The sequence below is a fragment of the Vanessa atalanta genome, chromosome W (genome assembly GCF_905147765.1).
Source record: "Vanessa atalanta chromosome W, ilVanAtal1.2, whole genome shotgun sequence".
NCBI lineage: Eukaryota > Metazoa > Arthropoda > Insecta > Lepidoptera > Nymphalidae > Vanessa > Vanessa atalanta.
Genome location: NC_061901.1, coordinates 2,929,652 through 3,073,830, shown reverse-complemented (window position 1 = coordinate 3,073,830; position 144,179 = coordinate 2,929,652). Strand labels below are relative to the sequence as shown.

The 144,179-nt window shown below is 40.7% G+C and overlaps 5 protein-coding genes and 1 long non-coding RNA gene across 6 annotated transcripts; 3 read left to right on the top strand and 3 right to left on the bottom strand.

Annotated features, from left to right (window-relative positions):
• Positions 1–64,193: 64,193 nt before the first annotated feature.
• On the top strand, positions 64,194–65,507 carry LOC125075519. The gene has a single exon (XM_047687234.1). The coding sequence runs from the start codon at positions 64,194–64,196 to the stop codon at positions 65,505–65,507; it is 1,314 nt and encodes a 437-aa protein (XP_047543190.1).
• Positions 65,508–66,049: 542 nt separating this feature from the next.
• Positions 66,050–68,278, top strand: LOC125075518. Its single transcript, XM_047687233.1, has 3 exons — positions 66,050–66,475; positions 66,564–66,617; positions 66,956–68,278. The coding sequence occupies exons 1-3, from the start codon at positions 66,050–66,052 to the stop codon at positions 68,276–68,278; spliced, it is 1,803 nt and encodes a 600-aa protein (XP_047543189.1).
• A 3,578-nt stretch (positions 68,279–71,856) lies between these two features.
• On the top strand, positions 71,857–87,999 carry LOC125075729. Its single transcript, XR_007120240.1, has 3 exons — positions 71,857–71,868; positions 83,440–83,450; positions 87,878–87,999. It is a non-coding gene; the product is annotated as an uncharacterized LOC125075729 (long non-coding RNA).
• A 787-nt stretch (positions 88,000–88,786) lies between these two features.
• On the bottom strand, positions 88,787–89,188 carry LOC125075517 (zinc finger protein GIS2-like). The gene has a single exon (XM_047687232.1). It carries the CDS (start codon positions 89,186–89,188, stop codon positions 88,787–88,789), a length of 402 nt encoding a protein of 133 aa, XP_047543188.1.
• A 12,352-nt stretch (positions 89,189–101,540) lies between these two features.
• On the bottom strand, positions 101,541–102,661 carry LOC125075528. The gene has a single exon (XM_047687242.1). The coding sequence runs from the start codon at positions 102,330–102,332 to the stop codon at positions 101,625–101,627; it is 708 nt and encodes a 235-aa protein (XP_047543198.1). The 5' UTR covers positions 102,333–102,661; the 3' UTR covers positions 101,541–101,624.
• Positions 102,662–112,058: 9,397 nt separating this feature from the next.
• LOC125075516 lies at positions 112,059–120,305 on the bottom strand. The gene is made up of 2 exons (XM_047687231.1): positions 118,821–120,305; positions 112,059–112,133 (listed from the first exon to the last, which is right to left on the bottom strand). Exons 1-2 carry the CDS (start codon positions 120,303–120,305, stop codon positions 112,059–112,061), a joined length of 1,560 nt encoding a protein of 519 aa, XP_047543187.1.
• Between the last annotated feature and the right edge of the window lie 23,874 nt (positions 120,306–144,179).

The window sequence follows — 144,179 nt, the reverse complement described above, 5'->3', positions numbered from 1 at the left end:
CCCCCGAGTCCGCCGCTGGAGGCTAGGCGGCAGCGGATGTAAAGTTCCGCCGCCGTCCACAATGTGTCAAGTCCGGTTAATGCATCCGGCCTAGATGGTTGCGGCGCCGCCGACCAGGTCTTCGTCGGCGCAGCGGAAGGGAGTTGGTGTCGTCCTCCCGCTGTCGCTCTGCCGCATCCTTTGCGGACATTACGGTTTCGCTGAAGACCCGTAATGCCGCCCACGCCTCTGCACTCGCGACCATCTTACGCACTAAGGCCGGAAGCGAGATGTCTTGTCCGATAGCCGTGAACAGGACAGCGCGTAGTTGTAGGCTCTCTGCCGGCCACGTCACACAGATATTTTGCAAAACATCCTCAACTTACATACCTCATCGTCGACTTTACAGCGATGGATACCCCTCCTACGATGATGCTGGAACCGGGAGGCGGTTTCGTCCTCGGCCCGTGAAAACACAGGGCCTCCGACTTGTGCAACGCCACCTCCAAGCCCAGCCGCCGGATCCTACCCACGACGTGCGCGACACCAGCAGTCGCGCGTATGGCCGCCTGCTGGTACGACTTCCCACGCGCTGTGACGAGCGTGTCATCGGCGTAACAAATGACGCCGACGCCGTGGAGAAACGCACCGCGCAGAGCCCAGTCGTACCCCACGTTCCACAGGAGTGGTCCCAGAACGGAACCCTGCGGAACGCCGCACGACGTCTCTCTCCGACCCCATCCTTCTCGACCCGGGTACACGACCGCTCGGTCCGACAGGTAAGCCGCGACCACGCGTCGGAGGTAGCGCGGCACTCCATGGTATCGGAGTGCCTCCCTGATGGTACTCCAAGGCAAGGTGTTGAAAGCGTTGGCGATATCTAGCGACACCGCCAAGACCACCTCACCCCGGGCGACTGCCTCCTCCGCGAGGGCCTTCACGCGCATGATCGCGTCCACCGTCGAGCGCCCCTGGCGGAAACCGAATTGGTTATTCGCCAAATCCGGCCCACCCTGGTCATGTGCTAAACGAGGCGACTGGCGATGATTCGCTCGAAGATCTTACACACCTCGTCCAGCAACACGATCGGTCTGTACGCAGACGGCGAGTCTTCGGGTCGCCCCTCCTTCCTGAGCAGGACCAGCTTTCCGGTCTTCCACCGGCTCGGAAACTGGCCTCGCTCCAGGCATGCACTCAAGAGCCCTGCCAGTCGCGGCCCTAAGTGCCTCATGGCGAGGACCCATGCGCGACCTGGAATGCCGTCGGGGCCTGGGGCGGTGTTCCTGATGCGAGCCGCCGTGACTCTCAGCTCCACCAGGGTCACCTCTGGCACTTCGTCGTCGTCTTCGTCGTCGTCGTCGTCGGGCATGTTGCGAGGCGGAACCATAGCCGGTGGTGTGTGCTCCGGTCTTGATGGAAACAATGCACTCACTACCTCCTCTAGCAGCTGTGGCTGAAGACTCCGGGACAATGGGGGGGCCCACTGGCGCAACTTGCCCCTCACCATCAGGTAGGGGCGTCCCCATGGATCTAGGTCCAGAGTCTCCAGCAGTTCTCCGTTGGCCTGAGCCTTGGCCCGGACGATGGCCAGCTGGAGTGCACTCTTCGCCTCACGGTAGCGAGCGTATAGTTCCGCCTCTTCACGATCTTCTTGATCGGCCGCCGCTGTAAAGGGGCGGCGGCGTCTTCTTCGTCGTCGGCACCTTGTGTACCAGCGTCGTACCCGAACGCAGACGATGCGCAACTGCGCAATCGACTGCGCCCACCAGTACACATGGCGCCTGGATGGTAGCGGCTGGACTCGGGGCATGCCAGCGTCGCAGATGTGTGACATGCTCTCCCAGAACCACTCCGCCTCCTCGTCGATGTTGGCAGGCCTGCCTGAAGAATCCAGCCAGGCCTTGACGATTGAGGCCTCCAGGAGAGCCTCCCTGTCCAGCCGTTTTATTGCCCAACGCGGACCGTCTCCGACACCTACCGAGGCCGGGGCTGGAACCGGCCGAATCGAGGTCTGGGCGGAGACGCTAAACCTGATGTATCGGTGGTCGGATAGCGTCTCGACGTTCTCCAGAACGTTCCAGTCGTGGACGGTGCGCGCGAGAGCGGGCCTAGCGAACGTGAGGTCCACTATTAACCCACCCCGCTGCCGCACGCACGTCTCCACCGAACCTCGATTCAGGAGGAGCAGGCCCTGCTCGACCGCCCACTCCTCCACTAACTCGCCCCGCGCGTCCGTAGACGGGGAACCCCAAGCCATAGACTTGGCGTTGAAGTCCCCCAGGACGAGCACGGGACGAGGGCGGCTACGACAGACGACCGTGCCCAACTCCAGGGTGATACTCTCAAGATCTGCGAGAGAAAGGCTGGGGGCGAAATATACCCCCACGACCACTATATCACCCCAGACTGCCGCGACATAGCCCCGCCCTCGGGTGATGGCCTCGAAGGGAAGGAGATCTTCGAATGAGCGCCACCGAGCGGTTATTGTCACACACACAGTGGGAAAGGAAACGCAGTCGGGACCGAAATACCCTTCGGCCATGCATCCCATCGCGCTGCGAGGCCACTTGGGATTGGGTGGTTTTTAATCTTAGAGGTGTCCTTCCTCTGGGGCCGGGCGGTTAAGCCAAACCCCCCGACGGCGGCATTGAATTATGCCTCCGTCCGCTGTTCGGCCAATCCGACTCAGCGGACCCGCCGATAAGGTTTGCTCCCCCGTAAATGAGGAGACAAACGAATAAATGAATCCCGCTTAGATGCGCCTGCAACCGCTTGGTTGCGTGGTCACGTCTCGACCCCTCTACAATAGTAGGAAAGAAATAAGTAAAAAAAAATATACAACACACAAAACTTGTACAAAGCCTGTCCAAAGGGTGACGTTAACAAAGCCACTTCATTACAAGGGCCGACCGGCTCGTGTAAGCCTGTAGACCATTCCTTCTCAGGGTTGAAAAACACCACAAACACCCAATAAATTACATAGTGAACGGCAAGTTATAATATCAATACATAATCGATCTTCGTTAGCTTGTCTTTATTCTTCTCACGGTCACTAAGAAGGCCTAACACGACGATGACGAAATAAATAGAGAATAATAGAGAGAAAGTAACTTCAGAGTGTATTTTGTACACGTCATGAAGTGAATGATAAATAGGAATAAACAATAGAACACCACCAGGCATGCCCAATAGTGTCGCTATCAACAAAGACTTCCATTCGACTCCTTTTGTAGCGGATGACCATTGCGCCACTCGAGGCGCCAGCCACCTTCTACTCGAGTCGAAGAAGAAGTAGAAACTAGATGCAAATGTGCAATGGAAATAATAGGAATTCCAAGGCACCCAATAGTGACGATCGAAGATATTCGGGTCCGTGTCGTGCCATGTCCAATGTACGAATTTATCAGCTACTATATCATATGGAATATCAATTAACACTGTTATCAAGCCCACGGCAAACGGTTGCGCATACCTTGGTAAGTACGGTCCCGAGCCAAAAATAAGGCCACCGCCCACCCTTGCTGAATGCGTGTATCAAAGTTATAACACCCGCAAGGGTGTAGACCGCCTGTGAGATCAAAAAAGTCGGTTGAGCTGCCCATAATTGTTTAACGTCGTTTGTAGTTACCAACCATTGCAGCAATGTAGGATCAGGACTGGCCGCCATTGTTACATGTATCGATATGGTTAGGTTAGGTTAGGTTAGGTTAGGTTAGGTTAGGTTAGGTTAGGTTGGGGTACATGTCAGTCACCTCCTCGTGGTGTACCCTGGGCAACGGGGCCGGCTTGAGCTTGATCGTCGGCCACGGCTAAGACTGGCGGGAGGGATGCCGCGGGGCTGCTCCTGGTACGTCCCTGATCGGCGTCAGGGCGGACCATGTGAGTGGCCTCGTTGGCTAGGAGGGAGTGGGAGGGCTCGCTACTCGAGTCTCCCAGGTGTTTTACACCGGCGGTTTGCGGCGGAGCCTACCATCTTATCCGCCGCAGGGCGTCAGCTTCGTTGACGCCTAGCCTCCAGTGGCGGACTCGGGGGAGTTCGCCACATTCCCGCGTGGAGGATGAGGAGGAAGGCGCGCACTAGGCGCGCTTTCCATGTATATTCAGCCGCCTTACGGCGGCTGCCGCTGGTGGGGTCGCGGTTGCATGCCCTTGGCGATCCCGTGGCCTCACCACTCGGCGGCATGGTGGAAACCCGAGGATGGTTTTAGTGGGTAGGACAGGGCATTAGCACTAGCGTGCCCTGGCACGGGGCATTAGTTCCCGGTTGAGTCCCACATACCCGTCCCGGTCCCCCGACCGGGCGGCATGCGTAAATGCATTTCCTCCTCGTTAAACAAAAAAAAAAAAAGGTTAGGTTAGGTTCTGGAGGCGTACCTCCAGGACAGGGAGGTCCTCTGGGCGGGGGTCGATGGGAGGCTGGTCCGGCGTCAGGTAGGCTGCGGCGTTCCACAGGGGTCGGTTCTCGGCCCAATTCTGTGGAACGTCGGTTTCGACTGGCTCCTGCGAGCTCCCGTCCTTCCCGGGATGGGGGTGTTGTGCTACGCTGATGACACCCTCGTCACGGCGACTGGGCGGGACTTTCGGGAGGCGGCACGCCTCGCCGAGGTTGGAACGGCTCTCACCGTGGACCGCATGGAAATGCTGGGCTTGAGGGTCTCCATATCCAAAACGGAGGCCCTCCTGTTCCACGGTCCACGGAAAGGACCCCCACGAGGGGCGAGTATTACCGTCCGGGGGACGGTGATCAAGGTGCAGGCCCAGATGAAGTATCTGGGCCTCATCCTGGACGGTCGATGGAGCTTCGGGCAGCATTTTGTCCATCTCGGCCCGAGGCTCATCAACGCCGCCGCCGCACTCGGCCGCCTCCTTCCGAATGTGGGGGGGCCGGGATCGCTATGCCGGCGAGGCGAGGAACCGCGGCGACCGTCCAGGGTCGGCGGAGGTCGGGCGGATCAGGGCTCTAGCCCAGCGAGCCCTGATCGCCCGATGGCAGGAGGATCTGGGGTCACCCACGGCGGGCCTGGCGACAGTGGAGGCGATCCGGCCCCACTTGAGTCGCTGGGTCGAGAGGAAGAAGGGCACACTTACCTTCAGGATGACGCAGGTACTTACCGGGCACGGATGCTTCGGTAAGTACCTGCACGGGATAGCGCGGCGGGAGGTGTCACCCTCCTGCCACGAGTGTGGTGCGCCAGTCGATACGGCGCACCACACCCTGAGTGAGTGTGCTGCGTGGGGGCCCCAGAGGCACACCCTTGCGGCGACTATGGGCGGAGACCTCTCGCTGCCGAGCATCGTCAACGAAATGCTCGGTAGCGAGACGTGTTGGTCGGAGATGCGCTCCTTCTGCGAAAACGTGATGTCGCAGAAGGAAGCCGCGGAGCGGGAGCGGGAAGAGGATGCCGCTGCAGACTCGCTCCGCCGAAGACGACCGGGGAGGAGGAAGAAGCGCTACGCGCACCTTCTCCCCCCGCCTCACTAGGCGTCGCAGGGACTAGGGGGGGTCTCAGTACCCCGAGAACCTCCTCTAGGTGTTGGAGGCCCGCATAGGCGGGCCGACCGTCAGGGCGTCACGGTAGCATGCGCAAGCGATCCCGGGGCGTCCGCCGAAAGACGGAGAGGGTACCGCTGGTTTTTTAGGGGGTAAACCCGGCGTACCTGGGCGCACTCGGCGTCCAGGGCTCAGGGGAGTCCCACACACCCCCCCACCTTCCATCACGTGGGGGAAGCGCGTAACGCGTTTTTCCAGCGAGAAAAAAAAAAAAAAAAAAACAAACAAAAAAGGTTGGGGTGGGGTACATGTCAGTCGCCTCCTCGTGGCGTACCCTGGGCAACGGGGCCGGCTCGAGTTTACTCGCCGGCCACGGCTAAGACTGACGCGGCGGTTAGGCCACGGGTCGCTCCCGGCCCTTCTCTGATCACCAGAGTGGACTGTGTGCGCGGCCTCGTAGCAAATGAGGGTGTGGTACATTTGTAAATATCTAGTCGTAGTTGTTATACATATTTCATGTTTATTTTGTTATTTGTTAATTAGGTGTATATAAATTTGTAAATTTCTTTTGTTGTTTTGAGGAAGAAAACCTCGATAAAAAATCACCCCGAATCCCAAGTGGCCTCGCAGCGCGATGGGATGCATGGCCGAAGGGTATTTCGGTCCCGACTGCGTTTCCTTTCCTACCCTTCCACATCCTTATTCCTTCCTCCACCTATCCTTCCTTCTTCCTGCCGGCAGCCCCGGCATATTTTTTTAAAATGAATGCAACTAAAGGTAAAACTACCCCAGGAGGGTGCCAATCCCTCTCCGATCCGCTTCACGGATCGGGCTGTCCCACTTCGAATTCTGGGGGGGACAAAGATGCATTTTCGATTTTTCACGACGACCATACCGCGAACATAACGGACACAGGCACGATGACAGGACAAGTTTGACATTTGGACGAAAGGCGGGCGCATTTATGTTAGACGTACCTTTGATGCCCCAGTGCACCGAGTACTAGGAGAGGGTGACATCAAAAAAATTTTTGGAGACAACTAAATTTGAATTTTAAGAGTTTCTTTATTCTAAGTTATTTTTATTATAGTTACTTTGTTGTTTACTTCATAACTCTGTATCGATACTCTAATGAAAAGTTTTTATTGCTATATTACTGTAAATTATTATATTTAATTATTTTTAAGTCTAGTAATGATATGATGAAATACATTTTACCTTTTGTAATTTTAAATATTTATAGCAATTTGCATTATTATATTTTTATTACAAAAAGTGGTGTGACATTCAAAAACTCCCATGTGATATACATTGAAATAAATTATTTTAACGTATCTTTAAAGCCATCCAATTACGTTCTTCTAATAATTTTAAAATCTTTAATATTAGGAACTTTATATGTAAGTATATGTGCATATACGAGAACAATCACGTATACATCATGCATATATGTGTGTAAGCGTAATTTTATAAGCATATATGTGTGTTTTCAATGGTACTTATCTTCCAATGCGTTTACTGTTATAGTACACTATAAATGGGATGCTTAAAAAATATTAAAATTGGATTTTTAAACCCTGGTTCACTTAGTACACACCACTGTTGCAAGTCACACGCAGGAACAGATATTTAATGAGTGGATCCGAACTTTCCAAATGAATTGTAAGAAAACACAATCAAATGTATTAAACAGTTTTTATTTTAAATGTCACAGACACAATTTACACGGGACACACTCTAATTCGCTGACGCCTCCGATCGAATGACGTTTTTATCCGTCAAAAAAAATCATTGACAGCTCGCCGCCGTTTATCGTTCAAATAACTAAACGCTAACAGACGGCCATTCTGCTATTGGAATGTCCCCATTCCCAAATAATGCTCGGCCATTCGAATTAGAGTATGACCACATACGACAAATTTTAGAGTACATGTATATATTATATAATAAGTTTTAAGATAAGGGATTTAATTAAATAAATTTATGTAGAAGTTCTATAGAATGAAAAGTAAAATAAAAATCAAAAGTAAATATTACAGTAAATACCTAGTACACCGCAGTTAAGTTTTTACACATTTATTTAAATGATAATCATAGAATATAGTTAATTTCTAAGTCTATCAAATGGTTACGCTTACACATTTATTCAAATAACAATCATAATAGGTGGGTTGATAATTTCAAGTTTTGATCAAACATTAAGAAACATTTAAGATGATACAATTACTTAATTAACCAATAGTTATTCCGTTACTGTCAGAAACACTAATAACACACTTCACTGGTTAATAACTACACTAGTAAATTAGCTATCACTTCATTCTTATTTGGACGTACATTGTATCAAGCTTATTGGACTTGAACTACCGTTTGCCGCCCTCGGGACACGGCCTGCTCATTAACAACACATAGTCGAAGTAAGCTACCGTTTGTCACCATCGGAACACGGCCTGCTCATACGTCACATAACGAAGCTACCGTTTGTCACCATCGGAACACGGCCTGCTCATACGTCACATAATGAAGCTACCGTTTGCCGCCATCGGGACACGGCCTGCTATTTGATTTTACTCGTCATTTCATAGGATTGTCTCTTTTTAGTCGCTTGCCCTGATCGATTCAGACATCAGACCTAAACTGTAAATGGTAAGGAAAGGATATTATGGGATAGGTTAATCTAATCACTGTTAGTCTCGCCACTACTGTCATTACTCCCGCTTATTGAAGGAGAAACTTGGAAAGTTACCCACGGCTTTAATTGATCAGCAGGATATATATTTTTGTACTTTTTGCCAGTATGACCTTCGATACTAAAAATTTCGTATCTATCATTATCTAAAACAGTTGTTACTCTAAAAGGGCCTTTAAACTTTAGTGCCAATTTCTTACTTTTACCCTTTTCCGGATTGTAGTTAGGGATCATAACTAAGTCACCACATTTAAAGAGTTTTGTAGGTGCCCTAGTTTTATCAAATGTCATTTTCATTTTCTTTTGATTTTCTATTATATTTTCCGCTACCTTTTCTCTGACTTTTTCCCTATTTTCTCCGGTTTCCAATTCATGTACATCCTCTAAAACCCCCTTTAAAATATTTTCAGCAGGATTATTTGTCCGTTTACCAAAAACTACTTCTGCTGGAGATTTCCCGATACCTTTATTTAAAGTATTATTAAAACTCCATTGTAATTTATGAATATTAATGTCCCAATCCCTTTCATGAAGTCCGTGGTTCATAGCGGCCAAGGAGTTTAGAATGGATCGATTATAGCGCTCAACTTGTCCGTTTGCCCGCGGAGTCGCTACAGCGTTAAGGACATGTTTTATACCCCTAGATGTTATAAAATCTTTAAATTCCCGTGAAGTAAAGCTTGTGCCTTGATCAGATATAAGTACATTCGGACAACCAAAATTAGCGAAGATTTCCTCAAGAATCTTTATTGATGTTTTAGATTTTGTGTTCCGGACAGCCCTAATAAATATATATTTGCTAAACCCGTCTACGGCAGCTAAAATGTATGTATTTCCGCGTTTACTTTTTATAAATGGGCCTAGATGGTCTATATGTATATTATGGAAGATACAAGGAGTCTTGGGTATTGGATTTAAGAACCCGGTCTTTTTACCTGTCACCTCTTTATTATAAGCGCAGCTAATACATGCCGACACATACTTTTTAATAAACCTTTTCATTTTGGGAAACCAATAGTCCGAGCCTATCTTCTCCAGAGTTTTATCGAAACCAAAATGCCCTGCCTCATCATGGTTTAACTGACAAATACGCCAACGAGCCCCATTTGGTACTACCCACTTTAAACCACGCCCGACTTTTCGATATATTCTACCGTTACGCAAAACATAATTGTTTCGGATATCTTTAAAATCACACTCTTTAGTGTCAAGAATATCCTTTATATGTTTCAAGTGGGGATCGGTCATTTGTACAGTGTGGATCTAATCCTCAGTGGATATTTGTGAAACCTCTAACTCTTCGGCATCATCTGCTGGGGTTACTGGATTCCGACTCAATGTGCTGCATGTTATGCCCGGGTTTGTATTCTATCACGAAATCATACTCTTGTAACATTAGCCACCATCTAGCAACTTTAGGCAACAAATCCCGTTTTGTAAGGGTAGTTCGTAGCGCATTGCAGTCAGTGACCACCTTAAACCGAATCCCTATTAAATATACCCGAAACTTCTTAAGTGACATTACAACCGCCATGGTCTCCAGTTCGTGAGAATGCCACATTGCCTCTTCTCGAGTCGTTTGCCGGCTAAAGTACGCTACAGGGCGCAAAGCAGAATTTTGATCCGACCGCTGTAATAGAACGCCGCCGACACCAACTTTACTTGCATCACAATGTACTTCCGTGTCATATTCCGGGTTATATAACGCGAGAACGGGTCTGGATGTCAATTTAGATTTGATTTCCATAAAAGCTGCTTCCTGCTCGGAGCCCCATTGCCATAGTGTATCAGCCTTTGTTAATTTCGTGAGTGGTCTTGCTAGGGTTGCAAAGTTATAAACAAATCGGCGAAAGAAACTGGCAAGGCCAACAAATTGTCGTATTTGATGCACACTTGTTGGGATCGGAAATTCTGCTACAGCTTCGACCTTTTTACCACCTGGTCTAAGACCTGATACAGAGATTTCGTAGCCTAGGTAATCTATTTCCGACTGGAAGAAGGAGCACTTTTTTAGATTCAATGTAAGATTAGCTTGCGATAATAATTTTAGAATTTCCTCTAATTTTCCAAAAGCTTCTGAAAAGGTGCTACCGGTAGTCAATAGATCATCTAAGTATGGAATAGCTAAGTCGAACCGCTTATTACCTAGGGCTTTATTAATCATGTTTTGGAATACAGCTGGGGCATTAACCAGACCAAAGGGCATTCTTGTGTACTCGTAATGCCCATCCGGAGTTACGAAAGCAGTGAGATGTCGTGATGATTCAGCAACAGGGATTTGGTAATAACCTGAAGCTAAATCTAAACTAGTAAACAGGGATTTGCCACTTAACCTATCGAGCTGATCATCGATGACTGGCATGGGATAACTGTCCTTGACGGTCTTTTTATTGAGAGCTCTGTAGTCAAGACACAGCCTATACTCGCCGTTTTTCTTACGAACCAATACAATTGGGCTTGCATAGGGTGAGTTGGATTCCCTTACAATCCCATTTGCCATTAAATCTCCAATCATTGATCTGACAACGGCTCTCTCACTGAAAGGAAGTCTATACGGCTTGTATGTTACCGGAACGTCGTCATTTAAGCGTATCGTCATGTCTGTGATATTAGTCAATCCGAGTTCTCTCATATTAAACGCAAAGCAATTCCTATACCTGTTCAAAAGCTCTACTAGTTTATCCCTCTGCGCTGCATCTACATTTGGTCCTATATTTATCATTTCTAGAGTAATAGGCGCCTTGCTCTCCATGGGCTCATTTTGTAAAGGAACATTTAGATCTTCATTTAAAATTCTATTTACCTCAGCTACTACTTTTGATTTAAAATCTTCATTATTTGGTAGTAAAATGGCTCGGGATAAGAGGTTACCGCCCTTTACTGTAATGGGCGTAGTCGAAAAATTTAGGGCGAATACGCTTCCTCTCCCTTCATGAAACTGATATATACCCTGAAGTAAGCAGTATTCTGCACCTGGTTTCATGCAAATATTCCCGGGAATGAAAAGGGGACCGATAAATTCCGAGTTGTCTATATACACCGAGATCGCTCTCAGACCATTAAACGTAACGTCTGTAGTTACTTTTACTCCTAATCTGCTTACATTTGTGTCGTCACAATACAGTGTCTTGCGTACTAGTCTTGTAGACGGTCACATATGGCAATTCGGTTAAGGATTGACCTATTAGAACATTTGTATTCATGAATTCATCGTCTATTACGTATGCCTTCACGTCAGCCTTCACAGCATCCACTTCTATTGTTACCGTGACCCCACCGGATGGTACTACGCTGCCTAAGCCGAAACCTTTTATAACCGGAAGCTGTATCATATCTAACTCTAAATTCAACTGTTTTGCTACTGTACGTTTTAAAAGTGTGCATTGGCTACCAAAGTCTATATATGCTGTATGTGTAACACCGTTTAATTTAATAGTTTTAAAATACTTGCCGTTCCCTTTCTCATCCTTAGTAATATTGAGTACATTTTTGGTGTCCGCGCTTTGTGACACATATGTAGTCGTCGGCATTTCTTGAGGACGAAGCCTTGGTTTTGTGCAATCGGAAGTATTATGTCCTAGGCGTGAGCACTTGTCACATTTCCTAATTGGTTTTGAACATGAATGTACAGTGTGATCAAACTCATTACAATTGTAACATCGTATACTTTTATATGTGTTGCGAGGTAAATCACCAGATGGCTTGGAGGCAGAAGTTGATCGTGCCCGCCCATCATCTTTAACATCTGTTCGTTGAAAGGCAGCTCGTTTAACGAGACTGGCGGTAATTTTCTTAGAAATTCGGCGTAAATAGATTAATAGTTGCGATGGCCTCTTGAAATTTGATCCCTGTGCATTCAACCTTATATTGTTGTCGAAGATCCCATTAACTATGCAATTAACTGCGTTTCTACCTCTGATACTACACATCTTTACTAATCGAGCTTTGTCGTGGAAGTATTCTTCAAGAGATTCGTCCCTTTTACTCTTTCGTTCTAACATCTCATAGAGTCTATCAGCATAGTTTCTGTCGTCTGGAAAAGTTCTTAATATCTTTCGCTGCCACTGTTTCCAACTCATATTGACAGTGGTCTGACCCTGATACCACTTCTTTGCATATCCAGCCAGTTTGGGTATTGCATGATAGATCTTCTGCTTGTCACTCCATCCGTAAATGATTGCGGTGTCATTAACCTTTTTAATCCAATCGGTAGCAGTTTGTGTATTGGCATCAGGATTAAATTCTGGTATTACATTTTGTGCCCCGTCAAAAGGAGTCGCTTTAGCTTTTCCATCAAGAAATTTTACGAATTTTTTGAAAAAACCATAACTGTGATTACTATCAATACTTTCAGATCTAGATCGATCTCGTTTTCTACCTAATTTAGTATTCGTTCTGCGACTCCTTTCATTACTTTTCGATTTACGCTTCTTGTCACGTGACTTTCTTGGATAATCTGTTTCACGATCATTGCGAGACGAGTCAGAAATAGATGAGTCATTGGAACTGCTACTCGAAGTCGAGCTACTTGATATTGTTGATGGTCTTTTATAACGGTGTATGCGTCGTGACATTATGCGGTGACCCTTTGAACAGCCACGCGCTTCACTTTCCGACGTATCCGATGTCTCGAGACTACTACAACCCTGGTAAGGGTATCGTAACTTGCGATACCACCTACGATAACTTGTAGTTGGTTGTGCTCTTACATTACTTCTGAAACGCCAGCTTGGTCTAGGAATTATATTTTCTTCAATGGGAGGGGTATGCGTTGACCTATCCGACATAATGTCCCTACGGGTACTTTCTTTTCAGGTCAGTGATTATTCAATGGAGGCTACAGTGATTATGATATAAAGTGCCAGTTGTGGTAAGTAAAATTAATAGGAAGAAATTGAAATTTATTATGTAAATAAGTTACCCAAATAAAGTAGACATAATTACTTAAATGAGACATAATCGTTCATTGCGATTGCATAGGTAATTCGTAAACGTATGTAGTAGTAAGCAACTTCGGTAAGACATGTACGAATTATTACGAACATGAGAATAAGCATTTATGTATGTAAATATTGATGTATATGTATAAAGTTACGTCGGTAAAAAGTATCGTAAGGAATTATTGTACCACGTAAAAACTTAAAATGTTCATATATATACACACACATACATACGCACACACACACATATATATATAATCGTAGTTATATATTGTCACAACTTTGGAGGGTAGATAATTAAAAAGAACGCGCGACTGAGTTGAAACTGTTACTTAAACACATTGTTTACATTACAATTACGACGATATATTTGTAACAGTTTGCATGCTTTCCATTATATCAAGATATGTATTTACAAACAAAAAGAATTTAAATATACATTAATCTATACTAGCTTTTTAATTAAATTCACATGGTCTTGACGTAAATCTAGAAAACTGTGTATGAACTTTACAGTAGTTTTATGGATAAGTTTATACTAACATTATAATTAATTTTAAATTGTAGTAGGCGTTTAATTATGACAACAATAGATATTTTGATGATGAAATATTCTCAGGTAGGGAACCACTTAATTATAGCCTCTTTATTTGTACCAGGCCAGAGAATGCATTGAAGGAGATATTACCTTTTAACCTACCCATCCCCACAACTTTGCTTTTATTTCCATTGATATATATTATTGGTCGAGGTGGATAGTTAGGTACATTATTACAACAAAGATCGCGGCCGCCACAGTGCTGACCGCTGAACATAAATATCTCCAGATAGATAAGTACATAAAATAAGAAAACATACCTTACCACTTCTGATGTTGCAAGTCACACGCAGGAACAGATATTTAATGAGTGGATCCGACCTTTCCAAATGAATTGTAAGAAAACACAATCAAATGTATTAAACAGTTTTTATTTTAAATGTCACAGACACAATTTACACGGGACACACTCTAATTCGCTGACGCCTCCGATCGAATGACGTTTTTATCCGTCAAAAAAAACCATTGACAGCTCGCCGCCGGTTATCGTTCAAATAACTAAACGCTAACACCACGAAGAATTTTTAGTTGCCTTAGAACGACACAACGCCGACATTTTGGCTCTTAACGAGACATGGCTTCGGGGTGGAGAGGAAGGGCGCGCACCGAAGGTCGCGGGTTACCGTCTGTGTCATACACCCGGACCGGAAACAATACATTCGCGTGGCGGCGGTGTAGGATTTTATATCAGACGAGGGCTGTCTACACAGATTCTCAAACATCCAATTGAATCTAGGGTTGAACAGATGTGGCTTAGGACTCGGCATAGTAATAAAACTATTATAATTGGTACAGCTTATAGACCACCATGGTTAAACGTGCAAGAATTCCTAGATGCTTTAATCGAATCGATTGCGTCTTTACCCCTTTATGATTATATTATTTTATTGGGTGATTTCAACATTAATCTCCTGAATAAACAAGACAATCACTCAATCCTTTTTAACATCTTCTTGGATTATTTTAGCTTAATACAACACATTTCCGAGCCGACACATTTTACTAGCCATAGCGAAACGTTGATTGACCTTGTCTGTTCAAATATAAACCATATTAAGGTTAATGTCGATTATGTAAATAGTCTGAGTAGTCATTCTTTCCTTTCATTTGAGCTTAATATTGTAAAAGAAAAAAATCGCCCAAGGAAAAAGCTATTAAGACCTATTAGTGATATAAACATAGATCAGCTTAAGGTCCTGTTGGAATGCATTGACTGGCATACATATTCTAATCCCGATTATTGTATAGATTTACTCGTTTCACATTTTACAACTAACATAATGCATATTTTTGACACCTTAGCTCCCCTTAAAACCATATATATAAGACATAATCATTACCCTTGGATTACTTTTGCTATTAAACGTATGATGAAATGTCGCGATGAAGCTCATTGCAAATTTCGTATAGATGAGAGCGAGGCCAATAGAGAAAATTATAAAAAAATGAAAAAATTTGTAGATGATGCAATTGCAAATGAAAGAAATGCTTACTTTAACTCATACATTAATTGTAATTTAAAAAACTCTAAAGTCATGTGGAAACATTTTAAAAACCACCTTGAGGTAAAACCTAAGTCGGATCTAATCTTACCTAGTCATTTTAACGATCCTCAGGTTATAAACAATCATTTTCTAAATATTCCTGGTAATGATTATGTCTCCCCGCAAATTATTCAAAAGTATTCTTCATCAAAATTCTGTACAGAAACCTTCCACCTAAAAACCGTTAATGAAGATACTGTGTCAAAAATTATCCATAAGCTCAAATCGAATGCCACCGGTAAGGACGGAATCTCTTTGGATATGATTTTGATGACACTTTCTTCCTCCCTCCCTGCTATAACAAAAATTATCAATAAATCTATTCAGTCTAGCAACTTTCCTGACCTATGGAGGGAGGCTCTAATTAAACCTATACCAAAATTGAATAATCCAGTTTCATTGTCTGATTTGCGTCCTATCAGCATACTCCCATGTTTATCTAAAGTACTGGAAAAAGTAGTCTACATCCAACTATCTGAATTTCTAGAAAAAAATAATATCCTACCTTTTTTTTTTTTTTTTATGTCATAAGGTGGCAAACGAGCAGGAGGCTCACCTGATGGAAAGTGACTACCACCGCCCATGGACATCTGCAACACCGGGGGGCTTGCAGGTGCGTTGCCGGCCTTTCAGGAAAGAGTACGCTCTTTTCTTGAAGGTTCCCAAGTCGTATCGGTTCGGAAAAACCGCCGGCGAAAGCTGGTTCCACAGAGTGGTTGTGCGAGGCAGAAAATGTCTTAAAAATCGCGCTGTTGTGGATTTTCGGACATCTAGGTGGTTCGGGTGATATTTGGAATTTTGACGAGATGTCCGAAGGTGAAATTCAGCAGCCGGGATTAATCCAAACAATTCCTCGGAACATTCCCCGTGATAAATTCTGTAGAAGATGCAGAGCGATCCAACATCTCTACGCAAAGCCAAAGGATCAAGCAGATCGGAAAGGGCTTGATCGTCGATAATTCGAGCCGCTCTACGTTGGATACGGTCAAATGGAAGGAGCTGGTACTGGGGAGCACCCGCCCAGAGGTGAGAGCAGTATTCCATGTGAGGCCGAATTTGCGCCTTGTATAGTCTTAGACGATGGGCCGACGTGAAATACTGTCTTGCCTTGCTGAGCACACCAAGCTTTTTTGATGCCAATTTGGCTTTGCCTTCCAATTGACCGCGGAACTGAACGAGACTCGAAACATCAACGCCAAGTATTCCGATACTAGCTGTAGCGGCTAACGGAATGTTCTCGAATCGCGGAGATACGACAAATGGTGTTTTTTTAGCAGTTAACGCGCAAACTTGCGTCTTTTTGGGGTTGAAGTGAACTAGGTTTAGCCGACCCCAGTTCGAGACTTTGCTTAACGAAGACTCGATTTCAGATACAAGTTTGTTCCGGTTTTCTTCGACGTTTTCCCGAGAAATATTAGCACGGCCGGTGTATGAGGTGTCTACGGTGCTGTCGTCTGCATAGCAATGAATGTTACTGATTTGCAACAAGTCATTTATATGCAGAAGAAACAGAGTGGGTGATAGAACGCAGCCTTGTGGAACACCAGCATTGACGAATTTTAAGTCAGAGCATGCACCGTCGACAACGACCTTGATGCTCCGATCTGCCAAAAAACTGGTAATCCAATTGCATAATTTCCCGGGAAGCCCAAAGGAAGGAAGCTTCGAAAGAAGCGCTTTGTGCCACACGCGATCGAAGGCCTTCGCTATGTCCAGACTGGCTGCTAATGCCTCCCCTTTGCTCTCAACTGCTTCCGCCCATCTATGAGTAAGGTAAACTAGAAGATCACCGGCTGAGCGACCCCGACGGAAACCGTACTGGTGGTCGCTAATCAGCTGGTACTCCTCTAGGTACCGCAGGAGCTGGCAGTTTATAATGGACTCCATTACCTTGGAGAACAAGGAGGTGATGGCTATAGGCCTATAATTGGATGGGTCTGAGCGGTTGCCCTTTTTAGGGATCGGATGCACCAAAGCAGTCTTCCAGGAGTTCGGGACGACGCCGAATGCATAGGATTGCCGGAAAAGACGAGTTAAGACCGGCGCCAACTCGGGAGCACAAGTCCGTAGCACGATTGGAGGGATGCCATCGGGTCCACTCGACTTATGAATATCCATGGAAAGAAGTGCTTTACGAACTGCACTTTGCCGGAATTTAACCTCCGGCATCGTGGTATCACACCGCGGGATTGTTGGTGGTGACTTTCCTCGGTCATCCAGAGTCGAGTTCGCTGCGAAGAGAGAGCCTAAAAGATCAGCCTTCTCCTTCGCTGTATGGGCCAATGACTCACCGTCCTTGTGCAGAGATGGTAAGGAAGGCTGACAGAAATTCCCTAAGACAGCCTTGGCGAGAGACCAGAACGCACGTGTTCCTGAAGGGAGGCGCACCAGTCTCTCGCCAATTCTGCCAATGTACTCCGTCTTCGCCTTAGCAATCACGTTTTTGAAGGACCTAGAGGCAGAGTTATATTCCTTTCTGATTGCGCTGGTATTTACATCACGAGACGCTGATGCGTTAGCCCAGTCTTGGTAGCGTTCCCATTTTCTGCGTGAAGCCGTTTTGCAGAAACGACCAAACCAGGGCTGGGACTTGCCACCGATGGGGACGGCAGAATACGGAATGAATAGTTCCATACCCTGAAGTACCACATCGACAACAGAGTCAGCAACAACACTCGGATCATCGGGCGAGAAACAAACCTGCCCCCATGGGTAGGATGCAAAGAAGGACCGCATCCCATCCCAATCTGCTGACCTGTAGTGCCAGACTCGACGGCAGCCCACGAAACGAGGTCGTGAGTAACGCGCAACCGGCACTGTACTTCGGACGAGACAGTGGTCCGACGAGCCCAGAGGGGTTTCGACGATAACTTGGTAGCCATCCGGATGGGAAGTCAGCAGAAGGTCCAACAGGGAAGGTGTATGATCCTCCACGTCTGGTATTCGCGTTGGCGAGGGGACTAGTTGTGTCAAATCATATGCTAAAGTGAAGTCGAGAACAGATCGACCCGCATGATCGGTAGTGCGCGATCCAAGCCATTCGGCATGGTGGGCATTAAAATCGCCAAGAATTACGATCTCTGCGGATGGGATCTGCTGCAGCACGGAATCTGTAGCCATTTGGACGTGCTCAACCAGTCGGTCGGTTTCGGCATTACCGCTATGGGACCTATAAAGGCACGCGTAGATTCGCGGATGGTCGTCGCAGTCTACACGCAGCCAGATAATCGATAGGTCCTGCCCTTCAAGGCTGCCGAGGCGTCGAGAGCAGATATCATCTCTGACGTAAACGCACACCCCAGCTCGTGGTACAAAGGAATGTTCCAATTTGTACCCGGGGTAAGAGAGAAAAGTCGTTTCGGCAGGAGAGGATATCTGGGTCTCGGTAAGAAAGAGCAAGGCCGGCTTAGCCGTCTCAAGGTGAAAGTGAACGGCGTTCAAGTTGGAGTTGAGTCCCCTTATGTTGCAGAAGTCCACGGTGAGGGTGGTAGGGGTTGCCTTATGATGCCTGCTCCGCTTGCCCCGAACAGTGGCGAGCGCAAAAATGGCCCCCCCCAGAATTCGGAGGGCAGCCTGGGCATCCCTGCTCAGGTTGTGTACGTCCTGAGCATGGATGCCCAGAGAGGGATTCTCCACCGCAGTCGCTGATGGTACCCTCCTGGGGTAATAGAACCAAATTCTGCACAACCATTATGATTTGGGGGGAGGGGATTCGGGCCTCCGGGACTCTCACATACCGGACGAAACGCAGTAGCATAGCTACCACTTCACGCCGATTTTAAGTTAGAGAGTGGTACTTCCCCGGGAGTGCCGGCCCATTCGGCTGCAACTCGAAAGTATGCAGTGTGGCACTACCACTTACAAATGCTCAATCTGGCTTTAGAAAGCATCGTAGCACTACTACCGCACTCACCACGGTTTTAGATGACATACTTAGTGCCCAGGACTCTGGTAAAGTTACCCTGCTGGTTTTGTTAAATTACTCTCGAGCGTTTGAAATTATAAATATTTCTTTACTTGTTGCAAAACTGGTGTACTATGGTTTTGATAAAACCGCTATAGATTGGTTTGCAAGTTATTTAACTTATAGAAGACAATCAGTGGAATTAATAGGTGAAGATGGCACTATAGCATGTTCTCCGTGTCGTCCAGTAACACGAGGCTTGCCCCAAGGCTCAATCTTAGGGCCTTTATTGTTTATATTATATACGGCGGACGTAACGAGTTGTATTATAAATAGTGATTGTCATGTTTATGCGGACGATTTACAAGTTTATACATCATTTCACTTGTCGAACCTAGAAGCTGCCGTTAAAAACTTAAATGATGATTTAAATAGAATATTTGCATGGTCACAATCCCACACCCTAGTTTTAAATGCGAAGAAGACTAAATATATGATATTTGGCACAAACAAACAAATTAAACAATTATCTAGTTATAGCCCTATTATATCTATAAGCGATGAAATTATTGAAAGAGTCACCGAAACTAAAAATCTAGGCATCATTATGGACGAAAACTTGCGTTTTGAAAAACAAGTAAATAATACCGTTCGTAACTGTTTTTACCGTTTAAAATTACTGTACCGTGTACGAGAGTCTCTATCAAACGAATTACGTGTTACACTGTGTGAGTCACTGGTGCTGTCAAAATTAAATTATGCCGATACAGTGATAGGGCCACGAATGCTTGCTCGCTCAAAAAGGGCCATTCAAAAAGTACAGAATGCCTGCGCTCGTTATTGTTTTAACATTCCGCCACGTGCTCATGTAACGCCTTACATTAATGAAGCCAAATCTCTAAGGACTGACTACCGCAGACAATTGCATTTCGCTTTACTTTTATTCGGAGTCATAAAATCCAAATCACCAGGATATCTCTATGATAAGCTTTTGTGGTCATCGGCCGTAAATACAACTCACTCCACCAGGGCGAATTCCTATTTGCTGCTAGTGCACCCACATCGTACTGCAGCCTTTCGTGGAAGCTTCAAATACGCCGCAACCAAATGCTGGAACAATCTGCCGCCCCCACTTCGTAACCTAAAATCATTGCATACGTTTAGACTAAGATATAAGTTATATTTATTTAACCTCCAGACTGAACTTTAACTTTCTCATTCACATATTCGTGTATATTGATAATAAATAATTTATAGTATACAAAATTGAAAGAAACATGTTTGACGATATAATTATTTAATTAAAAATGTACCTATAATTGCATGGCCAATTTGTTTCATGCAGATTGTTCATGTCATATTGGTTGCGGAGTGTCTGCCTCCACTGTAGGTTTTAGGAATACCATTATCGCCGTCTCTAAAACAACAGAAATTTGGGCATAAATATATTATTGATATGATCTATGTAAGAGCCGAGATGGCCCAGTGGTTAGAACGCGTGCATCTTAACCGATGATTTCGGGTTCAAACCCAGGCAGGCACCACTGAAATTTCATGTGCTTAATTTGTGTTTATAAATATAATCTATGTAAATTACATGGTTAATCTGTAGATACAAGTAACGTAATATATTTATGTAAAGCAAAAACAAAGATTAGATCTTAAGTACTTACCTATTCTCGCTTCTCAGAATGCTCATTCGCCGTGTTGTTTCTTAATAGCATTGGCCGCCACTACTTCCCATGGCGTGATCGCTGAGTTTGAGTCGGAGTCATATTAATTTTCAAAAATACCGCCTAAAAGTCAACTTTTTAATTTGTATATCGGATTTAATCTACTATTTTTTTATAACGTATATGAATTTCAGATAACGACTTTAGTTTTAAGTTTTATTAACTTGTAATTTAATAACTTGTTTATACGTAACAATCTACCACTTTAATATTTAATATTACTCTTTGTCGCGTTTACATGGCCGTCCGTCACCGTCACATGGAGGCCTCTGAAAATCAGTGCTGGGTTAATATTATCCCATCAAAAACATAAATGTAAAATGAGAGCCAAGTTCAATGTTATTATATATGCTTTGGTTATTGACTTCAACGACAAAAGAAGTGAGATCTAAATGGGTGCCAAGTTCAATAGCCAGTCCTGAATTTATTTATAACTACATAAAATATCATTTATTTCAATAACTTAGGATAATAATATTATAACCTAAGGTCTGACTTGGCTAGTTCTCATATACGAAGTCAATAACCAAAGCATATATAATAACATTGAACTTGGCTCTCATTTTACATTTATGTTTTTGATGGGATATCATTTCTTTTTGTACATAAATTAAGAGGAGGTACTTATTTGTAACCAAATAAATACCAAATGGTTTTTATTATACTACTGTAGTTTCCTCTGTTTACAGGGTATAATTGTCTTTTTTAGGTTATTTTCTATAGTTTAGTGTATCTTGGAAATGTTCGGGAGGATTGCCCATTCAGTATCCGGATTCTTTTTGATGCGTTTTCTGTTTATACTAATTTTGACTAAGTCGGGGCGGTATAATGTGCGTAGACGGTTGTATTCTACAGTTGAGCTCTCTTGTGCCTTGATTTGACTTGGATCTAAATTGATGAGATGTACTCCATCTAAGGTTTTGACTCTGGAGAGTCCAACGTAAGCCTGCCCTTTACTAAATATGGAGGAGCCTATGTCGAGACGAGCACTGTCTAGGCTAAGGCCTTGTGATTTATGGATAGTAATAGCATATGCTAAGCCAATAGGGAATTGTTCTCTGTGAACATAAACATTACTTAATATTTGAAACTTGGTCTTGACTCGTTCTATATCGTAAATTAAATTATTTTTGAATTTTATTGAAATTTTACGTGCGCTACTGCTGTTGTCGACATCCCAATGTACTTTCTCTATTTTCCCGATGGATCCGTTTACCAGTTCTTTACCGACATCTACGTTTCTTCGTAACATTACACGTGCACCTATTTTTATTATAATGATATTCTCTAAGCCAGCAGTTAGCGACGAATCATCCTCGTTCTTTTTTAGTATTTCATTTGCTCGTTTTTTTAAATATCGTGGATCAATCGAATTTAATTTTATTTCTGGTTGCTCCATACTTGCCAACATTGCAGTATTAAATTGGTTACACATATTTTTAGTAGCAAATAAACATACTGTATCATCGGACAGCAGTCTAAAATAAGATATGATTTCTTTAAGCCGGTCACTTTGATTTTTAGCTGTTAATTTGAGGAGTCGATTAAATAAAGAGCAACGATCTTTATTTGTTAATATACCCACTCTTAAGCGATTCAACATTTCGCCGAAAAGTTGGTCGTTTTTTTGCCTCATATTAACAGTTAATTCATCGTAATAAAATAGATCTCTCCATAAATTTGGAGCACTAAGGGATCCTAAACATTTAAGTACATCAGATGAATTCATGTTTTCGAACGGCGACAGTTGTCTCACTGGAGGCAGTTGGAGCAGATCACCAAATAAAACTATATGAATCATGCCGAACCATCCGTCGTCTGCGTCACCGGTATCATATATTTCTGCTAAGTGAAGATGGATGTACATTAATGTGATATTGGAAATCATAGACACTTCATCAATTATTAAAAGTACTACATCTTTTAATTCACATCTTAAAACTTTCAACACTTGGTCTGATAAGGAAGTATACTTGGCACAGTTTCCGTGCTCTACAGGCAGCTGTAGGAGCCTATGTATTGTTAGACCATTTACATTAAAAGCGGCAATACCTGTGGGTGCAGCTACTGCAGCTAACTTATTCATTCGCTTCTTAACCCAGTTTTTAATTGTATTTATTAAATAACTTTTTCCCGTGCCGCCTGTCCCACTAACAAATATTCTTAAAGTTTTAGATTCATCGAATAAAGCTTTACAAATCTTGTCGAAAATACGTTTTTGCTCTACATTTAAACCCTTTATCATTTGTTTGAGCTCATCTTCAGATACCAAATCTTTAGTATTTCTGAAATCTTCCATTGCATTCACAGCTTCAACCGGTAAGAAGTCCAGTGGATTATCTAGACCATTATCCTCGTGATCACCTTCCTGTCGGTCTCTTTCAATTTCAGCTACTTTTTCTTCAATAATTTCAAACGCTCTCTCTATGTTATTTAAAAATTCTGTCTGCATTTCTCCGTAATCAAGTCCGTCCTTAATTTGATCTTTTAGAACATTGAAGACTTCAGTGTAAGTATTTTGTCCAGACTTCAGTACTGCTAAATCTCTCCATGAATGAAACATTAACAAAAGTGAAAAGTAGTATTTTTCTGGGTGTTTATTTACATCATTTGTATAATGATTTATTAAATAAGGTCTTTGTCGTCTCTTTAAATATTTATTTGATGATAATTTATATACCTGTGCCGCTGTAGCTGAAGAGGGTGGGGCTGTAACTATGTCAAACCATCGAGCGAAATTATATAAATTTATACTCTCTAAGTCTTGAGGACGTTGAGGATAAATATTATCAACCCAGGATTCGAAATAGATGTCAGTAGAATCTGATTCAAGTTCAATTATCTCTTTTTTAGTTTTTACTCTTCGGTTGCGATATATATTTACATCGAGCCATCGGATTGTGGTCTGTGCATCGGTACCATAAAGAGAAATCCCTAAGAGTGTATCGCTTGCTTCTAATGCACCACATTCTCTGTTATTGAGTGCTCGGAGACCTACGTTAAAAAGTCTACTAGCGAGAGATTTGGTAGAATTTATGTCGTCAAAAGTATCTACTGCGTGACTTTTTTCACTTTTAGTTGTATATTTGGTAATATAATAATTGAGTACAGCTGTCTTTTCGCCTACATACTGTAAATCCATGTTGCCATTCCAAGCGAGAAGATTGCTGGATTATAGTCGTTAATGTAACGAGATTCTATTTCACGAGGTATATTATAGAGTCTATTAGTTTTTAAAGTTTTCCTAGCCGTTATTGATTCGGTTACACTATTAATCGTTAGAGATTCGGTTACTGGTCATGGAAATCCAAACCTGCAAACCGTTGTAAAGCTTGTTTTTGTTTTTTTCTTTCGTAAACAGTATGAGTTATGTTTATGCATCTGATAATTGACAACACGATGACGTAATGTTGGGGATACTTTTTTATCTGGGATAGAACATGTGACGTATTTATTAATAAATTCTGCCACCTCCTCAACGTTCGAAACTTGCAGTACTGGTGCATCTTTTACCCACAACATCAGATGGAAATGCTGTAAACCCCTAGACTGGTATTCACGACGCCAAAAATAATGTTCTATTTTACCCAAAGGAGCCTCAGGTGATGTTAAAAAATCCAATATTGATTTAAATTTTATGTCAATAAACCGCGACGCTGAAACTGGATCCATTGCTACTAACTCACTAGTAGATTTATTCATTGCATCTGGACCATTGATTAGTTTAATATAATCTGCGAGGTCCGTCCATCTCCATTCTGAAGGACTGATTGTTAAAAACCAAGTAGCCGGTCCGTAATGACGAGTCATACACATAACATCACTTCTATGTTTTTTCCAGAATTGCTCGGTGTTTCGTAATCTACTAAATATTGCCATTAAATCTCCTTCGAGCTCGCTTTTCTCTATCTTATCTAAATACTGTTGCGCCGTTAATTTTTGGTTTAGATTAGTTACGTTTAATTTATAAAATATACTTGCATTTAATTGTCGTATATTTGCGTCATTCAATAAGTAAAATAGGTATTGCTGGTTACGTCTGAATCGCGAGTCCTTTGAAGTCAAGCGAGATTTTATGAATTCTGCACTTGTTATTTTTTTTCGCGGTCATAAAATTGACCATACTTACCTTCATTAAATAAATCTGGAAAGTATCTATATCCTTATTGCGATTATCGATTGGTGCAGCATTCACTTTCAACATTTGATATAGAGCGCAAGCTGTACTATTTTGTTTCTTTTCGTGAAGCGGGTATATTGTATATTGTTCGTATATATCTTCATTATCTTCGGTTACCTGAGTGAGAAAGGCAGACTGATTTTGTAACTCCTTTTCGTTCTCATTTGGCTCGATTCTATGGTTTAAATTTTGGTCAAGGTTGTCTAATAAATTTTCTGAATTCACCGGTAAAATTATGTTTGTGTAATGAAAGATATTCTGTTTTAAATATTCTAATGCCTTGTATATATTTCCGACATCCACTAAATCTTGCCACATTATTTTAGTTTTAGTCGGACAGCTTCGCACGAGTATAAAAAGCTCTTGATTGGGGTTTAAAGGTTCTTCAGGTTTTGGCAATTTATTTAAAGTATTTTCTGTAGGTAATGGCAAATGAAATGTCCTCCCTTTAACCTTTTTTATCATCTGTCTGTTAGGTATATTTTTATTTCCAACTGGAATCAAGCTAGTTACTACTTGAAATGCTTTAGCTCTTTGTATCAACATTTTTTCATAGTTATTGAGGTTACTTAATTGCTTAGGTACGTCACTGTAATATAAACTATTAAGTATAGAATTAGGAGGTAATTCATTAGCTCGAATTTTTTGTAAGCATAAATGTCAGATAAACAGACTGGGCTCAATATGAAATGTTTCATTGAAAAGTTGTAACCTTTGCCATATGTCAGTTTGGATAGAATTTCTTAGTTTATTGATAGCGGACAGGTTACGTAAACAAAGAAGTCTGTGGCAAGATATGCAATGATGTATTGGTATGTCATCGCATCTTTTTTTAAATCTATGGCTGACTTTGAATTTAAATATTTAAAAACATCCAATAAACTTTGTAAAATAGATTCATCTAATAAACATTGTTTGGGATTACAAGACCAAGATACATTATTATGTGCATTCTGTAAATTAAATATCTCAGCTTGACCCTCAAAGTTTATTGGTACAGTTTCATACGGACAGAACCTTTTATACGAACTTTCATAAAAGTATGGTTCTTGAGTGCTCACATGCTTAGATTCTCCAGCAAGAATAACAATTTTTTCTAGTATATTATTGTCAGAAGAAATACTTTTCATTTTTTCCATACTTATTGTAATTTTACTTTGAACGCGATCTAAAACTTTACAGTAATTATCTAGTATATTTTTACGACGCTCAAGAACCCATTTTACAATTCTTTCAGCTTCTAACCTATTTTGCTTTCCAATTTTATCTGTAAGTTTATTAATTATGTCATTATCATTAGTATACGCTAATTTTTTCTTTGCATAGTACAACTTCGACGATCTTTTATCTACAACTGGACTTTTTTCAGTATAACGTTTTACCGCGGCCTTATGCACCTCTGGGTTTTTATCCGTATAACGTTTTACGGCTGCCTGATGGACCTCGGAGTGTTTGGCTGCATAACGTTTCTGAGAATTTTTAACTACTTCAGGGTGCACTTGTTTATAACGCCGATTAGCATCACGCCGTTGTTCTGCACGGGATATTTTAGACGTCTTAGGTCGACCTGGTTTACGCTTCTGTGGACGGCCCCTTTGTGACGATATTTTGTTTTCCTTCAAGGACTCGTTCTCTTGAATTGAATCGGGAGAAATAGACACATTATTGATGTCTTGTTCCATTGGAATACAGACGTCATAATGGCCCGAAGAGAGATTTCCTGTAAAAAACAAGCGCTTTGTAGGATATCCCTCTTCGCCGAAAAAACCTAGCAGAACACCATCCTGATGATATACTTCGACCTTAATATTATACAAATTTACTGCAGCCTTTAATTCAGAAGCAGCTCCATAAGATGTCGAACAAAGCATGCTTGATCGATATTCTTCTTCAGAGGAGTAAGGATCCCCGTTTGGAGCGCTAGTATACAAACATAAATCATCCCAGTTACGACATACATATTCTACTAGAGTCTCGCGCAACCTATTTGCTTGTTGTATATTACTATACTCAAACAAAGAATATGTAATCGAATGGAATAGGCAGCTTCCATCGGGAGGCATTGGAATAATTCGATGTAAGGTGAGTGTGTCACCCACCAGTAATTCTATTGTACAACTCATTGTACAATATACGTACTAAAAATATGATTATTTACGACGACGTAACAAATTACCTGTTCTCTATTGAATTCTAAAGAAAAACAATTTGTTTTACTAATAAGTTCTCATTCTCAAACTTATTCAAAGTTAATTATGCATACCTAGGTACTTATAACTATTATAACTATACTACAATTATTATTATTTTCTGATTTAAACTATCGCCTATACCATACGTATTTACTAAAAGAATTGTAATAATAATAAAACTACAAATATATAAGTATTTTTTAAGAAGACATGAATTTCGTAGCATAAATTGCAACCTTATAGGTCAAATATCGAAAGACAACCGAACATCAAGACGGCGCTCGCGCTTATGAGCGCGGCTGCCACTCGCGCGGAGACATTCGCGTCAAGGTTTTATACCTCTCCGTTCCCACCCCGCTGCTCCGGCGTCGCACCGCGCGCCGCGCCGGTTACTGAAATGCCTACTATTATACTATAATAATACCTAATTTAATTATTTATAATATAAGTATAATGATCTTACTGTATTGATGTACGCTAAATATTGAAACAATAATGAATACTAAATACCAGTACCCCTAGTACGAGTTTGACAGTTAACTATAAATTATTTTACTTTCGATTTTCTTCCATACAAATCCTATCAGCGCTGCAAGCGAAAACGTCGATAAACTAAAATCAGAAGCACGTTTTCATTAATTTCTTATCAAGTTGGAACTCACTTAATTTATTTAGGTGAGAGACAGTGAGAGCTCAAATGAGTGTTGAAAATTAACTATTATATACGAAAGGCAACAATTATTACGCCTGAAGACTAGCTGAAACGGTTATGGTAGCCTTTTATTACAATAAAAAGCAACAAAATTTAATTCTGCGAAAAAATTTATGTTTAATTAGCCGTATTTTAAACTAACATTTTTATTGATAATTGCCTTAGAACAAAGTTATTAAGTATTTGTGTTAATATGTGAAGAAGAAATGAATAATAAATAATTATTAATTTATTTAAACATAATATTTACATATATGATACAATCGCAAGGTGAGTCTAAATTTAAAATTTATTTCTAAATGGCATGCAACCACATTATTTAATTACATTGAAAATAAATGACAATTGTGTAAAAGAATATATTTTAATTATCATAATATCATTAAATTGCTTAAAATAGAGAACAAAATATTAAAATAGAAGATATAATTGTAATATGTACCTATCGATTAAATGAGTATTTCCAAAAACATAATATAAATACTTTACTTATTTTTTTTTTATATTAATTGGTGGCAGTTGAATATTAGTAATTAACTATTAATCTTAAGTGTAATCATTTTTAAATAAAATGAATATATTTTTCAGGCTATCGATGTATCAATCCCTTATTTTGAGCAGCTAAGCTATTAATGATGATTTGGTGCAGACAATATCCAAGAAACAAGTGCCAATGCATTGAACTGCAATCTACCTATATAATTATCTATATAATTTCCTAATTATTTAATTCAAACAATAAATATACTAAGAAAAACGCATTTATCTCTTTATTTAGTATCTTTTATTTCCTGTGATTGGCATGATTTTATAAAAGAAAATTGAATTTAGAATGATTTAAAATTTCTGCATAATTATATATAATTATATAATAAGAAAAATCTATAAATAAATCTAAATACTCTTTACTATTGTGGTTTGTTTTGAAAACTAATAAATAATCAATTTCAAAAACATTATCATTGCTAAATAAAATACTGTTGTTGTTATTCATACTTTTTCAATTACTGGGTATTTTAAAACAAACAATTAACACTATTAACTCTTTATTCTTTAATATAAATATAAAACTTATGCATGTTGCATAATACATATAATTACATTTTGGAAAAATAAAACAGAAGTTATGAAAGTAATTATTATTTGTTTTATTATTTAAAACTACATTTTCACAGGTTCTTGAAGTTAGAGATATAGAATAGTAGCATCACACTGAAAAATGCAGTATGGATGTTTTTGTAATAGTATCTAGGTTTGTATTTCTTCTTTGAAACTGTAATCACAAACAATATTTTTTTTTAAACACATTAAATAATCATGATCTAGATTCATTTTAATCTAATAATATAAATATAATTAGGTTCATATATTTAATAACAAAATCATTGAAACATAAATTTGAATTGAGATGTTGGTTACTTAGTTTCAAATTAAACTTTATAAAAAGGAAATTAAAGCAATAATTTAAATATAGATAATGTGTTCCCACTTATACCTATATATTATAGTTGGGTTAAATATGTATAAGTAAGTCAACGTAAAATTGTAAGGATAATTCAATTAACAATACTTGAAGGTTATGTTACTCACAGCTTAACTCAAAATTCTCTATATTAAAAACAATATTAATTGTTAAAAAATTATAATTTTTTAACACTGTTACAATCTTTATTACTTACGGTCCTAACAATTACTTTACTTGCGTATCGTATTGTATACTTAGGGTAATAATAACTTTATGTTTATTGTTTACGTACCTCTTGATGAATATAACATAATAATTTTAAGCTCCGATAAATTAATCTTTAAGCCAATCATGTTTCAATGAAATTTCTTCCCTCTTAACACTTATAAATTAATAAAATCACAGTTTTTATTTGTTTTAATAATATAATCATTATAAAACAAGCTAATATAACCTTTAAACTTTTAAAGACATCAGACAATACACCGGACTTGCGAGAAATGTCAAATATAATAAAAATGGCCGAAATATTTCTCTCACCTTTTTTAGCGTGTGTAAGTGAGATGAGCCGAGATAGCCCAGTGGTTAGAACGCGTGCATCTTAACCGATGATTTCGGGTTCAAACCCAGGCAGGCACCACTGAAATTTCATGTGCTTAATTTGTGTTTATAATTCATCTCGTGCTCGGCGGTGAAGGAAAACATCGTGAGGAAACCTGCATGTGTCTAATTTCAATGAAATTCTGCACATGTGTATTCCGCCAACCCGCATTGGAGCAGCGTGGTGGAATATGCTCCAAACCTTCTCCTCAAGGGAGAGGATGCCTTTATCCCAGCAGTGGGACATTTACGGGCTGCTAATGCTAAAAAAATAAAAAAAGTGAGATGGAAATATAAGTTGCGGAGTAGTATATTTCAATTCGAGTGGCTCAACGTTTATCGGTCTTTACGCAAACGTATAATGTTAAACTCATATACCATACCACCGAATGCAAATACTTCATAAACGTTTTCTAGTAAAAAATACCCTATTAACGCAAAGAGTATTGAAACTCGTACTAGGCGTACAGTTAATAACGTGTTATAAATATGAAAGTCGACTATATACTCTTATTTATAAGTACTAAAATAGAAATATTTAAAAATTAAGGGTGGTATTCCTTAAGTACTTAATATCTACATAAAGATCGGCTTTCTTAAGTTTTGATTGCTGATTCTTACATAAAAAAATGTATATACAGTACATACACACAGTTATTACAGACATATGAATATAAGTGTTCCTAAGAAAATCAAAAGTGAAAAATTTTAAGAAAATGATAAAAAATTGCCAGTTTCAGATTTTTTCCTTTGGCCTAATTATCTACCTGCATGCCAAATTTCAACTTTCTAGGTCACCTGGAAGTAGGTTATAGTTTTGATCTATAGGTCAGTCAGTGATAAAAATGACGATTTTTAGACGTTAATATCTAAATAACCGTTTGAGATGCGTTTATGAAATTTGGAACACATATGTATCTCGCGGGTCTCAATATATGAGCCAAATTTGACACATTTATGTCAAATAGTTTTTGAGTTATGAGGAGGTCAAAAGTGGCTCCAAATGGTTCGTGTAATATTACACACGGTGCTGCACGCCAGTTCTGTTACTAGAACTTGGCTGACACGCTACCGCGTGTCTAGATGCCAGCTTCAACTGAGAGGTTGTCCATTTTGGATGCCACACCACTTTACAGTTCATTTTTGTTAATTTTTTTTTTTTTTTCTTTGTGTTTCCATAATAATGCAATTCCCATTTTACATCTAATTATATTTAATAGATATAGATTAAATAAAATTAGATGCAAAATATTTTTGTAAATATTTTTGTAAGTTAGTTAATTTTTTTTTTTTGTTTATTTTAATTTTTTTTTTCTTCCTACGTCATAAATTAACTTAAATTCTGTGTTACTTTTGTCATTTCTTTTTTATCTTATTATTTTTATTCATGTGGTGTGATCCAAATAAAGACTTTATCTATCTATCTATCTATCTATCTAAGTTGACATGGTGGTGGAAGTGGGCGCCCCGATGGCGCACACCAAAACCAACGACCCAGGCGCACCCTAGGTACCCGTCGTCCGGCTAGAACGACTCTCTCTCGAGTCGGTCGGCAACGAACAGAGAAAAGGGGAGAAGCGGCCCCACAGAGGGGACACCCACTCGGACTCCGATAGCGACGCCACAATACAGCGTAGCGACTCGGAGTCCTCTATTAGCAGGTGGTTAAAGCCGGCTAACAAAAGGGAGCGTGGACGACCATCCACCCACGGCAGATACGTCGGGATTCATTTATTCGTTTGTCTCCTCATTTACGGGGGAGCAAACCTTTTCGGCGGGTCCGTTGAGTCGGGTTGACCGGACAGCGGACGGAGGCATGATTCAATGCCGCCGTCGGGGGGCTTGGCTTAACTGTCCGGCCCCAGAGGAAGGACACCTCTAAGATAAAAAACCACCCAATCCCAAGTGGCCTCGCAGCGCGATGGGATGCATGGCCGAAGGGTATTTCGGTCCCGACTGCGTTTCCTTTCCCACCCTTCCACATCCTTATTCCTTCCTCCTCCTATCCTTCCTTCTTCCTGAAGACCATATCTTAAGATTGAGGAAACATAACTATGATACGCTATGCGAGCGGTTTGTTCGGAAGTTTTCTGTCTAAGTATTCTTAGAGCATACGCGAAGCTGTTTGTTTTGTTGCTTATTCGATTAATGTGTGATTTCGAGTCCAGGTGTCTGTCGATAGTAACGCCAAGGAAAGAATGTTCGTCTACTTCTTCAATTTTTTGATTATTGTAACATATGTTTAAATTTTGTCTGTTTTTATTTTTGTTTGTCTGGAAAGCCATGAACTTTGTTTTATCGACATTTATTCGTAAATTGTTTTTGTTTAAATAATCAATTATTAATTTTACACCTAGATTTATTTCAGATTCAAACTCGATAATATCTTTATTTTTGTTGGACGTAAAAATTATAGAGATATCGTCTGCGAAAAGAAAACATTGTTGTGGGACAACGTTTGGTAAATCATTTATATACAGGATGAATAAAAGTGGGCCTAGAATACTTCCTTGCGGAACACCATAACGATTGAAGTCATAGCTGGATTCATACGTAGTCAGTTCATTATTTTCGTTTAGGTTCGATATTTGAACGCATTGTATTCTATTTTGTAGATAGGAATTAATCCAATCTAGTGCTACTCCTCTTATGTCGATCTTTTCCATTTTTTTTAGCAAGATACTATGATCTACAAAGTCAAAAGCTTTCGACATATCAAAGAAAAGGGCGATAGTGTGTTTATTTTCGTCTATACTTTATCTTTCGTCGGGTCATTACGCTTTGAAGAACACATATCATCTGTTACTTCGAAGTGTTACGCTTTACTCAAAATGATTTATAAGTTTAGACCATTTTTGAGTTAATCAGCGCGATCTAAACTTGTGGAGTCCTTGGTTCTGTCTCAGTTGGATTACTGTGATATTCTTTATGGCCCCCGCCTTTATAAAAAGACTGAAAGGAAAATACAGAGGATACAAAATTCATGTTTAAGATTTTGTTACAATATACCTCGATATTCACATATTACACCTTATGTAAATTCCAAGAATATATTAAATATGAAAAATCGCCGTACACTTAAATTAAATAATATCACTTTCAACTTAAAATATCGTAAAATTCCCAATTATTTGGCGGATAAACTTAAATGGTCCGAAACAAATGAATCCAATTGTAGATTGAGTCGAGTTCCGCGACTAATACTGCCTAGACCACATTTGCAATCATTTAGAGGTAGCTTTCGCTTCGCAGCTTCAAAGTGTTGGAACGATATCCCACCTCCGATTAAGAACAGTACGTCTCAAAATAAATTTAAGGCACAATGCAAGCAATGGCTTCTATCAATGCAAAAGACGCAATGTGTCTGGACAAATGTGTGTAAATAAACCTAATATATTTAATTATTATTTTGATTGTAATTTATTAAAATATATATCGCTATTTACTTATACATTTTAAATATTATTATTTTTATTCAATATGAAATATTTTCCTTTTACTAGAATAAAAAAAAAAAACAAACCTCTCTGTTTTAATAATGCTTGCATGTTTTTTATTTTAGCCTATTGGGCGTGTAAATTGTATTCACTTTTATTATTTGGTAATTATGTTTTCGTTTACCTTTTACTGCAATTACTGTAACGTTTGTGTTGGCAGCATATGTACAAGGCGTAGACTGAAAAGCAGCCTAGCTGAGACTACGACCTTTTCACCAAATCATCAAATCTCATATTGTTAACTTTTTTTATGGTTTTGTACCTTAATTTTGTTTTTGTTTCTTCTTGGTGAATAAAGTTACTTATTATTATTATTATTATTATACTAGTCATTATGGATTCTGTTAATTTAAATGTTGCTAAAATAGTGGACCTATTTTTTTGAAAACCATACTGTTCGTCTCTGATGATATTAAATTTGTTACAATAGTTAACTAGCCTTGTGTACATGCATTTTTCAAATAGTTTAGAGAATATTGATATTAATGAATGTACAGACTGTACGCAGCTAATGGGACCGAAATAAAAACATATGGTGTAAAAACTCTTATTTTAGATTTAAATTTACGGCGACCCTACCGTTGGACTTTTGTTATAGCAGAAGTAAATCAACCAATTTTAGGCGCAGACTTTTTAAGCCACCATAAATTAGTAGTAGACATATTCAGGAAGAAACTAATAGACGAAATGACGAATTTATCTGTGTTAGCGTCAGTGAGATTAGATGGTCAAGGATCGATAACAACAATAAACTCTAACCATCCGTATAGTGACTTATTAGCATTATATCCCGATATTACTAAGCCAATGTGTTTCAAAGATACTCCACGCCACTCTGTAGTACATTACATAGAAACAAACGGGCCGCCTGTGTTCGCGCGCCCGCGTCCTTTACCACCGGATAAATTTGAAAAGGTAAAGGCTGAATTCAAGACAAAGGATGCAAGACATGGGCATATGTAGACCAAGCAAGAGTAACTGGTCTTCTCCACTTCATGTAGTAGTCAAGAAAAATGGAGAATTACGACCGTGCGGAGACTATCGGCGTTTATACTTTATTAGTAATAAAGTTTAAACGCCGATAGTCTCCGCACGGACAGATATCCGATTCCTCATATACAGCATTGTGCATACTTATTAGCTAATAAAAACATATATACGAGATTAGACTTGCAAAGAGCTTATCATAATATCGGTATAGCGGAGCAGGATATAGAAAAAACTGCTATAACAACGCCATTTGGTTTATACGAGTTTCCACGAATGACGTATGGCCTTAGAAATGCAGCTCAAACGTTTCAAAGATTTTTAAACAATGAAGTTTTTCAAAATCTCAATTTTTTATTCTCATACATTGATGACGTCATCATAGCGTCATCTTCAGAAGTCGAACATCAAGAACATTTAAAAATCGTATTTGAGAGGTTAAATAAATTCGGCTTAACGATAAATTTAGCGAAATGCGAGTTTGGGAAAACCGAACTGGACTTTGGACCGAAGGGTTTCACATTTCTGAAAAAGGATTAAGCCCCTTAGAAGATCGTGTTAAGGCATTAAGTGAGTTTCCAAGGCCACAAACAGTTGATGAGTTAAGACGTTTTTTAGAGATAATAAATTTTTATAGACGTCTTCTCCCAGGTGCTGCAGGTGTTCAAGCAAAATTAAACATGTATTTGAGGAATAGCAAAAAGAAAGACAAAAGCATGATACCTTGGACTCAAGAGACGATAGAAGCCTTTGAACAGTGTAAACAGCCTAAAAAGTGCAGTTACACTATCATTTCCTATCGCGGGTGCTCCTATCTCTATCATGACAGACTGTTCTAACACGTGTGCTGGAGCAGTACTTCAACAAAAAGAAGGTACCTCATGGAAACCTTTAGGTTTTTTTTCAAGTAAGCTTAGTGAGGCTCAACAGCGCTATAGTACATTCGACAGAGAATTATTAGCTATATATGTGGCAATAAAGTATTTCCGATACTTAATTGAGGGACGACCTGTAACAGTTTACACGGATCATAAACCTTTAGTGCAAACATTTTCTCGAAGAATTCTTTTGGAAATAACGATACCCCTAGGAGATTGAGACACTTAGACTACGTGATGCAATTTTGTACAAGAATTGACCATATTAGTGGTTCAGAGAATACTGTGGCAGTTGCTTTATCTCGAATCGCTACCATTGATTTTTCATCCACAATTAATTATGAAGACCTAGCTAAGGCACAGGGTAATGATGCAGAGCTACTAGAACTATTAAAGTCTAAAACTCTAAATATTAAAAAGGTGAAAATTTCTAACTGTAATGCATATATTTATTGTGAAATATCGCATGGAAAAGTTCGTCCTTATTTGCCGTTGGAATTCCGCGCATCGGCTTACAACGCGATTCATGGAATTAGTCATCCCGGCATACGAACAACGAGAAATATGATGCGAGAGAGATACTTCTGGAAATCGATGAACAAACATATTGCATCATGGACTAGATCATGTTTAGAATGCCAAAGGTCCAAAGTTCAAAGACACAATATTTCACCATTTAAGTCGTTTGAAAAAAGTGATAGATTTGAACATATTCACATCGTACAGACATCGTGGGTCCTCTTAAATATTGCAATGGATATCGATATATATTAACAATGTTGGACAGAAGCACTGGTTGGCCTGAAGCGTATCCTTTAAAGGACATAACAGCAGAAAGTGTAGCCGAAGTCGTTTATTATGGCTGGATTACTAGATTCGGTTGTCCATTGAGAGTAACGACAGATCAAGGACGTCAATTTGAGTTGAACTTATTTAACCAACTAGCCAGAAGAATGGGAATAACAAGAATAAGAACTACAGCATACCATCCACAGGCAAACGGTGCAGTTGAAAGGTGGCATCGTTCTCTTAAAACTTCTCTTATATGCAGAGGTAACACAGATAATTGGGTTAAAGAGCTACCTAGCGTATTACTAGGATTAAGAGCAAGTTACAGGGATGATACTCAGATAAGTGCAGCTGAGTTGGTGTATGGTGAATCTTTAAGACTTCCTGGTGATTTTTTTGAGCTGAAAAGCCAGAAATCTCAAGTGAAGAAACATTTTTACAAGCGTTAAGGCAGAAAATAAGGCATATAGCAGCAATACCAAGGCGCCAATTACGTCAAAACAAAATTTTTGTACACCCAGAACTTGAAAAATGTTCACATGTATTTGTTCGTTGCGACCGAGTGTCAAGGCCGCTTACTCCTCCGTATTCTGGTCCATACAAAATTTTAAGTCGAACAAATAAATATTTTAAAATTCAAGAGGGAGATACGCAGAAAATTATTAGTATAGATAGACTCAAGTCTGCGTTCACGTTACACTCTGATGACATAGCAATATCGCCCAGTATAGAGCCAAGTAACATTAACAAGGAGCCCATGGTAACCAGATCAGGACGCATCAGCAAACCTACAGTAAAATTCACTCCCTAGTCGACTGTCATCGTATCGACTGTTTTAGCTGTATCTCTATATTTTAATAATTTTATTTTGCGAAAAATAATTAAATATGGGTAAATCAGTAAGTAAAGAAGAAAAAGAAGAAATCATTATTGCACAGACAGGTGCTGGAAATAGCGCAACGGCTTCAGAAACGACCACGCATCTTAGCGCTAGGGTAGAGTTGTATACTCTCGCAATTCTGATCCTGGTATTGTGTGTTATTTTCTATATTGTATGGAAACGTGGCAAAATGCAATTCACAAACTTTATGAGAAGGACACTGTAGAACTTTACACTCACTTATACTTCTTACTAGGGCACTATTAGACACGAGTAAAACACAGCACTTGTTTTTCGAAAGGATTGGTTTATTAAATTTTATTACCGAAGATACAATTATTTCAGTCGACAAAACGTTAGCGTGATTTAATCTACTAGTAACGCCATCTGTTATCATCCTATGGAACTATATATTCGTACATACCGCCCACCAAGGGCAAAGTTGAAACTTTGGCCTTATAGGTATAGTTAAATTTACTGTAAATGTTTTATTTTTTTAATTTGTAAAGACATGTTGCAAACAAAAATCCATAGAATATTTATTTTAAGAGTTTTACATTAATTTATAGAAATTAGATTAATCTAACAATATTTATAGCTTTATTTTTTATTTTATATAATCCTTTCCTTTTTTATATATAATGAATTTTATACAAACTTATAACACTAAATTGCTAGATCTATTACAATTAGATGAAATAGCTTATCTATTCAGCTACAGGTAACAAACATAATTTTGACACAGGTCGTTTTATAGGGCCATTTTTGGTTTTTAATGTTACTACTCGTACAATATCGTCTAAGCCTGGGTGAGTAGCAATCACTTTGCCATAAAGCCAACGAGATGGTGGTAAATTATCCTCTTTAATTACTACAACATCATTCAGTTTAATCTGAGTATTATTTTGAGACCATTTGTATCTCAGTAAAAATTTCGTAAGATATTCCTTTGACCATTGTCGCCAGAATGATTGAACCATGCGTTGAGTGTGTTGCCATCTTCTCAAAGAACTCACATTTACCAACTCTACGTTCTGATCTGGTAGCGTCACCAATGCTGCCGTGGTATAACAAAAATGCCGTTAACTGACATCTGATCGAATTTCAACTTTTGATGGCATATTAATAAGAAAAAAATTCTCTATCAACATATATATCCGGTTTTTAGATATCTTGATTAGTTTTGAAAATAATTTTAATAACAATGCCGTAAAATGCCTTTTTTCTCATGTGTTATTAAGCATAAAAGTCGTTAAGTAACTTTCGTAGTCAATATAGCTGCTAAAGTTCCTTAACTTATATTTTGTTATAATTTTTTCCTATGATTGCTTAACTAGATTGCCGTTATACGGTCTTTCGCACATTATAAAGTGGTTAAAAGACATTAACTGTTTTATTGTTGTTCTTTTTTAATACAGAGGATTACGTTTGTTCACCTATAACGCCGTCAACTGAAATTGTTAGACTTAAATGTGGTTAACAAAACTTAACGGCATTATAGCTTAACATTTGTTATAAGTATATATTGAGCTAAGGAACGTTATGAGCCAGTAACGATATTTCTAAAATAAATCGAAAAAGTAATAGTCCTTAAATATTAGATTAAGTGTCGTTATCTCACAATAATACGCTATAGTGCCGTTAAATAATCTCGCCGGCCGGGAGCGGCGAGGTAACGATCCTAGTGTCGCGGTCAGGAGTCAGGGTTCGCCGTGAAGGACGTGTGACTCCATGACTGTTAACGCAATTTTGCAACTATGGAGGATCGTAATTGCACGTAAGTTGTTTTTATTCAACTTTTCCTGTTTGTTGTCGTTTATATTTGGGTGAAATTTTGTAACAGAAATTTGAAGTTGTTAATGCTTCTTTTGCATACTATTATATACTATATATATCACATAATTATTTACTACATTATTATAATATATAGCTGGATGACGAAGTCAAGAGTTATGTAAAGAAATGCTTATGCTTTTTCCTACGTAAACTGAAATTCACGCGAGCGAAGCGGTGGGTAGAAACTAGTAAGTATATCTTTTTTATGTATAAAATAATAAATAATACCCCGCTGAGGATGAAAACTTTTTTATGGCATTTCTAATTGCTAAAAAACACGATTGATATAATTTTGATCTCGTAATATTTTATTATTTTTGTTTGTTTATTGCATACATTTTTTTTTGTTACAAAAGGTCTATAACCAGGAGAGCTAAAAGTATTTTCAGTATGATTAAAGACAAACCAGAGAGTCCCGTGACAATATTAACGCCAAACCAAAATATAAAGAAGAAAAATAATAGTATTCCTGCTTATATTGACTATATATACAAGACATTATTCGATGATCAGCAGTATCTTTGACACATTTTGTGAGACAAAATCAACCTACAACTCGTATCATTTGCCAAATTTACATACAAATAAGTTGAAAGAAGCTTTATTGACTAAAAGTACCGTCCATAGTTTTGTTACCAAGCCTCATAATATTGTGAACCCACGTATCGAAGTAAGGTTAACGTGCAACGAATTAATGCCTTCCGATTCTCCTCTTGATTTAGAAGTCCAACTAAATACAAATGTAGCTTTTGAAAATAGTCCACATGATTTTGATTCTGTTCTTGACAAATATTACTGTCCATCTAATTCCTCAGGAAGCAACATGTCAAAAAAAAAATAGACCACAAACTAATTTGTCAAGTGATTTTACCAAGAATTTTACTTTTGACAATAAACAGATTTTGAAGCGAGAATCGGTTGGTGATGCTTGTTGCGAGAATTCTATGCCCGAGCGACTATTTCTCCGTAGCGTAGCCAAACGATCAACGTCGTAATTACTGTTACATATTACCCTTTGATTATGAAGTTAAGAATCATGTTAATTCTAGCAAAAAAAACCTTTGAACAACTTCGTAGTAATTCAATTGGATCTATTAGTAAAGCGAAAACTTCGCTTGAGCGAGGATTCCTGCGAATGCGTTGCACTTCTGTTGATGGCAATTATTCTACATTACCTGAATCCACGTTCAATGAAATTTGAATTCAGAACTGAGCCAAAATGTATCGAACCTCGAAGAAAAGCTGATATACTTGAAAAACTATCAAGCATAATCCCCCCTCACAAATTGTTATTTTGGAAAAAATTGCCAATTAAAGAAAATGAACATGCCACATGGACAAGTTCAGATATGAACATTCAAAAACAGTAAGTTTCTTGAGACTGATTAAATATTTTAAGACATTAATGTTATTGATAAAGGTTTTTTTTGGATTAATTAAAGTTACTATGTTAAGTTTTTATATACTATTTTTTTATATATATGCCTAAGTATTAAGAATATTTTGAAAAAGTTTTGTTTGTGAAAAAAATATTTTTTTTATTGAATACTTTATTATTTAAAATATATATATTTTTTAAGTTCATAAAATGTGATTTTGTAATATTTTAGTTTTATATACATACAAAGACTTATATTGATCTCTCTTGTTAATTAATAATTGTTATCGTTATTAAAACTATAAGTGCCTATTACCTACTTAGTTAATGTGATATTTGTATTAGTAAAGAACTGAAAATTCCTAACAAATCTAGTTATAAGTGATGTTTTGTCAAACAAAATATATATAAATATTGTTATTTGCGAAATAATGGTATATAATTATTTAAAAATTATCTTTATTTAGTTTCACTGGTTGAATAAATTTATTCTAATATTTTTGCAATTGTTTCGCTATGATGCCGTTAACGTAAAGGGTTCTCGTTTTAACTACGTTTTAGAGTAACAATGAATCAAATTATTTATCGAAACTAATTAAAATTTGTAATTTACCGGACTTAAAAGCGGTAAAATACCAATAATGCCACTAAAGTCTAACATGATTCAGTTCTGTGTCTCCCAATGTTAAGCTAAAACAGGGTTATGTGCTATAACATCGTTTTAGCTAAATATCTATAAGATTATTTTTAGTACTTTAAAAGTCTATACTATTATTTTAAATAGAAACACTAAAAGGCCGTTAAGGTATACTTAACGGCATTTTAGTAAATCCTTCGCGAGACATTAGAAACATCGATAATTAGCAAGAACGAAAAAAGCGTTTTACATTATAATTAAATCATATTTATAATATGACAGAAGAGTAATTGGAAAGTATTTTACTTGACGAATTTTTTGGTGCTTTTAGGTTTCAAATTGGTGTCATAATCGATAAGTTACATAGATTTAAATTTTTACCGCGTTTTTTGCTCATAACTCAAAATTAAGTTTAGGTAGATAACGGCATTATAGATATACCACGGCAGAATGGTTCCCCTATTAAAAAATGTCCTGGAGTCAAAATTGTAGCATCATCAGGATCATTTGTTATTACTGAAAGAGGACGGGAGTTTAAACAAGCTTCTATTTGGTTAAGAACGGTCGCCATCTCTTCGTATGTCAAAGTTGAATTGCGGATGACACGTTTCAGATGATACTTCACCGATTTAATACCGGCCTCCCATAAACCTCCAAAATTGGGTGAATGGGGTGGTATAAAATGCCATTCGCAATTATATGTTGATAATACTTCTGCAATGTCTTTAGACAGGTTTTCGTATTCTGCATTTTTACACTGCTTTAGTTCTTTAGCTGCTCCAATGAAATTAGTTGCGTTGTCGCTCCATAAATGAGAACAATATCCACGTCTAGCGACAAAACGTCGAAATGCTTGCAAAAATCCTTCTGTTGTCAAATCACTCACCACTTCAAGATGCAAAGCTCTAGTAGCCATGCACACAAACAATGCTATATAACTCTTGTAGGATTTATGTCCTCTACCCTTTGTTGTTCTTAATAGGATAGGACCAGCGTAATCGACTCCGTTATGACTGAAAGGGCGTGTTGGTATTGTTCTGGCAGCTGGTAATTGCCCCATCAATGGATTCTTTGAATGTGCTGAATTTTTTACACAAATCACACAAGTACGATACATTGATTTAACCAATTGTTTTGCCCCGATAATCCAATATTTTGAACGGATATAATTCAACATAAGTTGCGGACCTCCGTGTAATGTATGCTTGTGAGCGTCTTTTATTATAAGATTCGTTAGATGCGACTGCTTCGGCATTAAAATAGGATGTTTGCGGTTGTAGGTTAAATTGGATTCGCTTAACCTGCCTCCAACTCTTAATAAGTTATAGTCGTCAATAAATGGATTCAACGGCTGAAGTTTGTTGTTTTTTGGTAAGTATTTTTTCTGTGATATTGTTTTAAATTCTTCTTGAAAATGAATTTCTTGACAATTTATTATACATAGTCTTAAAGCTTCCTGTAATTCAGTAGTAGTTAAGTATTTTATAATAATTTTATTTTGTTTTTTACAGTTATTTATAAATCTTTTACAATATGCAACTACTCTTACTAATTTCGTTAATGAGGAAAACTTATTAAATAAATTATCATCTTCTATTATAGCTGAATGAACTCTAACTGCTTCTATATCTGTTGAAGTATCTTTAAGTTTTTTATACAAAATTGTTTTAGAAGAAATTATTTCTGGTCCATTGAACCATAATTTATTGTTTACTAAATCAGAGGGACGTAGGCCTCGAGAGGCACAATCTGCTGGATTCTGCTTTGAAGAAATATGTGACCAACTGTTTGGATCCAAATTTGTATGTATTTCTGCAACACGATTTGCTACAAATACATTCCATTTGCTTGGGTGACTGTTCAACCAGGCAAGAACAACAGTTGAGTCTGTCCATGCGTGTAAGTTATGTTTCTTGATATTCATAATATTTGAGACTTCCAGGAGCAATCTACTCAGCAATACGGCACCACATAGTTCCAGTCTCGGAATTGAAACCTGCTTAACAGGAGCTACTTTCGTCTTCGCTGTAATTAATAATAATAATAATAATAATAATAATAATAATCTTTATTGGCTGAATAAATTACACTACTACAGACACAAAATGTATAGTAATTAAAACAGAACAAAAAGACACTTATTCTATGTAATACAAAAATTATACACAAAACAAAAAATGAAAAACAAAAGAGAAAAAAAAAAGAAAAAAAATAACAAATAAACAAAAATTACTTAGAAAAGAAATAGTAGTAGGTATGTATAAGTGCGCAGCAGTGTAATTCAGCCAAAAGGAGACCACTCAGTATACGTAGAAACATGTTAGCTTCTACACTGATTTTCAGTGGCCTCCTAATGTCATTACTGACAGACGTTGCAGATAAAAGATATAATTTAAAAGGAAAAAAAACAATATAAATTTATAAAAATTGAACATGAAGGAACCAAAACATAGAAAGTAAATTTATATAATATAAAGAACTAAGGACAAAAAAATTACGTTTAATTGTCGCGCCAGCGCTCAGCGGCGCGGGGCGTATCGGGGCGCGCGGGAGGGCGGCATAAGCGATATTGGGTTTTATTAAGTATGAATGCAGCGTCTGACAGCAAACACCGTATTTCCCGCGCGCCGCTCGCTTGTCCCACATTCACGAACATTACAACAAATGCAAATAGTGACACAATTAACATATTGATTCAAGGTTAAAATTGGACAGAACAATATCAGGTAAGAAATTGTATATATAGTATTCATTGTTGTGTTTACACACATATTGACTTGGCCAATGATTAATATTCTAGACATAAGTAATTTATCTTGCCTTCTTTTTTTTTAGGTTAGGGATTTAAAAGTTACATACAAGCAAAGGAGGATAGACGGTTACAGTAAAAAACGGGCGGTTAAAACAGTGGAAGTGTACGAGGAAGCCAAGGTCAAGGGATGAGTTCCCCAAGCGCTGACCAGACCTAGCCTATTGCTTTCGTGCCGCAAACAGACAGGTTCGCGTAATTAGATCTTTAAAAATATGTAATAATTATATATGTATATATACATACACACATATATAGATACAAATACATACGTTATTGTTACACATACTCATTGTTAGAGAACCAAATTAAATAAATTAACAAATACATATATGAATTATATAACATTTTGATTAATAATAATAGGCAATAATTAACTACAATCTTTTTGTTTTTCTAATAAAAATAATTTATATTTATGCCTGAAATTTGTTATTGTTTTATTATTATTTATTATTAATTAACGAGACCTTTACATTTCCTTGACAATCAATAGCACGAACATAAACGACGGCAGCATATGCTGATTTAGATGCGTCACAGAAACCGTGTAATTCAATTTCTTGATCGTCTGTTCGAATACCAATCCATCTCGGTATGCGAATGTTACATAAATAAGTTTGTTCATCACGGTAAGTTATCCATTCATTTAATAAATCATTGGGTACGATTTCATCCCATTCAATTCCTAATAGCCATAGCTTTTGTATAATTATCTTCGCTTGTATTATAGTAGGTCCTACCCATCCCAATGGGTAATACAAACGTGAAATATCAGAAATAATTTTTCTTTTTGTTACAGGGTGCTGCAGCGGCGGATAATTTACTACATAACGAAAGGTGTCATCACTTCTGTTCCAGGTAAGTCCCATAATTTTTATTAATTCATCTCCTTTTATTTCCAGTCCTGTCCTTACATCCTTATCCTTATCCCTTTCCTTCATCAATTTTAAAAGCTCATTGTTATTAGTATTCCATTTTTGTAGTTCGAAACCTCCTTTGCTATGTAGTTTATTCATTTGGTTAAATATTTCGAATCCTTCTTCTATAGTTTGACAACAACTCATAAAATCGTCGACGTAAAAATCTTTAAGTGTTCTTTCAGCGGCCCATGGGTATTTATCACCATGATCGTGTGCAACTTGTTGCAATGTTTTGATTGCCATATATGGAGCAGATGCTGTCCCAAACGTTACCCTGGTAAGTCTGTAATGTTCAATTTTCGACTTGTCCTTACTCCACAAGAGTCTTTGATAGTCATTATCCTGTTCGCTAGTTTTCACTTGACGATACATCTTTATAATATCAGCAGATAAACAAATAGGTCCTGATCGCCAACGCATTATAATGTGCCGGAGTTCAAGCTGTAAGATAGGTTCTACTGCTAGTTGATCATTTAGTGATAAGTTGTTTTTTCCTTTGCAGGACGCATCGAAAACAATTCTGACCTTTGTGGTGTCTTTGTCGTTTCGGATAACCGCATGGTGTGGTAAGTAAATTGCTTTTGGATTATCAATTTCTTCTTCAGGTACAATTTCCATATGGTTTAGCTGTAAGTATTCATCAATTACTTCCTGATATTTAAGATTTAATGTTTCGTCTTTATTTAATCTTTGTTTTAATGATTTAAGTCGTTTTTCAGCAATTTCTCGTGAAGAAGTAACTTGAGGATCGTCGGACTTGAGCGGGAGACGAACGATGTACCTACCATTGGCATCTCTGCGTGTAGTTTCATGCTCACAATATTTTTCTTCATCAGTATATAATTTTTCTTTTGGCAGTTGAATGTCCCCTTCAAGCTCCCAAAACCTTTTTAAATCATTTGTACAAGTACAATGCATTACCTTTATATCTTCAGAGGGCTTCATATTTGAGCTAACTGTACCTGACAAAATCCAACCAAGACCTGTTGATTGTGCTATGACGGCTATTTAATCTTTGTTTTAATGATTTAAGTCGTTTTTCAGCAATTTCTCGTGAAGAAGTAACTTGAGGATCGTCGGACTTGAGCGGGAGACGAACGATGTACCTACCATTGGCATCTCTGCGTGTAGTTTCATGCTCACAATATTTTTCTTCATCAGTATATAATTTTTCTTTTGGCAGTTGAATGTCCCCTTCAAGCTCCCAAAACCTTTTTAAATCATTTGTACAAGTACAATGCATTACCTTTATATCTTCAGAGGGCTTCATATTTGAGCTAACTGTACCTGACAAAATCCAACCAAGACCTGTTGATTGTGCTATGACGGCGTTTATTGGCCCTCTTTTGATACCATCGCGAAGTATTTCGCCGTATACTTCTGCACCTAGAAGAACATCTATTTTGTTTGGTATATAATATTCAGGATCGGCTAGCGATATTCCTGATAGATCCACCCAGTCCAATGCCACAATACGGTTAGTTGGCAAAGGCGTAGTAATGCTTTTTATAACATGTGCATTCACTGCAATTTCTACAGAAGGATCATATATTGATTTTATTTTTAAACTTACCGTTGCTTTGGAAAGCATTGTTTTTCCTCCACCTAGTCCCATTATAAGGCTAGTGGTCGACCTTTTATTCAAATCTAAAAATTGAACAGCAGATTCTGTTATGAAAGACGACTGCGATCCTTGGTCGAGTAATGCTCTTATCTTGTAATCATTTCCGTTTCTGGACGTGGCTTTTACTATTGCTGTAGCGAGTAATACCTGCTTATAAATCTTACTTGATGAAAAACACGATACCATCGATGTGGATTTTTCAAGAGAATCCTCCTGTTTTAAATCTGTATTTTCGTTATCAACAATTTTACTCGTAGGATGAAGAAGAGAATGATGTTTTCGTTTGCAAATATGACATTTTAAATTACTACGGCAATCGTTGGCAGAGTGATTACTACCTAAACAATTGAAACATATATTATTATCTTTAACAAATTTGCGACGATCATCAATCGTAGTTTTATGAAATTTTGTACATTGATATAATTTGTGACTATCCGAACAAAATAAACAAGATATATTGACATTTCCAACATGTAAAGTTTTAATTTTATTTGGACCAAGATATTCTACAGCTCTAAACGTTTTAGATAAAAAGTCAGTAAATTGTTGATAAGTTGGGAGTTCGTTCATGGAAATATGATTAGTAATATGGAATTCCCATTGACGCTTTGTCTCTGGGTCCAATTTCAAAGTCAAAACGTGGATCAATATTACATCCCATGTTTGTGTATTTACACCAATGCTTTGAAGCGTTGCTAGACATGTATTCGTAGTATCAACTAAATTACGTAACCCGTCGGCTGACTCGACATTAAGATTTTTTTGACTAAAAAGCAATTTTAATGTTTGATAACAAACAAATCTTTTGTTATTATACCTTTCTTGTAATAATTGCCAACAACGATCAAAATTACCCTGTTCTATTGGAACGTGTCTAAGCAATTGTTCAGCGTCTCCCACAAGATAACTTTTTAAATAATGAATTTTTTGTATATCGTCAAATGAATTATTATTGATTACAAGTGACGTGAACATCTGCTTAAACGTGGTCCATTCACTGTAATTGCCTGAAAATTTAGGTATATTAATTTTGGGATATTTCATGTTGTTATCAACACTCTTAACAACGGTTTCGATATTGGAAATTTCTGAGCTTAAAAATGTATTTAAAGATAATTTTAATTCACTTTTATAATCTATATATATATCTTCTGTTTTGTCGTACATTTCATTAATTACATAGCTAGATTCGTTTAATTCTTTTTGTTTGTAATTACGCATCAACTCTTTGTGGCCTGATAGAAATTCGTGCCATAATTCATAAATAATCTCTAATTTATTTTGTACATATTCTTTGGTTATGCGCTCTTTTGGCGACTTCTTAAAGTTTATCTTAGCCCTACGTATACGCGAATGCAAATCATCCTGATAACTAATTATAGAATCCATTTATACTAATTATAATAATTACTACTTTATAATATAAGTTTTATAAACGTAATGTAATATTACAAATAGAAAAATTTCTTTAAAATGCACTCACGAAAATTTCACTGAATCAAACAGTACCGTAGATTCCCAGCTTTCACGACTGGGAGTTTTCCAGCACTCCTTGTCACCCTGACTGCGCCTTCCGTCGAAGACCCTGTCTGAAGCTGACCTGATGCTCCTCGTAGCCTCGGCCAGTCCTGAGGAGTTCACTGCGTGTCCTGACTGCGCCTTCCCACGTAGACTATGTCCGAAGCTGGTCTGATGCTCCTCGAAGCCTCGACCAGTGCCGCGGGCGTCCACCGCCCACCGTGTCCTGACTGCGCCTTCACTAGAAGACACCGTCTGAAGCTGACTTGAAGCTCTTCACTGCTTCGATCGGCTCCTGCGACTTGCGTTTGCAACAGCGATCCACTGTCCGCAAGTTGTGATATTCAAAAATACTACCGCGAACACACTGACATGTAGTTTACTGGTAGAACATGACTTACTCACTGATTATCCGGCTCGAAGGACCATGTAGAACTTTACACTCACTTATACTTCTTACTAGGGCACTATTAGACACGAGTAAAACACAGCACTTGTTTTTCGAAAGGATTGGTTTATTAAATTTTATTACCGAAGATACAATTATTTCAGTCGACAAAACGTTAGCGTGATTTAATCTACTAGTAACGTCATCAGTTATCATCCTATGGAACTATATATTCGTACAGACACTACTGGATCCTTTTTTTGTCGTCAGGGGGCAACCAGAGAACCCTATCCCCCAGAAGAACCCGGGATGCCAGCAAGTGATTGTGTAGTGAAGTGTAATAAATTTAGAAAGTGTTAAATATAAGTTTAAGTCACATACATATTTTTAATATAGCAGTATATTGTGTACTCAATCATAATCGTATTTGTTAATTGTGTAACCATGATATTAGTTTTTTTTTTTGTAATTGTTCAAAATATTAAATTGTACTATTTTTTTTTTGTGTGACTAGGTGCAAAATTTATGTTTAATTATTTAAAGAATTTTGAACATTTTTTTTTATGTTTTTTAATGTAATAACAATATTTTTTGAAGGGGGGTATACTGTGCCGTGTGCACATAGGTATTTAATTTTGTAACACTATATTTTTGTAATAAGATAGTCGTGCTCGATGTTGTAACTTCTCTGTACAGCCAGTCATACTGTAGAAAGCGCAATAAAGAGACGTAAAAATTGGATTCGTAGTTTGTTCTGCACCTCTTATAATATTTAATTAAATTATAAAAAATACCTACAGTAAAGGTATACTCTCAAGATCTGCGAGAGAAAGGCTGGGGGCGAAATATACCCCCACGACCACTATATCAACCCAGACTGCCGCGGCAAAGCCCCGCCCTCGGGTGACGGCCTCGAAGGGAAGGATGTCGGCGGCAGATCTCCGAATGAGCGCCACCGAGCGGTTGTTGTCGCACACCCAGTCATCCCTGGGTGGCACAAAGTACGGCTCCCACGACGGCGACGGCGGCCACGTCGATGGACCACTGCGCCATGCTCTGGAGTAAGAGATCCTGAGCCCTGGCGCAGTGGTTTATATTGGCTTGGAGAAGACGACGTAGAGCCATTAAATAGTGTCCATGGCCGTCGCCTCCTCCCCAGTCCTCGGCTGATCTTGTGCCGTAGCCGGTGGGTGAACCGGCTGCGAGGAGCTGGTCGCCTTATTCTTCTTCTTCTTGGTCTTCTGGGTCACAGTCGGCGGCTGTGCCCTGGCAGTAGGTCTCGCGCAGGCCTTCGACCCGATCTGATGGTTGGCTGGCTTGTTAGATGCCGCACAGATGACGCAGTGCGGCGTTTTGGCACAGCAAGTGCCAGCCTTGTGTCCGGGTTGACCGCAGCGGAAACAGATTTGGCTGCGGTCCACCCCAGCGGTGCACCGTGCCCCCGCATGTCCTCCTTTTAGGCGGCGGTAGCACCGGAAGGGCTTCGGCGGCAAGAGCGCGACCTGCGCCGAGACCCACCCGACCAGAAGCGTCCCGTCTTTCAATTGTTTCGCCGCCGCTACGGGACAACTCACATGTGCGGTCCCGAGACCGGAGACTCCCCGACGTATCGTGCCCGCCTTGACCTGGTCCGGCGGGCATCCTCCGGTCTTGGAGATGGCGGCGACGACCTCATCCACCGTCACCGAGTCGTCCAGGCCTGAGATGCGCAAAACCACGCATTTGGTAGGCCTGGACACTCTGACGTCGTCCGATCCTAAGGACACCCTGAGCTTCTCTGCTAGGGCGTCTGCTTTGGGACCGCTGGTGGTCCCGGATATCTCTAATAGGCGACCCCCGGTGGCAGTTGTTTTGCACCGGAGGTCCGTTATGCCGAGATCACTCAAAGAGATCTCGGCTGTTGCTTTCGACAGGATGGCAGCGTACGAGAGGCCCCTCTCCTCCGCCCCCGGCTGCAGTGTGAGAGCAACTGCAGTAGAGCGGGGGGTCTTGAGCCTCGCGGACAGGTGCTTGGCTGTCGCTTCCACCTTTCGGCGCGCCTTCTTGGATTTTTTGGCGGCGCCCGCAACCGTCCACTCCGCCTCAGGTCTTTTTGAGGGGTTGCGCGTCTCGTCTGCGTCTCGTCTCGCTCTCTGTGCCGGTTGGGCGGCACGGGGCGCTGCGGCTTGGGCCACTCCTGCCTTCTTGGCCGCTTTGTCTCTCTTTTTGCTAGGTTTTGTAGCAGCCGCTTGTGCCCGTTGGGCGGCACGGGGCGCTGCGGCCTGGGCCGCATATGTCGACGGCGCCGGTGCGCTGCGTTGGTCTGCAGTTAGGAGCTAGGGGGGGACGTAGGATCCTCCCCTCGAGCACCGAGAAACGGGCGTTGAAGCTCGCCATCTCCTGACGGATCAGGCGAGTCAACTCCGTCTCCTGCGACGACTGCTGTAGTTGCGGTTGTGGCGTGTCCAGGCCCACCTCCCGCCTGAGGTGTTCGCGGCGGAAGTTGGCCATCTCAGCCTTGAGCTCCTCGTGCTCCTTCTTTAAGGCATCCCACCTGTGCTGCGAGCTTGGTGTTCTGGGCCCGCAGCAGCGCCGTCTCCTCCGTGTTGGTGCGTGTTAATAGCACCTGGGCGCATTCCAGTATCGAGGCCGTGGCCTCTTTGAGCGCCTTCTGGCTGCAGCCGCTAAGACCCTTGGAAACCTTTCCTACCCTTCTTATAGCTGCAACCGCGTTTGTCATTTTCCGGTTGAGGTCGGAGGCAGGTAGCCCATCTGCCTCGACCGACTCGAACGACTCCGACAGGGGAGTGGTTCTGCCTTCCACCACCCTTTTCGTCAGAGCCGCGATCTGCCGCTCGTCCTCCCTCAATTTATCGGCGGCTGCTGCGGCCTTCGTTGCAGCCGTCGCCTCTCGCCTGGAAAGGCCGATACCAGCATATTTGCCGGTAGTAGCGGGCCTACCTTTTCCCTTCTTCTCGGTGTCACTCAGTGCTGAGTCCGACTCTGAGTCCACAGCCTTTCTCGCGCGTTTGCGTGAGCGTTTGGTGTTATCGCTCACCGCTCTCGCCACACTCATACGGTTCGACACGCTGTCGGTATCCGACAGCGCGCCCATCCTCTCCAGTCGTACCACAGGTATTTTTTTTGCAAAATCGGTGTCCGTTGTGCATGCAGTGTTTTCTTCAGATAAGATCGTTCGTGCGACTTTGTCCCCCTCAGATTTCGATCTGGGACTGCCCGATCCGTGAAGCGGATCGGGGAGGGATTGGCACCCTCCTGAGGAATTGTTTTTGATAGTAGCACTCATGTTTAAAATTTTTGCCGGGGTTGCCGGCAGGAAGAAGGAAGGATAGGAGGAGGAAGGAATAAGGATGTGGAAGGGTGGGAAAGGAAACGCAGTCGGGACCGAAATACCCTTCGGCCATGCATCCCATCGCGCTGCGAGGCCACTTGGGATTGGGTGATTTTTTATCTTAGAGGTGTCCTTCCTCTGGGGCCGGGCGGTTAAGCCAAGCCCCCCGACGGCGGCATTGAATCATGCCTCCGTCCGCTGTTCGGCCAACCCGACTCAGCGGACCCGTCGAAAAGGTTTGCTCCCCCGTAAATGAGGAGACAAACGTATAAATGAATCCCGCTTAGATGCGCCTGCAACCAAGCGGGTGTGGTCGCGTCTCGACCCCTCTACAATAGTAGGAAAGAAATGAGTAAATAATATACAACGAAACAAAATGAGACGAACAAAACAAAACAAAGCAAACAGAACAAAAGAACGTAAATGAAAAACAAAATAAATCTAAGAAAATAAATGAAATCAAAGAAACCAAATAGAAGAAGAAGACATAATAAATCAACAAAAGAAAAAAACTCCTAACCCTACTTTGTCACGAAGCCGCTCCACAGTCCACTCTGTTAACAGAGATGTACCGGGAGCGACCCTTGACCCGCCGCGTCAGTCTTAGCCGTGGCCGGCGAGCAAGCTCAAGCCGGCCCCGTTGCCCAGGGTACGCCACGAGGAGGCGACTGACATGTACCCCAACCTAACCTAACCTTTTTTTTTTGTTTTACTAGGAGGAAATGCATTGACGCATTCCGCTCGGCTGAAGGGGGACCGGGACGGATATGTGGGACTCCCAGGGCAGAAGGCCCCGTCCTATCCACTAAAACCTCCTAGGATTTCCGCCTCTCCGCAAGGCGACAGGGCTACGGGAACGCGCGTGGCTCACCACCGCGGCCCTGCCAGCGGCCGTCGCTGTAAAGGGGCGACTCGCCACGAAAGGCACGCCAGGGTGTTACGGCGCACCTTCCGTCTCCGCCTCCGTAAGAACCGCGACGGACTCCCCTCGAGTCCGCCGCTGGAGGCTAGGCGGCGGCGGATGTAAAGTTCCGCCGCCGTCCACACTGTGTGTCACGTCCGGTTACTGAATTCGGCCTAGATGGTCACGGCGCCGTCGACCAGGTCTCCGTCGACGTATTGGAAGCGTATCAGGATCGTCCACCCGCTGTCGCTCCGCCTCCTCCTTCGCGGACATTACGGTTTCGCTGAAGACCCGTAATGCCGCCCACGCCTCTTCGCTCGCGACCACCTTTCGAATCAAGGCCGGAAGCGAGATGTCAAATCCAATGGCCGTGAACAGGGCTGCGCGAGGCTCCGCCCAGGCTGGGCACTCTGCGCGCGTATGCTCGGCCGTGTCCACGGCTCCGTCGTCGCAATGAAGACATACCACCGACGGCTCTCTCCCGACCACTTCGCACAGATATTTGGCGAAGCAGCCGTGACCGGTTATGAGCTGCGTCAGGTGGTACGTCAGTGGGCCGTGTTTGCGCTCGACCCACTCTCTCAAGACCGGGCGAATCGCTGCCACGAGTTCCCCACCGGCATCCGGAACTCGTAACCGCCCCAACGCTCCGGCTGCAGCCACCAGTCTTGGGGCCAAGCGCCGGAAGTGCTCCTCGAACTTCCACCTGCCATCGAGGACGAGTCCCAGGTACTTCATCGTCGACCCGATGGTGATGGAAGTTCCGCCGACAGTTATCGTCAACCCTTGAGGTGGCGCGTTCCGAGGTCCATGGAAGATTAGGGCCTCGGACTTGTGCAAGGCCACCTCAAGGCCCAGAGCACGAATGCGGTGGACCGCATGTGCCACTCCCGCCGTGGCGAGATATGCCGCCTCACGATGGGTTCTGCCGCGGGCCGACACGAGGGTGTCGTCAGCGTAGCAGGTCACACTGACCCCCCGCATCGTGGCCCCGCGCAGCACCCAGTCGTAGCCGATGTTCCACAGTAACGGCCCCAAAACCGAGCCCTGTGGAACACCGCATGTCATCACCCTCCTGCTAATACCCTCCATCGTCTGGAACGCCACCGCCCTGCCGGAGAAGTAATCGGCGACGGTTCGCTGCAAGTAGTCCGGAACGTTGTGGTACCTGAGAGCTTCAAGCACCACTTCAGGGCAGAGTGTTGAAGGCGTTGGAAATATCCAACGATACTGCCAGCAACACCCCACCCCGAGAGACCTCCCCCTCTGCGAGCTCCCTCAGCCTGGCGACTGCGTCCAACGTGGAGCGGCCCCGGCGAAAGCCGAACTGTAAATCGCTCAGGCCCGGCACCATGCTGCCGACCAGACGAGCTGCGATTATACGCTCGAAGAGCTTGCCCGCCTCGTCGAGCAGCGCGATGGGTCGGTAGGCCGACGGCTGATCGGGGGCTCGTCCCTCCTTGCGGATGAGTACGAGCCTTCCCATTTTCCACCGATTCGGAAACCTACCCTGAGCCAGGCAGGCGGAAAACAGCCGGCACGTGCCGTCGCCCAACTGTTATAAGAAATAAGAAATGTTTATTTGGACACGGTACACAGTAAAAAGGATAAAAAAGTATAAAAATTTAAAACAAAAAATAATTAAAAAAAAATGATATTAACTAATTATAACTACTAACTTAATTACAAAAAAACAAAAACAATACAAAACAACACAATGATACTTAACGTGTCCTAAGGGTTACCATTCAGCTTCCAAGTTGGGTTCCAAGAACCCAACGCTGATTTTCAATGGTACCCTGTGTGGTTGTGACGGGCTGTGACAATATATTATAAAAATAATAAATAAAAAAAAAAAAACTACAATATTAATATACACATAATAACAATATATAATTTTAAATATATAAATACATACATCATTTATGACCCCATTAGGTAATGGCAATTTTGTTCCATTAGCTAATAATTAATCGGTCGGGGGGAGACGGGGGAAGGAATGCAAGGTGTCGGTTAATGGTGTAAGTTTTATCAGTGAGGCGCGCGCGCCGGCAGTGGATCGACGCTGTCACGCAACCTTCAAATTTCGAATTACTTTCAACTATTTACTGTTTTCCTTAATGAAATGTATACAGATACAAAATAAAACAAAAAACTATATAATATAAAAGTTAATAAGCTTAATCCGAAAGTTGTAAATTGTTAAGACGGTAAGTTGATTATCTAATCATTATATCTTACGTAACTCAACTGTATGCTTTAATATATTATTACCTGTCATTCAAACCATACAGCACAATATGTACAATATGTACAACCACGAAGAAGTCGAATCAAAAGAGAAAACGAACAGCAGCCTTTGCAGTAGCGCATAGCTAGACCAATCTGAGCCATAAGCTACGGAGCCATACCATTAAGGTAAGAGATAAATAATAATTATAATAAATGTTAAATTAAATTATATATACACATGTACACACATATATAAATGTTAAATTACAAATGTTAATGTTTAGGCAAGTAGTACCAGTAGATAGATAAGTTGTTTATAAAGTATCTGTATATACCACTTGTATTGTAATAATAAAAAAAAAATATATACATATAACGAAAAAAAATAAAAATAAAATATATATATATATATATACATATAAAACCAACTTGGTCTACACATATGTCATTTTGATATATGAATACTGCAATTATATGTAATATTTATTGTATACTAGTTAAACTAAATTAAATAAATAAATAATAAAAAACAAATTATGACTGAAGCTGTAGATTACGTAAATATGATTTGTATCTAAAGCGAAATATATTAATGGTTTCCAGTGCGATCGTCAACGCGCGTCCCGGTATCCCGTCAGGCCCGGGGGCTGTCTTCGTGTTCTGTCTCACGACCCGATACGGTCTCCCCCACGGATCTGCATCGAGTGAAGCGAGCCACTCCACCCACGCCGCTTCCTTCGCCTGCGCGATCGCCTTCCGGAGTGATACGCAAGCCTCCCTGTAGGAGGTGTAAAGAGCCTCCTCCAGGTTGTGGTCGCGTATCCGTCTCCTCCTGGACCTGGCGTATTGGCGACGGGCCGCAACGCACGCTCTCCGCAGCGTCCGCAGTTCCGGGCGCCACCAGTACACACGACGACGTGGAGTCTGAGACTGCACCCTCGGCATCGCCACATCGCAAATGCGGAACAGGGCGGCACCGAGTCGGTCAGCCTCTCGGTCGACCTGGACGACCGGATCGGAACCGGCGCACCAGGCCTCCACGATGGCCGCCTCCTTTGCCAACTGGCTGTCGAGGTGGCCCAGACTCCACCGCGGACCTTCTGACCGCTCAATAGCGGGCTGGGCGACGGGAACCGCGGAGACATCGAATCGGATATATCTATGATCCGACAGAGTCTCCACCCCCGTCTCCAACCTCCAATCCCGAACACGGCGGGCTAGGGCGATGGCCGCAAACGTTAAGTCCACGATCGACTCGCCCCGCTGCCGCACGCACGTGCTCTCCGATCCTATCTCTCCGATCCGAGGCTCCGGAAGGAGGCGGCGCTCGATGCCCTCCATCCGGGCGTTCAGCATGTTGCTGAACTGCTCTCGGCTGCACCGCAGCGCCTCCTCCATGATGCGCTTAAGGCCTTCCTCGTTGGTATCTTGCGGTTTTCGGCGCATCTCGGCCACCTCTCTGCGTAGTTCGGCCAACTGGCCCGAAATCTGTGCATTGGCAGCTTCCAGGCGGGCCACCTCCTCTGACATTGTCAGAGCTCTGAGTTCCGCTACCGCACCTTTGATGGTGTCAGCGGCAGTCTTCAGAGCCCTGACGAAAGTACCCTTCAGGTTGCCCGACTTGTCGGCAACCTGGAGCACCACGTCTAACGCCTGCTGGACTGTCGCGTCCAAAGCGGCGGACGTCTTCGGTGCGTACTCGGCATGTGTTTCTACCTGCCGGTTCGCTTTGCAGGCCGCTCTCTCTTCCAAAGCCTGTTTGGCCGCTTCGTTGTATGCGGCTAGTGCGTCTTCTGCTTGGAAGCGATCCGTTTTTGCCTTCGACTTCGCTTCGCGGAGCTCCGCCTGCGACTTTCCTATGCCCACGTATTTTCCGTGGGTGGGCGGTCGGCCACGCTCCCTCTTAGTGGCGGGTTTCAGCCACCTGCTCGCTGAGGATTCCGAGTTGTCACTCAGCTGCACGCTCGCGTCGCTCTCGGAGCCTGAGCAGCTTTCCTCAGCGTGGGTCCGCTTCGCACCCTTCTGCCTCTTAGTTGTCACCTCCTTAGGTGGTATGTCTCCCGACTCCACCGTCATCATGCTGCAGACCGACGAGTCCGACTCGGAGAGTCGCACAGGCCGGGCAGCCAGTCCTTCTATCAAGCCAAGGTCTTCGGTTTCAGCGCGCGCCATCGGGGCGCCCACCTCCACCGCCATATCGCCAGTTTCCGTCCGTTTAGTATTTCGGTGTCCTTTGTGATTTTTTGTTTTTTGCAATTCCATATAAGTCCCACGAGTAAGGGGGAAGTGTCGGTCCGTCCAGGTGGTGCCCCCTGCACCTGGATAAGCCTAGCGTAACTCGTCGAGGGGGTCGGCCGGTACCCTGACGAGGATTGCAGTCACGACTGAACATCCCATCAGCCATGCGTCCCCTCGCGCTGCGTCGCCACTTGGGATTCGGGGTAATTTTTATAGAGGTTTTCTTCCTCACGGTCCGGCCGGTTAAGGCGAGACCCGCGGTCCTGCACGAAGCCGCGAGACATGTCCACGACACCTCACTGTGCAGGATTACGCGTTACTTTTTCTGTCTCCGAAGGCCAAAAGACCTCGAACACTCAGCACAAAACGATGCTATATACACAATATATACAAATTTACAATTTATTAATACGACTATTTACAACGTGTAACGAAAAGTAAAACAACAAACACAACAACAAAACAAGACGTTACAACATTAAACCCCCCCCCCCTTTGCCACGAAGCCGCTCTTACTTCTCTGATTAGCACAGTCCACTCTGCTAATCAGAGAAGAAGAACGGACTCCCCCGAGTCCGCCACTGGAGGCCGGGCGCCAGGGGCTGACGCCCTGCGGCGGATAGGATGACTGGCTCCGCCGCTGACCACCGGTGCACGACCACACCTCCGACGCTCATAACGAGCCCCCCCCTTCTTACCAACGAGGCCGCTCACACAGTCCACTCCGCTGGTCGGAGAAGTACCAGGAGCGACCCCGCGGCATTCCTCCGCGTCAGTCTTAGCCGTGGCCAGCGAGCAAGCTCAAGCCGGCCCCGTTGCCCAGGGTACGCCACGAGGAGGCGACTGACATGTACCCCAACCTAACCTAACCCTTTTTTTTTTTTTGTTTTACTAGGAGGAAATGCATTGACGCATTCCGCCCGGCCGAAGGGGGACCGGGACGGATATGTGGGACTCCTGGGGCAGAAGGCCCCGTCCTACCCACTAAAACCTCCTAGAATTTCCGCCTCTCCGCAAGGCGAAAAGGCTACGGGAACGCGCGTGGCTCACCACCGCGGCCCTGCCAGCGGCCGTCGCTGTAAAGGGGCGACTCGCCACGAAAGGCACGCCAGGGTGTTACGGGGCACCTTCCGTCTCCGCTTCCGTAAGAACCGCGACGGACTAACCTAACCTTTTTTTTTTTTTTTTCTCGCTGGAAAAACGCGTTACGCGCTTCCCCAACGTGATGGAAGGTGGGGGGGTGTGTGGGACTCCCCGTAGCCCTGGACGCCGAGTGCGCCCAGGTACGCCGGGTTTACCCACTAAAAAACCAGCGGTACCCTCTCCGTCTTTCGGCGAGCGCCACGGGATCGCTTGCGCATGCTACCGTGACGCCCTGACGGTCGGCCCGCCTATGCGGGCCTCCAACACCTAGAGGGGGTTCTCGGGGTACTGCGGCTTACGCAGCAGGGCCCGGTTGTCAGCGGTGAGGGCGTCGACCCAGATCGGGGCACCGTACAGCGCCATCGACCTCACTACGCCGGAATATAGACGCCGGCATAGCGATCCCGGCCCCCCCACATTCGGAAGGAGGCGGCCGAGAGCGGCGGCGGCGTTGATGAGCCTCGGGCCGAGATGGACAAAATGCTGCCCGAAGCTCCATCGACCGTCCAGGATGAGATACTCGCCCCTCGTGGGGGTCCTTGCCGTGGACCGTGGAACAGGAGGGCCTCCGTTTTGGATATGGAGACCCTCAAGCCCAGCATTCCCATACGGTCCACGGTGAGAGCCGTTCCGACCTCGGCGAGGCGTGCCGCCTCCCGAAAGTCCCGCCCAGTCGCCGTGACGAGGGTGTCGTCATCGTAGCACAACACCCTCATCCCGGGAAGGACGGGAGCTCGCAGGAGCCAGCCGAAACCGACGTTCCACAGGATTGGGCCGAGAACCGACCCCTGTGGAACGCCGCAGCCTACCCGACGCCGGACCAGCCTCCCATCGACCCCCGCCCAGAGGACCTCCCTGTCCTGGAGGTACGCCTCCAGCAGCCTCCTGAGATAGGTCGGCACCCCATGGTATCGGAGTGCCTCCCGTATCGTCTCGAAAGGGAGACTGTTGAAGGCGTTCGCCACGTCGAGCGACACCGCCAGGACGACTTGCCCCCGGGCCACCGCTTCCGTCGTCCGAGTCTTCAGGGCGTCCAGGGCGTCGACCGTCGACCGGCCCGCCCTGAACCCGTACTGAGCCTCTGAGAGACCCGGACCGACCTCCTCGAGGTGCTGAACGAGACGGGCTGCGAGGACCTTCTCGAAGAGTTTGCCCGTCTCGTTCAGCAGCACTATTGGCCTGTATGCCGAAGGGGAATCCATCGGCCGACCTTCCTTCGGCAACAGGACCAACTTTCCTTCCTTCCAAGGCTTCGGAAACTGCCCGCTGCACAGGCACTCGTCGAACAGCTCCCGAAGCCTTGCACCCAGGAATTCCAGGGCGTCGCACAGAACACGCCCTGGAACCCCGTCCGGACCCGGCGCCGTGTTCTTGGCCCTCAAGCGGCCGAGGGCCATCTCCATCTCCCGCTCCGTGATCAGTGGTGGAGCCACTGCGTCTTCGATCACGGAGCGGGGGGCCATCTGCGGAGGGACATGCTCGCCTGGATGGGGAAAGAGTTCCCCGACCAGGCGCAGGAGGAGTTCCGGCGGCAGCGTCTCAGTGACGGGGGCGCCTTGAGTGCGGAACTTTCCGCGTACGCCACGGTAGGGGCGCCCCCACGGGTCTTGATTGAGACCCAGTCGACCACTTTGCGTGCAACGACAGGGGTGGCGAACGAAACGTCCACCACGGAACCCCCCTGATGTCGCACGCAGGTGTGAACCTGCCCCCTGTTGAGAAGGGACAGGTCGGAGAGCAGGGCCCACACCTGGACGGCCCTCCCTCGCGGATTCGTGGCGGGGTTGCCCCAGGCACGCGACTTTGCGTTTAAGTCGCCGAGAACCAGTATCGGTTTCGGCGACTGCCTGGCCACCGCAGCTCTGACTAAGCCGAGATAAGTCTCGAACTCAGCCAGGCTGCGGTTAGGGGAGAAGTACGTACCGACGACGACGTACTCCCCCCACCCCACCACTACGTAGCCCGAGCCCCTCTCGATGAGTGAGAGGGGGGGGGGCCGTTCCGCTCCTCGTGAGAACCGCCACGGTGTCGTCCGAGTCCCCCAGCCAGTGAGGTAGGGGAGGGACGAAGTAGGGCTCGCAGGCCACCGCCAGGTCTACCTGCCACTCCGCCATGGACTCCGACGCGTGGTCGCGGCTTACCTGTCGGACCGAGCGGTCTTGTACCCGGGCCGAGAAGGATGGGGTCGGAGAGAGACGTCGTGCGTTGTTCCGCAGGGTTCCGTCCTGGGACCACTCCTGTGGAACGTGGGGTACGACTGGGCTCTGCGCGGTGCGTTTCTCCACGGCGTCGGCGTCATTTGTTACGCCGACGACACGCTCGTCACAGCGCGTGGGAAGTCGTACCGGCAGGCGGCCATACGCGCGACTGCTGGTGTCGCGCACGTCGTGGGTAGGATCCGGCGGCTGGGCTTGGACGTGGCATTGCACAAGTCGGAGGCCCTGTGTTTTCACGGGCCGAGGACGAAACCGCCTCCCGGTTCCAGCATCATCGTAGGAGGGGTATCCATAGCTGTAGAGTCGACGATGAAATACCTAGGACTCGTCCTCGACAGTCGGTGGAACTTCGGGCCGCACTTTACACGGCTCGCCCCCCGGTTGTTGGGCGCCGCCTCAGCGCTCTCGCGCTTGCTGCCCAACCTGGGGGGACCCAACTCCTCGTGCAGGAAGCTCTACACGGGGGTCGTACGGTCGATGGCGCTATACGCCGCGCCAGTGTGGGCGGATGCCCTGACGGCAAACAACGTCGCCGTGCTGAGAAGACCGCAGTGCGCGATGGCCGTCAGGATGATAAGGGGATACCGTACGATCTCCTTCGAGGCAGCGAGCCTCCTAGCCGGTTCCCCGCCCTGGGACCTCGAGGCAAAGCTCCTCGCGTCGCTCTATTGGTGGCGCGCGGAGGCGGTCGAGCGGGGTGAGCGCCTGGTGCCTCGACAGATCGAGGCACGCAGGGCAGAGCTTCGCCAGGTCTTAGTGGCGGAGTGGCACGCGCGCTTAGCGCAACCCACGACTGGGCAAGCCGCCGCCGTAGCGGCGGTGAGACCCGTTTTGAAGGAGTGGCTCAACAGGAGCCACGGCGCCCTCAGCTTCCGGCTGACGCAGGTGCTCACCGGGCACGGGTGCTTCGGGAAGTACCTGTGTCGCATAGTCCGGGAGCCGACGTACCAGTGCCACCATTGTGGCGATTGTCGCGACGATACGGCGTTGCACACATTGGCGGAGTGCCCAGCATGGGCTGAGCAGCGCCGTGACCTCGTCGCGGCCGTAGGTGCTGCGGGAAACCTCTCGCTTCCGACTGTCGTTTCAACGATGTTACGGAGCGAGGCAGGGTGGAGTGCCGTCGCCACTTTCTGCGAGGACGTGATGCTCGCAAAGGAGGCGGCGGAAAGGGAGAGAGAGGCTGCCTCCTCTCTCCCGTAGCAGACGTACTGGGCGTCGTAGGGTTGCCGACCTTCGACCACCCTAGGGCGTGGCCTGCGGACGACAGACTCGGGGCGTCTCGTCGTCCGATCAGCAGCAGGCCTCGAGGCGGCGGCGTCGTGTTCCGCGCGCGCGCCTCATAGTGGAGTCCTGCGGCCGGGGTGACAGCCGCAGTGAGTGACGGGGCCCGCCTGACCATCTGGCGAGTCAATACCCGTCGGGGGGTAGTGACGAATGCTTCGGCGATACCCGCCCTTCCGACGCACGGGTACTTTGAGGACACGGGTTGGTTTTTAGTCAGTAAGAGTCTGACAGTCCCCTTCGCCTTTCCCCCCGGGCGGAGGGACTCCATTGAGGATTTTCCAACCTAAAAAAAAAAAAAAGGGTTAGGTTGGGATGGGGTACATGTCAGTCGCCTCCTCGTGGCGTACCCTGGGCAACGGGGCCGGCTCGAGTTTACTCGCCGGCCACGGCTAAGACTGACGCGGCGGTTAGGCCACGGGTCGCTCCCGGCCCTTTTCTGATCACCAGAGTGGACTGTGTGCGCGGCCTCGTGGCAAATGAGGGTGTTGTATATTTGTAAATATCTAGTCGTAGTTGTTATACATATTTCATGTTTATTTTGTTATTTGTTAATTAGGTGTATATACATTTGTAAATTTCTTTTGTTGTTTTGAGGAAGAAAACCTCGATAAAAAATCACCCCGAATCCCAAGTGGCCTCGCAGCGCGATGGGATGCATGGCCGAAGGGTATTTCGGTCCCGACTGCGTTTCCTTTCCCACCCTTCCACATCCTTATGCCTTCCTCCTCCTATCCTTTCTTCTTCCTGCCGGCAGCCCCGGCACAATTTTTTAAAATGAATGCAACTAAAGGTAAAACTACCCCAGGAGGATGCCAATCCCTCTCCGATCCGCTTCACGGATCGGGCTGTCCCACTTCGAATTCTGGGGGGGACAAAGATGCATTTTCGATTTTTCACGACGACCATACCGCGAGCATAACGGACACAGGCACGATGACAGGACAAGTTTGACATTTGGACGTAAGGCGGGCGCATTTATGTTAGACGTACCTTTGATGCCCCAGTGCACCGAGTACGAGGAGAGGGTGACATCAAAAAAATTTTTGGAGACAACTAAATTTGAATTTTAAGAGTTTCTTTATTCTAAGTTATTTTTATTATAGTTACTTTGTTGTTTACTTTAAAACTCTGTATCGATACTCTAATGAAAAGTTTTTATTATTATTTTACTGTAAATTATTATTGTTGTAAGTAGTATTAAGTGGTCTTATATTCAGTCGTAATACAAATTCTGAAGAGAGTGCACGTCGTTTTTATTTTAACAGACCCCGCAAATTAAAATCAACCTTAATATCATTAACATATGGTCGCAATCGAACCGGATTACCAGTGCATCGAAGCTGAGGCGATCGGCCGCCGAGAACAAAAGAACGCATTCCAGAGATAAGGATTCGCCGTTGCCGTACGCTTTTAATTTGTACAAGAATTGAAATATAAATTGTGAATACATTTGAAATAGTTATAATTCGTCGTATATTACTATAAAAAGTATATTCAAGATGTTTAAGCAAGAACAAACGATTAGCGTATTAGAAGATACGGCTGCCTCGATAAAAAAATGCAAATAAATTTTTAGAAATGTCCTAAATCAAGATTAACCAAGGGGTATTTGGAAGCTAAATTAAATTCGTTAGAAGATTATTGGTCTACTTTAAAACAATCGCATCAGGAATTAGTAAGAAATACAACAAAAGAACAGAAGGTAGTTTTACAATATTTTGTTAAAGAAGAATTTTATTTATACGAGGAATTATACATAGGATTACAAGCTGATCTACGTGATATGCTGACGAATTCAAAACCAGAAACACAAAGTGAGAATATTACGAGTAGCTGTGTACAATTGCCGAAGATTCACTTGCCTACTTTTAGTGGACATTATGATGAGTGGCAGACGTTTGAAGATTTGTTCATTTCCCTTGTTCATGATAATGTTAACATTAGTGATGCACAGAAGTTACATTATTTGAAGTGTAGTGTTAATGGAGAAGCCGAAACATTATTAAAACATGTAAAGGTAACACATACAAATTATAAACAAGCATGGGAAATTTTAAAAAACAGATATGGAAATAAACGTTTAATTATAAATTCAGTGTTAAAAAAGTTATTTAATCAAAAAAAACTAAATAACCAGTCTCCAAATCAATTAAAAAATTTATTGGACGGCACTACAGATTGTTTACATAATTTGAAAAACTTGAAAATTGACACTGATTCATGGGATCCAATAATTATCTTTCTGGTGATACAGAAGTTAGATTCGGACTCGCATAGAGAGTGGGAGGAAAGCGCTTACAAGGCAGACGCAGATAAGTTACCTACATGGCTAGAACTTAAGGAGTTTTTAGAGGCCAAATATCGCACACTTGAGTTAGTCTCATACCTCAGCCCTACGCGAGAAAAGACCACTAAAGAACGTTCATACCATATTGCAACATCTTCAACACCGTCGTCAACTCCAACCCGGTCATGCATCAAATGTAATGACAAACATACACTATGTCACTGCAAACTTTTTTCGGCAATGAATTCAGAAGACCGACGAAACTTTGTGAAGACCAACAGCTTGTGTTTTAATTGTTTAGCACCTGGACACTCAGTCTTGAAATGCCGAGTTCCAGTATCATGTCGCTTGTGTCACCGGCGTCATCATTCGCTTCTGCATATGGACAACACTCAGATAAACAAGGGACAAGTTACACCAACGCCAGTAAGCACCTGCGTCGAAGAAACACAAAACGTACACGTCAATACAATGATTGCAGCGTCACACTTAGCTACTAATCAAAGCATCGCTCTCTTAGCAACAGCTGTAGTACCGGCACGAAACGAAGAGGGTCATATTGTTCTTCTCAGAACATTGATCGATCAAGGTTCACAAGCCTCATTCATCAGCGAACGCGCGACTCAATTGCTCAAACTGAAGAAACACTCTGTAAAAGAAACAATAGTGGGAGTAAGTTCTACAAGAACTAACGTCAAGCACGTGGTACAGCTACAAATAGGTTCACGTTGGGATAAAAACTTTAGCCTTTCTATACAACCTTACGTGATCTCCAAACAACTGACCGCTAAGATACCTACTAAAGTCATTAAAAACAACAACTGGCAACACCTGGAAGGGCTCGACTTGGCCGACCCATGCTACCATACACCAGGTGCCATAGACATGCTTTTAGGAGTGAAAGAATACACCAACATAATACAGCAGGGTATAATCAAAGGTCCACCGGGTACACCATGTGCTCACCAAACAAGCCTTGGTTGGATAATATTTGGAGAAATTTATACAAACCTGGAATCAAACACATTTCTTGTCATGCACCTACAACTAGATGTCGAAGACATGTTAAAATCCATATGGGAAATAGAACATTATACAAAAAGAAAAATAACACAGGAAGAAAAACGATGCGAAGATATATATGAACAAACACACACAAGAAATGAAGAAGGGCGTTATATAGTTAAATTACCCTTCAAGACAGACAACCCTAGATCACCGGATGGAAACACAAAAGAAATCGCAATGAAAAGATTGTTACAACTAGAGAGAAGATTCAAAAGAATGCCTTACTTGAAAGAAGAATACACTAAAGTTATTGAGGAATATATACAATTAAATCACATGGAAGAAGTTCCACAAAATGAAATAAACAATAGATGCGTTTACTTACCGCATCATGCTGTTGTCAACCCAGAGAAAGAAAGTACACAAACACGTGTGGTGTTTGATGCCTCTTGTAAGGATAGTACATCTGTAAATGTTTCGCTTAACGATGAACTACTTGTGGGTCCTCAGCTGCAGGAAGATTTAAGAAACTTATTGATGAGATGGAGGATAAAAAAAATATGTTTTATCGCAGATATTACAAAAATGTATCGCCAAATACTAGTGACCAAACCTGATTCAGACTATCAGCGTATATTGTGGCGCACTGATCCGTCTAAAGATGTTCGAATATTCCGTCTACTTTGAGTAACATTTGGCACCGCTTCAGCTCCATATCTCGCGGTGAAAACGTTACATCAAATCGCAGAGGATGAAAAACAAACGACTGAAACAAAAGATACACTCCATGATGAAAACCAAACAACTGAAACAAAAGATACATGTAATGATGAAATAAGAACAAGCATAAAAAATACATACTCACCTGCTTCACGAACTATAAAAGAAGATTTTTATATGGATGATTTGATCTCGGGAGCTGATGATGTCGGAAAAGCAATAGATTTAGCAAATAAAATCACTACAATGTTAGACAGAGGAGGTTTCACCTTAACAAAGTGGGCTTTGAATAGCGTTGAATTCATGCAAGCTATAAAACCTGAAAAAAGATCAATTCATGCACAATTAGATTTCAATATGGATGGCACAATGAAAGCATTAGCATTGGGTATAGCATGGAACTTAAAGAATGATGAATTTCTATATATACAGAACTTACCGCCAATGAATTCACCTACTACAAAAAGAACAATACTATCAGACATACAGAAACTATTTGATCCGCTTGGATGGATAGCACCGACCATTATTTTAACAAAGATATTTGGTTAGCAAAGAGTAATTGGGATGACGAAGTGGATTCTTCGACAAAACAGGAATGGTTAACACTACGAGCCGATTTCCAGAACGTTAAGGATCTAAGAATTGATCGTTGGCTAGAGACGGACAAGAAAAGCAAAATACAATTGCACGGATTTAGCGACGCATCCATGAATGCTTATGCTGCCGCGGTTTATATCAGGGTAGAAAATTCAGATGGTTCCATTAAGACCAAATTAATTGCAGCGAAAACTCGAGTAGCTCCTGTTAAAACCATCTCGTTACCTCGATTGGAATTGTGCGGAGCACTCTTGCTATCAAAATTGATGAGCCAAGTTGCAGATGCCATGAGAGAACCCACATCGAATATGTTTGCATGGACAGATTCTTCAATCGTAATTGCGTGGCTTTCTGGAGAACCAAACAAATGAAAGCCGTTTGTGGCAAACAGGGTAGTGGATATTACGAACATTATTCCATCAGACCGTTGGTTCCATGTTCAGTCACAGCATAATCCAGCAGATGTCGCTTCCAGAGGTATTCTGCTAAAAGAATTGAAGGAGTTCGATCTATGGTGGAGAGGGCCCAAGTGGCTATCTGAAAAGAAAATACATATTAGTAAACCGGATATACTATCAACTACTCTAGAACTAAAGGGAAAACAAATTCAAACTAATACACATATAACAACAAACACTCGAAATACAACTCTTCAATTGGAAAATTTTGATTCTTTAAGTGATCTGCTAAAAACAATTAGCTACTGCAGACGCTTCTTAAACTATTGCAAAACGAAAAATAATGAAACTGGTCCTTCAGCCTTAACAACAGAAGAATTAGAAAGTGCATTGAAAATTATTATAAAAATTGTACAGAAAGAGCAATTTGAAACAGAAATACAAAATGTAAAAATAAAGAAAACTGTAAACAAAAAAAGCAAATTGAAAAGACTAAATCCTTACCTAGACGAAGATGGTATCCTCAGGGTGGGCGGACGTCTTCGACACTCTGATTTACAGGATCACTGGAAGCATCCTATCATACTGGGGGATAAAAGTATACTTACCTCGTTGATCGTTGCCGACGCTCACATGAAGACCTTACACGGCGGAGTACAACTTATGCTAACATACCTGCAAAATAGATTTTGGATTATTAAAGCAAAGGGATTAGTGAAATCATATATTTATAAATGTTTGATTTGTGCTAGATACAATGCCATACCTCGAACACAATTGATGGGGGACTTACCTAAAGAAAGAGTTACACGATCTCGACCATTCCTACATAGTGGGGTGGACTTTGCCGGACCTATCAATGTACTTATGTCTAAAGGAAGAGGTGCTAAAACCACAAAGGCTTATATTGCTATTTTCGTCTGCTTGTCTACCAAAGCCATTCATCTGGAACTAGCAGGCGACCTAACCTCTGAAACTTTTATCGGCGCTTTTAAACGATTTGTTTCCCGAAGAGGAAAATGTACTCACCTTTGGAGCGACCAAGGTCGAAATTTTGTAGGAGCAAACAAAGATTTGTTAACAGCGTGGCAAGAAGCTAATCTTCAATTTAACAAATTAGCCGAGTCACTTGCATTGGACGGTACGCAATGGCACTTCATTCCAGCATATAGCCCAAACTTTGGAGGACTGTGGGAAGCGGGCGTAAAATCTATCAAGTACCACATGAAGCGCATCTTGACAACATACTTGACATTCGAGGAGATGACCACCGTCTTATGTCAAATCGAAGCCGTTTTAAACTCCCGACCTATCAGTACAATCGACGATGACATCGACAACATTAGACCCCTAACACCAGGAAACTTTCTTATTGGAGAAGCCCCAATTGTCGTTCCCGGTCCAAGCTTAGAAAATGCAAAAATTCATAGCCTAACACGTTGGCAACATACCCAGAAGCTAGTTGGTGACTTTTGGCGTAGATGGCAAAATGAATACCTGGCTAGACTACAACAAAGACCTAAGTGGCTAAAAGAGAAAAAAGATTTCGAGAATGGGGACATCGTTTTAATTAAAACGGATGGGCTATCACCAGGGAAGTGGTCACTTGGACGAATCGTTAACAAGCATCCCGGAGCAGACAATCTTACAAGGGTCTATAGTGTCAAGAGTGGAGATAATATAACTAAAAGATCTATAACTCAATTGTGTGCAATGCCTATTGATACTAAAACAGAATAACCTTTGATTATAGTCGTTTATAAAAAGGTTTTCAAGAACCTTTTTGGTGGGCGGGATGTTGTAAGTAGTATTAAGTGGTCTTATATTCAGTCGTAATACAAATTCTGAAGAGAGTGCACGTCGTTTTTATTTTAACAGACCCTGCAAATTAAAATCAACCTTAATATCATTAACAATTATATTTAATTATTTTTAAGTCTAGTAATGATATGATGAAAAACATTTTACCTTTTGTAATTTTAAATATTTATAGCAATTTGCATTATTATAGTTTTATTACAAAAATTGGTGTGACATTCAAAAGCTCCAATGTGATATACATTGAAATAAATTATTTTAACGTATCTTTAAAGCCATCCAATTACGTTCTTCTAATAATTTTAAAATCTTTAATATTAGGAACTTTATATGTAAGTATATGTGCATATACGAGAACAATCACGTATACATCATGTATATATGTATGTAAGCGTAATTTTATAAGCATATATGTGTGTTTTCAATGGTACTTATCTTCCAATGCGTTTACTGTTATAGTACACTATAAATGGGGGGCTTAAAAAATATTAAAATTGGATTTTTAAACCCTGGTTCAGTTAGTACACACCACGAAGAATTTTTAGTTGCCTTAGAACGACACAACGCCGACATTTTGGCTCTTAACGAGACATGGCTTCGGGGTGGAGAGGAAGGGCGCGCACCGAAGGTCGCGGGTTACCGTCTGTGTCATACACCCAGACCGGAAACAATACGTTCGCGTGGCGGCGGTGTAGGATTTTATATCAGGCGAGGGCTGTCTACACAGATTCTCAAATATCCAATTGAATCTAGGGTTGAACAAATGTGGCTTAGGACTCGGCATAGTAATAAAACTATTATAATTGGTAGAGCTTATAGACCACCATGGTTAAACGTGCAAGAATTCCTAGATGCTTTAATCGAATCGATTGCGTCTTTACCCCTTTATGATTATATTATTTTATTGGGTGATTTCAACATTAATCTCTTGAATAAACAAGACAATCACTCAATCCTTTTTAACAACTTCTTGGATTATTTTAGCTTAATACAACACGTTTCCGAGCCGACACATTTTACTAGCCATAGCGAAACGTTGATTGACCTTGTCTGTTCAAATATAAACCATATTAAGGTTAATGTCGATTATGTAAATAGTCTGAGTAGTCATTCTTTCCTTTCATTTGAGCTTAATATTGTGAAAGAAAAAATTCGCCCAAGGAAAAAGCTATTAAGACCTATTAGTGATATAAACATAGATCAGCTTAAGGTCCTGTTGGAATGCATTGACTGGCATACATATTCTAATCCCGATTATTGTATAGATTTACTCGTTTCTCATTTTACAACTAACATAATGCATATTTTTGACACCTTAGCTCCCCTTAAAACCATATATATAAGACATAATCATTACCCTTGGATTACTTTTGCTATTAAACGTATGATGAAATGTCGCGATGAAGCTCATTGCAAATTTCGTATAGATGAGAGCGAGGCCAATAGAGAAAATTATAAAAAAATGAAAAAAATTGTAGATGATGCAATTGCAAATGAAAGAAATGCTTACTTTAACTCATACATTAATTGTAATTTAAAAAACTCTAAAGTCATGTGGAAACATTTTAAAAACCACCTTGAGGTAAAACCTAAGTCGGATCTAATCTTACCTAGTCATTTTAACGATCCTCAGGTTATAAACAATCATTTTCTAAATATTCCTGGTAATGATTATGTCTCCCCGCAAATTATTCAAAAGTATTCTTCATCAAAATTCTGTACAGAAACCTTCCACCTAAAAACCGTTAATGAAGATACTGTGTCAAAAATTATCCATAAGCTCAAATCGAATGCCACCGGTAAGGACGGAATCTCTTTGGATATGATTTTGATGACACTTTCTTCCTCCCTCCCTGCTATAACAAAAATTATCAATAAATCTATTCAGTCTAGCAACTTTCCTGACCTATGGAGGGAGGCTCTTATTAAACCTATACCAAAATTGAATAATCCAGTTTCATTGTCTGATTTGCGTCCTCATCAGCATCAGCATACTCCCATGTTTATCTAAAGTACTGGAAAAAGTAGTCTACATCCAACTATCTGAATTTCTAGAAAAAAATAATATCCTACCTGATGTTCAATCTGGCTTTAGAAAGCATCGTAGTACTACTACCGCACTCACCACGGTTGTAGATGATGATAGATACTTAGTGCCCAGGACTCTGGTAAAGTTACCCTGCTGGTTTTGTTAGATTACTCTCGAGCGTTTGAAACTATAAATATCTCTTTACTTGTTGCAAAACTGGCGTACTATGGTTTTGATAAAACCGCTATAGATTGGTTTGCAAGTTATTTAACTTATAGAAGACAATCACTGGAATTAATAGGTGAAGATGGCACTATAGCATGTTCTCCGTGTCGTCCAGTAACACGAGGCTTGCCCCAAGGCTCAATCTTAGGGCCTTTATTGTTTATATTATATACGGCGGACGTAACGAGTTGTATTATAAATAGTGATTGTCATGTTTATGCGGACGATTTACAAGTTTATACATCATTTCACTTGTCGAACCTAGAAGCTGCCGTTAAAAACTTAAATGATGATTTAAATAGAATATTTGCATGGTCACAATCCCACACCCTAGTTTTAAATGCGAAGAAGACTAAATATATGATATTTGGCACAAACAAACAAATTAAACAATTAACTAGTTATAGCCCTATTATATCTATAAACGATGAAATTATTGAAAGAGTCACCGAAGCTAAAAATCTAGGCGTCATTATGGACGAAAACTTGCGTTTTTAAAAAACAAGTAAATAATACCGTTCGTAACTGTTTTTACCGTTTAAAATTACTGTACCGTGTACGAGAGTCTCTATCAAACGAATTACGTGTTACACTGTGTGAGTCACTGGTGCTGTCAAAATTAAATTATGCCGATACAGTGATAGGGCCACGAATGCTTGCTCGCTCAAAAACGGCCATTCAAAAAGTACAGAATGCCTGCGCTCGTTATTGTTTTAACATTCCGCCACGTGCTCATGTAACGCCTTACATTAATGAAGCCAAATCTCTAAGGACTGACTACCGCAGACAATTGCATTTCGCTTTACTTTTATTCGGAGTCATAAAATCCAAATCACCAGGATATCTCTATGATAAGATTTTGTGGTCATCGGCCGTAAATACAACTCACTCCACCAGGGCGAAATCCTATTTGCTGCTAGTGCACCCACATCGTACTGCAGCCTTTCGTGGAAGCTTCAAATACGCCGCAACCAAATGCTGGAACAATCTGCCGCCCCCACTTCGTAACCTAAAATCATTGCATACGTTTAGACTACGATATAAGTTATATTTATTTAACCTCCAGACTGAACTTTAACTTTCTCATTCACATATTCGTGTATATTGATAATAAATAATTTATAGTATACAAAACTGAAAGAAACATGTTTGACGATATAATTATTTAATTAAAAATGTACCTATAATTGCATGGCCGATTTGTTTCATGCAGATTGTTCATGTCATATTGGTTGCGGAGTGTCTGCCTCCACTGTAGGTTTTAGGAATACCATTATCGCCGTCTCTAAAACAACAGAAATTTGGGCATAAATATATTATATTATTGATATTATCTATGTAAATTACATGGTTAATCTGTAGACACAAGTAACATAAATATATTACATATTTATGTAAAGCAAAAACAAAGATTAGATCTTAAGTACTTACCTATTCTCGCTTCTCAGAATGCTCATTCGCCGTGTTGTTTCTTAATAGCATTGGCCGCCACTACTTCCCATGGCGTGATCGCTGAGTTTGAGTCGGAGTCATATTAATTTTCAAAAATACCGCCTAAAAGTCAACTTTTTAATTTGTATATCGGATTTAATCTACTATTTTTTTATAACGTATATGTATTTCAGATAACGACTTTAGTTTTAAGTTTTATTAACTTGTTATTTAATAACTTGTTTATACGTAACAATATATCACTTTAATATTTAATATTACTCTTTGTCACGTTTACATGGCCGTCCGTCACCGTCACATGGAGGCCTCTGAAAATCAGTGCTGGGTTAATATTATGCCAGCTTCAACTGAGAGGTTGTCCATTTTGGATGCCACACCACTTTACAGTTACATTTTTGTTAATTTCCATCGCTGTAAAGTCGACGATGAGGTATGTAAGTTGAGGATGTTTTGCAAAATATCTGTGTGACGTGGCCGGCAGAGAGCCTACAACTACGCGCTGTCCTGTTCACGGCTATCGGACAAGACATCTCGCTTCCGGCCTTAGTGCGTAAGATGGTCGCGAGTGCAGAGGCGTGGGCGGCATTACGGGTCTTCAGCGAAACCGTAATGTCCGCAAAGGATGCGGCAGAGCGACAGCGGGAGGACGACACCAACTCCCTTCCGCTGCGCCGACGAAGACCTGGTCGGCGGCGCCGCAACCATCTAGGCCGGATGCATTAACCGGACTTGACACATTGTGGACGGCGGCGGAACTTTACATCCGCTGCCGCCTAGCCTCCAGCGGCGGACTCGGGGGCAGTCCGTCGCGGTTCTGACGGAGGTGGAGTCGGAAGGTGCGCCGTAACACCCTGGCGTACATTTCGTGACGAGTCGACACTTTACAGCGACGGCCGCTGGCAGGGCCGCGGTGGTGAGCCACGCGCGTTCCCGTAGCCCTGTCGCCTTGCGGCGAGGCGAAAATCCTAGGAGGTTTTAGTGGGTAGGACGGGGCCTTCTGCCCCGGGAGTCCCACATATCCGTCCCGGTCCCCCCCCTTCGGCCGGGCGGAATGCGTCAATGCATTTCCTCCTAGTAAAACTAAAAAAAAAAAAAAAAGGTTAGGTTAGGTTAGGTTATGGGCGGAGACCTCTCGCTGCCGAGCATCGTCAACGAAATGCTCGGTAGCGGGACGTGTTGGTCGGAGATGCGCTCCTTCTGCGAAAACGTGATGACGCAGAAGGAAGCCGCGGAGCGGGAGCGGGAAGAGGATGCCGCTGCAAACCCGCTCCGCCGAAGACGACCGGGGAGGAGGAAGAAGCGCTACGCGCACCTTCTCCCCCCGCCTCAATAGGCGTCGCAGGGACTAGGGAGGGTCTCAGTACCCCGAGAACCCCCTCTAGGTGTTGGAGGAGGCCCGCATAGGCGGGCCGACCGTCAGGGCGTCACGGTAGCATGCGCAAGCGATCCCGTGGCGCCCGCCGAAAGACGGAGAGGGTACCGCTGGTTTTTTAGTGCCACCCAATAAATTACATAGTGAACGGCAAGTTATAATATCAATACATAATCGATCTTCGTTAGCTTGTCTTTATTCTTCTCACGGTCACTAAGAAGGCCTAACACGACGATGACGAAATAAATAGAGAATAATAGAGAGAAAGTAACTTCAGAGTGTATTTTGTACACGTCATGAAGTGAATGATATGAATGAATGAATGATATGAATGATAGGAATAAACAATAGAACACCACCAGGCATGCCCAATAGTGTCGCTATCAACAAAGACTTCCATTCGACTCCTTTTGTAGCGGATGACCATTGCGCCACTCGAGGCGCCAGCCACCTTCTACTCGAGTCGAAGAAGAAGTAGAAACTAGATGCAAATGTGCAATGGAAATAATAGGAATTCCAAGGCACCCAATAGTGACGATCGAAGATATTCGGGTCCGTGTCGTGCCATGTCCAATGTACGAATTTAACAGCTACTATATCATATGGAATATCAATTAACACTGTTATCAAGCCCACGGCAAACGGTTGCGCATACCTTGGTAAATTCAGTTTATGCACTGCATATGCGGCATGATAAATGAATGCTGGATATAACAGAATGATGTGTAAGGGCAGACGAGCACCGAGGAACACGATATCCGCCTGCGAATGCCAGAAGTTGTCATATTGGGGAAGAACAAAATGCCAGAAATTGTCCGCATAAATTCCATGCAGTACGGTCCCGAGCCAAAAATAAGGCCACCGCCCACCCTTGCTGAATGCGTGTATCAAAGTTATAACACCCGCAAGGGTGTAGACCGCCTGTGAGATCAAAAAAGTCGGTTGAGCTGCCCATAATTGTTTAACGTCGTTTGTAGTTACCAACCATTGCAGCAATGTAGGATCAGGACTGGCCGCCATTGTTACATGTATCGATATGGTCGCCATTGTTACATGTGGGGTACATGTCAGTCACCTCCTCGTGGTGTACCCTGGGCAACGGGGCCGGCTTGAGCTTGCTCGCCGGCCACGGCTAAGACTGACGCGGCGGGTCAAGGGTCGCTCCCGGTACATCTCTGTTAACAGAGTGGACTGTGGAGCGGCTTCGTGACAAAGTAGGGTTAGGAGTTTTTTTCTTTTGTTGATTTATTATGTCTTCTTCTTTTATTTGGTTCCTTTGATTTCATTTATTTTCTTAGATTTATTTTGTTTTTCATTTACGTTCTTTTGTTCTGTTTGCTTTGTTTTGTTTTGTTCGTCTCATTTTATTTCGTTGTATATTATTTACTCATTTCTTTCCTACTATTGTAGAGGGGTCGAGACGCGACCACACCCGCTTGGTTGCAGGCGCATCTAAGCGGGATTCATTTATACGTTTGTCTCCTCATTTACGGGGGAGCAAACCTTTTCGGCGGGTCCGCTGAGTCGGGTTGGCCGAACAGCGGACTTGGAACGGGGCTTGGCTTAACCGCCCGGCCCCAGAGGAAGGACACCTCTAAGATAAAAAACCACCCAATCCCAAATGGCCTCGCTGCGCGATGGGATGCATGGCCGAAGGGTATTTCGGTCCTGACTGCGTTTCCTTTCCCACCCTTCCACATCCTTATTCCTTCCTCCTCCTATCCTTCCTTCTTCCTGCCGGCAACCCCGGCAAAAAATTTAAACAAGAGTGCTACTATCAAAAACAATTCCTCAGGAGGGTGCCAATCCCTCTCCGATCCGCTTCACGGATCGGGCAGTCCCAGATTGAAATCTGAGGGGGACAAAGTCGCACGAACGATCTTATCCGTCAGGAGATGGCGAGCTTCAACGCCCGTTTCTCGGTGCTCGAGGGGAGGATCCTACGTCCCCCCCTAGCTGCAGACCAACGCAGCGCACCGGCGCCGTCGACATATGCGGCCCAGGCCGCAGCGCCCCGTGCCGCCCAACCGGCACAAGCGGCTGCTACAAAACCTAGCAAAAAGAGAGACAAAGCGGCTAAGAAGGCAGGAGTGGCCCAAGCCGCAGCGCCCCGTGCCGCCCAACCGGCACAGAGAGCGAGACGAGACGCAGACGAGACGCGAAACCCCTCAAAAAGACCTGAGGCGGAGTGGACGGTTGCGGGCGCCGCCCGCAAAAAATCCAAGAAGGCGCGCCGAAAGGTGGAAGCGACGACCAAGCACCAGTCCGCGAGGCTCAAGAACCCCCGTTCTACTGCAGTTGCTCTCACACTGCAGCCGGGGGCGGAGGAGAGGGTCCTCTCGTACGCTGCCATCCTGTCGAAAGCAAAAGCCGAGATCTCGTTGAGTGATCTCGGCATAACGGACCTCCGGTGCAAAGCGACTGCCACCGGGTGTCGCCTATTAGAGATATCCGGGACCACCAGCGGTCCCAAAGCAGACGCCCTAGCAGAGAAGCTCAGGGTGTCCTAAGGATCGGACGACGTCAGAGTGTCCAGGCCTACCAAATGCGTGGTTTTGCGCATCTCAGGCCTGGACGACTCGGTGACGGTGGATAAGGTCGTCGCCACCATCTCCAAGACCGGAGGATGCCCGCCGGACCAGGTCAAGGCGGGCACGATACGTCGGGGAGTCTCCGGTCTCGGGACCGCACATGTGAGTTGTCAGCCGGCTCATCTGCCGACTGTGACCCAGAAGACCAAGAAGAAGAAGAAGAAGGCAACCAGCTCCTCGCAGCCGGTTCACCCACCGGCTACGGCACAAGGTCAGCCGAGGACTGGGGAGGAGGCGACGGCCATGGACACTATTTAATGGCTCTACGTCGTCTCCTCCAAGCCAATATAAACCACTGCGCCAGGGCTCAGGATCTCTTACTCCAGAGCATGGCGCAGTGGTCCATCGACGTGGCCGCCGTCGCCGAGCCGTACTTTGTGCCACCCAGGGATGACTGGGTGTGCGACAACAACCGCTCGGTGGCGCTCATTCGGAGATCTGCCGCCGACATCCTTTCCTTCGAGGCCGTCACCCGAGGGCGGGGCTTTGCCGCGGCAGTCTGGGGTGATATAGTGGTCGTGGGGGTATATTTCGCCCCCAGCCTTTCTCTCGCAGATCTTGAGAGTATCACCCTGGAGTTGGGCACGGTCGTCTGTCTAGCCGCCCTCGTCCCGTGCTCGTCCTGGGGGACTTCAACGCCAAGTCTACGGCTTGGGGTTCCCCGTCTACGGACGCGCGGGGCGAGTTAGTGGAGGAGTGGGCGGTCGATCAGGGCCTGCTCCTCCTGAATCGAGGTTCGGTGCAGACGTGCGTCCGGCAGCGGGGTGGGTCAATAGTGGACCTCACGTTCGCTAGCCCCGCTCTCGCGCGCACCGTCCACGACTGGAACGTTCTGGAGGACGTCGAGACGCTATCCGACCACCGATACATCAGGTTTAGCGTCTCCGCCCAGACCTCGATTCGGCCGGTTCCAGCCCCGGCCTCGGCAGGTGTCGGAGACGGTCCGCGTTGTCCGCGCCGCTTCTCCCCTTTTCTCCGTTCGTTGCCAACCGACGAGACCGACTCGAGAGAGTGTCGTTCTAGCCGGACGACGGGTACCTTGGGTGCGCCTGGGTCGTTGGTTTTGGTGTGCGCCATCGGGGCGCCCACTTCCACCACCATGTCAACTTGTCCTGTCATCGTGCCTGTGTCCGTTATGCTCGCGGTATGGTCGTCGTGAAAAATCGAAAATGCATCTATGTCCCCCCCAGAATTCGAAGTGGGACAGCCCTGTAAAAAATATTGTATATTTTATCTATGGTACCAAAATATTGTCTATGTACAACCAGCGCCACCTGAGAACTTAAGTGTAAAACCTTTCTCTGAATTCAAATAAAGCGTCAGTCCGTTACGAATCATACTCGAGTTTTATTAGGTTATGGGCCCAGTCCAAATTAATTAAAAAGTCTTTATAATAGTGCAGTTACAATGGCAGGAAATTATTCGTTGAACGTCCCGAAGCTAAAGGGAAGAGATAATTACGACGATTGGGCATTCGCCGTCGAAAACTTTCTGATTCTCGAAGGTATCGACCTCGCGAACAGTGCTACTCTCAGTGAGCAAGATGATCGGAAGGCTAAAGCAAAGATGGTGATGACTATCGACCCATCACTCTACGTTCACATCAAGAATGAAACCACCGTGCATAACTTGTGGGCAAAGTTAAAGTCGTTATTTGACGATTACGGATTCACGCGTCGCATCAGCCTACTCAGAACTTTGATTTCCATCCGCCTAGAGAGTTCGGAATCAATGACTGCGTACGTTACCCAGGTTGTGGATACGGCTCAAAAGCTAAAAGGTACAGGTTTCGAGATTAATGACGAGTGGGTTGGTTCACTTTTATTAGCCGGATTACCCGACAAGTTCGCGCCCATGATAATGGCCATTGAGCACTCCGGCATAAAAATAAGTGCAGATGCAATAAAGACCAAGCTGTTAGATATGAGTGCAGATATCGAAAATAAAACCGAAGGTGCATTTTTTTCAAAAGGTTCATCCAAACATCAACGGAATGGCGGGAAACGCACACAAGCGTTAACGTCAAACAAAAACATCAGCCATTCAAGTGACGGAAAACCGGTGAAAAATATTCGGTGCTACAAATGCAAGTAACTCGGAAATTTCAAAAATCAGTGTCGTTCCCCAGAAATGGAAAAAGATAAACAAGTAAATGCATTTAGTGCAATGTTCCTGACGGGTGAATGAAGAATGTTAACTATTTTTGATTATTGGCACTCCATATTTTCTGTCAAAAATAAAAAATTATAGCGAAAGAATTAATTCGATACGTCAATTAGTTTCCGATTTATAAGTAAAACAAGCTGCAACCGCACGACGCGGGCTGCGGGTGCCGGTGTGACGTCATTGTACAACACGCTCAGTCTGGCTCACTCAGTCCGCCCTTGTTTGCGCGCCCGTGCTGTCGAAATTATACCTAAATACTTTTAAAAATGTCCAATCCAAATACTAGGAAATCATGTGTTGTGCCTAAATGTAAAAATACAACTATGAATTCGCCGGAAAAGTTGCTTTTTATATAAAGAAATGGATAAAAGCTATGAAGCGATTAGATCCATTTGGAGATAAAAGTATAGTTTATTGTTGTGAAGATCATTTTGACGTAAGTATAATGATTATATTTTATATTGGTACATTACATTTTATGGTACATAAGTGATAATAATTATCTTTATCTTATAATGAATCAATTTTTTACCGGATTAATCGCGTGTTTATTGATTTTACATTGGCAGGAATAATATAAAATCAATAAGGTTGCGATTAATCCGATTAAAAATGGTTTCATTATAATATACAGTGATCGTGAATACCAAAAGACATTACTATTAATCTTTTGTTTTTGTTTACATTTATTTAATACCTTTAAATATAAAATCATGCAAGATCAGAGGTGCAAAACCTTTGGAGTCAGAACTTTCCGTTATGTTTTACATAGTGTTACATATTATATTATCTTGAGATTGTATGATCAAGAGAATAAATATCTTGTGACTGTGCCTACTGCTCTGCTGGCGTAGGCTAGGTGTAGATGGCTAATACGATTTTTTATTTTTTTAGATTGAGAATGATATGGAGAACTATACTAAATATAAGTTGGTCGGGGGAAGAATTAAATTAAAACAGGGTAAAGTTCCACACAAATTCAAATGTCAACAGGAAAAGGAAGATAAAAAACCTCAGAGATCTGCAGTGCAAAAACGTCATCGTATAGAATTTTTTGAGAAACTATTAAATGAAGATGAAACTTCGGCGTTAGAAAAACCTGAAGAGATATTTGTTGCTAGTTGTGAAGACGAAAAAGAAATAGAGGATCCATTAAGTTTTGTAAATAATGATCAGTGTTTCGAAATATCAAAAAAAAGTAAGGGAGTGCAAGTAAACCTGAAAACTAAACGTGTCCATAAATCAACCATGACTGTTAAAAATATCTAAAAAAAAAGAGTAAAATAATATTTTCATCAGATGCAGTATCTTTTAGTAGTATGATCGACACATCTTCAAATGCCTCTTCACGTGAAATGTACCTTGATCAAGAATCAAATAATCCTAATGAAGATTCAGGTTCGGATCCGGAATGCGAAACACTTTTTTTCAGAAACTATATGCAAAAGGCTGCTCTCTTATCCATATCTAGAGAACCACAACTGTTGTTAGGTTTACCTAAAGAATGCTATTTTTGTATTAATATGTTATCTGAAACAACAAAATGTACGCCGCGAAATATTATGATAACTTTAAAAAAAATACGCTTGTATCAACCTAATACTATTCTGGCCTTGGATTTTGGTTTGTCGACTAGTTCTGTTACTAAAATCATAAGGGTTACTGTTCCGGCTATAGCATCTGTACTTAAATCACCTGCATCCGATGTTCAGATGAATCTACCTATTCCATTTAGAAAAAATTACAATCAGGTTCAAAGCATTATCGACTGTTTTGAGATTCAAATTGAAAAGCCTGTTGATGCCGTAAAGCAAGCTCTTACGTGGTCGGATTACAAAAACTGTAACACAGTAAAATATTTAATTTCAATAACACCAGACGGGTTAATAAATTTTATTTCACCAGGGTATGGCGGCAGGGTAACAGATTCATTAATTTTTGAAGATTGTGATATTTTGCAAACTTTACCTGAAGGATCAGCAGTATTAGCAGACAGAGGTTTTAAAAATATTGCACATTTGCTACAACAACATGGACATACTCTGATCAAACCTCCTAGCGTGAGCACTAAAATAAAAGCGACCCGAAAAGAAGTTTTGGAGACAAAAAAAAATGCAGCGTTACGAATACACATAGAAAGAGCTATCAGCAGACTTAGATTCTTTGAGTTCATGTTGCCACACGCTTGTGTAGATCTAAAGCAAGTTGACCTGCTAGATTCAGTAGTGATTTCTGCATGTGGAATAGTTAATCTTCAAAGCAGTCTGTTTAATTTAGAGTAGCTTCCTAGTGTTTTAAGCAAAATACATTTAAGTTTATTTTATTGTATTAAAAATATAAAATATTGAGGTAACGTACATTCCATTTTCCATTAATGTTTGTGTTATTTATAGAGTTTTAATAAAACTATCTTACATTAGGATAATGTTATTTTATTAATTTATCAAAAATATTTTCCTTCCAAAACTTAATACATTTTTCAAACATATCATCACAATATTTTTTATTATAAGCTACTTCATGCACATCAACCTTCCTTGAGGTTACAAAGTCAACATGTGCAATACAAAATAGAGCTTTCCCTTTTCCGGTCATTTGCATTTGTGTTTGTATCTGAGCATAATATTTTTTGCCTAGTTTACCTTTACTACAATACGTAGTAAAAGTGTTTGCCTTGGTTGGACACTTTACTTCTAGAACGCAGTCATCAGTAAGTCCGTCAGGCGAATCACCAATCATAGGCCACTCATTCTTTAAAAAAAGACCAGTATCCACTATCTTAATACTATGTAGCTTCGAGACTTCTTTTATGACATCCTTTTCTAATTTTTTTCCTCTTTTGATAGCATTCGTTTGATTAAAAGTTACAGCACCAAATATTTCCTCAACTAAAGAGCCATCTTTTGTTGTGCACTGAGCAGCTTCGTGCATTTTTGAAGCTGTTATACGTCCGTAGCGCATCTCAAACCACAAATTTGAATCTGATTGAGCTGTTGTACCCTCTTTTACTTGATGACATCTTGATTCCGTCATTTCGTTTTTACAAAATGTTATAAAACTTTCAACGTGAAAATCAACACAGGATTTTTTGAAACGATTAATTAAATAATGAATGGACATCTTTTCAACTTCTTTTTTTTCACACATAAAATGTGAAAGAGAACATTGTATTTGAAGCTCTCTAAGTTTTAATGCTACTTTGTCAAAAAAAATATTTCCATTCTGGCCGACTGAATGAAGTGTTATACCACTTGTACCGAAATCTTTAGCTTTAATCATTTTCAGTGTGGTACCAATACCTGAGAGCTTAGATTTTTTCCAATAACACTTGGTAGCAGTCGTTGAAGGCTCCTCGCTTCGACGATGTAGCCACATTAAAAATGCTATAGTATGCTTACAGCCACCTCTGCTGGCGGCACAATCTTCGCAGGTTACATTTAAAACTTCTTCATCCTTTTCATTACATTCTAAGCTGCAATGATAAGGTGTGGTACGTACGCGATGTTCTGGCGTGATTCTACATTTAACCGTACATACATCACCTACTCTTTTTACTTGAACATAACCAATAGCATCATCGCCATAGCTGTCTCTTGCCGATCTGAAATAAGTTTTCAATAAAAATAAATGGTCTTACGTATTTTGTTAGTAAAAAAATACAATTAAATAAAAAAGGTTTAGTACAACTGTCCAAACAACTATAATTGCAATAAAAATTGAGTATAATAAAATAAAATGACCTTACGTGTTTTAAATTTAATGATAGGTAGGTACTTCTACTATTTGAGTTTGTAGCAATACGTCGTCGCATTATCAACAGAAACCAAAACTTATGTCAAGTATGTAAGTAACTAATAATAAACTTAACTTATTTGAACCGCATGCCACACCTATTACACGACCCCTTTGAAACAATGAAAAGCTTTCAGATTTTGTTATTGGAATTTGAAGTAGCACGCGGTCGTTTGTAACTTATTTCTCCGAAAATAATTATTTATTGCGACGTCTGTTTTTTGTATAAAAACTTGTGCATTCGTTTGAAACAAGTGTGCATTGAAATAAGTTAGCTCTGTCTATGCCCACTCCTATGCTTGTATGTATATACTCGTGCATTTTTAAATAAATTCATTAATTCTGGAAAGTTTACTTACCTTTGCATTTTTATCCCTCGCATTTCGGTGGCAACAAAATCACTATTTGTTGATAAATAATGAGCAACCATTAATCCATCTATTTTAGGTAAATTATCCGATTGCCCTTTTTCGAATCCTTCGTCCATTTTATTAATATAAATAATCGAATAATATTTACTATTATTAGACTATTAACGTAATACGCGAACGAAAACACGACAAAATACTGCGCAAGCTATTACAACTACTATAAGTGCTGGCGACTTGATACTAAGCGGTACGCTGCCCGCGCGACGCGTTGTGATATGACGTCACAGGTACTCAAGCGGCTGTTAGCGGGACACGATAGTTTTCGAAACTTTGAATGCCTATAAAATCAAAACTACTAGGTATTTTTGATTACAACAAAAACTAGTGTATTTGTATACATACAGGCTTTACTGAGAAAAAATTTCAAGCGATTTGGCATACCTAGTAACATTCTTCATTCAGTGACAAAGATTGGTATGTCGGCTCGGGTGCTAGTACTCATATGATTTCGCAGTCGAGCAAAAGTTTGCTGAAGAATGTTTCATATAACCTTGAGACTCGTGATATAGTGGTGGCTAATAAGGAAACCGTGCCAGTTATATGTTCCGGTGACATAGAAATTACCACAAAAGTTCGAAATAAGGAACACAAGGTAAACGTCAACAATGTTTTATGCATACATAACCTTACCACAAACCTTCTATCCGTGAGTAATAATAAATAAGTGAGAGTGAGTAAGTAAGTGAGTAATAATAGTGATAATAAATAGTGGCAACAGAGTGATTTTCAAAGAAAATGTATGCTGCATTTATAATTAACAGAACGAATGCATTGGAGAAGCTAATCTAACCAATGGTGTGTATAAGTTGAACATTGTGAAGTCAGAACAACTGTTAGCAGCATCTGCAGTGACTTCTAGTTGGACATGGCACAGACGGCTCGGCCACATAAACAGTAATGACCTTAAGATTATGAGAGATGGAGCAGTTGAAGGCTTATTATTCCAAGATAAAGGCAGAAATAAGCAGAGCAAATTGTACAGTGTGCTGCGAGGGAAAGCAAACCAAACTACCCTTCCCCATTAGTTCATCACGCAGTGATAATATTCTGAATGTAGTACATGCTGACCTCTGCGGGCCTATGGAGAACAAGTCGCTCGGACAGGCTAGATATTTTCTTCTATTGGTCGATGATTACAGTCGAATGGGATTTGTGTATTTTCTGAAATCTAAAGATGAGACTTTCTCTTATTTCAAGCAATTTAAGAACTTGGTGGAGAACCAGAAATCTACTAAAATAAAGATTTTAAGAACAGACAATGGTGGAGAATTCTGTTCAGCACAAATGGAAAATTACTTGAAGCAGACTGGAATTATACATCAGAAGACCAACCCATACACACCCCAACAGAATGGGCTTTGTGAGAGGTATAATAGGTCAGTAGTTGAAAAAGCTAAGTGTCTCTTATTTGATGCCAAGTTTGAAAAAACATTGTGGGCAGAGGCAGTTCAAACTGCAGTATATCTCAAGAATAGATCCCCAGCTGCGGGTCTTCAGCATTGCACCTCATTCGAACTGTGGACTGGTAAGAAACCAGACGTCAGCCATGTACGTGTCTATGGCAGCTTAGTCATGACTCATATACCTAAAGAAAGGCGGCTGAAGTGGGATAGAAAAGCGAAAAAACTATTTTTGGTTGGATACTCTGAGAATGTTAAAGGGTATAGACTGTATGATCCCGAATCAAAATCTGTTACAGTAGCAAGAGATGTTGTGGTCATGGAACCAGAGAATGACAGTATGACAACACAGATAATATTGCAGGAGAACAGTGAAGAAAAGCAGGATTCAGTGGGGGATAAACAGTCAGACAAGTCAAGTTATGATACAGAATATGAGCAGACAAACAACCATGATGAGACTTATATGCCAGAAGAGTCCAGTTCAGAATCGGAGGACAGCTTCCAGGAGTCAAATTCATTGATGCCAGAAGATACAGAGATTGCTAATTTTCCTTCTAGTGGTATTGAGAATGCAGAAAAGCGAGTAAGGAAAAAGCCTGAGTACTACGGTATAGCTAATCTGTGTATTGATGATGAGGTGTCATGTGATGACATTTCCTTGAGTGATGCAATCAATGGTCCAGACAGTGTACACTGGCAGTAAGCAATCAAAGAAGAGTTGCAATCATTTAGTGATAGAGAAGCATGGGAAATTGTAGATAGGCCAGTGAACAAAACAATAGTGAAGTGCAAGTGGGTATTTAAAATTAAATATAACAGTGAAAACAAAGTGAGATATAGAGCGAGACTTGTAGCAAAGGGTTTCACACAAAAGAAAGGTATGGACTACAAAGAAACCTTCTCACCAGTGCTCAGGTATTCTACTTTGAGACTTTTATTAGCTTTAAGTGTAGATAAGAATTTAGAATGTTTACACCTTGATGTACCTACTGCATTTTCAAATAGTTCTTTAGATGAATGCATTTACATGGAAATACCAGCCTGTTCAAATATGCCTAATTGTAAAAATAAAGTACTAAAACTTAAAAGAGCTATATATGGATTAAAACAGTCCACCAGAGCTTCGTACCAGAGAGTGGAAGTTTGTTTGTTAAAACTAGGTTACACCAAGTCTCAGTATGAACCTTGCTTGTTAATAATTTGTAATAAAAATGTCAGAGTGTATATAGCATTATTTGTGGATGATTTTTTTGTATTTTATAACAGTAAAGAAAGATGTGATAAATTAATATGAGAATTGAAGGCAAAGTTTAACATAAAAAATTTAGGCCAGATGAAACATTGTTTAGGTTTAAATGTAACTGTAAAAGAAAACTCTGTTACTATAGATCAGAAGGATTTTGTAGATATTATCTTAAAAAGATTCAATATGGTTAAATGTAAGAGTTCAGATACTCCAATGGAAAAGAATTTGAAATTAGATAAAGCTAAGTCTATTTCTCAGAAATATCCATATCAGCAGTTATTAGGTGCACTAATGTATTTATGTGTTTTGACTAGACCTGATATAGCCTATGCAGTGAGTTTCCTAAGTCAATATAATAGCTGTTATGATGAGACTCACTGGAAACATTTAAAAAGAGTTTTGAAATATTTAAGTAAAACTAAAGACTATGGGTTGAAATATGTAAAGGGAGATAGTTCATTGATTGGCTTTGTTGATGCTGACTGGGCATCTTGTTCAATAGACAGGAAATCTTATACAGGGTATATTTTTAAATTGTCTGGAAGTGCAATATCATATGAATGTAGGAAACAAAAGACTGTTGCGTTGTCTAGCACCGAGGCAGAGTATATGGCACTCTCCGAGGCATGTAAAGAAGCTGTATATTTAAGAAATTTAATTTTTGAAATAAATGGAGGTCAAATTGATAATTTACCTGTTGATATGTTAAGTGATAACCAGAGTTCACAGAAATTAGCATGTAATCCTTTATTTCATAGACGAACAAAACATATTGATGTTCGGCATCATTTTATCAGAGAATGTGTTGTTAAAGAATTGGTCAATATATCTTATTTACCTTCAGCTGAGATGCCAGCTGATATACTTACTAAGAGTCTCTGTAGTGCCAAACATTATAAATTTATTAAGATGTTAGGGTTGTCAAAAATTGTTTAATTTGATTTTCTTTTATTGTTATGTGTAAGCTTCTGTGTGGACATTATTTTGTTAAGTGGTGGTGTAAAAAATATTGTATAATTTAATTATGGTACCAAAATATTGCCTATGTACAACCAGCGCCACCTGTGAACTTAAGTGTAAAACCTTTCTCTGAATTCAAATAATTCGTCAGTCCGTTACGAATCATACTCGAGTTTTATTAAGCCCGATCCGTGAAGCGGATCGGAGAGGGATTGGCACCCTCCTGGGGTAGTTTTACCTTTAGTTGCACTCATTTTTAAAATTTTTGCCGGGGCTGCCGGCAGGAAGAAGGAAGGATAGGAGGAGGAAGGAATAAGGATGTGGAAGGGTGGGAAAGGAAACGCAGTCGGGACCGAAATATGCTTCGGCCATGCATCCCATCGCGCTGCGAGGCCACTTGGGATTGGGTGGTTTTTTATCTTAGAGGTGTCCTTCCTCTGGGGCCGGACGGTTAAGCCAAGCCCCCCGACGGCGGCATTGAATCATGCCTCCGTCCGCTGTTCGGTCAACCCGACTCAACGGACCCGCCGAAAAGGTATGCTCCCCCGTAAATGAGGAGACAAACGAATAAATGAATCCCGCTTAGATGCGCCTGCAACCAAGCGGGTGTGGTCGCGTCTCGACCCCTCTACAATAGTAGGAAAGAAATAAGTAAAAAAAAAATATACAACACACAAAACGAAACGAACAAAACAAAGCAAGCAGAACAAAAGAACATAAATGAAAAACAAAATAAATCTAAGAAACTAAATGAAATCAAAGAAACCAAATAAAAGAAAAAGACAAAATAAATCAACAAAAGAAAAAACTCCTAACCCTACTTTGTCACAAAGCCGCTCCACAGTCCACTCTGTTAATAGAGATGTACCGGGAGCGACCCCTGACCCGCCGCGTCAGTCTTAGCCGTGGCCGGCGAGTAAACTCGAGCCGGCCCCGTTGCCCAGGGTACGCCACGAGGAGGCGACTGACATGTACCCCACTAAAACCTAACCTAACCTTTTTTTTTTTTAGTTTTACTAGGAGGAAATGCATTGACGCAATCCGCCCGGCCGAAGGGGGGGACCGGGACGGATATGTGGGACTCCCGGGTCAGAAGGCCCCGTCCTACCCACTAAAACCTCCTAGGATTTTCGCCTCGCCGCAAGGCGATAGGGCCACGGGAACGCGCGTGGCTCACCACCGCGGCCCTGCCAGCGGCCGTCGCTGTAAAGTGGCGACTCGTCACGAAATGTACGCCAGGGTGTTACGGCGCACCTTCCGACTCCACCTCCGTCAGAACCGCGACGGACTGTCCCCGAGTCCGCCGCTGGAGACTAGGCGGCAGCGGATGTAAAGTTCCGCCGCCGTCCACAATGTGTCAAGTCCGGTTAATGCATCCGGCCTAGATGGTCGCGGCGCCGCCGACCAGGTCTTCGTCGGCGCAGCGGGAGGGAGTTGGTGTCGTCCTCCCGCTGTCGCTCTGCCGCCTCCTTTGCGGACATTACGGTTTCGTTGAAGGCCCGTAATGCCGCCCACGCCTCTGCACTCGCGACCATCTTACGCACTAAGGCCGGAAGCGAGATGTCTTGTCCGATAGCCGTGAACAGGGCAGCGCAAGGCTCCGCCCAAGCTGGGCACTCTGCGCGCGTGTGTTCGGCCGTATCCACGGCTCCGTTGCCACAATGGTGGCACGTCGTTGTAGGCTCTCTGCCGGACACGTCACACAGATATTTTGCAAAACATCCGTGGCCGGTCAGAAGCTGTGTCAGGTGGTAAGTAAGTGAGTGAGACTCACTCCCGGAACGCGTAGCCTCTCTTTCCATTTTGCGAAGAGCCTTCCGCCGGCCTCCTCCCTCTAGCTCCGAACTTCTCGAGGATGGGGTCGGTCTCCCTCCGCTCTCGCTGCCTTCAGCCGCCAGTAGACGCTCGAGTTGATCTCGGCCTCGAGGTCCCATGGCGGGCTTCCGGACAGCAGGCAGGCTGCAGTGAACGACACCAAGCCGCCCTGAGCGCCATCGCTCGCTGCGGACGTCGCAGGGACGCGACGTTGCGTGTACTCAGAGCGTCCGCCCATATCGGCGCCCCGTACAGTGCCATCGATCGCACTACGCCGATGTATAGGCACCTGCACGAGCCTCCCGGTCCTCCGACATTGGGGAGAATCCGCCCCAGCGCTCCGGCTGCAGCCACCAGTCTTGGGGCAAAGCGCCGGAAGTGCTCCTCGAACTTCCACCTGCCATCGAGGACGAGTCCCAGGTACTTCGTACACGATCGACTCGCCCTGCTGCCGCACGCACGTGCTCTCCGACCCACTGTTGATCACCGCGAGGCCCAGTGACACAGTCCACTCCTCCAGCGCCTCGCCCCTGGCGTCCGTCGAAGGGGAACCCCAAGCCGTAGATTTGGCATTGAAGTCCCCCGCGACTAACACCGGGTTGGGCGATGCCTGCCCGACCAGAGCCCCGACCTCAACGAGTAGCTGTTCAAAATCCGCGAGACTCCGGTTGGGCGAGGCGTAAACGCCCACGACCGCCATACCCCCGACTGCAGCGACCACGAACCCTCTGCCCCTGGCTACCCCTTCGATAGCAGGGGAACCAGCGACGGCAGGGGCGACGATCGCCACCATTCCCTCGTGGTCGGACACCCAGTCGTCCCGTAAATGAACGACATAGGGCTCCGAGACCACCGCCACGTCGATTTGCCACTCTGCCATGCTTTGGACTAGCAGGTCCTGGGCCCTGGCAGAGTGGTTGATGTTCGCCTGGAGACAGCGCCGGGCCATTATTGGGCGGTCTCCATAGGCTCCTCCACAGTCCTTTGGGACGCGGTGACGGGCCCTTTCGCCACCGCTCCTCCCTTTCTTGAGGCGAAACGAGCTTTGCTGCCCTGGCACGCCTTACTACCGACGGCATGTGCTGCAGGCTTACCGGCCGCTGAGCACTCGATACACTTGGCTTCAGCGGCGGTACATTCCCTGGCCCTGTGATCGGGTAGGCCGCAGCGGAAGCACAGACGGCTGCGGTCGACACTCCTATCACATTTGGCCCCCATGTGGCCCCCCTCCAGGCACCTGAAGCAGCGCAACGGTCTCGGCTCGAGCAGTTTTACTCGTGCCGAGACCCACCCCACCTTGACGCGGCCCACCTCCAGCACTCGTTTCGCCGCCGCCACCGGGCAGCTCATCCAGAGGGAGCCCGAGCCGCCGGAGCGCCGGGCAATAACACCCGGTTTTATTGCTCCGGCAGAACAACCCCCCTCTTCGGCGACCGCAGACACCACCTCCACCGCAGTCACCGAGTCGTCCAAGTCCAAGACTCTCAGCTCGCGTCGAACTTAGTCGGTCTATGGATCTGGACCGCGTCCGGGCTGAGGACCTCGCGGAGCTTGACCGCCAGGGCATCCACCGCCTTCTCCGCGTCGTTGGTACCCGGCGGGACCTCCAGCATCCGTGCCCCCGTTGCCGTCGTGCGGAAGCGCACAGAGGTGAGGCCTACCTCGCCGAGCTTAATTCGGCTTTTGGCCTCGGCGAGAACGTCCTCATACCTCACCCCTTTCTCCTCGGCACCGGGTTTTAGGGTGATCGTAATCACCGCGGTGCGAGGAGGGCGAAGTTTCCCTTTAGGGGCTTTCTTCTTCATATCTCTCAAATCCGATTTCGTGGTCTTCGTCTTCTTCTTCTTGGCCGCCTTGCTCGGTTGTTTTTGAACAACGGCGGCCCATGACAACGACGAACTGCCTGGTTCTGCAGATGGAGGGGCAGTTCTCTCCTTTGCTGTCGCTGCTGTTGCTGCGGCTTCTTGGGCAGCCATGTTCGGCCGTTTTGCCTTCTTCTTCTTCTTCTTCGTGACAGCAGCGGCGGGCGACTCGGGTGGTGTCGTCACCCTCGCTGTTGCGACTGCGGTCTGCGCTGATTGACGGTCGGCGGCCAGCAGAGGTCGCAGTCGAGGCTCCGGAAGGAGACGGCGCTCGATGCCCTCCATCCGGGCATTCAGCATTGTGCTGAACTGCTCCCGGTTGGAGCGCAGCGCCTCCTCCATGACACGCTGGATGTTCGCGTCATCCATCTTCGCCGGCTGCGTGCGCATCAGTGCCACTTCCCGGCGCAGCTCGGCCAGCTGACCCGATAGCTGCGCGTTGGCTGCTTCCAATCGCGCAAGTTCCTCCGTGATGGTCAGGGCTCTGAGGTCCGCTACCGCGCCTTTGATGGAATTCGCGGCAGCCTTTAGAGCCCTGACAAACGTGCCCTTTAGGTTGCCGGATTTATCGGCAACTTGCAGCACCACGTCCAACGCTTCTTGGACGGCTGCGTCCAGAGCAGCTGACGTCTTCGCCGCCTCGTCAGTGGACACGTCCGGTTGACGCCTTCTGTTTCGGGCCACCCTCTCCTCCATGGCCACCTTGGCCGCTTCATTATAAGCGGCCAGCGCGTCTTCAGTTTCACGTCTCTCCTATTTCTTGGACAGGGTGCTCAGCTCCTCCATTGATTTGCCCCGTCCGACGTATCTGCCGTGGGTGGATGGTCGTCCACGCCCCCTTTTGTTAGACGGCTTTAACCACCTGCTAATAGAGGACTCCGAGTCGCTACGCTGTATTGTGGCGTCGCTATCGGAGTCCGAGTGGGTGTCCCCTCTGTGGGGCCGCTTCTCCCCTTTTCTCTGTTCGTTGCCGACCGACGAGACCGACTCGAGAGAGAGTCGTTCTAGCCGGACGACGGGTACCTTGGGTGCGCCTGGGTCGTTGGTTTTGGTGTGCGCCATCGGGGCGCCCACTTCCACCACCATGTCAACTTAGATAGATAGATAGATAAAGTCTTTATTTGGATCACACCACATGAATAAAAATAAGAAGATAAAAAAGAGATGACAAAAGTAACACAGAATTTAAGTTAATTTATGACGTAGGAAGAAAAAAAAATAAAAATAAACAAAAAAAAAAAAAATTAACTAACTTACAAAAATATTTACAAAAATATTTTGCATCTAATTTTATTTAATCTATATCTATTAAATATAATTAGATGTAAAATGGGAATTGCATTATTATGGAAACACAAAGAAAAAAAAAAAATAAAAAAAGAAATAAAAATTAACAAAAATGAACTGTAAAGTGGTGTGGCATCCAAAATGGACAACCTCTCAGTTGAAGCTGGCATAATATTAACCCAGCACTGATTTTCAGAGGCCTCCATGTGACGGTGACGGACGGCCATGTAAACGTGACAAAGAGTAATATTAAATATTAAAGTGGTAGATTGTTACGTATAAACAAGTTATTAAATTACAAGTTAATAAAACTTAAAACTAAAGTCGTTATCTGAAATACATATACGTTATAAAAAAATAGTAGATTAAATCCGATATACAAATTAAAAAGTTGACTTTTAGGCGGTATTTTTGAAAATTAATATGACTCCGACTCAAACTCAGCGATCACGCCATGGGAAGTAGTGGCCGCCAATGCTATTAAGAAACAACACGGCGAATGAGCATTCTGAGAAGCGAGAATAGGTAAGTACTTAAGATCTAATCTTTGTTTTTGCTTTACATAAATATATTACGTTACTTGTGTCTACAGATTAACCATGTAATTTACATAGATCATATCAATAATATATTTATGCCCAAATTTCTGTTGTTTTAGAGACGGCGATAATGGTATTCCTAAAACCTACAGTGGAGGCAGACACTCCGCAACCAATATGACATGAACAATCTGCATGAAACAAATTGGCCATGCAATTATAGGTACATTTTTAATTAAATAATTATATATCAGCAAGGCAAGACAGTATTTCACGTCGGCCCATCGTCTAAGACTATACAAGGCGCAAATTCGGCCTCACATGGAATACTGCTCTCACCTCTGGGCGGGTGCTCCCCAGTACCAGCTCCTTCCATTTGACCGTATCCAACGTAGAGCGGCTCGAATTATCGACGATCAAGCCCTTTCCGATCTGCTTGATCCTTTGGCTTTGCGTAGAGATGTTGGATCGCTCTGCATCTTCTACAGAATTTATCACGGGGAATGTTCCGAGGAATTGTTCGGATTAATCCTGGCTGCTGAATTTCACCTTCGGACATCTCGTCAAAATTCCAAATATCACCCGCACCACCTAGATGTCCGAAAATCCACAACAGCGCGATTTTTAAGACATTTTCTGCCTCGCACAACCACTCTGTGGAACCAGCTTTCGCCGGCGGTTTTTCCGAACCGATACGACTTGGGAACCTTCAAGAAAAGAGCGTACTCTTTCCTGAAAGGCCGGCAACGCACCTGAAAGCCCCCCGGTGTTGCAGATGTCCATGGGCGGTGGTAGTCACTTTCCATCAGGTGAGCCTCCTGCTCGTTTGCCACCTTATGACATAAAAAAAAAAAAAAAATATCGTCAAACATGTTTCTTTCAATTTTGTATACTATAAATTATTTATTATCAATAAACACGAATATGTGAATGAGAAAGTTAAAGTTCAGTCTGGAGGTTAAATAAATATAACTTATATCTTAGTCTAAACGTATGCAATGATTTTAGGTTACGAAGTGGGGGCGGCAGATTGTTCCAGCATTTGGTTGCGGCGTATTTGAAGCTTCCACGAAAGGCTGCAGTACGATGTGGGTGCACTAGCAGCAAATAGGAATTCGCCCTGGAGTGAGTTGTATTTACGGCCGATGACCACAAAAGCTTATCATAGAGATATCCTGTTGATTTGGATTTTATGACTCCGAATAAAAGTAAAGCGAAATGCAATTGTCTGCGGTAGTCAGTCCTTAAAGATTTGGCTTCATTAATGTAAGGCGTTACATGAGCACGTGGCGGAATGTTAAAACAATAACGAGCGCAGGCATTCTGTACTTTTTGAATGGCCCTTTTTGAGCGAGCAAGCATTCGTGGCCCTATCACTGTATCGGCATAATTTAATTTTGACAGCACCAGTGACTCACACAGTGTAACACGTAATTCGTTTGATAGAGACTCTCGTTCACGGTACAGTAATTTTAAACGGTAAGAACAGTTACGAACGGTATTATTTACTTGTTTTTCAAAACGCAAGTTTTCGTCCATAATGATGCCTAGATTTTTAGCTTCGGTGACTCTTTCAATAATTTCATCGTTTATAGATATAATAGGGCTATAACTAGATAATTGTTTAATTTGTTTGTTTGTGCCAAATATCATATATTTAGTCTTCTTCGCATTTAAAACTAGGGTGTGGGATTGTGACCATGCAAATATTCTATTTAAATAATCATTTAAGTTTTTAACGGCAGCTTCTAGGTTCGACAAGTGAAATGATGTATAAACTTGTAAATCGTCCGCATAAACATGACAATCACTATTTATAATACAACTCGTTACGTCCGCCGTATATAATATAAACAATAAAGGCCCTAAGATTGAGCCTTGGGGCAAGCCTCGTGTTACTGGACGACACGGAGAACATGCTATAGTGCCATCTTCTTATTAATTCCACTGATTGTCTTCTATAAGTTAAATAACTTGCAAACCAATCTGGTGGTTTATCAAATCGAATAAAATGGTTAGGTTTATCCAGAGCATGTTCACAGACTGCAGACTTTGAAGAACGCCTATTTTTGACATCTCCTATATGTTCCTTGACCCTAGTACCGATGCTTCTCTTTGTTTGACCTATGTAAGATAAACCACACTCACATTCGAGTTTATATATGATTATAACCAGAAAATTTCCGCGATTTTATCGGATGTAAAAACTTATAAAAAAGTAACTAAAGACCCTACTAATAATATTCTTAAAAAGACATCCGCGTTAATATCTAAACATCAAGAAAAATTAAATCTGGACAAAAAATCACTCGTGCCTACATGTGCAAAGCCACCAAAACTGTATGGGTTACCTAAGATCCATAAAACTGGTGCTCCGCTGCGTCCTATTGTAAGCCAAATCGATACACCAACATATAGATTGGCTCAACACATAGCAAGGATATTATCACCCCTCCGAGGACACACTGCGGCGTAGGTCAAGGATTCTTACCAGTTTGTTGGTGAAATCAAAGACCTTAAATTAACCAACAACGAGACAATGGTTAGTTTTGATGTCATGTCATTGTATACCTCCTTACCCATACAAGACTGCATCGAAATTGTCAAGAGGAAGCTACAGACACACAACATGCCTATTGAATATGCAGAGCTGTTACATCACTGCCTCACATCTGGTTATTTATTGTGGAATGATGAATTCTATGTACAAGTTGACGGAGTAGCCATGGGTTCCCCAGTATCCCCCGTGGTCGCTGATTTATTATTGAAAGACCTAGAGGAGAGGGCTCTTCGCTCCGGACCAATAACACCTAGGTTTTATAAACGGTACGTAGATGACACTTTCACAATACTACCTAGTGATCTGATATCTGCATTTTTAGTACATCTCAATTCCATAAATAAAAACATTCAATTTACTATGGAATTAGAGGCAAATAATTCTTTAGCTTTTCTTGACATCCTTATTATCAGGAATACATTAAGTCACACAGTTTATAGGAAACCCACACACACCAATAAATACCTCAATGGTGACTCGCACCACCACCCTAGTCAGTTAGCTACCGTTGGCAAATCTTTGTTTCAGAGAGCCCACCATCTCTGCGATGCTGAACAGCTAGAGGATGAGCTACTTCAGGTCAAGCTTGCACTCCACCAGAACAAGCTGCCCGTGCCTCGCCAGCATCGCAGAAGCCGTATCAAGCCACCAACAGTTGAGCGACAACCTGCATTTCTACCATATGTGAAGGGAGTTACAGACAGGATTGGCAATATCTTGAAGCGAGCTTCGATTAAAACCATTTACAAGCCTCATAAGAAAGTGAGCCAGTTCTTGAGACCTATCAAGAGTAATATCCCTTTACAAACTGCGGGAGTATATAAACTCGAATGTGAGTGTAGTTTATCTTACATAGGTCAAACAAAGAGAAGCATCGGTACTAGGGTCAAGGAACATATAGGAGATGTCAAAAATAGGCGTTCTTCAAAGTCTGCAGTCTGTGAACATGCTCTGGATAAACCTAACCATTTTATTCGATTTGATAAACCACAGATCCTCGCTAGAGAACACAGATTCATTCCTAGAATGATACGCGAGGCTATTGAAATTCAAAAACATCCGAACTTCAATAGAGAAGATGGTTGGAGACTTTCTAACACTTGGGATCCACTTATTAAAAATTTAAAATCCCAAATCCAACAGACTGCAAGACCTAAAGATACAGTTAGTGCCTTCTGCGTGCAACCGGAACGCTACTCAAGATACCAATTAAGAAATCGTTGGCGGTACTTGTAAATAATATTTCTTTTTAATTCGAACAGACAAATGTCACCTTAGTCTGCCCGTGACCACGAACACTGCAAAGTGCTCGAAACGTCGGGATGTTAAAATAAAATAATTAATATACGCGATTAAATCCGTTAAAAACTAGTTTTATTTCAATGTGTAATAATCGCGAAAATCTAAGACAACATTAGATATTTATAGTTTCAAACGCTCGAGAGTAATTTAACAAAACCAGCAGGGTAACTTTACCAGAGTCCTGGGCACTAAGTATGTCATCTACAACCGTGGTGAGTGCGGTAGTAGTACTACGATGCTTTCTAAAGCCAGATTGAGCATCAGGTAGGATATTATTTTTTTCTAGAAATTCAGATAGTTGGATGTAGACTACTTTTTCCAGTACTTTAGATAAACATGGGAGTATGCTGATAGGACGCAAATCAGACAATGAAACTGGATTATTCAATTTTGGTATAGGTTTAATTAGAGCCTCCCTCCATAGGTCAGGAAAGTTGCTAGACTGAATAGATTTATTGATAATTTTTGTTATAGCAGGGAGGGAGGAAGAAAGTGTCATCAAAATCATATCCAAAGAGATTCCGTCCTTACCGGTGGCATTCGATTTGAGCTTATGGATAATTTTTGACACAGTATCTTCATTAACGGTTTTTAGGTGGAAGGTTTCTGTACAGAATTTTGATGAAGAATACTTTTGAATAATTTGCGGGGAGACATAATCATTACCAGGAATATTTAGAAAATGATTGTTTATAACCTGAGGATCGTTAAAATGACTAGGTAAGATTAGATCCGACTTAGGTTTTACCTCAAGGTGGTTTTTAAAATGTTTCCACATGACTTTAGAGTTTTTTAAATTACAATTAATGTATGAGTTAAAGTAAGCATTTCTTTCATTTGCAATTGCATCATCTACAAATTTTTTCATTTTTTTATAATTTTCTCTATTGGCCTCGCTCTCATCTATACGAAATTTGCAATGAGCTTCATCGCGACATTTCATCATACGTTTAATAGCAAAAGTAATCCAAGGGTAATGATTATGTCTTATATATATGGTTTTAAGGGGAGCTAAGGTGTCAAAAATATGCATTATGTTAGTTGTAAAATGTGAAACGAGTAAATCTATACAATAATCGGGATTAGAATATGTATGCCAGTCAATGCATTCCAACAGGACCTTAAGCTGATCTATGTTTATATCACTAATAGGTCTTAATAGCTTTTTCCTTGGGCGATTTTTTTCTTTTACAATATTAAGCTCAAATGAAAGGAAAGAATGACTACTCAGACTATTTACATAATCGACATTAACCTTAATATGGTTTATATTTGAACAGACAAGGTCAATCAACGTTTCGCTATGGCTAGTAAAATGTGTCGGCTCGGAAATGTGTTGTATTAAGCTAAAATAATCCAAGAAGATGTTAAAAAGGATTGAGTGATTGTCTTGTTTATTCAGGAGATTAATGTTGAAATCACCCAATAAAATAATATAATCATAAAGGGGTAAAGACGCAATCGATTCGATTAAAGCATCTAGGAATTCTTGCACGTTTAACCATGGTGGTCTATAAGCTGTACCAATTATAATAGTTTTATTACTATGCCGAGTCCTAAGCCACATCTGTTCAACCCTAGATTCAATTGGATGTTTGAGAATCTGTGTAGACAGCCCTCGTCTGATATAAAATCCTACACCGCCGCCACGCGAATGTATTGTTTCCGGTCCGGGTGTATGACACAGACGGTAACCCGCGACCTTCGGTGCGCGCCCTTCCTCTCCACCCCGAAGCCATGTCTCGTTAAGAGCCAAAATGTCGGCGTTGTGTCGTTCTAAGGCAACTAAAAATTCTTCGTGGTGTTAGCGTTTAGTTATTTGAACGATAACCGGCGGCGAGCTGTCAATGGTTTTTTTTGACGGATAAAAACGTCATTCGATCGGAGGCGTCAGCGAATTAGAGTGTGTCCCGTGTAAATTGTGTCTGTGACATTTAAAATAAAAACTGTTTAATACATTTGATTGTGTTTTCTTACAATTCATTTGGCAGGTCGGATCCACTCATTAAATATCTGTTCCTGCGTGTGACTTGCAACATCAGAAGTGGTAAGGTATGTTTTCTTATTTTATGTACTTATCTATCTGGAGATATTTATGTTCAGCGGTCAGCACTGTGGCGGCCGCGATCTTTGTTGTAATAATGTACCTAACTATCCACCTCGACCAATAATATATATCAATGGAAATAAAAGCAAAGTTGTGGGGATGGGTAGGTTAAAAGGTAATATCTCCTTCAATGCATTCTCTGGCCTGGTACAAATAAAGAGGCTATAATTAAGTGGTTCCCTACCTGAGAATATTTCATCATCAAAATATCTATTGTTGTCATAATTAAACGCCTACTACAATTTAAAATTAATTATAATGTTAGTATAAACTTATCCATAAAACTACTGTAAAGTTCATACACAGTACTCCCATTGAAGAAAATATAATTCCTAGACCAAGCTGGCGTTTCAGAAGTAATGTAAGAGCACAACCAACTACAAGTTATCGTAGGTGGTATCGCAAGTTACGATACCCTTACCAGGGTTGTAGTAGTCTCGAGACATCGGATACGTCGGAAAGTGAAGCGCGTGGCTGTTCAAAGGGTCACCGCATAATGTCACGACGCATACACCGTTATAAAAGACCATCAACAATATCAAGTAGCTCGACTTCGAGTAGCAGTTCCAATGACTCATCTATTTCTGACTCGTCTCGCAATGATCGTGAAACAGATTATCCAAGAAAGTCACGTGACAAGAAGCGTAAATCGAAAAGTAATGAAAGGAGTCGCAGAACGAATACTAAATTAGGTAGAAAACGAGATCGATCTAGATCTGAAAGTATTGATAGTAATCACAGTTATTGTTTTTTAAAAAAAATCGTAAAATTTCTTGATGGAAAAGCTAAAGCGACTCCTTTTGACGGGGCACAAAATGTAATACCAGAATTTAATCCTGATGCCAATACACAAACTGCTACCGATTGGATTAAAAAGGTTAATGACACCGCAATCATTTACGGATGGAGTGACAAGCAGAAGATCTATCATGCAATACCCAAACTGGCTGGATATGCAAAGAAGTGGTATCAGGGTCAGACCACTGTCAATATGAGTTGGAAACAGTGGCAGCGAAAGATATTAAGAACTTTTCCAGACGACAGAAACTATGCTGATAGACTCTATGAGATGTTAGAACGAAAGAGTAAAAGGGACGAATCTCTTGAAGAATACTTCCACGACAAAGCTCGATTAGTAAAGATGTGTAGTATCAGAGGTAGAAACGCAGTTAATTGCATAGTTAATGGGATCTTCGACAACAATATAAGGTTGAATGCACAGGGATCAAATTTCAAGAGGCCATCGCAACTATTAATCTATTTACGCCGAATTTCTAAGAAAATTACCGCCAGTCTCGTTAAACGAGCTGCCTTTCAACGAACAGATGTTAAAGATGATGGGCGGGCACGATCAACTTCTGCCTCCAAGCCATCTGGTGATTTACCTCGCAACACATATAAAAGTATACGATGTTACAATTGTAATGAGTTTGATCACACTGTACATTCATGTTCAAAACCAATTAGGAAATGTGACAAGTGCTCACGCCTAGGACATAATACTTCCGATTGCACAAAACCAAGGCTTCGTCCTCAAGAAATGCCGACGACTACATATGTGTCACAAAGCGCGGACACCAAAAATGTACTCAATATTACTAAGGATGAGAAAGGGAACGGCAAGTATTTTAAAACTATTAAATTAAACGGTGTTACACATACAGCATATATAGACTTTGGTAGCCAATGCACACTTTTAAAACGTACAGTAGCAAAACAGTTGAATTTAGAGTTAGATATGATACAGCTTCCGGTTATAAAAGGTTTCGGCTTAGGCAGCGTAGTACCATCCGGTGGGGTCACGGTAACAATAGAAGTGGATGCTGTGAAGGCTGACGTGAAGGCATACGTAATAGACGATGAATTCATGAATACAAATGTTCTAATAGGTCAATCCTTAACCGAATTGCCATATGTGACCGTCTACAAGACTAGTACGCAAGACACTGTATTGTGACGACACAAATGTAAGCAGATTAGGAGTAAAAGTAACTACAGACGTTACGTTTAATGGTCTGAGAGCGATCTCGGTGTATATAGACAACTCGGAATTTATCGGTCCCCTTTTCATTCCCGGGAATATTTGCATGAAACCAGGTGCAGAATAATGTTGTCTTAGATTTTCGCGATTATTACACATTGAAATAAAAACTAGTTTTTAACGGATTTAATCGCGTATATTAATTATTTTAACATCCCGACGTTTCGAGCACTTTGCAGTGTTCGTGGTCACGGGCAGACTAAGGTGACATTTGTCTGTTTGAATTAAAAAGAAATATTATTTACAACTACCGCCAACGATTTCTTAATTGGTATCTTGAATAGCGTTCCGGTTGCACGCAGAAGGCACTAACTGTATCTTTAGGTCTTGCAGTCTGTTGGATTTGGGATTTTAAATTTTAATAAGTGGATCCCAAGTGTTAGAAAGTCTCCAACCATCTTCTCTATTGAAGTTCGGATGTTTTTGAATTTCAATAGCCTCGCGTATCATTCTAGGAATGAATCTGTGTTCTCTAGCGAGGATCTGTGGTTTATCAAATCGAATAAAATGGTTAGGTTTATCCAGAGCATGTTCACAGACTGCAGACTTTGAAGAACGCCTATTTTTGACATCTCCTATATGTTCCTTGACCCTAGTACCGATACTTCTCTTTGTTTGGCCTATGTAAGATAAACCACACTCACATTCGAGTTTATATACTCCCGCAGTTTGTAAAGGGATATTACTCTTGATAGGTCTCAAGAACTGGCTCACTTTCTTATGAGGCTTGTAAATGGTTTTAATCGAAGCTCGCTTCAAGATATTGCCAATCCTGTCTGTAACTCCCTTCACATATGGTAGAAATGCAGGTTGTCGCTCAACTGTGGGTGGCTTGATACGGCTTCTGCGATGCTGGCGAGGCACGGGCAGCTTGTTCTGGTGGAGTGCAAGCTTGACCTGAAGTAGCTCGTCCTCTAGGTGTTCAGCATCGCAGAGATGGTGGGCTCTCTGAAACAAAGATTTGCCAACGGTAGCTAACTGACTAGGGTGGTGGTGCGAGTCACCATTGAGGTATTTATTAGTGTGTGTGGGTTTCCTATAAACTGTGTGACTTAATGTATTGTCAGGATTCCTGATAATAAGGATGTCAAGGAAAGCTAAAGAATTATTTGCCTCTAATTCCATAGTAAATTGAATGTTTTTATTTATTGAATTGAGATGTACTAAAAATGCAGATGTCAGATCACTAGGTAGTATTGTGAAAGTGTCATCTACGTACCGTTTATAAAACCTAGGTGTTATTGGTCCGGAGCGAAGAGCCCTCTCCTCTAGGTCTTCCATGAATAAATCAGCGACCACGGGGGATACTGGGGAACCCATGGCTACTCCGTCAACTTGTACATAGAATTCATCATTCCACAATAAATAACCAGATGTGAGGCAGTGATGTAACAGCTCTGCATATTCAATAGGCATGTTGTGTGTCTGTAGCTTCCTTTTGACAATTTCGATGCAGTCTTGTATGGGTAAGGATGTAAACAATGACTGGACATCAAAACTAACCATTGTCTCGTTGTTGGTTAATTTAAGGTCTTTGATTTCACCAACAAACTGGTAAGAATCCTTGACATACGCCGTAGTGTGTCCTCGGAGGGGTGATAATATCCTTGCTATGTGTTGAGCCAATCTATATGTTGGTGTATCGATTTGGCTTACAATAGGACGCAGCGGAGCACCAGTTTTATGGATCTTAGGTAACCCATACAGTTTAGGTGGCTTTGCACATGTAGGCACGAGTGATTTTTTGTCCAGATTTAATTTTTCTTGATGTTTGGATATTAACGCGGATGTATTTTTAAGAATATTATTGGTAGGGTCTTTAGTTACTTTTTTATAAGTTTTTACATCCGATAAAATCGCGGAAATTTTCTGGTTATAATCACACGTATCCATCACAACGGTCGCGTTTCCCTTATCTGCTCGGAGGACTGTAATGTCCTAATTGGTTTTGAACATGAATGTACAGTGTGTGTTTCTGCTTGGGCCAAATGATGAACAACAATGGACTGTATAACTGTTTATTGGCACAACTGTGAGTTTACAAAAATGATGTACATATGTATACTACACACGGTGACTCCGGTAATGCTAATGAGCTAGCTCGTCTGTCGACCGCGGTGGGGCGCTCATCTCCCCCGTCCCGCGCTGATCCTTAACATGCCCCCCGACGTTGAAATCTTGGGTTTCAACAGCCTCATTGATTGGTAGTGGACAAATTTTATTGAATGCTCGTCTTGTCAGGCCTTTAGTGGTTTCTATGTCTGCAACACGATTAACTCCGTCAGGACCTGGGAACACTCGACGAACTCGTCCAAGGCTCCACTTCAACGGAGGCAGTGCATCATCCTTGATCACGACCATTGTCCCTTCCTTCAGATCGCCCTTAGAAGTCTTCCACTTGGTCCTTTGTTGAAGTTCAGACACGTACTCCTTCTGCCAGCGTATCCAAAAATTCTGACGTAGCTGTTCTACTAGTTCCCAACGTTGTAGTCTATTGGGATTTACGTTGATTAGGCTAGATGTAGGCAGCGCTGTTAAAGGACGTCCAACTAGAAAATGACCAGGAGTGAGAGGAGTAAGGTCGTTAGGATCTGAGGAAATTGGTGATAGAGGACGAGAATTCAATATTGATTCTATTTGAACTAAAACTGTATATAATTCTTCAAATGTTAAACGAGCGTTTCCTAATACTCTCAATAGATGGTATTTAACAGATTTAACGCCCGCCTCCCATATGCCTCCAAAATGAGGAGTATAGGCGGGTATGAACTTAAAGTCTATGCCTTCGTTTGCCATATACTGAGCTAAATTTAGAGATTCTTGTTTTAAGAAATTCTGAATTTCATTTTTAGCCCCAACAAATTGTGTACCATTATCAGAAAATATAATGGAGGGCTTGGATCGCCGAGCAATGAACCTACGTAACGCAGCAATATACGTTTCCTTTGTTAAATCGGTAACCAATTCTAAATGTAATGCCTTTGTAGTGAAACAGACAAAGACAGCAATATACACCTTGATAGTTTTAGATCCACGTCCTTTCCTATCGGCAGCTTGTAAAGGACCGCAGTAATCTACGCCTGTTGTTTGAAACGGGTAACCTGGGTCGAGTCGCTGCTCCGGCAACTGACCCATGAAAGGTAAATCGTTTGAGCTTTCATTCTGAAACACTTGTAGCATTTGTGTGCGATCTGTTTAGCCATATTGCGACCACCTATAGGCCAAAATTGTTGCCTTAAAGATGATAAAAGAAGTTGTGGTGCTGCGTGAAACAATCTTAAATGTTCAAAAGTAAAAATTAGTTTTGTCAAAGGATGTTTGCATGAAATTAATACTGGATGTCTTTTATTATAGTCAAATTTTGAATTTTTTAATCTGCCACCTACCCTTAGTAGACCTGTTTCATCAAGAAACGGTGACAGGGAAATAAGATTATTTTTATTAGGTAAAGCTTGTTTATTGTACAAAAGTTTGTATTCGGGAAACGATTCAATTTGTGATTGTTTTAATAGTAAATTAAATGCGTTATCTAATTCTTGTGTATTCAATGGTCCAGATAATTTCTGGTTGCAATCATAAATTTTACAATTGTAAACAAATCTTAATGCAAAAGCCATTGTACGTTTAATTTTAGTTAATGTTGAAAATCTGTGAAAATCAATAAGCTGATTATTCTTGATTGCAATTGTTGATGCAACATGAGCTACAATTTCAGGTAAGTCATCTTTGTAATTTATGTTATTTTTAGGCCATTTACATTCCAACTCGTGCAAAAATGTTGGACCTGACCACCACAAATCCAAGGTATTTATTGATGCCAAGTTTATACCCCTTGTTAGCAGGTCAGCAGGGTTGTCATAAGTTGGAACATAACGCCATTCAAAAGTGTAAGTAAGTTCTTGTATTTCAGCAACACGATTCTTAACAAATAACTTTAATTTAGATGGAGGTGTTTTCAGCCAACCTAGAACGACAGATGAATCACTCCAAAGAATGCATCTTTGCACAGGTAACCTAAATGCTTCTAATACTTTTTGTGTTAAACGTGCTGCTACAATCGCGCCACATAATTCCAGGCGAGGAATTGTAGTTGGTTTTAACGGTGCGACTTTACTTTTTGCGCATAGTAACCGTGTCATGATCTTGCCATCGACTGAAATACTTCTTACGAATGTACATGCTCCGTAAGCTTCCTGCGATGCATCACAAAATGTATGTAATTCAATAAGCGCCAAATCAGGACAAACAACGCAACGAGGTAAATGTAAGTCGTTTAAGAAATGGAGATCTGATTTAAATTTATTCCATTTTTGTGCAACATCTAACGGCAAAGGCTCATCCCAAGATATCTTCAAAAGCCAAAGATTTTGGAGAAGTATTTTAGCCTTGATGACAAAAACTGTAAGAAGTCCGAGAGGATCAAATATTTGTCCAATTGTGGACAAAACTGATCGCTTCGTGACCTGACTTCCTGATAAAATATTATGAGAAAAACACAATTTATCTGAGGATGATATCCAACCTAGCCCTAGCGTATTATTAGAATTTTGTCGGCCTAAATTAACATGCGTATTTGAATTTGAGCTTATATCGCGTAGATCTGGTATATTTGATTTAATTTTGCGTAAATTGAAACAACCTTTTGATAAAACTTCACATATGCTATCCCTGATCTTAATTAAATTATCTATTGACTGGGTACCTGTAACTAGGTCATCTACATAAAAGTCATTATTAATTATCTCGGAAATAAGATTATCCTCACATTCAAGTGCAAGTTGTTTTAAGCATCTAACGGCAAGAAATGGCGCAGATGCAGTCCCATAAGTAACGGTATTGAGTTGAAATATGCTAAGTTCTTTACTAGGGTCATCTCTCCAAATTATATTTTGTAAATGTCTCTGATTTTGATGAATTAGTACTTGACGGTACATTTTTTCAATGTCCGCAGTCATGACGTAAGAGTAATGCCGAAACCTAATAAGAATAGAGAATAAATCGTTTTGTATAGTGGGACCAACCATCTGAAGATCATTCAACGATACACCTGTTGTTGATGGCGCACTTGCATTGAATACAGCTCTCAATTTTGTTGTCGCGCTGTTTTCGCGTAACACTCCGTGGTGTGGTAGAAAATATAAATTATTTGTATCTAAAACAGGGTAATTTGGAACAACTGACATATGACCTAATTGCTCGTACTCAGTCATGAAATCTATATATAATTCTTTTAATTTTGGTTGTTTCTGTAATCTACGTTCTAATGATAAAAAACAATGTAAGGCTCGAGTATATGAATCTCCTAATAGAGTTTCTGGTTTTTTAAGTGGAGTAGCTACCGAAAATCTACCATCAGGCATTCTTGTGAAGTTGTCTACGAAATGTTTTTCACATAACTTCTCTTCCATTGAATATGCAGGCTTAAAAGCATAGGGTGTTTCCTCAAGTGACCAAAATTTTGCTAATTGTTCTTGAATATCTGTACAATCATTTTTTATAAAGTTACATGTAATTAGACCAGTATTTTCTTTGTAAATATTATGTTTAAGTCCACTAGTGGGACCAGAAATGATGTAACCTAATTGGGTTTCTTGCAATACGGGACAGTTCTTACCTAAACGAATTTGATTTGACAATATTAAATTCCAGAATATGTCTGCTCCCAATAATAGATCTATGTCAATAGGATTATAATAATGTGGATCAGCCAATGTGTATTGTGATGAAATGCGTAAATCCTTAATGATTACTCTGTTGTTACATAAATTGGTAATATTTGGTAAAACAAATAATGATATGTTACTTTGAAATGACGAAACCTTTGAAAATATGATTGTGTCGCATCGCTTATTTACTTGCGTAATGGTACTATTTATTCCTGTTACTGATATTTGTGTTTTTTGACAATGTAGGTTCAACTTATGTAGTAATCTTTGAGTCATGAAGGATGCTTGGCTCCCTGAGTCGAGAACAGCTCTTGCTTCGTGACGTTGATTATCGCTACCTAGAATGTAAACCACTGCAGTCGAAAGCAATACTGGCTCTGTCATTTGGACTGAGAGCGCGGTGGCTTTGTCGACTGGCGGCTCAACATGTTGTGAGGAACCTATTTCTTTGTGTAATAGTGTATTGTGTTTTAGTGAGCATTTAGTACAAGAGCCCGATTTGCATTTATGAACACGATGACCTGGCCGTAAACAATTATTACATAACTTAAGCTTACGGGCAGATTCGATCCTATCACTGATAGATTGATTTAAAAAAGTCTCACAGTTGTATATCTTATGTGTGTTTTTACATAGAGGACATTTTGGTATGTATATATTTGTGTTTAATAATCCCTTAATTTGATCATTCCTATTTTTGTATTTGTTTATGTTGTTGTTTATATGTATTGTTTCAAGAAGGTCAGCTTTATTTTTTAAAAAACTCATAAAATCATTTAATGTTATTTTATTTAAAGTAGATTTACGCTCTTCCCAATCTCGAGACGTTTTAGGATCTAATTTGGAATTCATTAAATAAATAATTAATGTATCCCAATGCATTGTACTTTCACCTAATGTATGTAAGGATCTTAGATTTTTTGAAAATATATCAATAATTGAGCGTATACCTAACGCTGATTCACGCTTCAAGGGTTCAATAACAAACATAGATTGTACGTGGTTCTGAATTAGTAACCTTTCATTATTATAACGATCGCACAACAAATCCCACGCTATTTTGTAATTACAGGATGAAAACCCAATCGATCTTATTACCTGCGCAGCGCCTCCCTCCAGGGAAGCCCTCAAATAGTGAAACTTTTGTATGTCAACTGTTCCTTGGTTCTCGTGTATTAGGGAAACGAATGTATCCCGAAACTCAAGCCAGTCCTCGTACCGACCGCCGAATTTAGGAAGCTGGATCGTTGGCAATTTAACATTATTTGTCTTCGTCAGTTTCACCATTTCTGAAGATCACGAACTGCCTGAAATACACGAACGAATATCATCGTTATCATCATCCCCGGCATTTAGATTACGTGCGCTGCGATTACGTATTTGCTTTGCTTTGGCTAATATCATGTAAAACTGATCTTCAATTTCCTGCCTCTCACTGAACTGTTGAACATCATCATCGGTGTCAATTAAATATTCAATATTACTCTGGATTAAATCAAATTGATTTAAAAGCTGTTCCGTTTTTTTTATTCTAAGTTCTAGCTCAGTAACTTGCACGGCTGATAATAATTCTGGCAAAGAATTTACGTAATTAATAAACATTGTTAGCCGGCCTTTAACTGAGCCGCGTTTCTTTATAAGATCTTTAATATTTTCGGACATTATGAAGGCTATTATGGCAGGCGGTTGTTAAATTTATTTTAACTATAAGTTTTGAATTAATCAGTTACAACAATTACGATCTTGTACTTCTACAAAGAATAAATAAGTAATGTAAGTTATGAAGAGAAAATGACTATCTAAAATGGACTTTAAATGTATGACAATAAACACTAGTTGTTTACAATATTACTCTAATGACCTTCATATAGAAAAACAACGCCGCTCGGTGGCGATAGAACAAAAGATCCTTATCGCTTGGATCGTCTCAACTGCACTTAATACGCATCAATATGGGAAGATTAAATAAGTAAATAATATTACGTTGTGTATAAAATATTTTTTATAAGTAGTAAATTATATTTAGTTAATTTAAATCGATCTATGCGAGTTTCTGACTGAATATTAATAAATGAAATGACTTAATTTTAACTATTGAAATTACTAATGTTTGATTTATAATGCAAACTTGGATAATGGATAAAATCTAGGAATGTTAGGGATTAAAGGAATACAAAAGTTGGAACGTCCTCACAGATTCTCGCTCCTGCTGGGCTGCTCGCCGTACTGGTCAATGCTTGCTTCCATCCAGAACGCACCCAGTGTCCAGAACTCAAAGTTGGCTCGTTCCAGATCCCATCCGGCTCGTTTTGGACCAAAAATATGTTTCTGCTTGGGCCAAATGATGAACAACAATGGACTGTATAACTGTTTATTGGCACAACTGTGAGTTTACAAAAATGATGTACATATGTATACTACACACGGTGACTCCGGTAATGCTAATGAGCTAGCTCGTCTGTCGACCGCGGTGGGGCGCTCATCTCCCCCGTCCCGCGCTGATCCTTAACAGTGTGATCAAACTCATTACAATTGTAACATCGTATACTTTTATATGTGTTGCGAGGTAAATCACCAGATGGCTTGGAGGCAGAAGTTGATCGTGCCCGCCCATCATCTTTAACATCTGTTCGTTGAAAGGCAGCTCGTTTTACGCAATAATAAAGACATTACAGTCCTCCGAGCAGATAAGGGAAACGCGACCGTTGTGATGGATACGTGTGATTATAACCAGAAAATTTCCGCGATTTTATCGGATGTAAAAACTTATAAAAAAGTAACTAAAGACCCTACCAATAATATTCTTAAAAATACATCCGCGTTAATATCCAAACATCAAGAAAAATTAAATCTGGACAAAAAATCACTCGTGCCTACATGTGCAAAGCCACCTAAACTGTATGGGTTACCTAAGATCCATAAAACTGGTGCTCCGCTGCGTCCTATTGTAAGCCAAATCGATACACCAACATATAGATTGGCTCAACACATAGCAAGGATATTATCACCCCTCCGAGGACACACTACGGCGTATGTCAAGGATTCTTACCAGTTTGTTGGTGAAATCAAAGACCTTAAATTAACCAACAACGAGACAATGGTTAGTTTTGATGTCCAGTCATTGTTTACATCCTTACCCATACAAGACTGCATCGAAATTGTCAAGAGGAAGCTACAGACACACAACATGCCTATTGAATATGCAGAGCTGTTACATCACTGCCTCACATCTGGTTATTTATTGTGGAATGATGAATTCTATGTACAAGTTGACGGAGTAGCCATGGGTTCCCCAGTATCCCCCGTGGTCGCTGATTTATTCATGGAAGACCTAGAGGAGAGGGCTCTTCGCTCCGGATCAATAACACCTAGGTTTTATAAACGGTACGTAGATGACACTTTCACAATACTACCTAGTGATCTGACATCTGCATTTTTAGTACATCTCAATTCAATAAATAAAAACATTCAATTTACTATGGAATTAGAGGCAAATAATTCTTTAGCTTTCCTTCACATCCTTATTATCAGGAATCCTGACAATACATTAAGTCACACAGTTTATAGGAAACCCACACACACTAATAAATACCTCAATGGTGACTCGCACCACCACCCTAGTCAGTTAGCTACCGTTGGCAAATCTTTGTTTCAGAGAGCCCACCATCTCTGCGATGCTGAACACCTAGAGGACGAGCTACTTCAGGTCAAGCTTGCACTCCACCAGAACAAGCTGCCCGTGCCTCGCCAGCATCGCAGAAGCCGTATCAAGCCACCCACAGTTGAGCGACAACCTGCATTTCTACCATATGTGAAGGGAGTTACAGACAGGATTGGCAATATCTTGAAGCGAGCTTCGATTAAAACCATTTACAAGCCTCATAAGAAAGTGAGCCAGTTCTTGAGACCTATCAAGAGTAATATCCCTTTACAAACTGCGGGAGTATATAAACTCGAATGTGAGTGTGGTTTATCTTACATAGGCCAAACAAAGAGAAGTATCGGTACTAGGGTCAAGGAACATATAGGAGATGTCAAAAATAGGCGTTCTTCAAAGTCTGCAGTCTGTGAACATGCTCTGGATAAACCTAACCATTTTATTCGATTTGATAAACCACAGATCCTCGCTAGAGAACACAGATTCATTCCTAGAATGATACGCGAGGCTATTGAAATTCAAAAACATCCGAACTTCAATAGAGAAGATGGTTGGAGACTTTCTAACACTTGGGATCCACTTATTAAAAATTTAAAATCCCAAATCCAACAGACTGCAAGACCTAAAGATACAGTTAGTGCCTTCTGCGTGCAACCGGAACGCTATTCAAGATACCAATTAAGAAATCGTTGGCGGTAGTTGTAAATAATATTTCTTTTTAATTCAAACAGACAAATGTCACCTTAGTCTGCCCGTGACCACGAACACTGCAAAGTGCTCGAAACGTCGGGATGTTAAAATAATTAATATACGCGATTAAATCCGTTAAAAACTAGTTTTTATTTCAGGTGCAGAATACTGCTTACTTCAGGGTATATATCAGTTTCATGAAGGGAGAGCAAGCGTATTCGCCCTAAATTTTTCGACTACGCCCATTACAGTAAAGGGCGGTAACCTCTTATCCCGAGCCATTTTACTACCAAATAATGAAGATTTTAAATCAAAAGTAGTAGCTGAGGTAAATAGAATTTTAAATGAAGATCTAAATGTTCCTTTACAAAATGAGCCCATGGAGAGCAAGGCGCCTATTACTCTAGAAATGATAAATATAGGACCAAATGTAGATGCAGCGCAGAGGGATAAACTAGTAGAGCTTTTGAACAGGTATAGGAATTGCTTTGCGTTTAATATGAGAGAACTCGGATTGACTAATATCACAGACATGACGATACGCTTAAATGACGACGTTCCGGTAACATACAAGCCGTATAGACTTCCTTTCAGTGAGAGAGCCGTTGTCAGATCAATGATTGGAGATTTAATGGCAAATGGGATTGTAAGGGAATCCAACTCACCCTATGCAAGCCCAATTGTATTGGTTCGTAAGAAAAACGGCGAGTATAGGCTGTGTCTTGACTACAGAGCTCTCAATAAAAAGACCGTCAAGGATAGTTATCCCATGCCAGTCATCGATGATCAGCTCGATAGGTTAAGTGGCAAATCCCTGCTTACTAGTTTAGATTTAGCTTCAGGTTATTACCAAATCCCTGTTGCTGAATCATCACGACATCTCACTGCTTTCGTAACTCCGGATGGGCATTACGAGTACACAAGAATGCCCTTTGGTCTGGTTAATGCCCCAGCTGTATTCCAAAACATGATTAATAAAGCCCTAGGTAATAAGCGGTTCGACTTAGCTATTCCATACTTAGATGATCTATTGACTACCGGTAGCACCTTTTCAGAAGCTTTTGGAAAATTAGAGGAAATTCTAAAATTATTATCGCAAGCTAATCTTACATTGAATCTAAAAAAGTGCTCCTTCTTCCAGTCGGAAATAGATTACCTAGGCTACGAAATCTCTGTATCAGGTCTTAGACCAGGTGGTAAAAAGGTCGAAGCTGTAGCAGAATTTCCGATCCCAACAAGTGTGCATCAAGTACGACAATTTGTTGGCCTTGCCAGTTTCTTTCGCCGATTTGTTTATAACTTTGCAACCCTAGCAAGACCACTCACGAAATTAACAAAGGCTGATACACTATGGCAATGGGGCTCCGAGCAGGAAGCAGCTTTTATGGAAATCAAATCTAAATTGACATCCAGACCCGTTCTCGCGTTATATAACCCGGAATATGACACGGAAGTACATTGTGATGCAAGTAAAGTTGGTGTCGGCGGCGTTCTATTACAGCGGTCGGATCAAAATTCTGCTTTGCGCCCTGTAGCGTACTTTAGCCGGCAAACGACTCGAGAAGAGGCAATGTGGCATTCTCACGAACTGGAGACCATGGCGGTTGTAATGTCACTTAAGAAGTTTCGGGTATATTTAATAGGGATTCGGTTTAAGGTGGTCACTGACTGCAATGCGCTACGAACTACCCTTACAAAACGGGATTTGTTGCCTAAAGTTGCTAGATGGTGGCTAATGTTACAAGAGTATGATTTCGTGATAGAATACAAACCCGGGCATAACATGCAGCACATTGAGTCGGAATCCAGTAACCCCAGCAGATGATGCCGAAGAGTTAGAGGTTTCACAAATATCCACTGAGGATTAGCTCCACACTGTACAAATGACCGATCCCCACTTGAAACATATAAAGGATATTCTTGACACTAAAGAGTGTGATTTTAAAGATATCCGAAACAATTATGTTTTGCGTAACGGTAGAATATATCGAAAAGTCGGGCGTGGTTTAAAGTGGGTAGTACCAAATGGGGCTCGTTGGCGTATTTGTCAGTTAAACCATGATGAGGCAGGGCATTTTGGTTTCGATAAAACTCTGGAGAAGATAGGCTCGGACTATTGGTTTCCCAAAATGAAAAGGTTTATTAAAAAGTATGTGTCGGCATGTATTAGCTGCGCTTATAATAAAGAGGTGACAGGTAAAAAGACCGGGTTCTTAAATCCAATACCCAAGACTCCTTGTATCTTCCATAATATACATATAGACCATCTAGGCCCATTTATAAAAAGTAAACGCGGAAATACATACATTTTAGCTGCCGTAGACGGGTTTAGCAAATATATATTTATTAGGGCTGTCCGGAACACAAAATCTAAAACATCAATAAAGATTCTTGAGGAAATCTTCGCTAATTTTGGTTGTCCGAATGTACTTATATCTGATCAAGGCACAAGCTTTACTTCACGGGAATTTAAAGATTTTATAACATCTAGGGGTATAAAACATGTCCTTAACGCTGTAGCGACTCCGCGGGCAAACGGACAAGTTGAGCGCTATAATCGATCCATTCTAAACTCCTTGGCCGCTATGAACCACGGACTTCATGAAAGGGATTGGGACATTAATATTCATAAATTACAATGGAGTTTTAATAATACTTTAAATAAAGGTATCGGGAAATCTCCAGCAGAAGTAGTTTTTGGTAAACGGACAAATAATCCTGCTGAAAATATTTTAAAGGGGGTTTTAGAGGATGTACATGAATTGGAAACCGGAGAAAATAGGGAAAAAGTCAGAGAAAAGGTAGCGGAAAATATAATAGAAAATCAAAAGAAAATGAAAATGACATTTGATAAAACTAGGGCACCTACAAAACTCTTTAAATGTGGTGACTTAGTTATGATCCCTAACTACAATCCGGAAAAGGGTAAAAGTAAGAAATTGGCACTAAAGTTTAAAGGCCCTTTTAGAGTAACAACTGTTTTAGATAATGATAGATACGAAATTTTTAGTATCGAAGGTCATACTGGCAAAAAGTACAAAAATATATATCCTGCTGATCAATTAAAGCCGTGGGTAACTTTCCAAGTTTCTCCTTCAATAAGCGGGAGTAATGACAGTAGTGGCGAGACTAACAGTGATTAGATTAACCTATCCCATAATATCCTTTCCTTACCATTTACAGTTTAGGTCTGATGTCTGAATCGATCAGGGCAAGCGACTAAAAAGAGACAATCCTATGAAATGACGAGTAAAATCAAATAGCAGGCCGTGTCCCGATGGCGGCAAACGGTAGCTTCATTATGTGACGTATGAGCAGGCCGTGTTCCGATGGTGACAAACGGTAGCTTCGTTATGTGACGTATGAGCAGGCCGTGTTCCGATGGTGACAAACGGTAGCTTACTTCGACTATGTGTTGTTAATGAGCAGGCCGTGTCCCGAGGGCGGCAAACGGTAGTTCAAGTCCAATAAGCTTGATACAATGTACGTCCAAATAAGAATGAAGTGATAGCTAATTTACTAGTGTAGTTATTAACCAGTGAAGTGTGTTATTAGTGTTTCTGACAGTAACGGAATAACTATTGGTTAATTAAGTAATTGTATCATCTTAAATGTTTCTTAATGTTTGATCAAAACTTGAAATTATCAACCCACCTATTATGATTGTTATTTGAATAAATGTGTAAGCGTAACCATTTGATAGACTTAGAAATTAACTATATTCTATGATTATCATTTAAATAAATGTGTAAAAACTTAACTGCGGTGTACTAGGTATTTACTGTAATATTTACTTTTGATTTTTATTTTACTTTTCATTCTATAGAACTTCTACATAAATTTATTTAATTAAATCCCTTATCTTAAAACTTATTATATAATATATACATGTACTCTAAAATTTGTCGTATGTGGTCATACTCTAATTCGAATGGCCGAGCATTATTTGGGAATGGGGACATTCCAATAGCAGAATGGCCGTCTGTTAGCGTTTAGTTATTTGAACGATAAACGGCGGCGAGCTGTCAATGATTTTTTTTGACGGATAAAAACGTCATTCGATCGGAGGCGTCAGCGAATTAGAGTGTGTCCCGTGTAAATTGTGTCTGTGACATTTAAAATAAAAACTGTTTAATACATTTGATTGTGTTTTCTTACAATTCATTTGGAAAGTTCGGATCCACTCATTAAATATCTGTTCCTGCGTGTGACTTGCAACAGTGGTGTGTACTAAGTGAACCAGGGTTTAAAAATCCAATTTTAATATTTTTTAAGCATCCCATTTATAGTGTACTATAACAGTAAACGCATTGGAAGATAAGTACCATTGAAAACACACATATATGCTTATAAAATTACGCTTACACACATATATGCATGATGTATACGTGATTGTTCTCGTATATGCACATATACTTACATATAAAGTTCCTAATATTAAAGATTTTAAAATTATTAGAAGAACGTAATTGGATGGCTTTAAAGATACGTTAAAATAATTTATTTCAATGTATATCACATGGGAGTTTTTGAATGTCACACCACTTTTTGTAATAAAAATATAATAATGCAAATTGCTATAAATATTTAAAATTACAAAAGGTAAAATGTATTTCATCATATCATTACTAGACTTAAAAATAATTAAATATAATAATTTACAGTAATATAGCAATAAAAACTTTTCATTAGAGTATCGATACAGAGTTATGAAGTAAACAACAAAGTAACTATAATAAAAATAACTTAGAATAAAGAAACTCTTAAAATTCAAATTTAGTTGTCTCCAAAAATTTTTTTGATGTCACCCTCTCCTAGTACTCGGTGCACTGGGGCATCAAAGGTACGTCTAACATAAATGCGCCCGCCTTTCGTCCAAATGTCAAACTTGTCCTGTCATCGTGCCTGTGTCCGTTATGTTCGCGGTATGGTCGTCGTGAAAAATCGAAAATGCATCTTTGTCCCCCCCAGAATTCGAAGTGGGACAGCCCGATCCGTGAAGCGGATCGGAGAGGGATTGGCACCCTCCTGGGGTAGTTTTACCTTTAGTTGCATTCATTTTAAAAAAATATGCCGGGGCTGCCGGCAGGAAGAAGGAAGGATAGGTGGAGGAAGGAATAAGGATGTGGAAGGGTAGGAAAGGAAACGCAGTCGGGACCGAAATACCCTTCGGCCATGCATCCCATCGCGCTGCGAGGCCACTTGGGATTCGGGGTGATTTTTTATCGAGGTTTTCTTCCTCAAAACAACAAAAGAAATTTACAAATTTATATACACCTAATTAACAAATAACAAAATAAACATGAAATATGTATAACAACTACGACTAGATATTTACAAATGTACCACACCCTCATTTGCTACGAGGCCGCGCACACAGTCCACTCTGGTGATCAGAGAAGGGCCGGGAGCGACCCGTGGCCTAACCGCCGCGTCAGTCTTAGCCGTGGCCGGCGAGTAAACTCGAGCCGGCCCCGTTGCCCAGGGTACGCCACGAGGAGGCGACTGACATGTACCCCACCCCAACCTTTTTTGTTTGTTTTTTTTTTTTTTTTTTTTTTTTCTCGCTGGAAAAACGCGTTACGCGCTTCCCCCACGTGATGGAAGGTGGGGGGGTGTGTGGGACTCCCCGGAGCCCTGGACGCCGAGTGCGCCCAGGTACGCCGGGTTTACCCACTAAAAAACCAGCGGTACCCTCTCCGTCTTTCGGCGGGCGCCACGGGATCGCTTGCGCATGCTACCGTGACGCCCTGACGGTCGGCCCGCCTATGCGGGCCTCCAACACCTAGAGGGGGTTCTCGGGGTACTGAGACCCCCCCTAGTCCCTGCGACGCCTATTGAGGCGGGGGGAGAAGGTGCGCGTAGCGCTTCTTCCTCCTCCCCGGTCTGCAGCGGCATCCTCTTCCGGCTCCCGCTCCGCGGCTTCCTTCTGCGACATCACGCTTTCGCAGAAGGAGCGCATCTCCGACCAACACGTCTCACTACCGAGCATTTCGTTGACGATGCTCGGCAGCGAGAGGTCTCCGCCCATAGTCGCCGCAAGGGTGTGCCTCTGGGGCCCCCACGCAGCACACTCACTCAGGGTGTGGTGCGCCGTGTCGACTGGCGCACCACACTCGTGGCAGGAGGGTGACACCTCCCGCCGCGCTATCCCGTGCAGGTACTTACCGAAGCATCCGTGCCCGGTAAGTACCTGCGTCATCCTGAAGGTGAGTGTGCCCTTCTTCCTCTCGACCCAGCGACTCAAGTGGGGCCGGATCGCCTCCACTGTCGCCAGGCCCGCCGTGGGTGACCCCAGATCCTCCTGCCATCGGGCGATCAGGGCTCGCTGGGCTAGAGCCCTGATCCGCCCGACCTCCGCCGACCCTGGACGGTCGCCGCGGTTCCTCGCCTCGACCCGGAACCGGTACACTTCTGCGAGCACCTCCGCCTGGAGCTCCCATGGCGGATCACCCGCGAGAAGTGTCGCCGCAGCCCACGACACCGTACGGTACCCTCTGATGCCTCTCACCGCTATGACCCTCTGCGGCTTACGCAGCAGGGCCCGGTTGTCAGCGGTGAGGGCGTCGACCCAGATCGGGGCACCGTACAGCGCCATCGACCTCACTACGCCGGAATATAGACGCCGGCATAGCGATCCCGGCCCCCCCACATTCGGAAGGAGGCGGCCGAGAGCGGCGGCGGCGTTGATGAGCCTCGGGCCGAGATGGACAAAATGCTGCCCGAAGCTCCATCGACCGTCCAGGATGAGGCCCAGATACTTCATCTGGGCCTGCACCTTGATCACCGTCCCTCGGACGGTGATACTCGCCCCTCGTGGGGGTCCTTGCCGTGGACCGTGGAACAGGAGGGCCTCCGTTTTGGATATGGAGACCCTCAAGCCCAGCATTCCCATACGGTCCACGGTGAGAGCCGTTCCGACCTCGGCGAGGCGTGCCGCCTCCCGAAAGTCCCGCCCAGTCGCCGTGACGAGGGTGTCGTCAGCGTAGCACAACACCCCCATCCCGGGAAGGACGGGAGCTCGCAGGAGCCAGTCGAAACCGACGTTCCACAGGATTGGGCCGAGAACCGACCCCTGTGGAACGCCGCAGCCTACCCGACGCCGGACCAGCCTCCCATCGACCCCCGCCCAGAGGACCTCGCTGTCCTGGAGGTACGCCTCCAGCAGCCTCCTGAGATAGGTCGGCACCCCATGGTATCGGAGTGCCTCCCGTATCGTCTCGAAAGGGAGACTGTTGAAGGCGTTCGCCACGTCGAGCGACACCGCCAGGACGACTTGCCCCCGGGCCACCGCTTCCGTCGTCCGAGTCTTCAGGGCGTCCAGGGCGTCGACCGTCGACCGGCCCGCCCTGAACCCGTACTGAGCCTCTGAGAGACCCGGACCGACCTCCTCGAGGTGCTGAACGAGACGGGCTGCGAGAACCTTCTCGAAAAGTTTGCCCGTCTCGTTCAGCAGCACTATTGGCCTGTATGCCGAAGGGGAATCCATCGGCCGACCTTCCTTCGGCAACAGGACCAACTTTCCTTCCTTCCAAGGCTTCGGAAACTGCCCGCTGCACAGCTCCCGAAGCCTTGCACCCAGGAATTCCAGGGCGTCGCACAGAACACGCCCTGGAACCCCGTCCGGACCCGGCGCCGTGTTCTTGGCCCTCAAGTGGCCGAGGGCCATCTCCATCTCCCACTCCGTGATCAGTGGTGGAGCCACTGCGTCTTCGATCACGGAGCGGGGGGCCATCTGCGGAGGGACATGCACGCCTGGATGGGGAAAGAGTTCCCCGACCAGGCGCAGGAGGAGTTCCGGCGGCAGCGTCTCAGTGACGGGGGCGCCTTGGGTGCGGAATTTTCCGCGTACGCCGCGGTACGGGCGCCCCCACGGGTCTCGATTGAGACCCGCCAGAAGCTCCTCCCTGGCCTTCTCCTTGGCCATGCTTATCGCCAGCTGCAGATCTTTTTTCAACTGGCGATAAGCGTCCAGCATCTGTCCCTCCAGGTCCGTGTCGAGGCCGTTGCGCCTTCGACAGCGGACGTAGGCCCTCCGCGCCCGGCAGCACGTCGCCCGAAGGTCGGCGATTTCGGGCGACCACCAATAGACGTGCCGGCGCGGAACCCTGCGCCGGGTCCGAGGCATGGCCGCATCGCAGACCTCCTTGAGCGAACTGCGCATGCGGCCCGCCAGCTCCTCTGCGCTGGCGCCCTCCGTCCTCCCCGCGGAACCCCACCGCTGCACGATGGCGGCCTCCTTGACCAGCTCTCGATCGACCTGGCCGATAGACCACCTCGGCAGCGTAGTCGGCACCCTCTGGGGTTCCGCCGGCCTGCTAGAGGTGGAGATCTCGAATCGGATGTACCGGTGATCCGATAGAGTCTCCACCTCCTCCTCCACTCTCCAGTCGACCACTCTGCGTGCAACGACAGGGGTGGCGAACGAAACGTCCACCACGGAACCCCCCTGATGTCGCACGCAGGTGTGAACCTGCCCCCTGTTTAGAAGGGACAGGTCGGAGAGCAGGGCCCACACCTGGACGGCCCTCCCTCGCGGATTCGTGGCGGGGTTGCCCCAGGCACGCGACTTTGCGTTTAAGTCGCCGAGAACCAGTATCGGTTTCGGCGACTGCCTGGCCACCGCAGCTCTGACTAAGCCGAGGTAAGTCTCGAACTCAGCCAGGCTGCGATTAGGAGAGAAGTACGTACCGACGACGACGTACTCCCCCCACCCCACCACTACGTAGCCCGAGCCCCTCTCGATGAGTGAGAGGGGGGGGCCCGTTCCGCTCCTCGTGAGAACCGCCACGGTGTCGTCCGAGTCCCCCAGCCAGTGAGGTAGGGGAGGGACGAAGTAGGGCTCGCAGGCCACCGCCAGGTCTACCTGCCACTCCGCCATGGACTGCAGCAGAAGGTCCTGCGCTCCGGCGGAGTGGTTCACGTTCGATTGTAGGAAGCTCAGGTGTGCTGGCATACTTGATTCTTCTGAGCTTCCTCCGTAGCCTGGCGGCTTTCCTCGCGCGGGGCGGTCCTGGTTCCTTGGACCGCTTTACCCTTCGTGATGGGGGGGTTGCAATCCCTGGCCCCCATCAGGTGCCCCGAAGGCTTGCCGGCCTCTGCGCAGACCGCGCAGCGCATCTTGGCCGTGCATTCCGCTGACTTGTGGCCGTCCGAGCCACAGCGGTAGCACAGGCCTCCCCTCTCCGCCTTCGACGGGCAGAGCGCCCGTGTATGGCCAAGGCCCATACACTTGTAGCAGCGCATAGGGCGCTGCTCCACGACGGCCACCTTGGCCGAGCTCCACCCGACGAGGAGGCGACCGGCAGCGGCCAGCTTCTTCGCTGCCGTGAGGGGGCAGGTGACGCGGACCATCCCCATATAGCCGGGTCCGCGCTGCATCACTCCGCACTTCACCGCCTCGGAGGAGCAGTCACCGGCGTGCGCGATCGCCGCGGCCAGTTTCTCCAAGGTGACGGAGTCGTCGAGCCCCGTCACCTTCAGGTCGGCCTTCTTGACCGGGCGCACTACGTCAGCGACCCCGTCGAGAACTGTGCGGAGCTTCGCCGCCAACCTATCGGCCTGCTCCGCTTGGGCTTTCGGCAGCTCGAGAGCCCTGGCTCCGGTCGCCGTGCGTCGCACCTTCAGCCCACCGCTGATTCCTAGGTCCTGGAGCTTGACACTTTGCTCCGCTCTCTCCAGGACCTGCGCGTAGTTGACGCCCTTTCCTACTGCTTCCGGCTGCAACGTGAGAACGATTGCAGCCGAGCGAGGGGTGGCCAGCTTCGATTTGGCTGGCTGGGGCGTTTTCGGCAGCGTCTTAGCGTCGGAAGAGGTGGTCTTGCTCCCCTTCCTGCCCTTCTTCACCACCGTGGACCAGGACGTCTCCTGGTTCGGTGGTGTTTGGGACGTCGCCGGTGCCGGTGCGCTCGGTAGGCAAGCGGTGGGCTTGGTCTGAGCAGCCAGAGCAGCCGCCTTCCTAGGCTTGGCTGGGGCTCCAACACCCCCGTCCTGGCGGGCCGTCGAGATAGACGGCGGTGGACCCTGCGACATCTGCGTTTTATCTGCCGCGGAGGGAGGTCGCTGCATCCTCGCCGGGAGGCGCTCCTCCAGGCCCGCCAATTGGTCCTTCATCGCCGCGCCGATCGACGTAACGATGAAGTCCTTGAGCTCCTCCATCGAAGGAGCGCCTCGCGGGGTGTTGGCCGCCTCGGTCGCCGCTGCCACCGTGGTACGCATCTCCGCGTACTCACGGCGGTGGGCCTTTAGCTCCGCCTTGAGGGAGTCAATCTCCCTGCGCATACGACTGTTATCCGCACGGAGGTTACGGGCTTCGTCGGCCTCCGTCCGGGACGCCAGAGCTTCGACGACGCCTTCCAGAGAGGCCGCTGCGTCCTTCAGCCTCTTGATGAAGTCTCCTTTGAGGTTGGAGGACTTCAGCGCGACCTCTCTAATCTCGCGTGCACTGCGGCCAGCCTCCGCGCGGAGCTCCTCGTTGCTCTGGAGGGCCGGATCCACCTTGGCTAACGAAGCAGCTTCTTCAAGCTCGGGAACGACCACAGGCGTTTTTTTGAACGCCCTGCTTCTGAGGGTCCGCTCGAAAGCGAGCTCTCTCTCCTCATCTTCTTTGGCTTTGAGCTCTATTCTTGCTCGACTGAGCCCACTTTTCTTAGGCTTGCCGCGGCGGTCGGCAGCAGGTCCCGCCGTGTCGGAGCCTGAGTCGGATTCGACGAACCGGACCGAGGCATCCGACGCTGTCTCCATATCCGTATCCATATTGCAAAAGCAGCTAAAAGGCAGCTTCCCTCAGGAAGTACGTGGCTGAGGGTGGCTCTAAGGCATCATTTATGATCCCCAGAGCCTAGGCTTACAGAATTAACAATAAAAATTTTTTTCTTAATTTTGACCCTCCCTGTTCTATATAGATATTACTCACAATTTTTCGGTTTTCGACCGATAACTCTCGAACGGATAGGCCGATCCGGGAGATTGAAATGTCAACGGATGCAGAGCAGAGGGCCCCACAATCGCGCCGAACACGGAAAAAAGATCGAAACAATAATAAAAAAGATATAAACGAAAAACTTAAAAATAGCTTAAAAACAGACAAAAACGGGAGATATAAGTAAGTTAAAAGTGGAATAATAATTTTAATAGTGAGAACTGAATGAGGTATTTTTTTCAGATTTTTACGACAAGAAATGGAGAAAAAATTTTGAAAAATGTACTTCGATGTACTTCCAACCTAACCTAACCTAACCCTTTTTTTTTTTTTCTCGCTGGAAAAACGCGTTACGCGCTTCCCCCACGTGATGGAAGGTGGGGGAGTGTGTGGGACTCCCCGGAGCCCTGGACGCGTGCGCACGCATGGACGAGTGCGCCCAGGTACGCCGGGTTTACCCACTAAAAAAAAAAAAAAAACGCAGCGGTACCCTCTCCGTCTTTCGGCGGGCGCCACAGGATCGCTTGCGCATGCTACCGTGACGCCCTGACGGTCGGCCCGCCTATGCGGGCCTCCAACACCTAGAAGAGGTTCTCGGGGTACTGAGACCCCCCCTAGTCCCTGCGACGCCTATTGAGGCGGGGGAGAAGGTGCGCGTAGCGCTTCTTCCTCCCCCCCGGTCGTCTTCGGCGGAGCGGGTCTGCAGCGGCATCCTCTTCCCGCTCCCGCTCCGCGGCTTCCTTCTGCGACATCACGTTTTCGCAGAAGGAGCGCATCTCCGACCAACACGTCTCGCTACCGAGCATTTCGTTGACGATGCTCGGCAGCGAGAGGTCTCCGCATTTTTACAGTTATTAATTCATTTAAGAAAATAATCTCAAATACTAGAAACCATAATGATTTCGAACTTTGTACAGATGGTTGCTAGTTATCATTCGAAAACATTAACTGAGCCAGATCTCTAAAATTTGCCAACTTCTCATCAATTTTGCTATTTTTACATATATTAATTCATTGAAAAAAATAATCTCAAATACTAGAAACCATAATGATTTCGAACTTTGTACAGATGGTTTATTGTTATTATTTGATAACATTAACTCAGCCAGATCTCTAAAATTTACCATTTTCTCATCAATTTTGCTATTTTTTACAATTATTAATTCATCGAAAAAAATAATCTCAAATACTAGAAACCATAATGATTTCGAACTTTGTACAGATGGTTGCTACTTATCATTTGAAAACATTAACTGAGCCAGATCTCTTAAAATTGCTAAGTTCTCATCGAATATGCTAATTTTTTGAGTTATTATTTCATTTAAAAAAAAAATTATCTAAAATACTAGAAACCAAAACGAATTCGAACTTTGTACAGTTGGTTTCTTATTATTATATGAAAACATTAACTGAGCCAGAACTCTTAAAATTGCTAAATTCTCATCAATTTTGCTATTTTTTACAGTTGTTAATTCATTTAAAAACATAATCTCAAATACTAAAAACCATAATGATTTCGAACTTTGTACAGATGGTTGATTGTTATTATTTGATAACATTAACTGAGCCAGATCTCTAAAATTTGCTAACTTCTCAACAATTTTGTTATTTTTTACAGTTATTAATTAATTTAAAAAAAATATTTAAGAAACTAGACACCAAAATGAATTCGATCTTTGTACAGATGGTTGATTGTTATTATTTGACAACATTAACTGAGCCAGATCTCTAAAATTTGCCAACTTCTCATCAATTTTGCTATTTTTTACAAATATTAATTCATCGAAAAAAATAATCTCAAATACTAGAAACCATAATGATTTCGAACTTTGTACAGTTGGTTTCTAGTTATTATATGAAAACATTAACTGAGCCAGAACTCTTAAAATTGCTAATTTTTCATCAATTTTGCTATTTTTACATATATTAATTCATTGAAAAAATAATCTCAAATACTAGAAACCATAATGATTTCGAACTTTGTACAGATAACATTAACTGAGCCAGATCTCTAAAATTTACCAACTTCTCATCAATTTTGCTATTTTTTACAATTATTAATTCATTGAAAAAATAATCTCAAATACTAGAAACCATAATGATTTCGAACTTTGTACAGATGGTTAATTGTTATTATTTGACAACATTAACTGAGCCAGATCTCTAAAATTTGCCAACTTCTCATCAATTTTGCTATTTTTTACAATTATTAATTCATCGAAAAATATAATCTCAAATACTAGAAACCATAATGATTTCGAACTTTGTACAGATGGTTGCGAGTTATGATTTGATTACATTAACTGAGCCTGATCTCTTAAAATTGCTTAGTTCTCATCGAATATGCTAATTTTTAGAGTTATTATTTTATTAAAAAAAAAATATCTAAAATACTAGAAACCAAAATGATTTCGAACTTTGTACAGATGGTTGCTTGTTATCATTTAAAAACATTATCTGAGCCAGATCTCTCAAAATTGCTAACTTCTCAACAATTTTGCTATTTTTTACAGTTATTAATTCATTGAAAAAAATAATCTCAAATACTAGAAACCATAATGATTTCGAAATTTGTACAGACGGTTGCTAGTTATCATTCGATAACATTAACTGAGCCAGATCTCTAAAATTTGCCAACTTCTCATCAATTTTGCTATTTTTACATATATTAATTCATTGAAAAAAATAATCTCAAATACTAGAAACCATAATGATTTCGAACTTTGTACACATGGTTTATTGTTATTATTTGATAACATTAACTCAGCCAGATCTCTAAAATTTACCATTTTCTCATCAATTTTGCTATTTTTTACAATTATTAATTCATCGAAAAAAATAATCTCAAATACTAGAAACCATAATGATTTCGAACTTTGTACAGATGGTTGCTACTTATCATTTGAAAACATTAACTGAGCCAGATCTCTTAAAATTGCTAAGTTCTCATCGAATATGCTAATTTTTTGAGTTATTATTTCATTTAAAAAAAAAATTATCTAAAATACTAGAAACCAAAACGAATTCAAACTTTGTACAGTTGGTTTCTTATTATTATATGAAAACATTAACTGAGCCAGAACTCTTAAAATTGCTAAATTTTCATCAATTTTGCTATTTTCACAGTTATTAATTTATTTAAGAAAATAATCTCAAATACCAGAAACCAAAATGATTTCAAACTTTGTACAGATGGTTTCTATTTATTTTTTGAAAACATTAACTGAGCCAGATCTCTAAAATTTGCCAATTTCTCAACAATTTTGCTATTTTTTACAGTTATTAATTAATTTAAAAAATATATTTAAGAAACTAGAAACCAAAATGATTTCGAACTTTGTACAGATGGTTTCTAGTTATTTTTTGAAAACATTAACTGAGCCAGATCTCTAAAATTTGCCAACTTCTCATCAATTTTGCTATTTTAACATATATTAATTCATTGAAAAAAATAATCTCAAATACTAGAAACCATAATGATTCCGTACAGATGGTTGCGAGTTGTCATTTGATTACATTAACTGAGCCTGATCTCTTAAAATTGCTTAGTTCTCATCGAATATGCTAATTTTTAGAGTTATTATTTCGTTTAAAAAAAATTATCTAATATACTAGAAACCAAAATGAATTCGAACTTTGTACAGTTGGTTTCTTGTTATTATTTGAAAACATTAACTGAGCCAGAACTCTTAAAATTGCTAAATTCTCATCAATTTTGCTATTTTTACAGTTATTAATTCATTTAAGAAAATAATCTCAAATACTAGAAACCAAAATGAATTCGAACTTTGTACAGTTGGTTTCTAGTTATTATTCGAAAACATTAAATGAGCCGGATCTCTAAAATTTGGCAACTTCTCATCAATTTTGCTATTTTTTACAATTATTAATTCATTGAAAAAAATAATCTCAAATACTAGAAACCATAACGATTTCGAACTTTGTACAGATGGTTGATTGTTATTATTTGATTACATTAACTGAGCCTGATCTCTTAAAATTGCTTAGTTCTCATCGAATATGCTAATTTTTAGAGTAATTATTTCATTTAAAAAAAATTATCTTATATACTAGAAACCAAAATGAATTCGAACTTTGTACAGTTGGTTTCTAGTTATTATTCGAAAACATAAAATGAGCCGGATCTCTAAAATTTGCCAACTTCTCATCAATTTTGCTATTTTTTACAGTTGTTAATTCATTTAAAAACATAATCTCAAATACTAAAAACCAAAATGAATTCGAACTTTGTACAGATGGTTGCTATTTATCATTTGATAACATTAACTGAGCCAGATCTCTAAAATTTGCCAACTTCTCATCAATTTTGCTATTTTAACATATATTAATTCATTGAAAAAAATAATCTCAAATACTAGAAACCATAATGATTCCGTACAGATGGTTGCGAGTTGTCATTTGATTACATTAACTGAGCCTGATCTCTTAAAATTGCTTAGTTCTCATCGAATATGCTAATTTTTAGAGTTATTATTTCGTTTAAAAAAAATTATCTAATATACTAGAAACCAAAATGAATTCGAACTTTGTACAGTTGGTTTCTTGTTATTATTTGAAAACATTAACTGAGCCAGAACTCTTAAAATTGCTAAATTCTCATCAATTTTGCTATTTTTTACAATTATTAATTCATTGAAAAAAATAATCTCAAATACTAGAAACTATAATGATTTCGAACTTTGTACAGATGGTTTATTGTTATTATTTGATAACATTAACTGAGCCAGATCTCTAAAATTTACCAACTTCTCATCAATTTTGCTATTTTTTACAATTATTAATTCATTGAAAAAAATAATCTCAAATACTAGAAACCATAACGATTTCGAACTTTGTACAGATGGTTGATTGTTATTATTTGATTACATTAACTGAGCCTGATCTCTTAAAATTGCTTAGTTCTCATCGAATATGCTAATTTTTAGAGTAATTATTTCATTTAAAAAAAATTATCTTATATACTAGAAACCAAAATGAATTCGAACTTTGTACAGTTGGTTTCTAGTTATTATTCGAAAACATAAAATGAGCCGGATCTCTAAAATTTGCCAACTTCTCATCAATTTTGCTATTTTTTACAGTTGTTAATTCATTTAAAAACATAATCTCAAATACTAAAAACCAAAATGAATTCGAACTTTGTACAGATGGTTGCTAGTTATCATTTGATAACATTAACTGAGCCAGATCTCTAAAATTTGCCAACTTCTCATCAATTTTGCTATTTTTTACAATTATTAATTCATTGAAAAAAATAATCTCAAATACTAGAAACCATAATGATTTCGAACTTTGTACAGATGGTTGATTGTTATTATTTGATAACATTAACTGAGCCAGATCTCTAAAATTTGCTAATTTCTCAACAATTTTGCTATTTTTTACAGTTATTAATTAATTTAAAAAATATATTTAAGAAACTAGAAACCAAAATGAATTCGAACTTTGTACAGATGGTTGATTGTTATTATTTGATAACATTAACTGAGCCAGATCTCTAAAATTTGCTAACTTCTCATCAATTTTGCTATTTTTTACAGTTGTTAATTCATTTAAAAACATAATCTCAAATACTAAAAACCAAAATGAATTCGAACTTTGTACAGATGGTTGCTAGTTATCATTTGATAACATTAACTGAGCCAGATCTCTAAAATTTGCCAACTTCTCATCAATTTTGCTATTTTTTACAATTATTAATTCATTGAAAAAAATAATCTCAAATACTAGAAACTATAATGATTTCGAACTTTGTACAGATGGTTTATTGTTATTATTTGATAACATTAACTGAGCCAGATCTCTAAAATTTACCAACTTCTCATCAATTTTGCTATTTTTTACAATTATTAATTCATTGAAAAAAATAATCTCAAATACTAGAAACCATAACGATTTCGAACTTTGTACAGATGGTTGATTGTTATTATTTGATTACATTAACTGAGCCTGATCTCTTAAAATTGCTTAGTTCTCATCGAATATGCTAATTTTTAGAGTAATTATTTCATTTAAAAAAAATTATCTTATATACTAGAAACCAAAATGAATTCGAACTTTGTACAGTTGGTTTCTAGTTATTATTCGAAAACATAAAATGAGCCGGATCTCTAAAATTTGCCAACTTCTCATCAATTTTGCTATTTTTTACAGTTGTTAATTCATTTAAAAACATAATCTCAAATACTAAAAACCAAAATGAATTCGAACTTTGTACAGATGGTTGCTAGTTATCATTTGATAACATTAACTGAGCCAGATCTCTAAAATTTGCCAACTTCTCATCAATTTTGCTATTTTAACATATATTAATTCATTGAAAAAAATAATCTCAAATACTAGAAACCATAATGATTCCGTACAGATGGTTGCGAGTTGTCATTTGATTACATTAACTGAGCCTGATCTCTTAAAATTGCTTAGTTCTCATCGAATATGCTAATTTTTAGAGTTATTATTTCGTTTAAAAAAAATTATCTAATATACTAGAAACCAAAATGAATTCGAACTTTGTACAGTTGGTTTCTTGTTATTATTTGAAAACATTAACTGAGCCAGAACTCTTAAAATTGCTAAATTCTCATCAATTTTGCTATTTTTACAGTTATTAATTCATTTAAGAAAATAATCTCAAATACTAGAAACCAAAATGAATTCGAACTTTGTACAGTTGGTTTCTAGTTATTATTCGAAAACATTAAATGAGCCGGATCTCTAAAATTTGGCAACTTCTCATCAATTTTGCTATTTTTTACAATTATTGATTCATTGAAAAAAATAATCTCAAATACTAGAAACCATAACGATTTCGAACTTTGTACAGATGGTTGATTGTTATTATTTGATTACATTAACTGAGCCTGATCTCTTAAAATTGCTTAGTTCTCATCGAATATGCTAATTTTTAGAGTAATTATTTCATTTAAAAAAAATTATCTTATATACTAGAAACCAAAATGAATTCGAACTTTGTACAGTTGGTTTCTAGTTATTATTCGAAAACATAAAATGAGCCGGATCTCTAAAATTTGCCAACTTCTCATCAATTTTGCTATTTTTTACAGTTGTTAATTCATTTAAAAACATAATCTCAAATACTAAAAACCAAAATGAATTCGAACTTTGTACAGATGGTTGCTAGTTATCATTTGATAACATTAACTGAGCCAGATCTCTAAAATTTGCCAACTTCTCATCAATTTTGCTATTTTTTACAATTATTAATTCATTGAAAAAAATAATCTCAAATACTAGAAACCATAATGATTTCGAACTTTGTACAGATGGTTGATTGTTATTATTTGATAACATTAACTGAGCCAGATCTCTAAAATTTGCTAATTTCTCAACAATTTTGCTATTTTTTACAGTTATTAATTAATTTAAAAAATATATTTAAGAAACTAGAAACCAAAATGAATTCGAACTTTGTACAGATGGTTGATTGTTATTATTTGATAACATTAACTGAGCCAGATCTCTAAAATTTGCTAACTTCTCATCAATTTTGCTATTTTTTACAGTTGTTAATTCATTTAAAAACATAATCTCAAATACTAAAAACCAAAATGAATTCGAACTTTGTACAGATGGTTGCTAGTTATCATTTGATAACATTAACTGAGCCAGATCTCTAAAATTTGCCAACTTCTCATCAATTTTGCTATTTTTTACAATTATTAATTCATTGAAAAAAATAATCTCAAATACTAGAAACTATAATGATTTCGAACTTTGTACAGATGGTTTATTGTTATTATTTGATAACATTAACTGAGCCAGATCTCTAAAATTTACCAACTTCTCATCAATTTTGCTATTTTTTACAATTATTAATTCATTGAAAAAATAATCTCAAATACTAGAAACCATAATGATTCCGAACGTTTTTCTCGTTTGCGTTAGCGTTGGTTAACACACGTGTTAAGAGATTTTGAGTGTTTTCGTTTAGTATCATAGTATATTTTATTGTTAATAGTGTTTTAGTTGGTAGTTGGGTTAAGTGGTGTTACTAATATTTGTAAATCTTGTAAGTATTTATCATATTTAATATTACTTAGCTTTTAAATTTTATAATGGATCCTCCTCCAGAACCCCCTGATCCAGGTGGTTCAATAGAATCAGTTCCCGATATTTGTCCTCCTCCCGCTATACCTGTTTCTCGAAAACGCCAAGGTAATTATTCGAGTAATTCCGATTTGAACGCAAAAAAGACCATAATACATCCAAGTACTGCTAATCCTTCAATACAAACGATCTACACCCATCCATCCTTCACTGAAAATCCCAAAAATCTATTCTGATGATGACAAGGGTCCTTTCATTGTTCATGTATCCCGGGAAGTCCCTGACCCAGCTTCAGGAACAACTGTACGGGCTATTAAATTTGGACAATTTCTGCACACACATAAAATTAATGGAATAATTAACGATGGTGTTAAAAACATAGGCCGAAACAAAATTTCAGTTGAATTTTCAACATCCCAAGCAGCAAACTCATTTCTAGCTAACCCTATTGTTGAAATGTGCAAGTATAAAGCTACTGTACCGACTTTTAATGTAACTAGAATGGGATTGATTAAGGGTATTCCCGTAGACTGGACGATGGAAGAACTTGCAATGTCACTTGACCTTCCCACTGGATGTGGTGAAGTTATTTAAATAATACTCCTGAACAGAAAAACAATTGCTGATAGTGTTACTACATGGGTTCCTACCCAATCTGTTGTAATAACATTTAGAGGTCAAATACTTCCTTCAAAAGTGTATTCCTACCACACGTCCCTTCCAGTAGAAACTTACAAACTGCCCACTATCCAATGCCTTAATTGCTGCCGTTATGGTCATATTAAAACTCAGTGTCGATCTCAACCTAGGTGTTTTAAGTGCTCCAAATCCCACACAGGTGAGTCTTGTAGTGTAAGTAAGGATAACGCGACTTGCTTACATTGCTCTGGTAACCATTTCACAACAGACAAGGACTGTCCAGAGTTTTCTCGCCAACAATCGATCAAAATAGTTATGTCTCAGGACAACATATCATACATTGAAGCATCCTCTCGGTTCCCTCCTGTACGTAGATCCTATGCAGAGATTGCAAAAGAGATGTTTACCCCTCCCACATATTCTCCAATTCTCCCTAGTCAACCTATCCCTTCAACTACCAGGTCCTATCGGAAGACTGTTATCAGTACTCCTCGCCCAAGATCACCTCTTGGGAAAGGGTATGATAAACAGGCCCATCAATCGATCGTTAGTAATTGTCCCTCTACTGCTCCTAATGGTTGTGCTCTCAACCAAAACACTCCTAACCCTCTTAATAACAATCCCAACTTCTTAGAAATGCTAACTAAGATACTTCTCAGTATTATCTCAACATGTAACGATATCCCCTTACCGTCCAACGTTGCTCAAGACTTATGTCAGTTATTCTCCATCCTTCACAATGGCCCCAATCAGCTTCCTTCAATGGAACTGCAAGAGCGTCCGGCCTAAAAAACATGAACTCCTCTCTCTCATAAACATCCATAAACCTGTCATTATTGCCATCTCTGAAACATGGTTGATCCCTGGATCCCGATTCCGGGTCCCAGGCTTCTCCTGTTTGAGGGATGACAGAAGTGATGGTTATGCTGGGAGTGCCATTTTCGTTCGGCACTCCCTTCCTTTCTCCCAAATTCCTTTATCCCTTCCCAGCCAGCATATTAATGCTGTTGCTGTTAGAGCCCTCAACATCTCGTTTCTTTCCCTGTATATTCCTCATCCTAATCCAGCTTTAATTCCTGATATATCTGCCATCATTTCCTCTCTCCCTAGTCCTATCCTAGTCATGGGGGATTTTAACGCCCATCACACCTCCTGGGGTTCACATTTCTGTGACCCATTTGCTCTCTTGTTGACGGACATATTTGATGATGCAAACCTCTGCATCCTCAATAATGGCTCACCAACACGTAGAGTATATCCTAACCAAAACCCAAAATCCGCTGTACACTTATCCTTAACCTCACCAGTCCTTGCTTCTCAAATATCCTGGAATGTCCTCTCATCCTCTTTTGGCAGTGACCACTTTCCTATCCTCCTTTCTTTAAATCACCGATCCATTGCCCATATCAATCCAAATCCCTTATTAAAATTTAAATTAAAAAATGTTAACTGGTCTGCATATGCTGAGTCTGTTGATTCCATGATCGACACCCTCTTTGTTTCACAAGACTATGGAAATGTAATTCTTTGCTATGATCTTTTCCTTAACGGTATTTTAACTGCAGCTAATCTCCACTTCCCTAAAAAACACACCTCAAAAAATCATTTGCTTTCCACCCCTGGTGGGATGAGGAATGCAAACGATTATCTGAACAAAGACTAGAGGCTGAAGCATCATACTCATTGTGTATGTCTTTGGATAACTTTTGTAAGTATCAGAAAATCGACGCCAAATTTAAACAATTAATTTCTAAAAAGAAAAAAGTTAGTTGGATTCATTTCTGTGAATTCCTGAGTCCTCGTTCCTCTTCCTCTGTAGTCTGGTCCCAACTTAAAAAATTCCGCCGATGCCTTAATTCTGTTGACCCTTCCTCAAATACTCCTTCTGAGTGGCTTAACAATTTTGCTGATAAGCTTGCCCCCCCATTTGTCCCTTATGAGGACAGTTTTCTTAGTTCTACGCCAGCATCCACATCCATTTTGGATGAAATGGATGCCCCCTTTTCTTTTTCCGAACTTCAATGTGCTTTAAATGGTTTGTCTGATTCTACTCCTGGGGAAGACGGCGTTCCTTACTCTTTTATTTCTAAATTAAATGATAAAGCGAAAAAATGTTTTTTAAATATAATTAACTCGGTTTTTATCAAAGGAATTGTCCCGCAATCTTGGAAGACACAAATTGTTATCCCGATTCTTAAACCGGGTAAGAACCCTTTAGATTGCAACTCTTATAGACCGATAGCTTTATCATCAACTTTGGCAAAGATCACTGAACATCTGTTGAAGAACCGCCTGGAATGGTTAATGGAAAGCAGAAATATACTTGCTCCCTCTCAATTTGGCTTTCGGAAGGGGTTGAGCACCATTGATAGTCTAAGCATTTTTATTTTTAAATTCAATTTATTTTTGTATGTGTTTAGGTTGTAATTATTTTAAGAGTATTTTAAATTGCACCACCCTATATTGTCTTCCAAACACAATCCTCTAACCCAAGGTAGTCTGGAAGAAATGGCTAATAAGCCATAAGGCCGCCTTTTGTTTCACCATTAGTTTATTAGTTTGTATATTTTGTAATCGTTTGTAATTGTGCTTGTGGTGTACAAAAAAGTATTAAATAAATAAATAAATAAGCATACTCACAACAGACATTCGAATTGCCTTTGCTAAAGGAGAGTACCTTGTGGGAATCTTTCTAGATATATCTTCTGCATATGATAATGTACTTCTTCCGTTGCTCAGGCAGAAAATGCAACAGCTGAGTATTCCACCGAGGATAGTACATCTCATTTGTAATCTGTTAACTTGCAGATCAATAACGGTTAGACACCAACATCTCTCACTTCCCCCCAGACTTGTCTGGAACGGTCTTCCTCAAGGCTCAGTACTCAGTCCTCTACTTTACAGCATATACACCCATGATCTCGATTTGTCTGTTAACAATTTTTGTAACATACTCCAGTATGCTGATGACACTGTTTTGTATTATAGATCTAGTTCCATAGAAAATTTAACATTTCGATTAAATTCTGCTTTGCATTACCTATCCCAATGGCTCTCTGACCATGGCTTATCGCTGTCGATAGCTAAAAGTCAAGCAGTGGTATTTACTAAAAAAAGACGTATACCTACTTTTAATTTGTTTTATGAGCGTCAACTCATTAACTTTGTAGACAAAACAAAATTTCTTGGTATTATTCTCGATCACCGACTGAACGGAATTTCACACTCTGACCATTTAGCCAAGAAATGTGAAAAATCAATTAATGCCCTTAGAGCAGTATCTGGAGTTTGGTGGGGAGCTCACCCTTATACATTGAAGCTGATCTATAACGCAATAGTTCGTAGTCATTTGGACTATGGACTGTTTGTTCTAGATCCCTTCAATAAATCAGCTTCAGAAAAATTAAACAAAATTCAGTTTAAATGTTTGCGCATAATCTTGGGTGCGATGAAATCCACCCCTACTAATGCTCTGCAGGTTGAGTGTGTTGACCCTCCTCTACATATAAGGAGGCAATACTTATGTGACCGCTTTGTCATCAAATTGTTACAGCTATCTTCCCATCCTCTATTGGCCCGATTAAACAAATTATCCCACCTTTACAACTCAAACAGTCCAAAATCCTCATTCCTATTAAACAGTTTCCTTAAGTATACCAACCTCCCTCATCCCCTTACAACTTTTCCTTCTAATCCTCTCTTTTCCACCTCCTTTAAAGCTCTTATTTATAATACCCCTGTTATAACAAATCTTGGTCTTATAAAAGGTTCTCCTGATACTAGTGTCCAATTCCAAAAAATGTTTCATCAAAATTGGCCAAATCACCTCCCTATATATACTGATGCCTCTAAGCTCTCACCGACCGGCTGCGTTGACGCAGCTTGTTGGATACCTAAATATAAAATAGCCCTTTTATTTAAATGCCCCCCTGAAACCTCTATATTTTCCGGTGAGGCCATTGCTTTACTGGAGGCTATTATGTATGCCCAGTCACACAACATACAACAATCACTTATCTTATGTGACTCATTAAGCTGTCTGTTGGCCATTAAAGAAAATCCTTTTCGTAGCAAATTAAGACTTTCTATCGTTTTTAAGATCAGAGAGGCCCTGTTGTCCTGTCACCAACAAGGTCTTCAAGTTTTGCTGGTCTGGATTCCAAGTCATTCCGGTATTATTGGAAATGAGATGGCTGACTCATATGCTAAGATTGCTATCCAATCTGGTTCATCTGAGCATTTTGTCAATTCATCTCGAGACTTGCTCACTCTTGCGAAAACTCATATGGATAAATCCTGGAATGCTTTCTGGATTTCATCAAAATCGGTTAAGGGTAAGTATTATTCGGCGTTACAACCTGAAATTCCGAGGCGACCTTGGTTTTCATTTCACAGGCACGCTGACCGTTGGGTCACTTCCACTATCTGTCGGTTACGCCTCGGCCATTCATGCACACCTACCCACCTAGCAAAGATAAGAGTTCGAGATCACTCGCTGTGTGAATGTGGCCTAGACGAAGGTTCCGCTACCAATATCCTGTTCCTTTGTCCTAAACTTCTTCATCCCATTTACGACATTCTCCCTCCTAAAGTTCCTCGTCCTATAAATGTTGAATGTTTGTTGACGTTTGTGTTTAGTTCATTTTGTTCTTTTTTGTGTAAATATATTAAATGTAATAAAATTAAGTTGTGAATAGTCCAATTGAGTGTCTTATCTTATTATATATAGTTTAGTTTAGTTTCTATTACTAACCCTTAATGTTTGTGTTGTTCTAGGTTACGGATTAACAAGGAAATTACTACTACTATATTTGACTTTAAAATTTAATTGAGTTTGTTATCTCAACCATACCGATCTCATTCGTGTCTTCTCCATCCTACGTGACATTGTCGAAATAATCTGTGCCCTATGGCACAACTAAAAGCCATTAAACTAAGAATTGAATTGAATTGAATGATTCCGAACTTTGTACAGATGGTTGCGAGTTGTCATTTGATTACATTAACTGAGCCTGATCTCTTAAAATTGCTTGGTTCTCATCGAATATGCTAATTTTTAGAGTTATTATTTCATTTAAAAAAAAATATCTAATATACTAGAAACCAAAATGAATTCGAACTTTGTACAGTTGGTTTCTTGTTATTATTTGAAAACATTAACTGAGCCAGAACTCTTAAAATTGCTAAATTCTCATCAATTTTGCTATTTTTACAGTTATTAATTCATTTAAGAAAATAATCTCAAATACTAGAAACCAAAACGATTTCGAACTTTGTACAGATGGTTCCTTGTTATTATTTGATAACATTAACTGAGCCAGATCTCTAAAATTTGCCAACTTCTCATCAATTTTGCTATTTTTTACAATTATTAATTCATTGAAAAAATAATCTCAAATACTAGAAACCATAATGATTTCGAACTTTGTACAGATGGTTGCGAGTTGTCATTTGATTACATTAACTGAGCCTGATCTCTAAAATTTACCAACTTCTCATCAATTTTGCTATTTTTTACAATTATTAATTCATTGAAAAAATAATCTCAAATACTAGAAACCATAATGATTCCGAACTTTGTACAGATGGTTGATTGTTATTATTTGATTACATTAACTGAGCCTGATCTCTTAAAATTGCTTAGTTCTCATCGAATATGCTAATTTTTAGAGTTATTATTTCATTTAAAAAAATTTATCTAATATACTAGAAACCAAAATGAATTCGAACTTTGTACAGTTGGTTTCTTGTTATTATTTGAAAACATTAACTGAGCCAGATCTCTAAAATTTGCTAACTTCTCAACAATTTTGTTATTTTTTACAGTTATTAATTCATTTAAAAAAATATATTTAAGAAACTAGAAACCAAAATGAATTCGAACTTTGTACAGTTGGTTTCTAGTTATTATATGAAAACATTAACTGAGCCAGAACTCTTAAAATTGCTAAATTTTCATCAATTTTGCTATTTTTACATATATTAATTCATTGAAAAAAATTATCTCAAATACTAGAAACCATAATGATTCCGAACTTTGTACAGATGGTTGCGAGTTGTCATTTGATTACATTAACTGAGCCTGATCTCTTGAAATTGCTTAGTTCTCATCGAATATGCTAATTTTTAGAGTTATTATTTCATTTAAAAAAAATTATCTTATATACTAGAAACCAAAATGAATTCGAACTTTGTACAGTTGGTTTCTAGTTATTATTCGAAAACATAAAATGAGCCGGATCTCTAAAATTTGCCAACTTCTCATCAATTTTGCTATTTTTTACAGTTGTTAATTCATTTAAAAACATAATCTCAAATACTAAAAACCAAAATGAATTCGAACTTTGTATAGATGGTTGCTAGTTATCATTTGATAACATTAACTGAGCCAGATCTCTAAAATTTGCCAACTTCTCATCAATTTTGCTATTTTTTACAATTATTAATTCATTGAAAAAAATAATCTCAAATACTAGAAACCATAATGATTTCGAACTTTGTACAGATGGTTGATTGTTATTATCTGATAACATTAACTGAGTCAGATCTCTAACATTTGCCAACTTCTCATCAATTTTGCTATTTTTACAGTTATTAATTCATTTAAGAAAATAATCTCAAATACTAGAAACCAAAACGATTTCGAACTTTGTACAGATGGTTCCTTGTTATTATTTGATAACATTAACTGAGCCAGATCTCTAAAATTTGCCAACTTCTCATCAATTTTGCTATTTTTTACAATTATTAATTCATTGAAAAAAATAATCTCAAATACTAGAAACCATAACGATTTCGAACTTTGTAAAGATGGTTGATTGTTATTATTTGATAACATTAACTGAGCCAGAACTCTTAAAACTGCTAAATTTTCATCAATTTTGTTATTTTCACAGTTATTAATTTATTTAAGAAAATAATCTCAAATACTAGAAACCAAAATGATTTCGAACTTTGTACAGATGGTTTCTAGTTATTTTTTGAAAACATTAACTGAGCCAGATCTCTAAAATTTGCCAACTTCTCATCAATTTTGCTATTTTTACATATATTAATTCATTGAAAAAAATAATCTCAAATACTAGAAACCATAATGATTTCGAACTTTGTACAGATGGTTTATTGTTATTATTTGATAACATTAACTCAGCCAGATCTCTAAAATTTGCCAACTTCTCATCAATTTTGCTATTTTTTACAGTTGTTAATTCATTTAAAAACATAATCTCAAATACTAAAAACCAAAATGAATTCGAACTTTGTACAGATGGTTGCTAGTTATCGTTTGATAACATTAACAGAGCCAGATCTCTAAAATTTGCCAATTTCTCATCAATTTTGCTATTTTTTACAATTATTAATTCATTGAAAAAAATAATCTCAAATACTAGAAACCATAATGATTTCGAACTTTGTACAGATGGTTGATTGTTATTATTTAATAACATTAACTGAGCCAGATCTCTAAAATTTGCTAATTTCTCAACAATTTTGCTATTTTTTACAGTTATTAATTAATTTAAAAAATATATTTAAGAAACTAGAAACCAAAATGAATTCGAACTTTGTACAGATGGTTGATTGTTATTATTTGATAACATTAACTGAGCCAGATCTCTAAAATTTGCCAACTTCTCATCAATTTTGCTATTTTTTACAATTATTAATTCATTGAAAAAAATAATCTCAAATACTAGAAACCATAATGATTTCGAACTTTGTACAGATGGTTGCTAGTTATCATTTGATAACATTAACTGAGCCAGATCTCTAAAATTTGCTAATTTCTCATCAATTTTGCTATTTTTTACAGTTATTAATTAATTTAAAAAAATATATTTAAGAAACTAGAAACCAAAATGAATTCGACCTTTGTGCAGATGGTTGATTGTTATTATTTGACAACATTAACTGAGCCAGATCTCTAAAATTTGCCAACTTCTCATCAATTTTGCTATTTTTTACAATTATTAATTCATTGAAAAAAATAATCTCAATTACTAGAAACCATAATGATTTCGAACTTTGTACAGATAACATTAACTGAGCCAGATCTCTAAAATTTACCAACTTCTCATCAATTTTGCTATTTTTTACAATTATTAATTCATTGAAAAAATAATCTCAAATACTAGAAACCATAATGATTCCGAACTTTGTAGAGATGGTTGCGAGTTTTCATTTGATTACATTAACTGAGCCTGATCTCTTAAAATTGCTTAGTTCTCATCGGATATGCTAATTTTTAGAGTTATTATTTCATTTAAAAAAAAATATCTAAAATACTAGAAACCAAAATGATTTCGAACTTTGTACAGATGGTTGCTAGTTATCATTTGACAACATTAACTGAGCCAGATCTCTTAAAATTGCTAAGTTCTCATCGAATATGCTAATTTTTTGAGTTATTATTTCATTTTAAAAAATTTATCTAAAATACTAGAAACCAAAACAAATTCGAACTTTGTACAGTTGGTTTCTTATTATTATATGAAAACATTAACTGAGACAGAACTCTTAAAATTGCTAAATTTTCATCAATTTTGCTATTTTTTACAGTTGTTAATTCATTTAAAAACATAATCTCAAATACTAAAAACCAAAATGAATTCGAACTTTGTACAGATGGTTGCTAGTTATCATTTGATAACATTAACTGAGCCAGATATCTAAAATTTGCCAACTTCTCATCAATTTTGCTATTTATTACAATTATTAATTCATTGAAAAAAATAATCTCAAATACTAGAAACCATAATGATTTCGAACTTTGTACAGATGGTTGATTGTTATTATTTGATAACATTAACTGAGTCAGATCTCTAAAATTTGCCAACTTCTCATCAATTTTGCTATTTTTACAGTTATTAATTCATTTAAGAAAATAATCTCAAATACTAGAAACCAAAACGATTTCGAACTTTGTACAGATGGTTCCTTGTTATTATTTGATAACATTAACTGAGCCAGATCTCTAAAATTTGCCAACTTCTCATCAATTTTGCTATTTTTTACAATTATTAATTCATTGAAAAAAATAATCTCAAATACTAGAAACCATAACGATTTCGAACTTTGTACAGATGGTTGATTGTTATTATTTGATAACATTAACTGAGCCAGAACTCTTAAAACTGCTAAATTTTCATAAATTTTGTTATTTTCACAGTTATTAATTTATTTAAGAAAATAATCTCAAATACTAGAAACCAAAATGATTTCGAACTTTGTACAGATGGTTTCTAGTTATTTTTTGAAAACATTAACTGAGCCAGATCTCTAAAATTTGCCAACTTCTCATCAATTTTGCTATTTTTACATATATTAATTCATTGAAAAAAATAATCTCAAATACTAGAAACCATAATGATTTCGAACTTTGTACAGATGGTTTATTGTTATTATTTGATAACATTAACTCAGCCAGATCTCTAAAATTTGCCAACTTCTCATCAATTTTGCTATTTTTTACAGTTGTTAATTCATTTAAAAACATAATCTCAAATACTAAAAACCAAAATGAATTCGAACTTTGTACAGATGGTTGCTAGTTATCATTTGATAACATTAACTGAGCCAGATCTCTAAAATTTGCCAACTTCTCATCAATTTTGCTATTTTTTACAATTATTAATTCATTGAAAAAAATAATCTCAAATACTAGAAACCATAATGATTTCGAACTTTGTACAGATGGTTGATTGTTATTATTTGATAACATTAACTGAGCCAGATCTCTAAAATTTGCTAATTTCTCAACAATTTTGCTATTTTTAACAGTTATTAATTAATTTAAAAAATATATTTAAGAAACTAGAAACCAAAATGAATTCGAACTTTGTACAGATGGTTGATTGTTATTATTTGATAACATTAACTGAGCCAGATCTCTAAAATTTGCCATCTTCTCATCAATATTGCTATTTTTTACAATTATTAATTCATTGAAAAAATAATCTCAAATACTAGAAACCATAATGATTTCGAACTTTGTACAGATGGTTGATTGTTATTATTTGACAATATTAACTGAGCCAGATCTCTAAAATTTGCCAACTTCTCATCAATTTTGCTATTTTTTACAGTTATTAATTAATTTAAAAAAATATATTTAAGAAACTAGAAACCAAAATGAATTCGAACTTTGTACAGTTGGTTTCTAGTTATTATATGAAAACATTAACTGAGCCAGAACTCTTAAAATTGCTAAATTTTCATCAATTTTGCTATTTTTACATATATTAATTCATTGAAAAAAATAATCTCAAATACTAGAAACCATAATGATTTCGAACTTTGTACAGATAACATTAACTGAGCCAGATCTCTAAAATTTACCAACTTCTCATCAATTTTGCTATTTTTTACAATTATTAATTCATTTAAGAAAATAATCTCAAATACTAGAAACCAAAACGATTTCGAACTTTGTACAGATGGTTCCTTGTTATTATTTGATAACATTAACTGAGCCAGATCTCTAAAATTTGCCAACTTCTCATCAATATTGCTATTTTTTACAATTATTAATTCATTGAAAAAAATAATCTCAATTACTAGAAACCATAATGATTTCGAACTTTGTACAGATAACATTAACTGAGCCAGATCTCTAAAATTTACCAACTTCTCATCAATTTTGCTATTTTTTACAATTATTAATTCATTGAAAAAATAATCTCAAATACTAGAAACCATAATGATTCCGAACTTTGTAGAGATGGTTGCGAGTTTTAATTTGATTACATTAACTGAGCCTGATCTCTTAAAATTGCTTAGTTCTCATCGGATATGCTAATTTTTAGAGTTATTATTTCATTTAAAAAAAAATATCTAAAATACTAGAAACCAAAATGATTTCGAACTTTGTACAGATGGTTGCTAGTTATCATTTGACAACATTAACTGAGCCAGATCTCTTAAAATTGCTAAGTTCTCATCGAATATGCTAATTTTTTGAGTTATTATTTCATTTTAAAAAATTTATCTAAAATACTAGAAACCATAATGATTCCGAACTTTGTACAGATGGTTTCTTATTATTATATGAAAACATTAATTGAGACAGAACTCTTAAAATTGCTAAATTTTCATCAATTTTGCTATTTTCACAGTTATTAATTTATTTAAGAAAATAATCTCAAATACTAGAAACCAAAATGATTTCGAACTTTGTACAGATGGTTTCTAGTTATTTTTTGAAAACATTAACTGAGCCAGATCTCTAAAATTTGCCAACTTCTCATCAATTTTGCTATTTTTTACAATTATTAATTCATTGAAAAAAATAATCTCAAATACTAGAAACCATAATGATTTCGAACTTTGTACAGATGGTTGATTGTTATTATTTGATAACATTATCTGAGCCAGATCTCTAAAATTTGCCAACTTCTCATCAATTTTGCTATTTTTTACAATTATTAATTCATTGAAAAAAATAATCTCAAATACTAGAAACCATAATGATTTCGAACTTTGTACAGATGGTTGATTGTTATTATTTGATAACATTAACTGAGCCAGATCTCTAAAATTTACCAACTTCTCATCAATTTTGCTATTTTTTACAATTATTAATTCATTGAAAAAATAATCTCAAATACTAGAAACCACAATGATTTCGAACTTTGTACAGATGGTTGATTGTTATTATTTGACAACATTAACTGAGCCAGATCTCTAAAATTTGCCAACTTCTCATCAATTTTGCTATTTTTTACAATTATTAATTCATTGAAAAAAATAATCTCAATTACTAGAAACCATAATGATTTCGAACTTTGTACAGATGGTTCCTTGTTATTATTTGATAACATTAACTGAGACAGATCTCTAAAATTTGCTAATTTCTCAACAATTTTGCTATTTTTTACAGTTATTAATTAATTTAAAAAATATATTTTAGAAACTAGAAACCAAAATGAATTCGAACTTTGTACAGATGGTTGATTGTTATTATTTGATAACATTAACTGAGACAGATCTCTAAAATTTGCTAATTTCTCAACAATTTTGCTATTTTTTACAGTTATTAATTAATTTAAAAAATATATTTTAGAAACTAGAAACCAAAATGAATTCGAACTTTGTACAGATGGTTGATTGTTATTATTTGATAACATTAACTGAGCCAGATCTCTAAAATTTGCTAACTTCTCAACAATTTTGTTATTTTTTACAGTTATTAATTAATTTAAAAAAAATATTTAAGAAACTAGACACCAAAATGAATTCGAACTTTGTGCAGATGGTTGATTGTTATTATTTGACAACATTAACTGAGCCAGATCTCTAAAATTTGCCAACTTCTCATCAATTTTGCTATTTTTTACAATTATTAATTCATTGAAAAAAATAATCTCAATTACTAGAAACCATAATGATTTCGAACTTTGTACAGATAACATTAACTGAGCCAGATCTCTAAAATTTACCAACTTCTCATCAATTTTGCTATTTTTTACAATTATTAATTCATTGAAAAAATAATCTCAAATACTAGAAACCATAATGATTCCGAACTTTGTAGAGATGGTTGCGAGTTTTCATTTGATTACATTAACTGAGCCTGATCTCTTAAAATTGCTTAGTTCTCATCGGATATGCTAATTTTTAGAGTTATTATTTCATTTAAAAAAAAATATCTAAAATACTAGAAACCAAAATGATTTCGAACTTTGTACAGATGGTTGCTAGTTATCATTTGACAACATTAACTGAGCCAGATCTCTTAAAATTGCTAAGTTCTCATCGAATATGCTAATTTTTTGAGTTATTATTTCATTTTAAAAAAATTATCTAAAATACTAAAAACCAAAACAAATTCGAACTTTGTACAGTTGGTTTCTTATTATTATATGAAAACATTAATTGAGACAGAACTCTTAAAATTGCTAAATTTTCATCAATTTTGCTATTTTCACAGTTATTAATTTATTTAAGAAAATAATCTCAAATACTAGAAACCAAAATGATTTCGAACTTTGTACAGATGGTTTCTAGTTATTTTTTGAAAACATTAACTGAGCCAGATCTCTAAAATTTGCCAACTTCTCATCAATTTTGCTATTTTTTACAATTATTAATTCATTGAAAAAAATAATCTCAAATACTAGAAACCATAATGATTTCGAACTTTGTACAGATGGTTGATTGTTATTATTTGATAACATTAACTGAGCCAGATCTCTAAAATTTACCAACTTCTCATCAATTTTGCTATTTTTTACAATTATTAATTCATTGAAAAAATAATCTCAAATACTAGAAACCACAATGATTTCGAACTTTGTACAGATGGTTGATTGTTATTATTTGACAACATTAACTGAGCCAGATCTCTAAAATTTGCCAACTTCTCATCAATTTTGCTATTTTTTACAATTATTAATTCATTGAAAAAAATAATCTCAATTACTAGTAACCATAATGATTTCGAACTTTGTACAGATGGTTCCTTGTTATTATTTGATAACATTAACTGAGACAGATCTCTAAAATTTGCTAATTTCTCAACAATTTTGCTATTTTTTACAGTTATTAATTAATTTAAAAAATATATTTTAGAAACTAGAAACCAAAATGAATTCGAACTTTGTACAGATGGTTGATTGTTATTATTTGATAACATTAACTGAGACAGATCTCTACAATTTGCTAATTTCTCAACAATTTTGCTATTTTTTACAGTTATTAATTAATTTAAAAAATATATTTTAGAAACTAGAAACCAAAATGAATTCGAACTTTGTACAGATGGTTGATTGTTATTATTTGATAACATTAACTGAGCCAGATCTCTAAAATTTGCTAACTTCTCAACAATTTTGTTATTTTTTACAGTTATTAATTAATTTAAAAAAAATATTTAAGAAACTAGACACCAAACTGAATTCGAACTTTGTGCAGATGGTTGATTGTTATTATTTGACAACATTAACTGAGCCAGATCTCTAAAATTTGCCAACTTCTCATCAATTTTGCTATTTTTTACAATTATTAATTCATTGAAAAAAATAATCTCAATTACTAGAAACCATAATGATTTCGAACTTTGTACAGATAACATTAACTGAGCCTGATCTCTTAAAATTGCTTAGTTCTCATCGAATATGCTAATTTTTAGAGTTATTATTTCATTTAAAAAAAATTATCTAATATACTAGAAACCAAAATGAATTCGAACTTTGTACAGTTGGTTTCTTGTTATTATTTGAAAACATTAACTGAGCCAGATCTCTAAAATTTGCCAACTTCTCATCAATTTTGCTATTTTTATAGTTATTAATTTATTTAAGAAAATAATCTCAAATACTAGAAACCAAAACGATTTCGAACTTTGTACAGATGGTTGATTGTTATTATTTGATAACATTCACTGAGCCAAATCTCTAAAATTTGCTAATTTCTCAACAATTTTGCTATTTTTTACTGTTATTAATTAATTTAAAAAAATATATTTAAGAAACTAGAAACCAAAATGATTTCGAACTTTGTACAGTTAGTTTCTAGTTATTATTCGAAAACATTAAATGAGCCAGATCTCTAAAATTTGCCAACTTCTCATCAATTTTGCTATTTTTTACAATTATTAATTCATCGAAAAATATAATCTCAAATACTAGAAACCAAAACGATTTCGAACTTTGTACAGATGGTTCCTTGTTATTATTTGATAACATTAACTGAGCCAGATCTCTAAAATTTGCTAATTTCTCAACAATTTTGCTATTTTTTACAGTTATTAATTAATTTAATAAATATATTTAAGAAACTAGACACCAAAATGAATTCGAACTTTGTACAGATGGTTGATTGTTGTTATTTGACAACATTAACTGAGCCAGAATTCTAAAATTTGCCAACTTCTCATCAATTTTGCTATTTTTTACAATTATTAATTAATTTAAAAAAATATATTTAAGAAACTAGACACCAAAATGAATTCGAACTTTGTACAGATGGTTGATTGTTATTAT

Coding starts and splice junctions, on each gene's coding strand:
- LOC125075519 (XM_047687234.1), top strand. CDS start 64,194: ATGGACAACACTCAGATAAACAAGGGACAAGTTACACCAACGCCAGTA.
- LOC125075517 (XM_047687232.1), bottom strand. CDS start 89,188: ATGAGCTGCCCGGTGGCGGCGGCGAAACGAGTGCTGGAGGTGGGCCGC.
- LOC125075528 (XM_047687242.1), bottom strand. CDS start 102,332: ATGGCAAACGAAGGCATAGACTTTAAGTTCATACCCGCCTATACTCCT.
- LOC125075516 (XM_047687231.1), bottom strand. CDS start 120,305: ATGGATACGGATATGGAGACAGCGTCGGATGCCTCGGTCCGGTTCGTC. Junction 112,134..118,820: donor TCGGGTGGAGCTCGGCCAAG/GTGGCCGTCGTG, acceptor CGTGGTTCATAG/CGGCCAAGGAGTTTAGAATG.
- LOC125075518 (XM_047687233.1), top strand. CDS start 66,050: ATGGATAGCACCGACCATTATTTTAACAAAGATATTTGGTTAGCAAAG. Junction 66,476..66,563: donor CATGGACAGATTCTTCAATC/GTAATTGCGTGG, acceptor TTATTCCATCAG/ACCGTTGGTTCCATGTTCAG. Junction 66,618..66,955: donor AGCAGATGTCGCTTCCAGAG/GTATTCTGCTAA, acceptor AAAATTGTACAG/AAAGAGCAATTTGAAACAGA.